At 42.8% G+C, this 143,274-nt stretch overlaps 5 protein-coding genes and 2 long non-coding RNA genes across 10 annotated transcripts in view; 2 read left to right on the top strand and 5 right to left on the bottom strand.

The window, feature by feature from the left end:
- LOC310840474 (cytochrome P450 2K1-like) overlaps positions 1-19,279 on the bottom strand; it is a 20,070-nt gene extending 791 nt beyond the window's left edge. Inside the window, exons 1-8 of the mRNA XM_083730505.1 lie at positions 19,000-19,279; positions 15,454-15,616; positions 8,239-8,388; positions 7,690-7,850; positions 7,050-7,223; positions 6,250-6,397; positions 919-1,103; positions 407-548 (exon numbers count right to left, since the gene is read on the bottom strand). Of these exons, the coding sequence (XP_083586631.1) occupies positions 407-548; positions 919-1,103; positions 6,250-6,397; positions 7,050-7,223; positions 7,690-7,850; positions 8,239-8,388; positions 15,454-15,616; positions 19,000-19,182 (1,306 nt within the window). The 5' untranslated portion in view covers positions 19,183-19,279. The remainder of the gene's footprint in view (positions 1-406; positions 549-918; positions 1,104-6,249; positions 6,398-7,049; positions 7,224-7,689; positions 7,851-8,238; positions 8,389-15,453; positions 15,617-18,999) is intronic.
- Positions 19,280-19,873: 594 nt separating this feature from the next.
- Positions 19,874-20,359, top strand: LOC310840799. Its single transcript, XR_014562149.1, has 2 exons — positions 19,874-20,194; positions 20,254-20,359. It is a non-coding gene; the product is annotated as an uncharacterized lncRNA (long non-coding RNA).
- Positions 20,360-24,859: 4,500 nt separating this feature from the next.
- Positions 24,860-47,870, bottom strand: LOC310840473 (cytochrome P450 2K1-like). The gene is made up of 9 exons (XM_083730504.1): positions 47,600-47,870; positions 45,175-45,337; positions 44,229-44,378; positions 43,522-43,682; positions 42,375-42,548; positions 38,762-38,909; positions 26,328-26,512; positions 25,816-25,957; positions 24,860-25,436 (listed from the first exon to the last, which is right to left on the bottom strand). The coding sequence occupies exons 1-9, from the start codon at positions 47,780-47,782 to the stop codon at positions 25,249-25,251; spliced, it is 1,494 nt and encodes a 497-aa protein (XP_083586630.1). The 5' UTR covers positions 47,783-47,870; the 3' UTR covers positions 24,860-25,248.
- Positions 47,871-53,912: 6,042 nt separating this feature from the next.
- LOC310840469 (cytochrome P450 2K1-like) lies at positions 53,913-68,613 on the bottom strand. 2 transcript variants are annotated; one of them, XM_083730495.1, is made up of 9 exons: positions 68,328-68,613; positions 65,344-65,506; positions 64,383-64,532; positions 63,838-63,998; positions 62,816-62,989; positions 58,163-58,316; positions 55,229-55,413; positions 54,717-54,858; positions 53,913-54,355 (listed from the first exon to the last, which is right to left on the bottom strand). In XM_083730495.1, the coding sequence occupies exons 1-9, from the start codon at positions 68,508-68,510 to the stop codon at positions 54,168-54,170; spliced, it is 1,500 nt and encodes a 499-aa protein (XP_083586621.1). In that variant the 5' UTR covers positions 68,511-68,613; the 3' UTR covers positions 53,913-54,167. The 2 variants fall into 2 exon arrangements, with proteins under 2 accessions (XP_083586621.1, XP_083586622.1); XM_083730496.1 differs by having other exon boundaries at positions 58,163-58,310; positions 68,328-68,587.
- A 1,080-nt stretch (positions 68,614-69,693) lies between these two features.
- On the bottom strand, positions 69,694-119,487 carry LOC310840470 (cytochrome P450 2K4-like; the record flags this gene model as incomplete). 3 transcript variants are annotated; one of them, XM_083730498.1, is made up of 9 exons in its annotated part: positions 119,127-119,362; positions 78,944-79,106; positions 78,102-78,251; positions 77,599-77,759; positions 76,971-77,144; positions 75,640-75,787; positions 71,027-71,211; positions 70,515-70,656; positions 69,694-70,132 (listed from the first exon to the last, which is right to left on the bottom strand). In XM_083730498.1, the coding sequence occupies exons 1-9, from the start codon at positions 119,307-119,309 to the stop codon at positions 69,945-69,947; spliced, it is 1,494 nt and encodes a 497-aa protein (XP_083586624.1). In that variant the 5' UTR covers positions 119,310-119,362. The 3 variants fall into 3 exon arrangements, with proteins under 3 accessions (XP_083586624.1, XP_083586623.1, XP_083586625.1); XM_083730497.1 differs by lacking the exon at positions 119,127-119,362 and adding an exon at positions 80,949-81,214; XM_083730499.1 differs by lacking the exons at positions 69,694-70,132; positions 70,515-70,656; positions 71,027-71,211; ... (3 more) ...; positions 78,102-78,251; positions 78,944-79,106 and adding exons at positions 92,975-93,162; positions 93,543-93,684; positions 94,054-94,238; ... (3 more) ...; positions 116,962-117,111; positions 118,042-118,204 and having other exon boundaries at positions 119,127-119,487.
- A 2,911-nt stretch (positions 119,488-122,398) lies between these two features.
- On the bottom strand, positions 122,399-141,984 carry RHAG (Rh associated glycoprotein). Its single transcript, XM_083730831.1, has 10 exons — positions 141,810-141,984; positions 139,294-139,477; positions 136,438-136,588; positions 134,801-134,948; positions 133,829-133,995; positions 129,905-130,042; positions 128,252-128,373; positions 125,331-125,404; positions 124,578-124,651; positions 122,399-122,610 (listed from the first exon to the last, which is right to left on the bottom strand). The coding sequence occupies exons 1-10, from the start codon at positions 141,916-141,918 to the stop codon at positions 122,539-122,541; spliced, it is 1,239 nt and encodes a 412-aa protein (XP_083586957.1). The 5' UTR covers positions 141,919-141,984; the 3' UTR covers positions 122,399-122,538.
- Positions 122,617-136,226, top strand: LOC310840781. The gene is made up of 3 exons (XR_014562127.1): positions 122,617-122,989; positions 128,714-128,880; positions 135,722-136,226. It is a non-coding gene; the product is annotated as an uncharacterized lncRNA (long non-coding RNA).
- Positions 141,985-143,274: the final 1,290 nt, after the last annotated feature.

Raw genomic sequence — 143,274 nt, 5'->3', positions numbered from 1 at the left:
TCGGCAAGTCCTAGGCGCTGAGGTTTTACCCACAGCGCCACCCGTGTCCCTGAAACTGGGTTTAGCTGTTGCTTAATAACATCCCAAATCCTTTAAAGCAGACTAAAATGCAGAGATAAAATAACAGGTCACAATTCCATCTTAAAAGAATTATTAACTCCCAATACCAGCCAACCTGCAATGCTGAAAACCGGGGGGGGGGGGAATTTTCAGCCTGAGGGCCACATTCCCTGGAGAGCAACATTCCAGGGGCCGCACACCAATGGTGGCCAGATCTAGTGGCAGAAGTGGCCACAGCAAGTGATGTCATTCTTACCTTTTCACAATAGTTTACATTCCTGGCATGTAAAAATCCGATTGACTAAGCACACACCATGCAGATATACACAAAAGTAAAAAAAGTTACCTGCGGAGAATGGCATGAAAGCATCTCTCTTTACGAATTTTCCTTCAGAGTTAAGAAAATGCTCAGGATAGAATTTATGTGGTTTCTCCCATTGAGATTCATCGTGTAGCACAGAGGACAGCAATGGTATGATGAATGTGCCCTGCAAAGACAAAGCATGAGTCAGTTTAAAATAAAGCATATGCCTCTGGTACAATAAATATTTAGTGTAGGAGAAATGAGATGTGAGTTCATCTGAGAAATGTCTTTTGTTTAACAAATTTTAATGTATAAACCATGATCTCCCACTAGAAATGGTTTGTTTTCCTACCTTGTGCTCCTTTCCACTGAGATCTGTTTAACGGGTTGAAGGTGATGCCTGACAGCTTCTGATGGGTAGATTGCATGCTTACAATGCAATCCTATACAAGTCTGCTCAGATGTCAGCCACACTGAAGTCCAAGGGGCTTACTCCCGGGAAAGCCTTAAAATATATTGTAACTAGTGGGCAACAGTTCAATGATAAGGATCACCTTTGGAATGAAGTAGCCATTGAGGGTAACATCTGTAGCCGTGGCATGTGGCAGGTTGGTTGGGATGATATTGGCAAATCTCTGGATCTCATGGACCACGGTATCTGTATAAGGCATTTTTGTTCTGTGTTCAATCCTTGGCTGAGAAGATCCAACAACCTTTGCAATTTCTTCTTGGACCTTTACTGGGGGAAACAAAAAAAATATGTTTATTTTTCTGCTTAGATTATGCCTTTGACTTAGGTCTCTTAAAAATTTATCTCTGAAGCATAAAACTGCCACAAACTCGTTCTACGATTCCGTAAGCTCACAAATTTAATCTCTAGAATTTAACAAATTTTACAGGCAAAATTAGGGAAGGCACCCGGACCTGATGGAGTTTCAGCAATATATTATTAAAAAATTACAAGATTACCGAATGCAACCTTTAAAAGATATTATGACTATAACTTTGAATATAGGACAGTTACCCAAATCCCGGAAGAGTGTATACATAACTTTGATTCATAAACAAAATAGAGATCCAAAGCTGGTTAAGAGCTATCGACCTATTTCAATATTGGATAAGGATTATAAACTGTTTGTAGACATATTAGCTAATAGGTTGAAAACTGTATTAAAAGAGAAAGCATTTAGACTCTGAGAAAGCATTTGACAATGTCTCCTGGGACTTTATGTGTTTAAGGCTTTGGAATATATGGTTTGTGGTGACAGTTTTATAAAAGGAGTTAAGGCAATATATACTGAGCCATCAGTAAGTAATGTATTGACTGAGAATTTTAAAATAACTAAAGGAACTAGACAGGGTTGCCCACTGTCACCTTTATTGTTTATAACAGTTTTAGAAGTTTTGGCACAAAGAATAAGATGTAATAAAAAAAATAAGCGGGAATAAAAGCGGGAAAGAGACAATATGAATAATTTAATAATAATATAATATAATATAATATAATATAATATAATATAATATAATATAATATAGATTTTGCTGATGATGTGGTGATGTTTGTTGAGGATCCAATAGAGTCAACCCCAAAGCCATTGAAATATATATATATTAGAATTAGCATGTCTTAAATTTAATAAAGATAGAACCAAACTCCTGGTAAAAAATATGAATGATGAGAGTAAAAATAAATTACAAAGTTTATCCATCTTAAAGAGTGAAAAGAAGATTAAATATTTCCCTTGTGTGGTTAAGAGCAAGGATATAAATTTGTATAAGGATAATTATTTAAAAACTAGGGAGGATATTAATTCTTTTCGCAAATATGGATGAGAATGAAACTTGGTCGGTCAGAACGAATATAAAATTAAAGCTTTCGCTGACGATCTGGTTGTAACAATGGAAGACCCAATAGACTCAACAAAAGAGGTACTTGAAGAATTTGATCAATTCGGAAAAGTATCGGGCTTCAAACTTAATAAAAGGAAAACAAAAATGATAGTTAAGAATATGCACAAGGACAAAGTTGAAGAACTACAAAGAGAAACGGAATTAGAGGTGACTAAGAGGGTGAAATATCTAGGAGTATGGGTAACGCCAAAAAATATAGATTTATTTAAAAATAATTATGAAATAGTATGGAAAGGAATTAAGAAAGATATAGAAACGTGGGTCAGGCTCAGATTGTCATTTTGGGGTAGAATAGCCACAATTAAAATGTCCGTACTTCCAAGAATATTATTTCTCTTCCAAAATATCCCAGTGATCAAAGGTACAAGGATATTTAAAGTCTGGCATAGGGAGATCTCAAAATTCATCTGGCAGGGGAAGAAGCCCAGAATAAAATTTAAATTGTTGACGGATGTGAAGGAAAGGGGAGGCTTCGCCCTGCCAGATCTGAAATTATATTACGAGGCATCATGCCTATGCTGGGTAAAGACATGGATCAATCTGGAGGACAGAGAAGTGTTGGACTTAGAGGGCCACGACAATCGATTTGGGTGGCACGCCTACTTGTGGCATGGGCGGAGGAGAACGCATAAGGAATTTGGAAATCACATATTTAGGGGCCCACTGATTGAGGTATGGGAAAGGTATAAAGACGTGCTAGAACCTAAAACACCCCACTGGCTGTCACCATTAGAGGTTATGTCCATTAAAAAGACCAATATGAGGGCCAATTGGGCCACATATGAACAACTGGTCATGAAAGAGGAAGGAAAGTGGAAAATGAGGCCGTACGAGCAGGTCAAGAACCAAGTTTATGATTGGCTACATTACTTCCAGATAAATGACATGTTTAGGAAAGATATCAAAGATAAAGGATATGCTGATAAAAACTCTAGATTCCAAATTGAGATCCTGGAAAATAATATAAAAACTTTGTCTAAAATGTACAATCAGTTACTGGACTGGAATCTAATTGATGAGGAAGTCAAGTCGGTAATGACACACTGGGCCAAAGACTTTGGCCGTAACATCTACTTCGAAGAATGGGAAAAACTATGGAAACAACATCTTAAGTTTACGGCTTGTGTGACACTTAAGGAGAGTCTAATGAAAATGTTCTACCGTTGGTATATGACTCCCGTTAAATTAGCCAGAATGTACGGATCCTGTAATAAATGCTGGAAGTGCAAGGAAAGAGAGGGGACCTTCTACCATATGTGGTGGGAATGCCAAAAGGTTAAAGGGTTCTGGGAGAGTGTGTATAATGAAATGAAGAAAATTTTAAGCTATACTTTTGTTAAAAAACCCGAGGCATTCCTGCTGGGATTGGTAGGAAGGGAGATAAAAAGGAAAGACTACAAGCTGTTTCAGTACGCAACAACGGCAGCAAGGGTCCTGTTAGCTAAAAATTGGAAATTAGAGGGTTTGCCGACAATTGAGGATTGGAGATCCAAATTACTAGATTATGTGGAGATGGATAAGATGACAGGGAAAATCAGATATATAAAAGACCAGAGGTTTGTAAAAGATTGGGAAAGTCTTACGAAATATCTGGAAAACTTAAGCGATGGACAGATAACACTAGTGGGTTTTAAGGGAGCTCTGTAAGAAGCAAAGGGTAATGTCTAAAGAAAAACAGATGAACTAGAATGATTAACGGCATTACAAAATAAGAAATGCGGAATTATTTGCCTTTATTAATACGGATGATTTGTGGAAAGGTTGAAGGAAGTCACTTTTAAAATATGTGTGATATTAAGTGGAATATTATAGTCTGCCTTGTATTTTGATTTATGTAAACTAATAAAAATTACGCATGAAAAAAAAAAGAAACTTTCATTACTTCAACAATTAAAATGAATGTATTACTGACAATATTACTGACAGCTCCGAGGGCCTTCTGGCGGTTCCCTCACTGCGAGAGGCCAAGTTGCAGGGAACCAGGCAGAGGGCCTTCTCGGTGGTGGCGCCCGCCCTGTGGAATGCCCTCCCATCCAATGTCAAGGCGATGGACAACTACCTGACATTCAGAAGACATCTGAAGGCAGCCCTGTTCAGGGAAGTTTTTAATATGTGACATTTTAGTGTATTTTTCATCTCTGTTGGAAGCCGCCCAGAGTGGCTGGGGAAACCCAGCCAGATGGGTGGGGTACAAATAAATAATAATAATAATAATAATAATAATAATAATAATAATAATAATAATTAGTATTAGTATTATTATTTTTGATTTATTATTATATTTATTATTTATTTATTTATTTATTATTTAGTGAATGTATACACCACCCTATATCCAGAGGTTCACAGAATAAAATCAAAATATAAAACCACAAAATACATCATCAAAATAAAAACAACTACCCAATAACCCCCCTACAAAAAACCACATTTTAAAAGGTTATAGAATGCTTCAATCAATACCAGTGATCAGCACGACAAATTATTTCAACAAATGGCAAAAATATATTTCTAAATATATCGGGCAAGGAAAAATAAGAATAAAACATAAAAAATTGACAGATGAAAGAGAAAGGAGTTTTTTCCCCTGCTGTATATGAGATTCTATTACGAAGCACCTTGTCTATGCTGTTTGAGGGAATGGTTGTTATTGAATAATTCACATATTTCAGATTGGGAAGGTCATGATAATATTTTTGGTTAGCATGCTTACTTGAGGTATGAAAATGTGAAAGTACATAAAGGTTTTACAAACCATATAATCAGGAGAAAAATGTATAGAGTATGGGATAAGTATAAAAACCTTTTGGAGACCAAAACACCAATATGGCTTTCACTTTTGGAGAATTTACCGGTAAATTAATTTTTAAAAAAGATTTATCAGAGATGTTACCAACATTGTTACAATATCATCATTTGAATGAAGTATTTAAAAGGAATTTGAAGCAGGGGGTTGGGGAACAAACATCACAGCTGGAAAGAGACCTGTTAAACTGTAATGTTAAAGTGATATCTAAATTGTATAAGATCTTATTGGAATGGGAGACGAAGGACGAACAAGTGAAATCTTCAATGATACACTGGGCAATAGATATTAGTAATAATATAGAAATGGAGGCATGGGAAGGTTTATCAAATGTGGATATAAAATTTACAGAATGTTATAGTTTAAGAGACAACTATATGAAAATGTTACATAGATGGTACCTGACACCTAGTAAGTGCTGGAAACGTAAAAAGAAAGAAGGTACTATTTTTCATATGTGGTGGTCTTGTAATAAGGTTAAAGTTTACTGGGAAATGATATATGATGAGCTGAAAAAGATGTTTAAAAAACCATAAGCTTTTTTTTTTTGTGGAAATTATAAAATCAGAACTACCCAGAGATTTATTTAGTATAGAATATTTAGAAATTTATTTATGTATGCAATATATATATATAATTAATACAAATTTATTTATTTACGTAACCATAGCTGCAAGATTGTTATTTGCTCAAAAATGAAACGATGAAGAGGTCCCGACAAAAGAAGAATGGATACAGAAATTAATGGACTACGCAGAAATGGCAAAATTTACTTGGAGAACAAGATTATTATTATTTTTAGAAAGCAATGGAAATGGTTTATTGCGTATTTACAAACAAACTATAAGCATACTAAGACAATGGCAGGATTAATGAAAAAACCCGCAGTTTCAATATATCTATTGGATATATACAGGAATATTGATCTAAAGAATATGTTGAGATAATTTGAAGTATGCAGGAATATGAAATGAAATGTAAAGAACCACAGAAAGAGGGAGTCCAGGTTGAAATGTAAAACTTATGACTGAACAATTGTGTGTGTGTGTGTGTGTGTGTGTGTGTGTGTGTATGCAAATTATAAATATTTTCTCTCTCTAATAGTTACATATAACTGGAATTAAGATTTCTCAGAATAATGGGAGCCAACCCAATTAAAAGCACTCACTCTGAATTTCAGGATATTTCATCATTAGTAACAGTCCCCAGTGCAGTGTGGTAGAAGTGGTCTCCATGCCAGCACCAAATAAGTTGGCCACAACAGCTTTTAAGTTTTCGTTGTGGAAATATGCATTCGTCTTCTTCTTCTTCTCCTCCTGGGTTGCACAGAGTATGAACTGATTAGAACGCATGCAGTGAGAAAATTTCATGTGCAAAGATAAAAATGAATACCTTACTGGACCCGATGATCCAAAGTATCATTGCACAACACCCCAGCCACTAAGTAGTGAGAGATTCCAGGTTTTCCAGACTATGCCATCATGATGATATAGGGTTCCTGCAGGAGGAGTGCTCGCCTCCAGGCCAGGAGAGGCGAGTCACCAGAGGATCGGGGCCGCCCTAGGCCTCGGGGCAGATAAAAGCCAGCCAGTGTGAAGAATGCCTTCTTCTGAGCACATGAGGCATTATCCCATCGTCCTTTGTATCAAAAGGGAGTCTGACAACAAATATTTATGACTTGATTACCTCTCATCACTGCATAATTATCTATAATTACATGTTTTCTAGATCAGGGATTTTCCCCCCAGAAATGCTGTTGAGCATGCAACCTTTGACCTTGCAGAGGCAACTTCCTGTAACACATTAACCACGACTGACTATTGGGAAAGGGGAGGAAGTATGCCAGGTTGGTCCCTTCTGAATGAGACTTCCTGACTACAACTTATGCATTCACTTGTGAATATGCCCTTAAAACATGAATTGAAAATGGCAACGCTTATTCTGGGCCAACTTAAAAGACTCCATTACCTCTTGTTGTTGGATAAGAAATGAGTCAATAAAGCTCCTCTGGTCATTTTCATCCAGATCTCTGAGGTGTTTGATGAAGGTGGCATTTATGAAGGCAAACAGTTCATTTCTGTTTTGAATGACAGTCTTATAAGCCCCCAAAAGAAAACCAAGAGCAGGAAACATGTTATACAGCTGAAAGGATAAAAATGTGAAAAAGGAAAAAGAGACATTAGAAAAACTCAGTATTGTACCGTCAGCTGGGTCTCTCAGAGCATAATTTATGTGCAACCCCAGAATAATAGGCTATGGCAGTTCTCCTCTGAAGTTTCGCCTTCAGCGAGGGAGATCTGCCCTTGGAGGCCCCTTCTGAGCCATCATGGAATCAACTATCACTTGTTCTTCCTTGTCCTTGGAGTCCCGATGGCAGTGAGGCCAGAAAGGGTGTGTGCAAAAGAGACTTTATTATAGTTATGGGATGACTGTGCCGTGTGAGTTTTCTAAATACTTCGAATCACCACCAGGTTTCTCAAGATATCAATATTCTGTGTTTTGTAGTGAATCCTGATCAATATACAATAAACAGGTTGCCCTGCCCACTTTGCATACACCGTTATTATAATCAACTGTTTGTTTGTTTTAAATGGAAAAATTAGATTACCGTGACTGAAGAGCTTCCGAAAAGCCAGACATCTTCATTGACCAACTTCAGAAGTCTTATGTATGTGGGATCTTCATAATCAAATCGCTTGTCTAGTAGTATGGCCACTATTATATTAGCAACAGCTGCATTCATAATTGTGGTGGTCTCAAATGGTTTTCCTATACATAAATATGACAGTTAAGCAAAAATATTCTGTTTAAAATGTGGGATGTAAAACACATAAGAGACTAGTACAACATTCCTAGAATGGACATGCTAAGTCTGTTCTTTGTTGCCTTAAATCCCTAGTGGGAGCTTCCCTATGTGTAGACCTCATTTAACAAATAAACTGATCCTAAGTGCTGCTGGATGTGGCCATAGCTGGGTTAAGAAATGCTTGGAAGTCACAGGAGTTGGTGCAGTGCAATCTGCACATTACGGGAACAGACCAATTGCAGGGAACCCTGGGATCTGTGCTTCTGGAATTTAGGAATATGTAACACAATAGTCTTGGCACCTTTAAACTATGGTAGTGTAGCTATGCACCAGAGGAAAACACCAACTCACCTTCGTAAGATTCAAATTTATTTATCAGGACACTGCATTCCTCAACAATTCTGTCCTCTATGGTCCTCTTTCCCATTCCGTAGTCCCGTAATGTGCTTAAAGCAAACCGCCGCATCACTTTCCAGTTTTCACCATTAGACAGAATTACACCTGAAGAGACGGGAGGAAAGGTATCATGTTTGTATGGCCATTGAACAAAGAATCAATAAATTGTGTTCTGCATTTCTTCCATGGAACTGAGAATGGATCCCAGCTATTCTCCCATTCAGACTCTGACTTCTGGAGGCGGCGCGAACGGTAAAGGCTGCCCTCTTCTAACTATGAGAGGGAAGCTCCACTGAAACGGGTCGTCCGCTACGGCGAAGCGGAGACCCACATCGGAAAACTGCAGGCGGCAGAAGCCTGCGGTCTTGGGACCCGGCAGGCACCAGGAGCTGCCCCCAAAACGTTGAAGGAACCCCGTAAGGGGCTCTGGATCGCGGAGGGGGTAGCGGCGCTGAGGGTCGCTCCGCAATCAACGGAGCGAAGCCGCGAAGCTGTTGCCGGTGAGCGCTGACCTTTCTTCCTGGAATTTATGTTTCGGAAAACAACAACCCGTGAGTAACAAGGACTTTAAAATTTTTTAAAGATTTAAAAAGCTTCGGAATTTGGCTGAAAGCGGATTGACGAAAAAAAGGAAGTCCGTCTTCCGCTGCTACTGAACTTCAAAGCAAAGAGCAGGAGTGGAGGCAGAGAGTGAACTTTTAACCTAATGGATCTGAGTACCTATTGAACCTCCTTTGAAGCAGAATAGGACTGTAAGCATTGGATTTTGCGTTTCTAATTTGGACTGTGCTATCTTCTTCTATTGGAATTACAATTTAAGTTAAAAACCCAGGTGCTGGAACTGCCTGAGTAACTGTAGCAGTCAGCCTGCAGATCTGGATACTTTGAATATAAACTTGGAAACAATCTGAGGGGGTCTGGAATTGCTACTTTGAGGCACCATTTGGAATACCAGCAAGCACTATTTGAGACCTTGTGTTCATTTAATACCAACTCTGCTAAAATTTATTATTTGAAGGCTCCTGGACATTAATTTTGATTTTATGGACTTTATTGGAATTGATCTCTTCCCGAAAGACTTTTTAAGCTCCCCCTAGAGGTCTTGGAATTTACAGCAGTGGCATTGTTTTACTTTCTCTTTCCCGGCCTCCTGTTTGACTGTTACCATCTGGGCCATCTCTTTCCCATGGGAAATAACTCAGCTTGACCTTGACTTTTAGATAACTTTGGAATGAGTGGTGCAAGAAAAAAGGAGCCTAAAGAAAAGGAATCTAGAGTAAGAACTAGACAAACAACCTTAGCCACAGCCTTACAGCCACGTAGATCGTCTGTGCCTATCTTGCTTTCTGAGGAAGAAGCTGCATCCCTGCCAAGGGCAGAGGAAGGAGAAACTGAGGAATTACAATTGGAAGATATGGCCTCAGGAACAACTGCTTCCATTTTAGAGAAAATCTATGAAAAATTGGAATCTTTGGATAAGAGAGTTGAATCCTTGGATAAAAAAGCTGATGAGCAAACATTTAAAATCGACCAAAACACAGAATGTCTAAAGAGACTAACTGGACAAGTGGCACAGAATGCACAAGCAATTGGAGAATTGAAGGAGGCTACAGGTGAAAATCGGAAATTGGCTGAGGATACCAGCCAAAGACTTGGAAAGTTAGAAAAAGAGGTGAGACCACTCAGTAAACAAGTAGGAGAACACCAGACCTACCTTTCTATGATTGAATTACGGAACAGGGAGACTAATTTAAGGATAAGGTCGGTCCCAGAAGTGGAAGAAGACAACTTAGCTGAGTTTCTGACCAAAATATTTTCCAAGTTCTGGAACTTAGAGGAAAAAGACTTTAAAATTGTATCAGCTTTCAGGCTTGGAAGACTTATAAAGAAAGACAAACCCAGAGACTGTTTGATAACATTGAGATCAAAGGAGGGAAGGGACAAGATTCTGGGCCTGCACTACGGAAAGTCACTGGACATTTTGGACAAAAGAATTGAAATTTACAAGGACATTCCTAAACAACTTTTGGATCTTAGATCCAAAAGACTGTTGAGGAGTAACTCAATCATCTTTAGGTGGGACTTTCCTCAAGGATTATCTTTTACTTTCAGAGGGAAGAAGATTAAAATTAGAACATTGGAAGATAGAGATAAATTTCTAAACGTGTACGGAGAGGACCTTCAAAAAGGACTCGAATTACCCTCAGGGCCTGGAGCACCAGAGGCACCGGCACCCTTGGATTCTGAAGACCCAGTGAACAAGGTACCACCCCCAGAAAAATAACCAGATTTATTCAGGATGTCTCTGCAACTGTTGAGTTGGAACATAAATGGCTGCAATATTCCGGAAAAAAGGAGGAAATTTTTTCATATATTAAAAAAGGAACAATTGGACATTATTTGCCTACAAGAAACACATGTGACTAGGCTCCATAGAAAAGTGTTAATAAACAAAAGACTCGGTCAGGAATTTATATCCTCAGACACAGTAGAGAGGTGTGGTGATTTATGCAAAAGAGAGCCTGTCACCTAAATTTCTATTTAAAGATGAACATGGAAGAATTTTGGCAATCGAAATACAACACCAAGGAGAGAAGATTCTGCTCTTAGGAATTTATGCACCAAATGAAGGAAAATCGGAATTTTATAAGAAGTTGCATGAGACTATGCTGGAGTATCTGGACTATGACAACATCATTATGATGGGAGACATGAATGGAGTCGTATCAACTTACATGGATAAGTCACAAAGCCAAAATGTTACGAAAGATGGCAGACTACCAAAGACCTTTTTTGAAATGACAGACAATATGGACTGGATTGACATTTGGAGAACGAAGAACCCCTTGGGAAAAGAAGGAACATTCTTCTCTGAAGCCCAGCTGACTTGGACAAGAATCGACCAAATATGGATAACTAGAGGTCTGGCACCCAAGGTCAGGAAAGTGGAAATCTGCCCAAAGACCTGCTCCGACCATAATGCACTGAAAATGGACATGACACTATTACCAACCGGTTCCTTTAGATGGAAGATGAATGACAATTTGTTTAGAGATCAGGAGATTATTAAGAAGGCCCAAAAAGTTTTGAAGGACTACTTTGAGATAAACATGAGCACTACGGTGGAAAAAAGAATCATTTGGGATGCAAGCAAAGCTGTGATGAGGGGGTTCTTGATACAACAGAATGCTGTAAAAAAAAGAACACAAAATGAGAGGAAAGACAAGATCTTGGAGAAAATTAAAGAGTTAGAGAAGAAGTTAAGATCGAATCCGAAGTCACAGCCGATTCTGAGAGAAATTAAACTCCATCAGGCACAATATTCTAAACTGATGAACCAGGAAATAGAATGGAAGATCAAACTAATGAAACAAAAAACTTTTGAATCAGCAAATAAATGTGGGAAACTGCTGGCTTGGCAGTTGAAGAAGAGACAAAAGTTAAATGTAGTCACAAATTTGGAAATTGAAGGAAGAAACATTCAGAACCCCGTGGAGATTAGAAAGTGTTTTCAGAAATACTTCAAAAAATTATATACTCAAGGGCCGCATAATGAGGCTGAGATTAAACAATTTTTGGAAAAAAATGGACTTAAAAAACTTTCACAAGAAAATAGATCACTCCTGAACAGCAAAATAACACGACAAGAGATTGAACAAGCCATTCAGAACATGAAATTGGGCAAATCTCCAGGGCCAGACGGCCTGACCTCCAAGTATTATAAGACATTAAAAGATTATTTGATACAACCATTGATGGAGGTCAGTAATGAAATTATGGAGGGAAAGAAGGCGCCGGAATCGTGGAAGGAAGCTTTCATCACATTGATACCAAAATCGGAAATTGAGAAGACACAACTCAAGAACTATCGTCCCATCTCCCTTTTAAATGTGGATTACAAAATATTCGCAGATATTTTGGCAAGCAGACTTAAAAGAGTTTTAAATGAAGTAATTCATAAAGATCAGGCAGGCTTTCTCCCAGGTAGACATATGTTTGCCAACACAAGGAACATCATTGACATTTTGGAACTTTTGCAAACAAACATAAATACAAAAGCAGTGTTAATTTTTATAGATGCGGAGAAGGCCTTTGATAATATCTCTTGGAAATTTATGAAGGGAAATTTAAAAGAAATGGGAGTGGGACGGGGTTTTGAGAATGGGATTGATGCAATATACTCAGAACAGAAGGCAAAACTGATAGTTAACAATGTGGTTACAGAAGAGTTTAAAATTGAAAAAGGTACACGACAAGGCTGCCCGATTTCCCCTCTGTCATTTATCTCGGTTCTGGAGGTGCTCTTGAATAGGATTAGAGGGGACCGGTTGGTGCAAGGGATTCAGGTCGGAGCGAAAAAATATAAACTTAAAGCTTTTGCAGATGACCTAGTCTTGACTTTGCAGGAGCCAGAATCTAGTACAAAAAGAGTATTACAACTGATTCAAGACTTTGGTCGGGTGGCGGGATTCAAACTAAATAAACAGAAAACTAAGGTGTTGGGGAAAAACTTGACAGATACAGAGTCAGAACGGTTTCAGAGAGAAACAGAACTAACTGTGGTTAAAAAAGTAAAGTACCTAGGGGTAAACATAACAGCAAAAAATCTGAGTCTATTTAAGGATAATTATGAAAAATGTTGGTCTGAAATTAAGAGAGACTTGGACAGTTGGACAAAATTGAAGCTTTCTTTGTTAGGCCGAATTGCTGCTATTAAGATGAATGTATTGCCAAAGATGTTGTTTTTGTTTCAAACATTGCAAATTGTGGACAAGACGGAGTGTTTCCGGAAGTGGCAGAGAGATATCGCCAAATTTGTCTGGCAGGGCAAAAAGCCCAGAATTAAGTTTAAGATATTAACTGACGCGAAAGAAAGAGGGGGCTTCGCCCTGCCAGACTTAAAACTGTACTATGAAGCCGCAGCTTTCTGCTGGCTAAAAGACTGGCTACTTCTTGAAGACACTGATGTGTTGGATTTGGAAGGTTTTAACAATGCTTTTGGTTGGCATGCATATTTATGGTATGACAAAGTTAAGATCAATAAGGCCTTTAAGAACCATATTGTCAGGAAAGCAGTATTCAATGTCTGGACAAAATACAAAGACTTATTGGAAAACAAAACTCCGAGGTGGCTGTCCCCTCTGGAAGCCAAGGCCCGAAAAAGACCCAATATGGAGGCCAAATGGCCAAAATATTGGGAAATATTAGAAAAAGACGGTGACAATTGGAAATTGCAGAGTTTGGAGAAAATGGAGGGTAAAGTGCGAGACTGGTTACATTACGCCCAGATTAAAGAAGTTTTTAAAAATGACAAAAAACTAGGGTTCCAGGTGGAGAAATCGAAGTTGGAGACGGAATTGTTAGAACCAAAGACTAAGGTACTATCAAGAATGTATAACTTGCTGTTAAAATGGAACACACAAGACGAAATGGTTAAATCTGCTATGATAAAGTGGGCACAGGATATTGGGCATAACATTATGTTTGAGGACTGGGAAAGGTTGTGGGCCACTGGGCTGAACTTCACTGCATGTAATGCGTTGAAGGAAAATGTAATGAAAATGATATACAGATGGTACATGACCCCAGTTAAACTTGCCAAAATATACCATTCGTCTGATAATAAATGTTGGAAATGTAAAGAAAATGAAGGAACATTCTTTCACCTCTGGTGAACTTGCCCTAAAGTGAAGGCCTTCTGGGAAATGATATATAATGAGTTGAAAAAGGTATTTAAGTATACCTTCACTAAGAAACCAGAGGCCTTCCTCCTGGGTATTGTCGGCCAGAAGGTGTTAAAGAAGGACCGAACATTTTTTATGTACGCAACAACAGCAGCAAGGATACTCATTGCCAAGAATTGGAAGACTCAAGATCTACCCACACTGGAAGAATGGCAGATGCAGCTGATAGACTATATGCAACTGGCAGAGATGACCGGCAGAATCCGAGACCTGGGAGAAGAAAGGATTGAAGAAGATTGGAAGAAATTTAAAATTTATTTACAAAAATATTGTAACTTGATTGAATGTTAAGAAGGATGCTTGATCATAAATAATTGGCCACCACTAAACTAGATTGGAATTTGATGATAAGTGAGATTAAGGAAAAGACAAACCCTTTGGGAGAACTATTAGATTATGTTTAAACGAGTGGATATAAGATTGTAAACAAGATGATAATTTGCTTGAAAAAACTTTTTAACAATGTAAGTGGGAGCAGGAGATGTGAGGAAGTCTAAACAAGTTATGAAATTTTGTTATGATATAAGCAATGTTGTTTGTTACTTATGCTTTTCTTTTATAAAAATCTTAATAAATATTTATTAAAAAAAAGACAGAATTACACCTGAAGAGACGGGAGGAAAGGTATCATGTTTGTATGGCCATTGAACAAAGAATCAATAAATTGTGTTCTGCATTTCTTCCATGGAACTGAGAATGGATCCCAGCTATTCTCCCATTCAGACTCTGACTTCTGAGCTTTAACAAAGTAGCTGGCAGCTGTGCCATCAGAGCAAGACCTGAGAACACATTGAACAATATTTTCCCCTACTAAGTGTAGGATAGAGTAGAGGGTAGTTTGTACATGTCAGGCCAAGGAGAACTCAGCTTGTTATTTGTATTCCATTATGCCTTCTTAATTTATCCTCTCTGTGTAGGCTAGGCCAGAAAATGGTCAGTCAGTTTCCCCTTGGTGTGTGGCATTACTTTGCTGTGCAACTATTATTCACAATCCTCCTGTCTCATTCTCCCCCACCTCTACAATATGACTCCCACCTCTACAATATGGAAGAAGGTGGGAATGGGAAAGGTTTGCTTTAAGTGGTCTCCATTTTAGTTTCTTCAACCGAACACCACTTATCCACTGAAAGTCAAGACCTGGTCCACTCTTTTTAACATTTTAGCTTGATCTTCAGAAATCCACAGGTGACACTTTTTGTGACACATTCTCAGCCTAATGCCTGCAGATACTCTGTCAATGTCAAAGGCACTGAGGTGGGTTGAAAAAGTCACAAGGATTTCCCCCACAGGAAACAATGGATTTCGATGACTTGCTTTGCAAACACTCATCTTACAAACCATTTCTTGGGAACAGGTTGTGTTCACCTGGTGGGAGCAGTGTGTGTTTGCAGGCATTACCAGTTCCAGTAGAAAGGAAGTGCCTCACCAAAGCCTTGTGCAAGCTCTTGAAACATTGGAACGATGGGCCTGTCTGCAAATGCGTCCGCCTGATTAACCAGAGCCTCCTTTACTGTTTCATATCCTGTCAACACCACAGCTTTCTGGGGTCCCATTTGGATGCTGAAGACAGGGCCATATTGCTTTGACAACTGGAATTCAACAGGAGAAAAAGTGAGAAAGAGAGTTCTGGCATACCCAAAGAATATATTAATGCAAATCCTCTCTGACAGAACCAAGACTGCATTAACTAGCACCCAGTCTCAAATCTTCCATTCTGGGGCAAGGTGATTGAGCGGGTGGTTGCTGAACAACTCCAGGAACGTCTAGAGGATGCAGGCCATTTGGATCCCTTCCATTTGGGATTCAAGCCTCATCATGAGACTGAAACTGCCTTGGTTGTGCTGCTCGGTTATCTCCGGCCGGCTAAGGACAAAGGTGAAAGCTGTTTCCTAGTTCTGCTGAATCTCTCAGTGGCCTTTGATACCATTGACCATGACATCCTTCTGGACCATCTAGAGGGGCTGGGATATGGGGGCACTGTTATACAGTGGTTTTGCTCCTTCTTCCTGGACCGTGTCCAGAAAGTGGTGTTGGGGGATGAGTGTTCAGGCCCCTGGACACTCACTTGTGGGGTATGCGGATAATAACCAGCTCTACCACTCTTTTAAATAAAAACCATTGAAGGCGGTGAAGGTCCTGTGTGAGTGTCGGGGGGCGGTTGGAGGATGGATGGTGGCTGACAGATGGAGGTTGAATCCTGACAAGACAGAAATACTGTTTTTGGGGGACAGGAGGCAGGCGGGTGTGGAGGACTCCTGGTCCTGAATGGGGTAGCTGTGCTTCTGAAGGACCAGATGTGTAGCCTGGGATTCATTTTGGACTCACAGCTGTTCATGGAGGTGCAGGTCAATTCTGTGTCCAGGGCAGCTGTCTACCAGCTCCATCTGGTACAAAGGCTGAGACCCTACCTGCCAGCAAACTGTCTTGCAAGAATGGTGCATGCTCTAGTTATCTCCTGCTTGTACTACTGCAATGTGCTCTATGTGGGGCTACTTTTGAAAGCGACCTGGAAACTGCAACAAATCCAGAATGCAGTAGCTACACTGGTGAGTGGGAGTGGCTGCTGAGACAATATACCACTGGTTCTGAAAGACCTACGTTGGCTCCCAGTACATTTCCAAGCACTATTCAAATTGTTGATGCTGACCTTTAAAGGTCACCTGTATACCTGAAGGAGTGTCTCCACCCCCACCATTCAGCCCGGACACTCAGGTCCAGGGCTCAGGGCCTTATGGTGGTTCCCTCACTGCGAGATGTGAGGTTAGAGGGGACCAGACAGAGTGCCTTCTCGGTAGTGGCACCTGCCCTGTGGAACGCCATCCCATCAAATGTCAAGGCAATAAACAACTACCTGATTTTTAGAAGACACCTGAAGGCAGTCCTTTTAAGGGAAGTTTTTAATGTTTGATGTTTTATCATGTTCTTAGTCTGTTGGGTGGCCGGGGAAACCCAGCCAGATGGGCAGGGTATAAATAATAAATTATTATTATTATTATTCAGTTGTGGCAGCACAAATATTTGCTAGGAATGCTCAGGAAACCAGAACAAAATAGGCAGTTGTAAGGATAAAAGTGATTATACCTTTAATGGCACCTCTCAAACCTAGTTTAGAAAGATAGGCTGAAGGAGGAGGCTGGGCTGGGCAAGGTTTGCACCAGCACTTTTACATCCTTGAAAATGGAGGCAGAGTCATTTCAGAGTGAGACAGGGCTAACTGTGGTTAAGAAAGTGAAATATTTGGGGATAAATATGACATCTAAAAATCTGAATTTATTCAAAGATAATTATGAGAAAACTTGGACGGAAGTAAAAAAAGACTTAGAAATTTGGTCAAATATGAAGCTTTCCTTGTTGGGTCGAATTTCAGTTATAAAAATGAATGTATTGCCTAGAATGTTGTTTTTGTTCCAAACATTGCAAATAGTGGATAAGATGGATTGTTTTAAGAAATGGCAGAAAGATATTTCTAAGTTTGTCTGGCAGGGCAAGAAGCCTAGAATAAAATTTAAGATATTAACTGATTCGAAAGAAAGGGGCGGATTTGCCCTGCCAGACCTTAAATTGTACTATGAATCAGCAGCTTTTTGCTGGTTGAAAGAATGGCTACTTCTAGAAAATTCTGATGTTTTGGACTTAGAAGGTTATGACAATCTTTTTGGATGGCATGCATACCTGTGGTACGACAAGGCAAAAGTTCATAAAGGTTTCAAAAATCATATTGTCAGGAAAGCATTATATAATGTCTGGATCAGATATAAAGATTTGTTGGAAAGTAAGACTCCAAGGTGGTTGTCGCCAATGGAGGCAAAAGCTATTAAAAAACTAAACATGGAGGTTAACTGGCCGAGATATTGGGAAATTTTGGAACAAGAAGGAGACAGACTGAAATTGCAAAGTTTTGAGAAGTTAAAAGGGAAAGTGAGAGATTGGCTGCATTATTATCAGATAATGGAAGCTTTTAAACTAGATAGGAAAGTCGGCTTCCAGGTGGAAAAATCAAAACTAGAAACTGAATTGTTAGAACCTAGTACTAAGAACTTGTCAAAAATGTATAACTTGCTGTTGAAATGGAATACACAAGATGAAATGGTTAAATCTGCAATGATTAAATGGGCGCAGGATATTGGTCATGACATAATGTTTGCTGACTGGGAAAAGTTATGGACCACCGGGATGAAATTTACGGCATGTAGTGCCTTGAGAGAAAATATTATGAAAATGATTTATAGGTGGTACATAACCCCAGTCAAGCTTGCGAAAATTTATCATTCGCCCGAGAACAAATGTTGGAAGTGTAAAGAAAGGGAGGGAACATTCTTTCACCTTTGGTGGACGTGCCCAAGGATTAAGGCTTTCTGGGAACTGATCTATAATGAACTGAAAAAAGTACTTAGGTACACTTTCCCTAAGAAACCAGAGGCCTTTCTCCTGGGCATAGTCGGCCAATTGGTTGTAAAGAAGGATAGAACCTTTTTTTATGTATGCTACAACAGCAGCAAGAATTCTTATAGCAAAGTACTGGAAGACACAAGATTTACCCACCATGGAAGAGTGGCAGATGAAAGTGATGGACTACATGGGCTTGGCAGAGATGACGAGCAGAATTCGAGACCAGGGAAGAGCAACGGCGGAAGAAGATTGGAAAAAATTTAAAGACTATTTAAAGAAATATTCAAAAATCAGTGAATGCTAGATTGATGTTGAATGAGAAAAATAGGGGTTAATAGCGATAATGGTTAAGTGGAAGAATCTGAACAATTTGTATAATCAATTTGAAAATATGACTATTTATTGGGAAAGATAAGAGGAGGTTCTATAGCACACGAAGGGGAGATAATATTTATAGGTTCTAAAAGAACAAAATGTAATGTATTATTGTTAATAATAATAATAATAATATTCTACCCGGCTCATCTGACTGGGTTGCCCCAGTACCCTTCAGCCTTGCCACGGGAAGAACTGGAATCTTTACCTTTAACATGGTTCTGTGAGGCCTCTTGAGATCCATGATGTGGAGATTCCCAATGAGAGGTAAAGGCCTCGGTCCTGGTGGAAGATTTTGGGAGCTCTTGTTCCAGAAAGTGCCCAGTTTCAAAACAAAGGAAACCATAAGGATAAAGAGGAACAATGCTGGAATCGGCTCCATCCAATCCATTTTGTTTCAGGAAGCACTTTTTTTTGCAGTGGTTATAATGAAAGCTACAGTGCAGTTTGGTCGAGGACAATGTCTTGCAACTGCAGGGAGCAGCATATATATTATGCTAGGTACTGTCTCAAGCTAATCATTAAACCATTATTAAACTCTCTTGAACCTGGATGCAGACCTGTCACCCAGATTATGTGTAAAATTAATCTGTTATAAGGGGAGTAAAGTGCAGCATTGTGAAATTCTTTGGAGTGATCATTGAACTGCATTCAGGGATGGATTTGTGAAAGTGCACCAGTATGGACTTCTGGAGAGGCAAGATGGCAAGCACCACAGCAGCATGGAGTTCCTGAGGTCCGCCAGCACCAATGGCACTGCCTTGCTGGTCACAGCACTGCCACCACGGCTGCCGCCACAACCATGATTGGGGGGTAACCAAGGTTTCTCAACACGACAACCAAGGAGGCTGCACAGAGCCCCAGCTGCCCCCAGTGGCCTCGACCCCGCTGTGGCTGGGAGCATCCCACTGATGTCTCAGCAGAGCCAGAGGAGTAGCAAGCCCTGCTGGTACCTGGTGTGGAATTTTTTTTGTCACCCCCCCCATGACTCCCAAGCCTACAGCAAGCCAGGGAAAAGGGGGGGGAGCTTCACCACTTTGCTGGGGCCGCTCGCTGTCAGCTTGGGATTCATGGGTGGGGGTGTCATAAGAGAATCAGGGTCAGAGAGGGGAATAAAGGAAAAATGACCCTAATGATATCATCCTACCCCAAAGTCCCACAACAATAAGAAACTGTGCCTTAAAGAATGCATTGTTGGGAATATGCCATCTTACTGTGTCTTTTCACGTATCATTGATTGTAATATAATGTGTGCCTTTTAATACATCATCTTAATGTAACGTGCCTGTTGCCATTCCTGTGTACCTCTTTCTCCATGAAGCAATCCTTTTTAAATTGTATTCGTGGATGTATCTTTAATGAAATGCCTTACTATGCTGTACTTTTCTGAATGTATCCAAAATGTAGTAACAATCTAAATATTTCAAAATGTATATACTTGACTCAATATTGTATCCAAAAGGCTGCCAAAACTCAATCCACCACACTGCCTCCTACTGGGGCTGCAAACCATACCATGAATACACACAGATATGAGCTCAAAATAAAGCAGTCCTATTTTCCAAAAAGTATGCAAACATCAGGCTATCACACCCGAATTGATAGCAATGCAGAATAGGATTTCACATTAACATTTAAGTCATTTCCTGAACATCTTCTCAAACATCCAGCCTCACATCTGCATGCTGATTATCAGCAGTTGTGGAGGTTTTCCTGTAGATAAAGGAAAAGCCATTTTAAGCAGATCCAAAATTAAATAACACGAAGATCGACACATACCACCTGAGCCCTTCAGCAAATTGACACCTCTAGAAAGTCTTTCAACATCCTGCTTACCTTATGTTAATCCACTCTTCACACCCCTCATATGTTTCCCCCCACCTCCTTGCTATTGATCTGAATGAAAATCAAAAGGTATAAGAATCAAGGCAGTCCTTTTTTTCAGGGTCTCTGACTCCGTGTCATTGCGTGAGCGGGGACCCTGTTGCAACAGTTTTATGTGTTGTTGTTGTTTTCTGTTCTTTCCATAAAGATCAGGCCTAGGCCTTGCTTTTTCCAAATCCTGGTGTGGTCCCAACCAGTACAGAGCCTTCATTTGCGCTCCTTCCAAGGTCCTGGTCCTCCTTCTGAGGCAGGGGCCCCTTGGGGAGGCAATTAAATTTTTATTTCAGGGGAGGGTGACAAAAAAAATTCCGCAACCCCCTTGCTCTGCTCCTGGCCCAATGCCCTGCATTGCAAGAGGTTCAAAATCCTTTTTTAAATGTGCTTTTTAAAAATGTGATCCTCAGTGGAACAGTCTCCCTCGGTAGGCTGCGTACTCTCCTTCCTTGGAGGTTTTTAAGGAGAGGTTGGATGGCCATCTATCCTGGATGCTTTAGCGGAGATTCCTACATTGCAGGGGGTTGGGCTCACTCAAGCTAGAGGAAACGTTTCAGCCTTGCATGCTCACTTGGGGTCTTTTTAATTCCCTCAGCCAGAGGCTGGGCTAAGGCAGGGAGCGGCTGGTGGGAGGGTCGTTCATCTGGAATTCCCCTGCAGAAACACCATTGAGCAGCTGAGGAATGGCTTTTAATGAGTGCCTCTCGCCTGCTGATTATTGTGCAATTATGCAGCGTACTGTTTACATGGGTTGGATCGGCAGTAGCTCCCTACCCACTGTACAGGTAGACTGCACATGGCCAGGGGGCTCATTCAGCTCTGACACTGCACCTAGCCTTGCCTGCCGGCCCCAATCCCAAATGGGGTGCAGCGCTCGGCCTGAATCGCGTGCATGTTGGGGGGCAAGGGCACAGCCATGGCTCCTCGCCCCCTCTCTCGGCTCGAGACTTGCAGGGCGCCAACTTCATGTAACTAGCAGCAAAGAGTTCTCTGACAATTATTTTCAAAATAAATGCACATGTGTTACTCATATTTAGATATCTGTTTTGTTGGAGGGGTTTTTTTCTTAGGGGTAGAGAATTTTCTGGGGTTTTGTATCGAAATCGTGGAACACCCAGGCTTAAAAAGTGATCTTTGCATCTGCACTCTTAATCAAAAGCTCCAATTCAGATTGATACGGCATTATTTTATTAAAACTGTGAATTATTGTAATGAGAGAGAGAACAATCACAACCCTCTGATAGTTATCCAATTTCCATCTATGTCTGCACAGGATCCCTTCACTGTTCACCAACTATAATAGATATTCACAAAAGGTTCAGTACAAAGCCGGTCCTCTGGCTGCTGCCTTATTCTAAGAAAAGAAGAGAAAAACCGAGGCAGGATCTCCATGAATAAAGTCCCCTACTCTGCAGGAGCAGCAGTGGAAGAGTCATAATGTGGAACAGAACAAAACTGAGGCCCGCAGATATCAAATCTACCTGGCAATGGGAGAACTACAAAAGAGCAAAGACCTTAGTTGCATTTGCAAAATTGCAGCCAAGCAGCGAATTGCCCTTTAGTTTTATTTCAGAAAGCCACTACTATACGTCAACGCAAACGTACCATGGCTGGGAGGGGGGCATTTCATTAAAGGCGAGGCCACGCATCAGAACAAAGCATTGCAAAGGCGTTTTTCTACCCTGCTGGTGCAATCCCCAATGGTTGTAGCCAAAACTATTCGTTGTATCCATAAAAGAGACGAGCTCAAAACAGTGACTTTTCTTTTTGGTTTCTCTGGAATGTTAGAGAGAGCCTGTTTTACAGGCGCGAGGGGGTGGTTCTTGCTCCGTGTGTGCAGAAGAGGCAGGAAGGGGCGAGGGAAGGAGGGAGGCCAGCCACCAGCTGGTGGGTGGATGGGAGGGGGCGCTTCTCGTGGCCTGTCGACGCCCCTCCCTAGCCTGCCCCTTGCCTCCACCAGCAGCCTGAGCAGGAAGGAAGCGAAGCACCAAGCGGGCAAGCAGGCGATCTGTGGAACAAGGCCTGTCCTGGATGACAGGGCAACCTGCCCATGACTCCCAAGCCTACAGTGAGCCGGGGGAAGGGGGGAGCTTGGCCACTTTGCCAGCGGCCCTGACAGGTGTAGGCTTGGGAGTCGCGGGCAGGGATACGCATGCAGAGTGTCACCCTCCCTCAGGATGTCACCCAGTGTGGCCCACCCCCAATGCACCCCCTTGCTCCACCCCTGAGCAGAGCCTCAAGCCCTGGAGGCCTCCAGAGCCAAACAGAAAAAAAGCAAAAAACGCCATATAAAAACCTGGCAACCCAAAGGCTGTCTAAAAGACTTCTTCAAAAACAACAAAGCTACAGTGCAGTTTTGTCAACAACAGTGTCTACCAACTGCAATGAGCAGCCCATATATTATGTTACATAACGTTTCTAGCAAATCATTAAACCATCCCTCTGATTTTTCTTCTCCACAACTATTCAAAGCTGTACAATGGATTATTTGCCTTTCAGTTTAATGTTTACTCAAGTTCTTACTTCCACAAACTATTGTCTTCCAGAACAGATTCAAATTCTCTTGAACCTGGCTGCAGACATGTCACCCAGATTATGTATAAATTAATCTGTTATACTGGGAGTAAAGGGCAGCATTCTGAAATTCTTTGGAGTAATCCTTGAACTGCATTCAGGGATGGATATTTCAATGTGCACCAGTATGGACTTCCGGCGAGCGCCAAGGCAGCATGGAGCTTCAGAGGACCACAAGCACAATGGCGCTGCCTGGCTGGTGCCTGCACGGCCAACCCGGCCACAATCACCACCATGATTGGGGGGTAACCAGGGGTGCCCAACGCGACAACCAAGGAGGCCATGAAGAGCCCCAAGCTGCCTCCCAGTGGCCTCGACCCCGCTGGGACTGGGAGCATCCCACCGATAGCTGAGTAGAGCTTCAAGGCTTGGAGGCCTCTGGAGCCAAACAGAAAAAAAGCAGAAACCTCCAGATAAAAACCTGGCAACCCAAAGGCCGAGACGGTTTAAAAGACTTCTACAAAAACAACAAAGCTACAGAGCAGTTTGGTCAACAACAGTGTCTACCAACTGCAATGCGCCACCCATATATTATATTATGTAATGTCTCTAGTGAATCATTAAGCCATTCCTCCAAATTTTTTTCTTCTCCACAACTATTCAAAGCTGTACATTGGATGATATGCCTTTCAGTTTAATGTTTACTCAAGTGAGTGGTGCTTACTTCCACAAACTAATGCTTTCCAGAACAGATTACAATGCTCTTAAACACGGTGAACTCATAACTCAGGATTATCAGTAGAGAGCAGCATTGTGAAATCATTTGCAGATGAAATTATTCAACTTCAATTAGGGACGACAGCATTTAGTTTGAAAGGGTTAAGTATTTCCTGAACTTTCTCCCACTGAAACACTCACACATATTTTTCTTTTTAGAATAGTGTTTATTCATTTCCATCTTGAAACTGTTCAACATGGTGGCATTAGAGCATATGACATGCAACAATATGAGCAAGGAAGGATAATAACTAAGCAATGCATCTTCTTGTGGTGCCTAAATTCATTCCTACAAAGGTTATGGTACCCAGTTAAGACAAAATTCAAAGTATTTTAGTGGATGTGACTGGATTTTCTTAAGAGAGAAGAGAGATTCAAACCAGACATTTTTTTCTATTTCCTGGTGAGACCATGGAGACTTCCACTGACTCCAGTGTGAAAGAGATTAACTCCCTCTTCCCTCTCAGAGCAGTAGCTAGGCAGAGAAGATTTGGAGTTTTTCCTCTTGTGGAGGTGGAAGTTTTGATTTTGAATTTGACACATTTCCACCATTTTCATTTTTCATATGACCAGTCAGAATTCCATTGATGAGGGAAGCCTTAAGCTACCCAGACTCTCAGAGAAAGTTCATTCAGATACAGAGAGAAGATGAAAGATGGTTGCTTTATTCCAGGGATAACCAACAGGTTGATCGGGATCGACTGATCGATACCCAGGAGGTTCTGGTCGATTCCTGGCTCCTATTCCTTTGTTTTTGCCTTAGAACACCTGGCCCTTCCCCTCTCCCCGCTCACCATTTTCAGCTGATCGCTGGAACAGAAGACGGAATTGCCTGCCAACAAGCCATTGCCTGACAACAACAAATACAGTTCAGAATCAAAATACATTGCAGTCCAACTTCCTCAACCATTCCTCATAAGGCATGGTTTCCAGTCCTTTTTTCGTCTTCATCACAATTCCCTGCACATCCACCTGGGAATATGATGCTTCAAGATCTTTGAAAGTATATGTTAACATGGGAATACATGCAACCAGATTTGTTGATTGATCTCTATGCCTCAAGCGTCATAAGAACACAGGGCCAGGTTTCATTTAAGAGATGCTCCAATGCTCATTTCACGTGATTTGGCAATATGGCAGGTAAAGGGAACACAAGATTTGTGACAAAGCACGCACCAATTCCACCACTAGGCAACTCAACCCAAACACCCTTGCAGAACAGGGGTGTTTTAAGAAAGGCTCACATTGCACACACAGGTAGGCTAAGCAATCCAGGAGCTTGTGAGTCTTAGAAACGTGGCAGAGCACAGAGTTGGTGGGGCATGGGTGGTGTTGTAAGCCCAACAGCAGGAGTAAGGTCCAGGTCTTCTTGAGATGTTCCAGGGGGTGGCTGGAAGGTGAATTTCTGCAGGAGACTTGTGAAGAAGAGGAAGAGCTCCATTTTGGCAAGAGTCTCACCTATACATGCTCTCCGACCTGTAAGGACACACAGGCAGCAGAGAAACTGGGTTTAGCAGTTGCTTAATAACATCCCAAATACTTTAAAGCAGACTAAAATGCAGAGATCAAATAACAGCTCACAGTGCCCATCTTAAAAGAATTATGAACTCCCAATACGAGCCATTCTGCAATGCTAAAAGCAGGGGTGGGAAATCGTTCTCACCCTGATGGCCACATTCCCTGGTGAGCAGCATTCCAGGGGCTGCACACCAATGGTGGCCAGATCTAGTGGCACAAATGGCCACAGCAAGTGATGTCATTCTTACCTTTGCACAATAGGCTACATTCCAGGCATGTAAAAAGCCCATTGACTAAGCACACACTATGCAGGTATACACAAAAGTAAAAAAATTACCTGCAGAGAAAGGCATGAAAGCATCTCTCTTTACGAATTTTCCTTCAGAGTTGAGAAAATGCTCAGGATAGAATTTATGTGGTTTCTCCCATTGAGATTCATCTTGCAGCACAGAGGCCAGCAATGGTATGATGTGAGTCCCCTGCAAAGGCAAAGCAAGAGTCATTTTAAAATAAAGTGTATGCCTCTGGTACAATAAATATTTAGTGTAGGAGAAATGAGATTTGAGTTCATCTGAGAAATGTCTTTAGTGTGACAAACTTTAATGTATAAACCATGATTTCCCACAAGAAATGGTTTGTTTTCCACTCTTGTGCTCCTTCCCACTGAGATCTGTTTAATGGGTTGAAGCTGATGCCTGACAGCTTCTGATGGGTAGATTGCATGCTTACAGTGCAATGCTATACAAGTCTGCTCAGATGTCACCCACACTGAAGTCCAAGGGGCTTACTCCCAGGAAAGCCTTAAAATATATTGCAAATAGTAGGCAGCAGTTCAATAAAACTGATCACCTTTGGAATGAAGTAGCCATTAAGGGTAACATCTGTAGCCGCGGCATGTGGCATGTTGGTTGGGACGATATTGGAAAACCTCAAGATCTCATGGATCACGGCATCTGTATAAGGCATTTTTGTTCGGTGTTCAATCCTTGGCTGAGAAGATCCAACAACCTTTGCAATTTCTTCTTGGACTTTTCCTGGGGGGGGGGGGAAGAAAGAAAGAAAGGAAGGAAGGAAGGAAGGAAGGAAGGAAGGAAGGGAAGGGAAGGGAAGGGAAGGGAAGGGAAGGGAAGGGAAGGAAAGGAAAGGAAAGGAAAGGAAAGGAAAGGAAAGGAAAGGAAAGGAAAGGAAAGGAAAGGAAAGGAAAGGAAAGGAAAGGAAGGAAAGAAAAGAAAAGAAAAGAAAAGAAAAGAAAAGAAAAGAAAAGAAAAGAAAAGAAAAGAAAAAGCATTCATTTTTCTGCTCAGATTATGTCTTTGACTTAGGTCTCTTAAAATTAATATCTGAACCATAAATCTGCCACACACTCGTTCTACAGTTCCATAGGCTCACAAATTTAATCTCTAGAATTTAACAAATGTATTTTTAAGAAGGACAAACAAACAATTTAGACAATAACCTGATATACTGAGGGAGAGATTGTGCTGGACCCGGGGGTAAGGTACCGTGGGCGTAAGCAGAGTCCACACGAAGAGGGGCGAGGTCTGAGGCGGAGAGCCAGGCGGGGAACAGGAACGCTGGAACAGGAGGCCGAGCAGGGAACAGGAACACCGGATGGTCAGGAACAGGAGGCCGAGCAGGGAACAGGAGCACCGGATGGTCAGGAACAGGAGGCCGAGCAGGGATCAGGAACACAGGAAGGTCCGAGGCCAACAACGACGTTGCTCCCGCAACCTGGGGCCGGGCTGACTGGGCTTTTATCCTCTTCTAAGGCCAGGGGCGGTCCCGGCCCCCAGGAGCCCCACCTCCTCTGACCTTAAGACGAGCACTCCTCCTGGGAGCAACCAGTTCCCTTTGCCTCTCTGCCCTAAGCCTCTGCAGATCAGGAGAGGCCGAAGGGTTACTGGGCCCTGGAGGAGGCTCACCTGTAGCCACTGAGTCCTCAAGCCCCTCTGGGGCCAGAAGGGTTTCACCTGGGGCCAGCTCCTGGTGCTCTGCCACAGGTGCAGGCTCTTCAGCATCTAGGCCTTGCCCCAGTTCAGCCGGCCCTGGAGGCGGGGACTCCTGTGCCGGCTGGGATTCCTCTGGTTCGTCCTCTGAATCGGAATCCCAGGCCATCACACCATCCCCCCTCCCAGGCCCCCCCCTCAACCGAGGGTCTGGACCCGGCTTGCCGGGGTACGTCGCATGGAACTCTCGGAGGCAGGCAGGTACGTGTACGTTGGCCGCTGGTTCCCAGGAGCGGTCCTCCGGTCCGTACCCCTTCCAGTCAATGAGATACTGCAGCTTTCCCCTGCGGTAACGGGAGTCCAGGATGCGTTCCACCTCGTACTCAGGCTCTCCCTGAACCAACACTGGCTGCGGTCGGGGATGGTTCGGGTGGAACTCGTCGGGTGGGGCCACTGGACTCAGAAGGGACCTGTGGAAGACCGGGTGAACCTTCAGGGTTGCGGGCAACCGGAGACGGAATGCCACAGGAGAGACTTGGTCCACGATAGGAAACGGGCCGGTGAAGCGGGCGTCCAACTTCCGCGAAGGTCGAGAGGGGTGGAGGTGGCGAGTGGAGAGCCAAACCAGGTCACCAACGCGAAGTTCCGGCCCCACCTGGCAGTGGTGGTCGGCCTGGGCTTTGTATGCTTCCTTGGCCTGGTGCAGTTGCTCCACCAAAAGCTGTTGCTGGGACTGGAGCTCTTGAAGCCACTCCGTCACCGCCGGGACCGCGGATGCCGGCAGCACCTCTGGAAACAGCCGTGGATGATAACCGTAACTGGCCTGGAACGGGGTCTGCTGGGTGGACGCATTCACCGCGTTGTTGTAGGCGAACTCTGCCAATGCCAGGTGGTCGACCCAGTCATCCTGCTGGTAGCTGCAGTAACATCGGAGGTACTGCTCCAGCACCGCGTTCGCCCGTTCCGTCTGGCCATCGGTCTGTGGGTGGTAGGCTGACGAGAGGCAGACCTCGGTCCCGAGGGTCTGGTGTAATGCTCGCCAGAACCGGGATGTGAACTGAACGCGCCAGTCGGACACCACACGCTCAGGTAGGCCATGCAGGCGGAAAACATGCTGAAGGTACAGCTGAGCGGTTTCCTTGGCTGTGGGTACAGATGGGCAGGGGGCACAGTGCACCATCTTGGTGAAATGGTCGGAGAAAACTAGAAGGCAGGTACAGCCACGAGACGGGGGTAAGTCCACTACAAAGTCCAACGAAACCGTGTGCCAAGGGCGTGGTGGAACTGGCAATGGCTGAAGTAGGCCGGGGGGTCGCCCGGTAGGGCCCTTGGCGCGCCGGCAGACATCACAACCAGCAACGTAGCAAGCCACGTCAGCCTTCAGGCGGGGCCACCAAAACTCGCGACTGACCAGATGGGTGGTCCGATACCGTCCAAAGTGCCCCGCTGCTGGGGCATCATGGGCCATCTGGAGAACCTCTAGCCGCAGTGGCCCTGGCGGGATGTACAGACGACCGTGGTGCAGCAGAAGGCCCTGATGCAGGACCAGCCCCGGATACTGTGGGCTGGACCCTTCAGCCAGCTCCCGGAGTCGTTCCTGGGCCCAAGCGTCGACCCGCTGCTGTTCCCGCACCCGAGCCTGCAGTGGCTCCGTCTCCTGGGTGGCCAGGAATGCAGCTGGAGGTAGGATCGTGGTGGGTTCTGCTTGCTGTACCGTGTCTGCGTTGTCTTCAGGTTTCCGGGACAGGGCATCCGCCTTCTGGTTCTGAGAGCTAGGGATGTAGCGGATCCGGAACTGGAACCGGGAAAAGAACAATGCCCACCGGATCTGTCTTTGGTTCAGCTTGCGGGTGGTCTGGAGGTACTCCAGGTTCCGGTGGTCGGTTCTCACCTCCACCGGATGTCGTGCCCCCTCAAGATGGTGGCGCCAGACCTCAAATGCCACCTTGATGGCCAGTAGTTCCCGCTCCCACACAGTATAGTTACGCTCTGCTGGTAGGAGCTGGCGGGAATAGAAGGCACAGGGTAAGAGTGGCGCTGCTGGTCCACTCTGTTGAGACAAGACGGCACCGAGAGCCGTACTGGAAGCGTCGGTCTCCACCACAAAGGGTCGAGAGGGGTCAGGATGTTGTAAGATTGGCGCCCTCTGGAAGCAGGCCTTCAACCCCTGAAACGCCTCCTCTGCCTCCTTGTCCCAGGAAAACGGCGTCTTTGGGCGCAGTAGCCGGGTCAACGGGGTGGTGCGATGAGCATAATCTGCGATGAAGGTCCGGTAGTAGTTGGCGAACCCCAGGAACCGCTGTAGGTCCTTGCGGTTCCGGGGTGCCGCCCATTCTCGAACCGCTGCCACCTTCCCAGGGTCCATCTGCACCCCATCTGGAGAGAGCCGGTGTCCAAGGAAGTCCACAGTCCGCTGATGGAACTCGCACTTGCTGAGCTTTGCGTACAAACGGTGCTCACGCAAGTGCTGCAGCACGGTCCGGACATGTCCCTCATGGCGAGCCGGGTCACGGGGGTAAACCAGTATGTCATCCAAGTACATCACCACGTACTTGTCTAACAAGTCCTGGAACACGTGGTTGATGTAGCGTTGGAACACAGCAGGCGCGTTGCACAAACCGAAAGGCATAACCAAGTATTCAAACTGCCCGTACCGGGTCCCAAACGCTGTCTTCCACTCATCCCCGGCTCGGATCCGAATCAAGTTGTAGGCCCCCCGGAGGTCCAGCTTGGTGAACACCTGTGCCCCTTGCACCCGCTCCAGCAACTCCGAGATAAGGGGCAAGGGGTACCGGTCTGGGATGGTAATTTTGTTCAGGGCTCGGTAATCATGGCAAGGGCGGAGTTCCCCACATTTCTTCTTAACAAAGAGCACTGGTGCCACGGTAGGCGAGGTGGAAGGCCTAATGAACCCACGCTCCAGGTTCTTGCGCAATAAGTCCTGCAAAGCCTCGCGCTCTGGCTCAGTTAGAGAATATAAGCGACTCACTGGTAAGGGCGCTCCGGGCTGGAGGTCTATGCCGCAGTCAAAAGGCCGATGCGGCGGCAGCTGGTCTGCCCCCCGTTCCTCGAACACGTCCTGGTAGTCCTGGTACACGGTTGGGAGCGTGGGTGCTGCCTCCTCCGTGGGCGCGGCCGCCAGCGTCTCGGATTGAGCATGGGAACATGGGTCTGGGAAGTGCACAGTCCGTTTGACCCATTGTGAGCTTCCAGCCAGTCCATCCCGAGCACTAGGGGGAACCGGGGCATAGAGGCAATGTCCAAAGTTCGCAACTCCCGGTGCTGCTGGAGACACAGGACCAGGGGCTGGGTCTCCTGAGTAACGGCACCTGAACGCAGAAGCCGTCCGTCAATTGCTTCCACCTGGACCGGTTCTGGCTTGTTCCGAAGTGGCACCTGATGATGGGCAGCAAAAGCAGCGTCCATATAGGAGCGGGTTGCTCCTGAATCTACCAAAGCATGAGTAAGAATCCAGGGCCCACCTGGAGGGTAGAGACGCACCGGTACCATGAGATGTCGCAATTCCACTGGTGAGGGCCCTTCTTGCATGGTTTGGGACCCCATGTTGCTAGGGCCTTCGGCTACCGAGGTTGGCGGTCTCCCTGCGACTGGTATCTTCTTGGGACAGGAACGGGCATAATGTCCACTCCCACCGCAGTAAAGACACAGGTTCCCCTCCCGACGCCGCGACTTCTCCGAGGGGGAGAGGCGAGGTCGCGCAGCCCCGAGCTGCGTTGGCTCGACTGGCAACTCGGCTGTGGGCGTGGACCTGCTGGGAAGCACTGGCGCCAGGAGCCGGGAGTGCTGGCGATCCCGGGCCTGGCGACGGTCCTCAAACCGATCGTCTATCTGCAGGCTCCGCTGAATGAGGGCGTCCAGCATGGTGGCATGATCCATCATGGCCAACTGGTCCAGTATCTCGTCCGACAGTCCCTCAAGATACTGGTCCCGTAGTGCAGAGTCATTCCAAGACAAGTCTTGTGCCAACAGCCGAAATTCTGTGGCGTAGGCGGCGGCTGTGGACTTGTCCTGTCTCAACCGACGAATCGCCCGATTGGCTTGGCTCTCCTTCAGAGGGTTACCAAACACAGTCTCTAAGTGGTTACAAAACCCAACATAGTCCGTTAGCAAAGGAGAGTCTTGCCGGAGCAGTGGCAAAGCCCACTTGGCCGCCTGGTCCTTTAACAAACTGATTAAAAAATGCACCTTGGTGCGGTCGTCAGGGAAGTTCCGGGCTCGCCCCTGAATGTACAACTTGGCCTGGGCAAGGAACATGGGAAAGCTGGCCGGGGCCCCATCAAATTTCTCAGGCAAAGCCACTGGGTACTTGCCAGGAGCCGGGGCGTCGGCCCCAGGAGCCGGTAGGGCTTCCAAGCGCTGCTGAAGCGTCGTAACCGCGTCGCTGAGCTGCTGCACGGTGTGAGTCAAGGCCTGGTTCTCCTGGGCCAAAGCCACCAGCGCAGCTGCCTGGTCAGCCATGGCCTCTGGCTCTTCCCGAACGCACCCCAACGAAGGGGGAGTGCGGGTGAGGCGGGAGCAAACTGTGCTGGACCCGGGGGTAAGGTACCGTGGGCGTAAGCCGAGTCCACACGAAGAGGGGCGAGGTCTGAGGCGGAGAGCCGGGCGGGGAACAGGAACGCTGGAACAGGAGGCCGAGCAGGGAACAGGAACACCGGATGGTCAGGAACAGGAGGCCGAGCAGGGAACAGGAGCACCGGATGGTCAGGAACAGGAGGCCGAGCAGGGATCAGGAACACAGGAAGGTCCGAGGCCAACAACGACGTTGCTCCCGCAACCTGGGGCCGGGCTGACTGGGCTTTTATCCTCTTCTAAGGCCAGGGGCGGTCCCGGCCCCCAGGAGCCCCGCCTCCTCTGACCTTAAGGCGAGCACTCCTCCTGGGAGCAACCAGTTCCCTTCGCCTCTCTGCCCTAAGCCTCTGCAGATCAGGAGAGGCCGAAGGGTTACTGGGCCCTGGAGGAGACTCACCTGTAGCCACTGAGTCCTCAAGCCCCTCTGGGGCCAGAAGGGTTTCACCTGGGGCCAGCTCCTGGTGCTCTGCCACAGGTGCAGGCTCTTCAGCATCTAGGCCTTGCCCCAGTTCAGCCAGCCCTGGAGGCGGGGACTCCTGTGCCGGCTGGGATTCCTCTGGTTCGTCCTCTGAATCGGAATCCCAGGCCATCACAGAGATATGCATCCAGAATGATTATTAAAATATCACTGCTGGGAATATTCTGAAGTGGTATCTTTTACATATAAAGGTCAAAAACAAAGATCTTGGATCCTCCGGACCCTGACAAATTCTGGACAAAATATGGGAAAGAGTTAGCTGGGGAAAGAGCATTTGAACTGGACGCTGGACAGGAAGAGGAAGATTCAACAGAGGTGGAGGTGAAAGAGAAATAAATATCGAACAAGATGGCTTTGAGAATTCTAACTGGGAATGTAAATAAGCAAAATAATAAGACTAATGGAATAAAATTGATCAAGTTGTAAAGAAGTTAAACTTGGAAGTTATATGCCTCCAAGAAACAGGGAAACTATTAGCTTGGCAAATAAAGAAGAAAGAATAAAAAACTGCATTGATAGAATAAATGTAGGAGGTAGAGTGTGGTAAATCTGAAAAAAATAATAGATCAATTTGTGAGTTTTTATACCGCACCATATTAAGGCAAATGAGTTAAGGTAGAAGAAATGGGTAAATATTTAGAAGACAACAGACTGCTTAAGATACCAAAAGTTAAAATGTCATTTCTGAATAGAGCTGTCACAATGATGGTTTTACAGCAAGTAATTTTACAGGCAAAATTAGGGAAGGCACCCGGACCTGATGGAGTTTCAGCAATACATTATTAAAAAATTACAAGAATACCGAATGCAACCTTTAAAAGATATTATGACTATAACTTTGAATACAGGAGAGTTACCCAAATCCCAGAAGAGTGTACACATAACTTTGAGTCATAAACAAAATAGAGATCTAAAGCTGGTTAAGAGCTATCGACCTATTTTGATGTTGGATAAGGATTATAAACTGTTTGCAGACATATTAGCTAATGGGTTGAAAACTGTATTAAAAGAGAAAGCATTTAGACTCCGAGAAAGCATTTGACAATGTCTCCTGGGATTTATATGTTTAAGGCTTTGGAATATATGGTTTGTGGAGACAGTTTTATAAAAGGAGTTAAGGCAATATATACTGATGCATCAGTAAGTAATGTAGTGCCTGAGAATTGTAAAATAACTAAAGGAAGTAGACATGGTTGCCCACTGTCACCTTCATTGTTTATAATAGTTTTAGAAGTTTTGGCACAAAGAATAAGACGTAATAATAATAAAAAGCGGGAATAAAAGCGGAAATATAATATAATATAATATAATATAATATAATATAATATAATATAATATAATATTAGCTTTTGCAGATAATGTGGTTATATTTGTTGAGGAACCAATAGAGTCAATCCCAAAGGCATTGGAAAAGATTTTTTATTTTATTTTTAGAAATAGCAGATCTTTAAATTAATAAAGATAAAACTAAACTCCTGGTAAAAAATATGAATGATGAGGGTAAAAATAAATTACAAAGTTTATCTATCTTAAAGAGTGAAAAGAAGATTAAATATTTTGGGTGTGTGGTTAAGAGCAAGAATATAAATTTGTATAAGGATAATTATTTAAAAACTTGGGAGGATATTAAAATAAATATGCAAATATGGAGTAGAATGAAACTTTCATTACTTCAACCATTAAAATGGATGTATTACTGATAATATTCTTTTTGTTTAATCTTATTATTCACAGAAATAGAAAACCATAAATACATAATCAAAATAAAAACAACCACCCAATAGCTCCCCTACAAAAAACCAATACCAGTGATCAATCAATACCAGTGATCGGCACGACAAATTGTTTCAACAAATGGCAAAAATATATTTCTAAATATATCTGGCAAGGAAAAATAAGAGTAAAACAAATAAAACATAAAAAATTGACAGATGAAAGAGAAAGGAGGTTTTTTCCTGCCGCATATAAGATTCTGTTATGAAGCACCTTGTCTATGCTGTTTGAGGGAATGATTGTTATTGAATAATCCACATATTTCAGATTGGGAAGGTCATGATAATATTTTTGGTTGGCACGCTTATGTGAGGTAAGAAAATGTGAAAGTACATAAAGGTTTTACAAACCATATAATTAGGAAAAAAATGTATAGAGTATGGGATAAGTATAAAAACCTGTTGGAGACCAAAACACCACTATGGCTTTCACTTTTGGAGAATTTACCGGTAAATTAACTTTTTAAAAAGATTTATCAGAGATGTTAACAACATGGTTACAATATCATCATTTGAATGAAGTATTTAAAAGGGATATGAAGCGGGGGGTTGGGGAACAAGCATCACAACTGGAAAGAGACCGGTTAAACTGTAATGTTAAAGTGATATCTAAAATGTATAAGATCTTATTGGAATGGGAGACAAAGGACGAACAAGTGAAATCTTCAATGATACACTGGGCAATAGATATTAGTAATAATATAGAAATGGAGGCATGGGAAAGTTTATCAAATGTGGATATAAAATTTACAGAATGTTATAGTTTAAGAGACAACTATATGAAAATGTTACATAGATGGTACCTGACACCTAGTAAATTGGCTAAAATGTATAAATCCGAACTGACTATGTGCTGGAAACGTAAAGAGAAAGAAGGTACTATTTTTCATATGTGGTGGGCTTGTAATAGGGTTAAAGTTTACTGGGAAATGATATATGATGAACTGAAAATGACCGCTCCCCACATAAAATGGGGGGCGCCCTTTGCGTGGACGCGCGCAGCCCCTGGATCTGGAGTGGCTCCATCAGCACAGGCTTGGCTTCGCCTTCCCCCAGGTGGGATACCTGGAAGTGTCCACCTACCTCAGTCAGTTGTCCAATCCCGCCTGGGGGAAGTGTTGCCAAGGAGACCAGGCCAGGTAGGGGAGGGACTACCTGCCCACATTATTTAAAAAAAGAGAGAGAAAGAGAGCCACATTCTTCACATTCCAGGGGAGCTGATAAAACTGCCGTTCCATGCCAAAGAATTCGTGAGTACTTTTTGAGCTAATTTATGAGCTAGTTAGCTTCAAAGGTAAAGAGAAAAGCAAGCTGGAGTGAAAGCAAGGCTCAGAGGCTGAAAATAGCTGTTGGAATGTCAGCGTTTGCTTGCTATCTCACAGACTGTTGGAAGGGACTTTCCAAGCTGAGCTAGCTGCCAGGTGCTAGCAGCTTGTAAACAGCCCAATAGACTTTTGGATTTTTCAGCTCGCTGCTGATAGAATCATAGAATCATAGAGTTGGAAGAGACCACAAGGGCCATCGAGTCCAACCCCCTGCCAAGCAGGAAACACCATCAGAGCACTCCTGACATATGGTTGTCAAGCCTCTGCTTAAAGACCTCCAAAGAAGGAGACTCCACCACACTCCTTGGCAGCAAATTCTACTGAAACTTGGATTCAAGATGGATGCCAAGAAAGGGGCAGGTTTACCTTATCCACCTCCCCTAGCTGCACTGGCTGTTGCTGACAGGGGGAGTGAGGCTCTGAGTTCTAGCACCCCCACTGCTATTGCTAGAGAAGAGCAAGCTGTAGCTCTGAACGTTGTCCATTGTTACAATTGTGGCCAGCCTGGGCATATTCAGAGGCACTGTAAAAGGCCACATCAGCAGAAAGGAGCTAAAGGGAGCTCTGCAAAGCCTGGGGCTTCAAGCAAAGGTCGTGCCAAGTCCCAGGTGAAACCAGCTAAGGCTTTGCTGTCGCTAAAAGCCACATCATCGGTGGAAAACGCGTTTGTTTTGGACACGGGAGCGACGCAGCACATGGCATCACGCCAGGAATTGTTTTCTATGTTTGAGAAGCAACACTTCACTGTGAAACAGGCCAATGGTCAGGAGATCGAAGTGACCGGGTTTGGAACTGTTTACCTGGAAAGCCTGAACTTGACTATAAACAATGTGTATTATGTTCCTGATTTGAAGTTCAATCTGTTGAGTGTTTCTCAGATGACAAAGAAAGGGCTAGTGTTGTCCTATGATAAGGAGAGTTGCAAAATCTTTAAAGATGGAGAGCTGTATCTTTCTGCCAGAGAGAAAGACGGACTGTATCTGTTGACTTTTGATGAAAATGATTACAATAGTTGCACTGCGTGTGAGTCTAAAATGCTTTCTCTTGCAGGTGTGTCAAAAGACGTCAAGGATCAGAAGGCAAAGAAGGTTAACAGTGTTTTTCAGCGAGTGTATGCTGATGTAATTGGTCCTCTAGCACCATCTAGAGGCAATGCTAAATACTATCTTGTATGTGTTGATCATCTTTCTCAATATATATGGATTTATATATTAGGATCACCTAGAGAAACCTTAGCAAGGTTTAAGGAGTTTTGTGATAAGGTTAAGAGTATTCATGATGCTAATATTGATTATCTTTTCACAGATGAAAAGCCAGTTTTTCTTTTACAGGATTTTCAGGATTTCCTGGAGAAGCCAGGGATAGAGCATAAGGTTGCTGTTTCTGAAGCTGCATGGAACAACAATGTTTGTGTAAAGGTGAACAAAGAGTTGCAGAATGGCATGAAGGCACAATTGCTGAGTTCACATTTGCCACATGAGTTTTGGGCTGAATCTTTATCTTCTTATTGTTACACTTGGGTGAGAAAGGTTTCAAAAGGTATGGAAAGTTCTCCTTTTGAGAAGCTATTCCGAAGGAAACCTCCTGTAACACATTTTAAGGTTTTTGGATCTCACGTAAATACAGAAACTCCAGATGGAATTAAGAATGCAAAAGGCATTTTTGTGGGTTATGAAAAGGGTCTCTACAGAGTAATTTTGTCTGAATCTGGTAAGGTGATTCTCACAAAGTTCCTGGACAGGAGAGAGAGGTTTTTCACACATTTCCCACTGATGACAATTCAGATGATGATTCTGATTTTTCTGATTTTTCTGGTGACACAGAAAGCTCATAGAGTTCTGTTGACACAGTCATTGAGAGAGGTTCTCACACAATGTCTAGACCTACACAGGTTAAGGCTGAACCAGTGCCTGAACCATTGTTTACTGTTGGGCGTGGTTCTCCCAAAGGTCCTGAGGATGAACCAGTCAGCAAAGAGGATCAGCACCTCATACGCAGGTCTGAGAAGGTTACAAAGGGCGTACCACCCAAGAGATATTCTTGAGAGTTTGCTAACTCAGCTGTTTCATGTGTTACTATTGTTGACAACTCTAGACAAGTTAAAGGTGTGTCTAAGTCAGAGACAAAGACACAACTGGGAGTTGCAAAGCGTAACACAACCTTCCCTAGCCAAGGTAATGCAGAAGCATTCATTCCTTGGAAAACAGACAACCAGAGAGTTACACTGGTGAAACCAATGGCGGGTAGTTCCAAAGGTGGAACTGAAACAACAGGGGATTGTTACGTGTATAACAACTGTTTGTTTTCTTCTCTGGATCAAGCTTTGTTCGCACCTAATGTTGATTCATATGGGGGAGGATGTTACAATAAGAGAACAACACAGCTGCAAACAGCCAGCTTGTTTACATCATGTGATGTGACTAGCTGTGGGAAAGAATCTTCCCGTAAGTTCACAGGCTACACAAGTCTTTGTTCAGTGTGTAATATGAGACCTTCCTGTTGCGTATGTAAAGGAAGTCTTTGTCTCTCGCTCAGAGAGAAGTCTGAGTGATCGGACATGTTTTCTGTTGTACTCTCAGAAATAAACAAGATGTAAAAAGACTTTCTGACTATTCTTCTTTCCCCTGCGAAGGGGGAGAAGGGGGTGTGCATTTTCCACGCTGGGAAATGTTGCCTATCAGGATCTCCCTGGTCTGTCTGGGATGCCAGCCAGAGGCAGATCACCAGTAAACAAGCTCCGGGAGCAGGGAGAGGGGCCACCCTCTCTCGATGGGGCTAGTTCTCCAACAAGAACAAGATTATTATTATTTTTAGAAAACAATGGAAATGGTTTATTGCGTATGTACAAACAAACTGTAAACATACTAAGACATTGGCAGGATTAATGTAAAAACCCGCAGTTTCAATATATCTATTGGATATATACGGGAATATACATCTAAAAGAATATGTTGAGATAATTTGGAGTATGCAGGAATATGAAATGAAATGTAAAGAACCACAGAAAGAGGGAGAAGGGAGTCCAGGTTGAAATGTTAAGCTTATGACTGAACAATTGTGTGTGTGTGTGTGTGCGTGCAAATTATAAATATTTTATCTCTCTAACAGTTACATATAACTGGAATTAAGATTTTTCAGAATAATGGAAGCCAACCCAATTAAAAGCACTCACTCTGAATTTCAGGATATTTCATCATTAGTAACAGTCCCCAGCACAGTATGGTAGAAGTGGATTCCATGCCAGCAGCCAATAAGTTGGCCACAACAGTTTTTAAGTTTTCGTTGTGGAAATATGCATTCGTCTTCTTCTTCTTCTCCTCCTGGGTTGCAAAGAGTATGAACTGATTAAAACGAATGTAGGGAGAAAATTTCATGTGCAAAGAAAAAAATGAATACCTGACTGGACCCGATGATCCAAAGTATCATTGCACAACACCCCAGTCGCTAAGTAGTGAGAGATTCCAGGTTTTCCAGACTATGCCATCATGATGATATAGGGTTCCTGCAGGAGGAGTGCTGGCCTCCAGGCCAGGAGAGGCGAGTCACCAGAGGATCGGGGCCGCCCTATGCCTCGGGGCAGATAAAAGCCAGCCAGCCCCAGTCCCAACTTGCGGGAGCAACATTGTTGGTTGCTAGTTCCTGCCTAGACCTTGTCCTGCTTTCCTGCCTGAGCTCGTGATCCGCCCTGTCTCCCTGCTTGCATGCCTGTTCCTGACTTCACCCGACTCCCTGCCCTGCACGCAGCTTCAGCTACTATGGACTGCCTCCATGTTGCGCCTTTGACCACGGACTTGGACCTTGCCTCTTGGGTAACCCATGGGACCAGCACACCAGGCCTGTAGATCTGCTTTAACTTTTCAGAATCATCAGTAATTGGTTTAAGATTTTAGAAATAATTTCCAGCCTGTTATTGAGAACTCTGTCATCACCCAACCACCTGTTTCCTTTTCTGGGTGCTAATTAATTGATAAGCAGAAACTCCAATTCATATTCATTTCCAGTCTTAGTAATGGTTAAAAGAACTGAAGCCCTAATTTAAGGCTGATTGGTCAGTGCATGGGCCAATGTTTTTTCCTTGCTCTGAGATGCCTCCCCACCCACAAAGCTTCCTATCTCCTCCAGTGTGAATAATACCTTCTTATCAGCATTGTGTATCTGAAGAAGTGTGCATGCACACGTAATAATAATAATAATAATAATAATAATAATAATAATAATAATAATAATAATTATTTATCATTTATACCCCGCCCATCTGGCTGAGTTTTCCCCAGCCACTCTGGGCGGCTCCCAATCAGTGTTAAAAACCGTACAGCATTACATATTAAAAACTTCCCTGAACAGGGCTGCCTTAAGATGTCTTCTGAACGTCAGGTAATTCTTTATCTCTTTGACATCTGATGGGAGGGCGTTCCACAGGGCGGGCGCCGCTACCGAGAAGGCCCTCTGTCTGGTTCCCTGTAGCCTCACTTCTCGCAATGAGGGAACCGCCAGAAGGCCCTCGGCGCTGGATCTCAGAGTCCGGGCTGAACGATGGGGGTGGAGACGCTCCTTCAGGTATACAAGACTGAGGCCATTTAGGGCTTTAAAGGTCAGCACCAACACTTTGAATCGTGCTCGGAAACGTACTGGGAGCCAATGCAGATCTCTCAGAACCGGTGTTATGTGGTCCCGGCGGCCACTCCCAGTCACCAGTCTCGCTGCCGCATTCTGGATTAATTGCAGTTTCCAGGTCACCTTCAAAGGTAGCCCCACGTAGAGCGCGTTGCAGTAGTCCAAGCGTGAGATAACTAGAGCATGCACCACTCTGGCGAGACAGTCCGCGGGGAGGTAGGGTCTTAGCCTGCGTACCAGGTGGAGCTGGTAGACAGCTGCCCTGGACACAGAGTTAATCTGCGCCTCCATGGACAGTTGTGAGTCCAAAATGACTCCCAGGCTGCGCACCTGGTCCTTCAGGGGCACAGTTACCCCATTCAGGACCAGGGAATCCTCCACACCTGCCCGTCTCCTGTCCCCCAAAAACAGTACTTCTGTCTTGTCAAGATTCAACCTCAATCTGTTAGCCGCCATCCAACCTCCAACCGCCTCCAGGCACTCACACAGGACCTTCACCGCCTTCACTGGTTCTGATTTAAAGGAGAGGTAGAGCTGGGTGTCATCTGCATACTGATGAACACCCAGTCCAAACCCCCTGATGATCTCTCCCAGCGGCTTCATATAGATATTAAAAAGCATGGGGGAGAGGACAGAACCCTGAGGCACCCCACAAGTGAGAGCCCAGGGGTCTGAACACTCACCCCCCCCCCACCACTTTCTGGACACGGCCCAGGAGGAAGGAGCGGAACCACTGTATGACAGTGCCCCCAGCTCCCAGCCCCTCTAGACGGTCCAGAAGGATGTTATGGTCAATGGTGTCAAAGGCCGCTGAGAGATCCAGCAGAACTAGGAAACAGCTCTCACCTTTGTCCCTAGCCCGCCGGAGATCATCAACCAGCGCGACCAAGGCAGTTTCAGTCCCATGGTGAGGCTTGAATCCCGATTGGAAGGGATCCAAATGGTCCGTTTCCTCCAGGCGTGCTTGGAGTTGTTCAGCAACCACCCGCTCAATCACCTTGCCCAAGAATGGCAGATTTGAGACTGGGCGATAGTTGGCCAAATTGGCCGGGTCTAAAGATGTTTTTTTAAGAAGCGGTTTAATGACCGCCTCTTTCAGCGGGTCTGGGAAGGCTCCCTCACAGAGGGAAGCATTCACCACCCCGCAGAGCCCATCGCCCAGCCCTTCCCGGCTCGCTTTTATCAGCCAGGATGGGCAAGGATCAAGGAGACAGGTGGTCGGTTTCACTCGTCCAAGCAGCCTGTCCACATCCTCGGAGGTAACAGATTGGAATTGATCCCATGTAACAGGACCAGACAGAACTCTAGCACTCTCCCGCCCTGGCCCTGCTCCCACAGTGGAGTCTACCTCCTTCTGAATCTGAGCGATTTTATCTGCAAAAAACTTTGCAAAAGCATTGCAGGAGATCTTGGGGTCCCTACCAGGCCCCGGTGGTACAGGTGGTTCTGATAGATTGCGAACCACCTGAAAAAGTCTCCTGCTGCTGTTTTCTGCAGATGCAATGGAGGCGGCGAAGAAGGCCCTCTTCGCCGTCGCCATTGCCACTTGGTAGGCTCGACGTTGAGCTCTAACCCGTGTCCGGTCTGATTCAGAATGAGTTTTCCGCCACCGGCGCTCTAGCCGTCTCAACGATTGTTTCATCACCCTCAGCTCCGGGGAAAACCACGGGGCTGTCCGGGCTCCATGCAATCGGAGAGGGCGCTTCGGAGCCAGACACTCAATAGCCCTGGTTAACTCCGCATTCCAGCGGGCCACCAGGGAATCAGCTGAAAGGCCATCAACTTGGGATAAAGCATCCCCTACCACTCTCTGGAAGCCAATTGGATCCATTAAGTGGCGGGGGCGGACCATCCGAATCGGTCCCACCTCCCTGCGAAGGGGAAGGGTTGCGGAGAAGTCCAGTTGCACCAGGAAGTGATCATACGTAAGCTCATACCAAGAACTAAATTAGTTGGTGTCAGGGTCTTTAAGGTGCTACTGGAAGGAATTTTTTTATTTTGTTTTGACATTAATAATTGTTATTGGGAAATGGTAGGAAGTATGCCAGGTTGGTCCCTTCTGAAGTGAGACTTCCTGACTACAACTTATGCATTCATTTGCGAATATGCCCTTAAAACATGAATTGAAAATGGCAACGCTTATTCTGGGCCAACTTAAAAGACTCCATTACCTCTTGCTGTTGGATAAGAAATGAGTCAATAAAGCTCCTCTGGTCATTTTCATCCAAATCTCTGAGGTGTTTGATGAAGGTGGCATTTATGAAGGCAAACAGTTCATCTCTGTTTTGAATGATAGTCTTACGAGCCCCCAGAAGAAAACCAAGAGCAGGAAACATGTTATACAGCTGAAAGGATAAAAATGTGAAAAAAGAAAAAGAGTCATTAGAAAAAGCCACTCCCGAATTTAGGAGGGGGGGTGTTGTGGGCTCACGACCCCGCCCACACTCTCGCGGGGCTGACGCCAGCCCCGCAGGATCAGGGGATTCCAGTTACTATTCATCCCCTGCAGCGTCAGCCAATCGGCTGGCGGGAGGGGCGGGCCGGCATAGGGGCACTTAAGGTCGGGGCAGCCCCTGGCTCGCCCCTTTCCCTCCTCTACAGCAGCTGCGATTTCCCACCCACCCGCCCTTTAGGTTTGGCATTCGGACTTTGCTATGGGCTTCGGCTGATCGCCGCAAGGGGCCTGGTAGGAGTTTTTCCATTTGGCTAATTGGCTGGAATTTTGAAGCCACTTGGTTTTTTCGCCTACCTCGTAGCAACGTCACAACTCCTTGGTCTTGGCGGTTAGGCATTGGCCGGGGTATTGTCATGCAAATGAGATCGGGGGGGAGGAACGCCATCACCTCCCCCAAATCTTGAAGGGTAGTTCGTTAAAGGACTCTGAGGGGCGTCGCCTCGTCATTAGAAAAACTCTTAGCTGGGTCTCTCAGAGCATAATTTATGTGTAACCCCAGAATAGTAGGCTATGGCAGTTCTCCTCTGGAGGTTCGCCTTCAGAGAGGGTGATCTGCCCTTGGAGGCCCCTTCTGAGCCATCATGGAACCAACTATCACTTGTTCTTCCTTGTCCTTGGAGTCCCGATGGCAGTGAGGCCAGAAAGCCTGTCTGCAAAGGAGACTTTATTATATTTACGGGATGACTGTGCCGTGTGAGTTTTCTAAATATTTCGAATCACCACCAGGTTTCTCAAGATACCAATATTCTGTGTTTTGTAGTGAATCCTGAACAATATACAATAAACAGGTAGCCCTGCCCACTTTGCATACACTGTTATTATAATCAACTGTTTGTTTGTTTTAATTGTAAAAGATAGATTACCATGACTGAAAAGCTTCCGACGATCCGGACATTTTCATTGTTCAACTTGAGAAGTCTTATGTATGTGGGATCTTCATAATCAAACCGCTTGTCTAGTAGTATGGCCACTATAATATTAGCAACAGCTGCATTCATAATTGTGGTGGTCTCAAATGGGTTTCCTATACATAAATATGACAGTTAAACAAAAACATTCTTTTAAAAATGTGGGATGTAAAACACATAAGAGACGAGTACAACATTCCTAGAATGTGCATGCCATGGGATGCTTTCTACCAGCCAGGAGAAAACTTCCTTTTTCCTCTGCTAAGATATAGAACTTGCTAACGCAGGTTAGGGGGGATATCATTAAACAATATATCCTCTCCTGCCTCCCTGAACATCCCCACAGAAATTCAAAGTATGGAAAGGGCATTGTTTTTAAGTCTGTTCATGTTGTCTTAAATCCCTATTGGCAGCTTCCCTATGTGTAGACCTCATTTAACAAATAAACTAAACCTAAGTGTTGCTGGATGTGGCCATAGCTGGGCTAAGAAATGCTTGGAAGTCACAGGAGCTATTGCAGTGCAATCTGCACATTACAGGAACAGACCAATTGCAGTGAACCCTGGGAGCTGTGCTTCTAGAAGTTAATAAGTAACACAATAGTCTTGGCACCTTTAAACAACTGTAGTGTAGCTATGCATCAGAGGAAAACACCAACCCACCTTCGTAAGATTCAAATTTCTTTATCAGGACACTGCATTCCTCAACAATTCTGTCCTCTATGGTCCTCTTTCCCATTCCGTAGGCCCGAAATGTGCTTACAACAAACCGCCGCATCACTTTCCAGTTTTCACCATTAGACAGAATTACACCTGAATAGACGGGAGGAAAGGTTTCATGTCTGCATGGCCATTGTACAAATATATCAATAATTTGTGTTCTGCATTTCTTCCATGGAACTGAGAATGGATCCCAGCTATTCTACCATTCAGACTACAGAGCTGGCAGCTGTGCCATCAGAGCATGACCTGAGCACCCATTGATCAATATTTTCCATTAAAAAGTGTAGGCTAGAGTGAAGGTTGGTTTTTACATGTCAGGGACCCCATCAGAACTCTGCTTGTTACTTTGTATTCCATTATGCCTCCTTCATTTTTCTTCTATATATAGGCTGGGGCAGAAAATGGTCAGTCAGTTTCCCCTTGGTGTGTGGCATTACTTTGCTGTGTGACTATTATTCACAATCCTCCTTTCTCATTCTCCCCCACCTCTACAATATTACTGTTGGGAAGAAGGTGGGAATGGGAAAGGTTTGCTTTAAATGGTCTCCATTTTTGTTTCTTCAACAGAGCACCACTTATCCACTGAAATTCAAGACCTGGTCCACTCTTTTTAACATTTTAGCTTGATCTGCAGAAATCCACAGGTGACACTTTTTGTGACACATTCTCAGCCTAATGCCTGCAGATACTCTGTCAATGTCAAAGGCACTGAGGTGGGTTGAAAAATTCACAAGGATTTCCCCCACAGGAAACAATGGATTTCGATGACTTGCTTTGCAAACACTCATCTTACAAACCATTTCTTGGGAACAGATTGTGTTCACCTGGTGGGAGCAGTGTGTGTTTGCAGGCATTACCAGTTCCAGTAGAAAGGGAGGTGCCTCACCAAAGCCTTGTGCAAGCTCTTGAAATAATGGAACGATGGGCCTGTCTGCAAATGCGTCCGCCTGATTAACCAGAGCCTCCTTTACTGTCTCATATCCTGTCAACACCACAGCTTTCTGGGTTCCCATTTGGATGCTGAAGACAGGGCCATATTGCTTTGACAACTGGAATTCAACAGGAGAAAAAGTGAGAAACAGAGTTCTGGCATACCCAAAGAATATATTAATGCAAATCCTCTCTGACAGAACCAAGACTGCATTAGCTACCACCCAGTCTCAAATCTTCCATTCTGGGGCAAGGTGATTGAGCGGGTAGTTGCTGAACAACTCCAGGAACGTCTAGAGGATGCGGGCCATTCGGATCCCTTCCATTTGGGATTCAAGCCTCATCATGGGACTGAAACTTCCTTGGTTGTGCTGCTCGATTATCTCCGGCCGGCTAAGGACAAAGGTGAAAACTGTTTCCTAGTTCTGCTGTATCTCTCAGTGGCCTTTGATACCATCAACCATCCTTCTGGACGGTCTAGAGGGGCTGGGAGCTTGGGGCACTGTTATACAGTGGTTTTGCTCCTTCTTCCTTGGCCGTGTCCAGAAAGTGGTGTTGGGGGATGAGTGTTCGGGCCCCTGGGCTGTCACTTGTGGGGTATGCGGATAATAACCAGCTCTACCTCTCTTTTAAATAAAAACAATTGAAGGCGGTGAAGGTCCTGTGTGAGTGTCGGGGGGCAGTTGGAGGATGGATGGTGGCTGACAGATGGAGGTTGAATCCTGACAAGACAGAAGTACTGTTTTTGTGGGACAGAAGGCAGGCAGGTGTGGAGGACTCCTGGTCCTGAATGGGGTAACTGTGCCTCTGAAGGACGAGATGTGCAGCCTGGGCGTAATTTTGGACTCACAGCTGTTCATGGAGGCGCAGGTCAATTCTGTGCCCAGGGCAGCCGTCTACCAGTTCCATCTGGTACGCAGGCTAAGACCCTATCTGCCAGCAGACTGTCTTGCCAGAATGGTGCATGCTCTAGTTATCTCCTGCTTGTACTACTGCAATGTGCTCTATGTGGGGCTACTTTTGAAGGCAACCCGGAAACTGCAACAAATCCAGAATGTGGCAGCTACACTGGTGAGTGGAAGTGGCTGCCGAGACAATATACCACTGGTTCTGAAAGACCTCCGTTGGCTCCCAGTACGTTTCCAAGCACTATTCAAAGTTTTGAAGCTGACATTTAAAGCCCTATATTTCCAAAATCCTCTAGGGGGGGTATTTCAAAGTTTCAAAGAAGGAAAGAACTATTTTCCGCCATTGAAGTTCCTATATTCCCCATGTTTAGATTTTTGTAGTTCCAGAACACAAAAGGAAGGTTTCCAAAGCTTCCAGTTTCTTATAATCAAGCCACAAGGTGTCAAGAGAGGTCCCAGCAACAATGTTAAACGTTAGTATCTCAGTCTGTACAACAGTTTAAGTCTCTGCTACAATGTCGTCAATTTGACAGCAGTTTGACAGTTCTCTTTTATACGCTGGCAGCCCGACGACGGGGTTACCCCTTCTAACTCCGTTTAGCTCAAAAATAGGGGGAAAGTTCCAGAGGGCAAAAGTCCATAAATTTCACAATTCTTTCCCTTTTTATCCTCAAAATGCAAAGTCTATCAATGCACTCTTTCTTCCACTTTTACAATCCCTTTTAAGCACTTCAGCTCGCTTCAGAGCCCTTGCTTTGATCTGATTAGCAAGGGTCGGGAGGCGGACTTCCTGTTACTCGCCTCCCGTTTTCAGCCGAATTTCTCCAATTTAGTTAAAAATTTAAGCCCCTTACTCACGGGTATGTTGCTCCAATTCCGATATTTTCAAGAAGAAAGGTCAGCGCTCATCAGCAGCAGCAGCGCGGCTTTGCTTCCACGAAAAGAGCGATGAACTCACAGCGCCGCTCCCCCTTTCACGTTCCGGAGCCTCTTACGAGGTTCCTTCTCCGTTTCTGGGGGGGCTCAAGGCGCCCGCCAAGTCCCACGGCCGCAGGCTCGCTCTGCCTGCGGTTTTTCTTAATGGGTCTCCGCTTTGCCGCAGCGGACGACCCTTTTTCGCGGAGCCCCTCTTCACAAAGTAAAGAGGACCGCCATTGCTGTTTTGCGCCGCCTCCAGAAGTCTGCACCAGCACTTTTGAATCCTTGAAAATGGAGGCAGAGTCAAACGGGATTCGACACCAAACACCTTGTTCAAATTACCAGTTATAAATTGCAGCTAGGTCCTATGACTGGGAATGTTAAGAGGCAGTTCTGTAGCACACAAAGGGGAGATGAGATTTATAGGCTCTAAAAGAACAAAGTGTAATGTATTATTGATATTAAGAATAATAATAATAATTTTCTACCCCGCTCATCTGACTTGGCTGCCCCAGTACCCTTCAGCCTTGGCATGGGAAGAACTGGAATCTTTACCTTTAACATGGTTCTGTGAGGCCTCTTGAGATCCATGATGTGGAGATTCCCAATGAAAGGTAAAGGCCTTGGACCTGGTGGAAAGTTTTGGGAGCTCTTTTCCCCGAAAGTGCCGAGTTTCAAAACAAAGTAAACCATAAGGATAAAGAGGAACAACACTGGAATCGGCTCCATCCAATCCATTTTGTTTCAGCAAGCAATTTTTTTTGCAGTGGTTATAATGAAAGCCACAGTGCAGTTTGGTCGAGGACAATGTCTTGCAACTGCAGTGAGCAGCATATATATTATGCTAGGTACTGTGTCAAGCTAATCATTAAACAATTATTAACCATTATTAAACCAGAGATAGGAGGGATTTAAGTAGCAACTAATGAATACAAACTGAATGCGTACGCAGATGATTTGGTGTTATCCTTAGAAGATCCGCAAAAAAGTGTCAATACGGCCTTGGAAATATTAGAGGAGTACGGTAAACTGTCTGGTTTCAAGTAAAACTTTTGTGGTTGGGAAGAATGGCGGCAATAAAAATGAATATACTCCCCGAAAATGTTATTTTTATTCCAGAATATTCCATGATTAGAGGATCCTCAATATTTAAAGATTGGCAAAAAAACTCTCTCAAAATTTATTTGGCAGGGGAAAAGACTGAGAATTAAATTTAAATTACTTACAGATCGAAAAGAAAGAGGGGGATTTTCGGTGCCAAATTTGAAATTATATTTCGAAGCCTCCTGCCTTTGTTGGATTAAAGATTGGATCAATTTGAAAAACACGCATTTGTTAGATTTAGAAGGTTTCAACAGCAGATTTGGATGGCACGCTTATCTGTGGCTCAATAAAGAAAAGGTGCATAAAGGTTTCTCAAGTCACATTATCAGAGGATCATTATATGAGGCTTGGGAGAAAAACAAAAAACTTTTGGAATGGAAAACACCCTGGTGGCTATCTCCGATTGATAGCCTAACTACTAAAAAAACAAACATGGAAGGAGAAAGATTGACTTATGAAGATTTATTGATAAGAACAGAAAACGGATGGAAACTAAGAGCATATGAAGAGTTAAAAGATAGACTAACAGGCTGGTTGCAATTTCATCAAATAAGTGCAGTATGGAATGAAGATAAAAAGACAGGGATAAATGAAAAAAAAATCTAAATTTCAGATAGAAATAATAGAAGATAAAACTAAGTTATTATCGAAAATGTATAACCTACTGTTAGAGTGGGATACTAAAGAGGAAGAGATAAAAGAGGTTATGGTAAAATGGGCAATGGATTTGGGATACAACATAGAATATGATAATTGGGTGAAATTATGGACCAAAGGAATGAAATTCACGGCCTGTGTCACGCTTAGAGAAAATTTGGAAAAGATGATGTACAGGTGGTACATCACACCGGTGAAATTAGGAAAAATGTACAAAACAGGAAATAAAGCCTGCTGGAAGTGTAAAACCAAAGAAGGGAACTTCTACCATATGTGGTGAGCCTGTGAAGAAATGAAGAAGTTCTGGGAACTTATATATAATGAATTAAAAAAAAATCAGATATAGTTTTCCTAAAAAACCGGAAGCATTCCTATTAGGAATAATTGGGGATGAAATTAAAAAAGAGGACCAGACACTATTCCAATATGCGACAGTGGCTGCTAGAATACTAATAGCACAAAACTGGAAGAATCCAGACATTCCAACTGTTAAAGATTGGCAAATAAAACTATTCGAATATGTGGAACTAGCAAAAATGACTCAAAAAATTAGATACCAAAAGGTACAAAGTTTATTAGTGATTGGAATAAATTTATAACATACATTGAAGGGAATTATAGAAGTTTAAAAACCACAGCAGGTTTGATATAAATCTTATGATGTGTAAACTATTAATAATGAAACTGCAGGGGGGAAAAGGAGTTTTATTAAGAAGCCCAAAGTCGGGAGGGAAGGAGGTCAATAGGTACATAGAGGAGAGATATAAACAAGATGATGAAGAATTGTAATGGAAATTTATGTTACTTTTTGTTGTTTATTGATATTTTGGTATTATTGATTTGTTTACTTTTGGTTACTTAAATGAAAATTAATAAAAAGAATTGTGGGGAAAAAATTAAACCATTATTAAACTCTATTGAACCTGGATGCAGACCTGTCACCCAGATTATGTGTAAAATTAATCTGTTATAATGGGAGTAAAGGGCAGCATTGTGAAATTCTTTGGAGTGATCATTGAACTGCATTCAGGGATGGATTTCTGAAAGTGCACCAGTATGGACTTCTGGAGAGGCAAGATGGCAAGCGCCACAGCAGCAGGGAGCCTCTGATGACCACAAGCACCAATGGCGCTGCCTGGCTGGTGCCCGCACTGCCACCATGGCTGCCGTCACCACCACCATGATTGGGGGGTAACCAGGGTTTCCCAACATGACAACCAAGGACGCTGCACAGAGCCCCAGCCCCCCCCCCCAGTGGCCTTGACCCCGCTGGGAATGGGAGCATCCCACTGATAGCTCAGCAGAGCCAGAGGAGTAGCAGGCTCAGGTGGTACCTGGTGTGGAATTTTTTTGATCACCCCCCATGACTCCCAAGCCTACAACAAGCCAGGGGAAGGGGGGGGAGCTTCACCACTTTGCTGGGGCCGCTCGCTGTCAGCTTGGGATTCATGGGTGGGGAGGGTGACAAAAAAAAATTCCTCAACCACTTTGCTCTGCTCCTGGCCCAACGCCCTGCATTGCAAGAGGTTCAAAATCCTTTTTTAAATGTGCATGAAGTAAGAACTTTCTGGCGGTGAGATCTATTCCTCAGTGGAACAGTCTCCCTCGGTAGGGTGCGTACTCTCCTTCCTTGGAGGTTTTTAAGGAGAGGTTGGATGGCCATCTATCCTGGATGCTTTAGCGGAGATTCCTACATTGCAGGGGGTTGGTCTTGCTCAAGTTAGAGGAAAGGTTCCAGCCTTGCATGCTCCCTTGGCCAGAGGCTGGGCTAAGGCAGGGAGCGGCTGGTGGGAGGGTCGTTCATCTGGAATTCCCCTGCAGAAACACCATTGAGCAGCTGAGGAATGGCTTTTAATGAGTGCCTCTCGCCTGCTGATTATTGTGCAATTATGCAGCGTACTGTTTACATGGGTTGGATCGGCAGTAGCTCCCTACCCACTGTACAGGTAGACTGCACATGGCCAGGGGGCTCAGTCAGCTCCGACACTGCACCTAGCCTTGCCTGCCGGCCCCAACCCCAAATGGGGTGCAGCGCTCGGCCTGAATCGCGTGCATGTTGGGGGGCAAGGGCACAGCCACGGCTCCTCGCCCCCTCTCTCGGCTCGAGACTTGCAGGGCGCCAACTTCATGTAACTAGCAGCAAAGAGTTCTCTGACAATTATTGTCAAAATAAATGCACATGTGTTACTCATATTTAGATATCTGTTTTGTTGTAGGGGGGTTTTTTCTTGGGGGTAGAGAATTTTCTGGGGTTTTGTATCGAAATCGTGGAACACCCAGGCTTAAAAAGTGATCTTTGCATCTGCACTCTTAATCAAAAGCTCCAATTCAGATTGATACGGCATTATTTTATTAAAACTGTGAATTATTGTAATGAGAGAGAGAACAATCACAACCCTCTGATAGTTATCCAATTTCCATCTATGTCTGCACAGGATCCCTTCACTGTTCACCAACTATAATAGATATTCACAAAAGGTTCAGTACAAAGCCGGTCCTCTGGCTGCTGCCTTATTCTAAGAAAAGAAGAGAAAAACCGAGGCAGGATCTCCATGAATAAAGTCCCCTACTCTGCAGGAGCAGCAGTGGAAGAGTCATAATGTGGAACAGAACAAAAGTGAGGCCCGCAGATATCAAATCTACCTGGCAATGGGAGAACTACAAAAGAGCAAAGACCTTAGTTGCATTTGCAAAATTGCAGCCAAGCAGCGAATTGCCCTTTAGTTTTATTTCAGAAAGCCACTACTATACGTCAACGCAAACGTACCATGGCTGGGAGGGGGGCATTTCATTAAAGGCGAGGCCACGCATCAGAACAAAGCATTGCAAAGGCGTTTTTCTACCCTGCTGGTGCAATCCCCAATGGTTGTAGCCAAAACTAATTGTTGCATCCATAAAAGAGACGAGCTCAAAACAGTGACTTTTCTTTTTGGTTTCTCTGGAATGTTAGAGAGAGCCTGTTTTACAGGCGCGAGGGGCTGGTTCTTGCTCCATGTGTGCAGAAGAGGCAGGAAGGGGCGAGGGAAGGAGGGAGGCCGGCAACCAGCTGGCGGGGGGATGGGAGGGGGCGCTTCTCGTGGCCCACCGACGCCCCTCCCTGGCCTGCCCCTTGCCTGCACCAGCAGCCCGAGTAGGAAGGAAGCGAAGCACCAAGCGGGCAAGCGGGCGATCTGTGGAGCAAGGCCTGTCCTGGATGACAGGGCAACCTGCCCATGACTCCCAAGCCTACAGTGAGCCGGGGGAAGGGGGGAGCTTTGCCACTTTGCCAGCAGCCCTGACAGGTGTAGGCTTTGGAGTCGCGGGCAGGGATACGCATGCAGAGTGTCACCCTCCCTCAGGATGTCACCCAGTGTGGCCCACCCCCAATGCACCCCCTTGCTCCACCCCTGAGCAGAGCCTCAAGCCCTGGAGGCCTCCAGAGCCAAACAGAAAAAAAGCAAAAAACTCCATATAAAAACCTGGCAACCCAAAGGCTGTCTAAAAGACTTCTTCAAAAACAACAAAGCTACAGTGCAGTTTTGTCAACAACAGTGTCTACCAACTGCAATGAGCAGCCCATATATTATGTTACATAACGTTTCTAGCAAATCATTAAACCATCCCTCTGATTTTTCTTCTCCACAACTATTCAAAGCTGTACAATGGATTATTTGCCTTTCAGTTTAATGTTTATTCAAGTGAGTGGTGATTATTTGCAGAAACTAATGCTTTCCAGAACAGATTCAAATGCTCTAGAAGTCGGTGAACTCATCACCCAGGATTACCTGTAAACTTAGTTTGTTTGTTACCCTGGGAGTAGAGAGCAGCATTGTGAAATCATTTGCAGATGAAATTATTCAACTTCAATTAGGTACGACAGCATTTAGTTTGAAAGGGTCCAGTATTTCCTTTACTTTCCCCCATTGAAACACTCACACATATTTTTCTTTTTAGCATAGTTTTTATTATGAGCCCGGCCTTGGCTGGGGAGGGAGGGGTATAAATAAAATTTATTATTATTATTATTATTATTATTATTATTATTATTATTATTCATTTCCATCTTGAAACTGTTGAACATGGTGGCATTAGGGTATATCTTTGTATACATTAGAGCATATGACATGTGGGTGTGGCTGGATTTTCTTAAGAGAGAAGAGAGATTCAAACCCGACATTTTTTTTCTATTTCCTGGTGAGACCATGGAGACTTCCACTGACTCCAGTGTGAATCGGATTAGCTCCCTCTTCCCTCTCAGAGCAGAAGCTAGGCGGAGAAGGTTTTGAGTTTTTCCTCTTGTGGAGATTGAAGTTTTGATTTTGAATTTGACACATTTCCACCATTTTCATTTTATATATGACCAGTCAGAATTCCATTGATGAGGGAAGCCTTAAGCTAATCCAGACTCTCAGAGAAAGTTCATTCAGATACAGAGAGAAGATGGAAGATGGTTGTTTTATTCCAGGGATAACCAACAGTTTGATCGGATCGACTGACTCCTTTTCCTTTGTTTTTGCCTCAGAGCAGCTGGCCCTTTCCCTCTCCCCGCCCGCCATTTTCAGCTGATCGCTGGAACAAAAGACGGAGTTTTTGCTGTGAGGCAAAGATCTTTTGGTGAATGACTAATCCCCTCTCCCCTTTAATCTAGTCTGACATTTCCCCCTTAATAACGGAGATTTTCTCCATAAAAAAGGCTCAAGAACTTTTGCCTTAACCCCCAAAATGGAACTTTCCTCTCTAAAAGAAGCTGAACAATTTTGGCTTCCAGTAGATCTCAATCTCATGGGAGTTGGACGTCCCTCTTCTAAGCCAGAAGCAGAAAGTCACAGAATTAATTGACAGCATGGAGATGCCAGAAGCAAACCCAGTTGCCAGATCTATTATGACAGACTTTTTAAAGAACCCAGAAGAAACAAAGCCATTGCCTGACAACAACAAATACAGTTCAGAATCAGAATACATTGCAGCCACAGATGTTAACATACCCAACTTCCCCAACCATTCCTCATAAGGCATGGTTTCCAGAACTTTTTCCGTCTTCATCACAATTCCCTGCACATCCACCTGGGAATATGATGCTTCAAGATATTTGAAAGTATATGTTAACATGGGAATACATGCAACCAGATTTGTTGATTGATCTCTATGCCTCAAGTGTCATAAGAACTCAGGGCCAGGTTTTAAGTAAGAGATGCTCCAATGCTAGTTTCACGGGATTCGGCACTATGGCAGGTAAAGGGGAACACTTCAGGTTTGTGACAAAGCATGCACCAATTCCACCACTAGGCTACTCAACCCAAATACCCTTGCAGAACAGGGGTGTTTTAAGAAAGGCTCGCATTGCACACCCAGGTAGGCTAAGCAAGCCAGGAGCTTGTGAGTCTTAGAAACGTGGCAGAGCACAGAGTTGGTGGGGCATGGGTGATGTTGTAAGGCCAATAGCAGGAGTAAGGTCCAGGTCTTCTTGAGATGTTCCAGGGGGTGGCTGGAAGGTGAATTTCTGCAGTAGACTTGTGAAGAAGAGGAAGAGCTCCGTTTTGGCAAGAGTCTCACCTAAACATGCTCTCCGACCTGTAAGGACACACAGGCAGCAGAGAAACTGGGTTTAGCAGTTGCTCAATAACATCATCACAAATACTTTAAAGCAGATTAAAATGCAGAGATAAAATAACAGCTCACAGTGCCCATCTTAAAAGAATTATGAACTCCCAATACGAGCCATCATGCAATGGCAGGGGTGGGAAACCTTTCTCAGCCTGAGGGCCCCATTCCCAGGTGAGCAACATTCCACCAAGTGGTCAAATCTAGTGGCAGAAATGGCCACAGCAACTGATGTAATTCTTAACTTTGCACATTAGGTTACATTCCAGGCATGTAAAAATCCCATTGACTAAGTACACACTTCAGATATACACCAAAGTAAAAAAATTACCTGCAGAGAAAGGCATGAAAGCATCTCTCTTTATGAATTTTCCTTCAGGGTTAAGAAAATGCTCAGGATAGAATTTATGTGGTTTCTCCCATTGAGATTCATCGTGCAGCACAGAGGACAGCAATGGTATGATGAATGTCCCCTGCAAAGGCAAAGCAAGAGTCATTTTAATATAAAGCATATGCCTCTGGTACAATAAATATTTAGTGAAGGAGAAATGAGATTTGTGTTCATCTGAGAAATGTCTTTAGTTTGACAAACTTTAATGTATAAACCATGATCTCCCACTAGAAATGGTTTGTTTTCCACTCTTGTGCTCCTTCCCACTGAGATCTGTTTAATGGGTTGAAGCTGATGCCTGACAGCTTCTGATGGGTAGATTGCATGCTTACAGTGCAATGCTATACAAGTCTGCACAGATGTCACCCACCCTGAAGTCCAAGGGGCTTACTCCCAGGAAAGCCTTAAAATATATTGTAACTAGTAGGCAGCAGTTCAATGAAATGGATCACCTTTGGAATGAAGTAGCCATTGAGGGTAACATCTGTAGCCGTGGCATGTGGCAGGTTGGTTGGGACGATATTGGCAAATCTCTGGATCTCATGGACCACGGCATCCGTATAAGGCATTTTTGTTCGGTGTTCAATTCTTGGCTGAGAAGATCCAACAACCTTTGCAATTTCTTCTTGGACCTTTACTGGGGGAAGCAAAAAGAAAAACGTTTATTTTTCTGCCAAGATTATCTCTTTGACTTTGGCTTTTGTCTCTCAAAATATTAATGTCTCCAGCATAGAACGGGAATAAACACGTTCTACAATTCCATAGACTAACAAATTTAATCTCTAGAATTTAACAAATGTATTTTTAAGAAGGACAAACAATTTAGACAATAAACTGATATACTGAGGGAGAGAAATTCATCAAGGAGGATTATTAAAATATCACTGCTGGGAATATTCTGAAGTGGTAACTTTTACATATAAAGGTCAAAAACAAAGATTTTGGGATCCTCCGGACCCTGACAAATTTTGGAGATAATATGGGAAAGAGTTAGCTGGAGAAAGAGCATTTGGAAGGGAAGCTGGAGGAAAGAAGAGGAAGAGTCAACAGAGGTAGAGGCAAAAGACAAATAAATAGGGAATATACTCACATACCTAGTCTCCAGAATGTGACACTGCTATTTTTTAAACAGGAAAAACATTTTAGCCAATAAACTGATATACTGATGTAGGGAATTTCATCCAGGATGATTATTAAAATATCACTGCTGGGAATATCCTGAAGTGGTATCTTTTACATATAAAGGTTAAAAACAAAGATTTTGTGATCCCACCAAGCCATACAAATTTTGGAGAAAATATGGTGGAAAGTTAGCTGGAGAAAGAGCATTTGGACAGGAAGAGGTGGAAGCAAAAGAGAAATAACTAAGAGCTATCGACTTATTTCGATGTTGGATAACGATTATAAACTGTTTGTAGACATATTAGCTAATAGGTTGAAAACTGTATTAAAAGAGAAAGCATTTAGACTCCGAGAAAGCATTTGACAATGTCTCCTGGGACGTTATATGTTTAAGGCTTTGGAATATATGGTTTGTGGAGACAGTTTTATAAAAGGAGTTAAGACAATATACACCGATCCATCAGTAAGTAATGTATTGACTGAGAATTGTAAAATAACTAAGGGAACTAGACATGGTTGCCCACTATCACCTTCATTGTTTATAACAGCATTAGAAGTTTTGGCACAAAGAATAAGATGTAATAAAAAAATGGTAAATAAAAGTGGGAAAGAGACAATAGGAAAAAAATTATTATAATATAATTAATATAATATAATATAATATAATATAATATAATATAATATAATATAATATAATATAATATATAGCTGTTGGAGATAATGTGGTGATATTTGTTGAGGAACCAATAGAGTCAATCCCAAAGGCATTGGAAAAGATTTTTTATTTTATTTTTAGAAATAGCAGGTCTTAAAATTAATAAAGATAAAAATAAACTCCTGGTAAAAAACATGAATGATGAGAGTAAAAATAAATTGCAAATATGGAGGAGAATGAAACTTTCGTTACTTCAGCCATTAAATTGAATGTATTACTGACAATATTCTTTTCGTTGTTTATTATTATTATTATTATTATTATTATTATTATTATTATTTAGTGAATATATATTATTTAGTGAAATTTTCAATGATACACTGGGCAATAGATATTAGTAATAATAAAGAAATGGAGACATGGGAAAGTTTATCAAATGTGAATCTAAAATTTACAGAATGTTATAGTTTAAGAGACAACTATATGAAAATGTTACATAGATGGTACCTGACACCTAGTAAAATTGGCTAAAATGTATAAATCCAAACTGAATATGTGCTGGAAACGTAAAAAGATAGAAGGCAATATTTTTCATATGTGGTGGTCTTGTAATAAGGTTAAAGTTTACTGGGAAATGATATATGATGAATTGAAAAAGATGTTTAAGATGTTTAAAAAGTCATAAGCTTTTCTTATGAGATCAGAACTACCTAGAAATTTATTTAGTATAGAATATTTAGAAATTTATTTATGTGTGCAATTTATATAAATTCATACACATTTATTTATTTATGCAATCATGGCTGCAAGATTAATATTTGCTCAAATATGGAACGATGAAGAGGTCCCGACAAGAGAAGAATGTATACAGAAATTAATGGACTACGCAGAAATGGCAAAACTTACTGGGAGAACAAGATTATTATTATTTTTGGAAAGCAATGGAAATGGTTTATTTCAAATTTATAAACAAACTGTAAACATACTAAGACATTGGCAGGATTAATGAAAAGACCCACAGTTTCAATATATCTATGGGATATATACAGGAATATATATCTAAAAGAATATGTTGAGATAATTTGGAGTATGGAGGAATATGAAATGAAATGTAAAAAACCACAGAAAGAGGGAGAAGGGAGTCCAGGTTGAAATGTTAAGCTTATGACTGAACAATTGTTGTGATATTTATATATATATATATATATATATATATGGGTTTTGGTGTCCTCGGGTGTCTTCCCGTGTAAAAGTTGGGGTGTCTAGGCGACGTTTCGACGAGGTCTCACTCGTCATCTTCAGGCTGGTGCTTTCGGCTTCTTGTTACTGGAACAGAAGCCGAAAGCACCAGCCTGAAGATGACGAGTGAGACCTCGTCGAAACGTCGCCTAGACACCCCAACTTTTACACGGGAAGACACCCGAGGACACCAAAACCTGCATTCCTGTACCCGTGAAAATCTACGAAAGCATATATATATATATATATATATATATATATATATATATATATATGCAACTTATAAATATTTTCTCTCTCTAATAGTTACATATAACTGGAATTAAGATATCTCAGAATAATGGGAGCCAACCCAATGAAAAGCACTCACTCTGAATTTCAGGATATATCATCATTAGTAACAGTCCCCAGCGCAGTGTGGTGGAAGTGGTCTCCATGCCAGCACCAAATAAGTTGGCCACAACAGCTTTTAAGTTTTCGTTGTGGAAATATGCATTCGTCTTCTTCTTCTTCTTCTTCTCCTCCTGGGTTGCAAAGAGTATGAACTGATTAAAACAAATGTAGTGAGAAATTTCATGTGCAAAGATAAAAATGAATACCTGACTGAACCCGATGATCCAAAGTACACTCCAGTCGCTAATTAACAAGAAAGCAGAAAACAAATAAATATATTATCTCTGAAACCCAGTCTGGAAAGCCTGGCATCTCTCAATAAAAATGAATACCTGACTGAACCCGATGATCCAAAGTACACTCCAGTCGCTAAGTAGTGAGAGATGCCAGGCTTTCCAGACTGGGTTTCAGAGATAATATATTTATTTGTTTTCTGCTTTCTTGTTAATTTCCAGTTTCCAAATTCTGATTTACCGTCCTTGTCTTCTCAATCAATCATTCGCTGGTATGTGACTCCCAATTTTGTTTTAACAGGAGCTTTTATTTCAATATTTCCCTCTCTTAGATTATTTTAAAAGACAGTTCTCTCTTGTTCATCTCCTTCTGCTGAAAGTCCTGGGCTTCCACCCAAAGTTAAGAATAACGGCCCTGTTTTCTCTTTGTTCCCTTTTGATGAACTGATGTTTTGAATGTGTCCAGTAAATGCAATTAGGTGAGGGTGTGCTTCATAAACAGTAAGTTATATAGAAATTGTTCCAGCTCTTCTATGCACTCCATGTCCCCCCACCAGTTTTCCCGGGTCCTAGGAAAACCAGCAGGCACCCAAAATTTGCTGTCACTCTCTCTTCAAACCATGTGTAAAAATATATCCATGCAAGCAAATGCATTTTTATGTAAAATACACCCCTTTTTATAATCGAGAAAATACAATACAATTTCCTTTATTCGACCGATAGTCAGAAATAAAACACAGAAATAAAACACAATACAGAATTATGAACTAAAACATCATAGGGGTACATGAATAAGGTAGGGCCACAGCACTAAACCTCTCACAGATAACCCACATCAAGGCATTCAATTGTACGTTTCCGACGCTTGAGTGCCAGGAAAAGGAATTTAGCCACTGACAAAGTTGTTTTCCTAGAAGACTTATTTAGCAGATATGCTGTCTGCTTTCCTCTTTGTCGGGGACTAAGCTGGGGTAAGTATGGGGTTATAAGATACTGTCTTAAATCGTTGTAGAAGGGACAGCTCATTAAAATGTGCTCTGTGGATTCTACCTCACCCAACGCACAATGGCATAATCTCTGGTCATATGGGACTCCTCCATATCTTCCCTTCAAAACCGCCGAGTCAAGAACATTCAGCCTAGCCGCGGTAAATAGTCTGCGGTATTCCACGTAGTGGATATCCGCCAGGTAGCGAGCTGGAGCAGCCCGATACATCTGCTCCCCCAGAAACAGCCCAGGTTTCACACGGGCTATGTCCTCCTGTCTCGCAATATCCCTTAATCTTTGGGCGATCACCGCCTTTGCGTGGCTATACGTCATGGACTCTATATAAAGGGAGGACAACCCGCACTTCTGCACTTCCTCCACTATCTCCCCTTCCCATGGAGATTTAAAGTTATCCCTCAGAATCAAGGGGGCCAAACCCACCGGTCTGAAGCAAAGCTTAAGCCAAAGCCAAAGCGTTTTATAATCGAGAAAATATTTCCAGCCTCTCTGGGGAAGGAGGATTCTTCTTTTTGTAAGTGTGCAGCAACCGCCGCCATCTTATCTCCTCTTCAGCCCAAGCGACTGTATAATTTAGCAGATTTTTCTTTCATTTCCTCCATCCAGGAAACGCCCGTTTTTGGTCTGAATCTTAGTAATTTTTAAAAACAGGTGTCCCTGCTCGAGAGATTGAATCCAGAGAGTTCTTCAGTGCCAGGGTCCAGCACCCAGCGTCCTCTGCCCCCACATCTTGTTGTGGGCAACAGATATCAGACGATCTGTGGGTGAGACAACCCCCTCATCCCCTGGAGGGTTCAGCAGGACAAATTACCCTCATATTAGTGTTGAATTTCTGGCACAACTGGGTGTCCTATCTCATGGGAAGCAGCCATATCCCTTGGCAAGAAACAGGAAGTCCGATATAGGGTTTATTTACACATATATACAACCTGAGCATAAGATAGAGGTGCTCAGCATCAAGACCCCAAAATGTCTTGCTTCTCCATAGTCACAGCTGTTGTTCACCATCTACCAGCTAAGAGAGGAGGTCGGGGAAGCTTGGCAATCCTGCTCCTTCTTATTTGATACTCATAGTGGTGCTTAACTCCTCAGCCAAATGCCTTTGTTTAGACAAAGGAACTAGCGGCAGTATTTAGATGACAAGTATATGGCCCTCATCTCACAAAGAAACTTGTCTGACTGATTCAACAATAGATTCCTCCATTAGAATTAACCCTTACTGGGTACAAGATCCCCACAAGCTGGAACATGCTCAGGCATCATGCAGACTAACCCCACAAACCTACAACAGTATTATGATTGCATACATGGAAAGCAGAATTTCTGGTGAACTCTTGTGGAGATCTGAAATCAGGGTTACCATAAAGTGTTGTTTTCTGCTGACATATAGGGTTCTCAGTTGAACTTCTTTAATGCATTTACTCATAGTCTTTAATGTATTTACTCATAGTCTAAACTGGAAAAAGGACACAGAAATACCACATATTCATCTGGAACTGTTTCATTAAACTGATATAGACAATATGGTGCCCTCCATATTTTTGAGATTGCAACTCCCTTCAGCCACACTTTCTAACAGGAAGAGTAACACCTGAGGGTATCTTCATTTATCCAAAATATCTAACTTCAAAAAACAAAACATACATACAAATAGAACGTACAGAGAACTAACAATGATTAAAAGTCACAGAAAAAGCAAGCTAAAAAATAAAATAAAGCAAAGGAAGAAAAGTAGTATTCCGCATCTCTGTATGTGAATTATGTATATAACTATTATTCAAAATATTCAGATTTTCACAACAGCTTCTTTTATTTGTTTCATCCCTTTATACAGCTGTAAAGCTGTTGTTTCCCCATTTAGGCAGGGAAAAGTCCAAGTCTTTTACCACAGGTTCTATAGATTATTTCATCTGCAATTGTATCTCTGATCAAATCTCTCCAAACCTTCTGCACATCTCATCTCTTAACTGTGCTAACTGTTCACTGTGGCAAGAAGCAATGAAGGAGTCAGTTATTTTTGCCTGATTTATGAGACACCCCGCCCCACTTGAGCATCTCCGTTATGCTGCCCTTGTGATGCAGATAGAATTCACTTTTATTTCCCAGTCGGGATAGCATGGGAAAGACAGGAAGAAAACAGTTTTACAGGCAATGTAGATTGAAAGTTAAAAGCAAATTCAAGTGTGATGGCCTGGGATTTGGACTTGGATGCTGAACCTGAGGGATCCCAGCCTGCACAGGATTCCCCGCCTCCAGAACCAGCTGAGCCAGAGCTGGGGTATGAGCCTGAAGGGTCCTCACCTGTGCTGGATCCTCAGGTGCAGGCATCAGCTGAGTCTGCTCTGGCTCCTGACGGGATGGAGGACCCATTGCCTGCAGGTGCTCCACTCTCAGCCCCGTCAGAGGAAGCTGAGGTTGCCTCTGGGTCCGGTAACCCTCCAGCCTCTCCTGAGCTGCAGAGGCTCAGGGCAGAGAGGAGGAAGGAACTAAGTTCCTGCAGGAGGAGTGCTCGCCTCCAGGCCAGGAGAGGTGAGTCACCAGAGGATCGGGGCCGCCCTATGCCTCGGGGCAGATAAAAGCCGGCCAGCCCCAGTCCCAACTTGCAGGAGCAACATTGTTGGTTGCTAGTTCCTGCCTGGCCCCTGTCTTGTTTTCCTGCCTGAGCTCATGACCCGCCCTGTTTCCCTGCTTGCATGCCTGTTCCTGACTTCACCTGACTTCCTGCCCTACACCCAGCTTCAGCTACTACGGAGTGCCTCCACGTAATTAGTTTAAGATTTTAGAAATAATTTCCAGCCTGTTATTTAGAACTTTGTTGCCACCCAACCACCTGTTTCCTTTTCTGGGTGCTAATTAATTGATAAGCAGAAACTCCAATTCATATTCATTTCCAATCTTAGTAATGGTTAAAAGAACTGAAGCCATAATTTAAGGGTGATTGGTCAGTGCATGGGCCAATGTTTTCTCCTTGCTCTGAGATGCCTCCCCACCCACAAAGCTTCCTATCTCCTCCAGTGTGAAGAATGCCTTCTTCTGAGCACATGAGGCATTATCCCATCGTCCCTTGTATCAAAAGGGAGTCTGACAACAAATATTTATGATTTGATTACCTCTCATCACTGCATAATTATCTATAATTACATGTTTTCTAGATCAGGGATTTTTTCCCCAGAAATGCTGTTGAGCATGCAACCATTGACCCTGCAGAGGCAACTTCTGTAACACATTAACAACGGCTGACTATTGGGAAAGGGGAGGAAGTATGCCAGGTTGGTCCCTTCTGAAGTGAGACTTCCTGACTACTCCTTATGCATTCACTTGTGAATATGCCCTTAAAACATGAATTGAAAATGGCAACGCTTATTCTGGGCCAACTTAAAAGACTCCATTACCTCTTGCTGTTGGATAAGAAATGTGTCAATAAAGCTCCTCTGGTCATTTTCATCCAGATCTCTGAGGTGTTTTATGAAGGTGGCATTTATGAAGGCAAACAGCTCATCTCTGTTTTGCTTGATAGTCTTACGAGCCCCCAAAAGAAAACCAAGAGCTGGAAACATGTTATACAGCTGAAAGGATAAAAATGTGAAAAAGGAAAAAAGAGACATTAGAAAAACTCAGTATTGTACTCTCAGCTGGGTCTCTCAGAGCATGACTGCCCAAATACAATACAAAACTCTTGAGTGGCATTTGGAATGGGGGATGGGCTACCCCAGCATAGCATAATTTATTTGCAACCCCAGAATAGTAGGCTATGGCAGTTCTCCTCTGGAGGTTCGCCTTCAGAGAGGGTGATCTGCCCTTGGAGGCCCCTTCTGAGCCATCATGGAACCAACTATCACTTGTTCTTCCTTGTCCTTGGAGTCCCGATGGCAGTGAAGCCAGAAAACATGTGTCCAAGTGGGAGATAACCAGAGCATGCACCACTCTGGTGAGACAGTCTGCGGGCTGCAGTCGTGTTGGCTGGGGCCCCACTCCCAGGCAGCCCTGATCCCGCCCCTTAAAAACAAAACACAAACTATACAGAACCAATAAAACAACAACAACCAAAGGAACAGAACAATCATACTTAAATTAATCCCCAACCAAATATCCGTCCCACCCACCCACCCACCCCCAACAAAGGAAAAAAGGAAAAAAAGAAATAAAAAGTTGCCATCGACTGCTTGAGGACATTTTAAAGCACATTAACCACCTGGAACAGGGAAGCAATGGCAGAACACTTCCCACACTTCCCCAAAAGTTTGTTCCAAAAGTTTGTTACTGGGCCACTCCCCCTGGGCCAGTTGGAAAAGGCCCTGGAAGGGAGCAGGCCCTGCAGTCCTCACCCAGCTGAGTGACTAGGTTTTTTTGTTATAATCAACTGGGTTTGTTATAATCAACTATTTGTTTGTTTTAATTGTAAAAAATAGATTACCGTGACTGAAAAGCTTCCGGCGAGCCGGACATTTTCATTGACCAACTTCAGAAGTCTTATGTATGTGGGATCTTCATAATCAAATCGCTTGTCTAGTAGTATGGCCACTATTATATTAGCAACAGCTGCATTCATAATTGTGGTGGTCTCAAATGGTTTTCCTATACATAAATATGACAGTTAAGCAAAAATATTCTGTTTAAAATGTGGGATGTAAAACACATAAGAGACGAGTACAACATTCCTAGAATGTGCATGCTAAGTCTTTGTTGCCTTAAATCCCTAGTGGCAGCTTCCCTATGTGTAGACGTCATTTAACAAATAAACAACCTAAGTGCATTTGCTGGATGTGGCCATAGCTGGGTTAAGAAATGCTTGGAAGTCACAGGAGTTATTGCAGTACAATCTGCAAGTTACAGGAACAGACCAATTGCAGGGAACCCTGGGAGCTATGCTTCTAGAAGTTAGGAATATGTAACACAATAGTCTTGGCACCTTTAAACTATGCTAGTAAAGCTATGCACCAGAGGAAAACACCAACTCACCTTCATAAGATTCAAATTTCTTTATCAGGACACTGCATTCCTCGACAATTCTATCCTCTATGGTCCTCTTTCCCATTCCGTAGTCCCGTAATGTGCTTAAAGCAAACCGCCGCATCACTTTCCAGTTCTCACCATTAGAAAAAATTACACCTGATGAGATGGGAGGAAAGGTTTAATGTCTGCATGACCATTGTACAAAAATATCAATAAATTGTGTTCTGCATTTCTTCCATGGAACTGAGAATGGATCCCAGCTATTCTCCCATTCAGACTTCTGAGCTTTGACAAAGTAGCTGGCAGCTGTGCCATCAGAGCATGACCTGAGAACCCATTGACCAATATTTTTCATTACAAAGTGTAGGCTAGAGTGGAGGGTGGTTTTAACTTGTCAGGCATCCCAGCAGAACTCAGCTTGTTATTTTGTATTCCCCATTATGCCTCCTTCATTTTTCTTCTCTATATAGGCTGGGGCATAAATTGGTCAGTCAGTTTCCCCTTGGTGTGTGGCATTACTTTGCTGTGTGACTATTATTCACAATCCTCCTGTCTCATTTTCCCCCATCTCTACAATATGACTGTTGGGATGAAGGTGGGAATGGGAAAGGTCTGCTTTAACTGGTCTCCATTTTTGTTTCTTCAACAGAGCACCACTGAGCCACTGAAAGTCAAGACCAAAAAATGGCTGACCTGGTCCACTCTTTTTAACATTTTAGCTTGATCTTCAGAAATCCACATTTGACCTTTTTTGTGACACATTCTCAGCCTAATGCCTGCAGATACTCTGTCAATGTCAAGGGCACTGAGGTGAGTTGAAAAGTTCACAAGGATTTCCCCCACAGGAAACAATGGATTTCAATGACTTGCTTACAAACCATTTCTTGGGAACAGATTGTGTTCACCTGGTGGGAGCAGTGTGTGTTTGCAGGCATTACCAGTTCCAGTAGAAAGGGAGGTGCCTCACCAAAGCCTTGTGCAAGCTCTTGAAACATTGGAACGATGGGCCTGTCTGCAAATGCGTCCGCCTGATTAACCAGAGCCTCCTTTACTGTCTCATATCCTGTCAACACCACAGTTTTCTGGGGTCCCATTTGGATTCTGAAGACAGGGCCATACTGCTTTGACAGCTGGAATTCAACAGGAGAAAAAGTGAGAAACAGAGTTCTGGCATACCCAAAGAATATATTAATGCAAATCCTCTCTGACAGAACCAAGACTGCATTAACTACCACCCAGTCTCAAATCTTCCATTCTTGGGCAAGGTGATTGAGCGGGTGGTTGCTGAACAACTCCAGGAACATCTAGAGGATGTGGGCCATTTGGATCCCTTCCATTTGGGATTCAAGCCTCATCATGGGACTGAAACTGCCTTGCTTATGCTGCTCGATTATCTCTGGCCGGCTAAGGACAAAGGTGAAAGCTGTTTCCTAGTTCTGCTGGATCTCTTTGACCTTTGATATCATTGACCATGACATCCTTCTGACCGTCTAGAGGGGCTGGGATATGTGAGTACTGTTATACAGTGGTTTCGCTCCTTCTTCCTGGACCGTGTCCAGAAAGTGGTGTTGGGGGATGAGTGTTCAGGCCCCTGGGCTCTCACTTGTGAGGTATGCGGATAATAAACAGCTCTACCTCTCTTTTAAATAAAAAACATTGAAGGTGGTGAAGGTCCTGTGTGAGTGTCGGGGGGCGGTTGGAGGATGAATGGTGGCTGACAGATGGAGGTTGAATCCTGACAAGACAGAAGTACTGTTTTGAGGGGAAGGAGGCAGGCAGGTGTGGAGGACTCCTGGTCCTGAATGGGGTAACTGTGCCCCTGAAGGACCAGGTGTGCAGCCTGGGAGTCATTTTGGACTCACAGCTGTCCATGGAGGCGCAGGTCAATTCTGTGTCCAGGGCAGCTGTCTGGTACGCAGGCTGAGACCCTATCTGCCAGCAGACTGCCTTGCCAGAGTGGTGCATGCTCTAGTTATCTCCTGCTTGTACTACTGCAATGTGCTGTATGTGGGAGTACTTTTGAAGGTGACCCGGAAACTGCAACAAATCCAGAATGCGGCAGCTACACTGGTGACTGGGAGTGGCTGCCAAGACAATATACCACTGGTTCTGAAAGACCTACCGGTACGTTGGCTCCCAGTACATTTCCGAGCACTATTCAAATTGTTGATGCTGACCTTTAAAGGTCACCTATATACCTGAAGGAGCGTCTCCACCCCCACCGTTCAGCCTGGACACTCAGGTCCAGGGCTCAGGGCCTTATGGTGGTTCCCTCACTGTGAGAAGTGAGGTTACAGGGGACCAGACAGAGTGCCTTCTCGGTAGTGGCATCTGCCCTGTGGAACACCATCCGATCAGATGCCAAGGCAATAAACAACTACCTGATTTTTAGAAGACACCTGAAAGCACTCCTTTTAAGGGAGGTTTTTTATGTTTGATGTTTTATCATATTCTTCGTCTGTTGGGTGGCCAGGGAAACCCAGGCAGATGGGCAGGGTATTAATAATAATAATAATAATAATACAGTGGTGCCCCGCATGACGAATGCCTCGCAAGACGGAAAACCCGCAAGACGAAAGGGTTTTCCGTTTGCGAGTTGCTTCACAAGACGAATTTCCCTATGGGCTTGCTTCGCAAGAAGAAAGCCCATAGGGAAATCTCCGGGGACCTCTTTTAAATGCTGGCGGTGGGGAGCAAAGCCTTCCCCCCTCTGGCCTTCAGAAGAGGTCCAGGAAGGCCCGCGGGGGCCGAAAGGCTTTGCTCCCCACCGCCAGCATTTTAAAAGCAGTCCGGGATAGCAGGGAAGCGCTTCCCGCTATCCCGGATGGCTTTTTTAGGCAGACGGGGGGAGCAAAGACTTTTGCCCCCCGCCGGCCTTCCCAGGAGAGCGGAGAAACGCAGCACTTTTAAATCGTCCTCCGCTGTCCCGGGGTTTTTTAAAATGCTGGGGGTGGGAAGAAAAGCCCTTGCCCCCCCAGCCTTCAGAAGAGGTCGGGGGACAGACTGTCCCCGGACCTGGTCTGAAGGCGGTTTCCATAGGAACGCATTGATTGATTTTCAATGCATTCCTATGGGAAACCGTGCTTCGCAAGACGGAAAACTCGCAAGAAGAAAAAACTTGCGGAACGAATTAATTTCGTTAATAATAATAATAATAATAATAATAATAAATTTTATTTATATCCCGCCCTCCCCAGCTGAAGCCGGGCTCAGGGCGGCTAACAACAATCAAATAATCAAATAATCAAATAATCCAACATTCTAAAAGCATTTCATTATAAAAATTAATTAAAATCAAATTAATGGCAACCGATTAAGCAAAATTCTGTGCAGGTTGCCAGAGGAGGGAGTCAGGCTGCGTCCTGGCCAAAGGCCTGGTGGAACAACTCTGTCTTGCAGGCCCTGCGGAAGGATGTCAGGTCCTGCAGGGCCCTAGTCTCTTGTGACAGAGCGTTCCACCAGATTGGAGCCGCAGCCGAGAAAGCCCTGGCTCTAGTTATTATTATTATTCAGTTGTGGCAGAACAAATATTTGCTAGGCATAATCAGAAAACCAGAACAAAATAGGCAGTTGTAAGGATAAAAGTGATTATACCTTTAATGGTACCTCTCAAACCTAGTTTAGAAAGATAGGCTGAAGGAGGAGGCTGGGCTGGGCAAGGTTTGCATTGGCACTTTTACATCCTTGAAAATGGAGGCAGAGTCAAACGGGATTCGACACCAAACACCTTATTTTAATTACCAGTTATAAATTGCAACTGGGTCCTATGATTGGGAAAGTTAAGAGGCGGTTCTGTAGCACACAAAGGGGAGATGAGATTTATAGGCTCTAAAAGAACAAAATGTAATGTATTATTGTTAATAATAATAATAATAATATTCTACCCTGCTCATCTGCCTGGGCTGCCCCAGTACCCTTCAGCCTTGCCATGGGAAGAACTGGAATCTTTACCTTTAACATGGTTCTGTGAGGCCTCTTGAGATCCATGATGTGGAGATTCCCAATGAGAGGTAAAGGCCTCGGTCCTGGTGGAGGATTTTGGGAGCTCTTGTTCCAGAAAGTGCCCAGTTTCAAAACAAAGGAAACCATAAGGATAAAGAGGAACAACACTGGAATCGGCTCCGTCCAATCCATTTTGTTTCAGGAAGCAATTTTTTTTTTGCAGTGGTTATAATGAAAGCCACAGTGCAGTTTGGTCGAGGACAATGTCTTGCAACTGCAGTGAGCAGCATATATATTATGCTAGGTACTGTCTCGAGCTAATCATTAAACCATTATTAAACTCTCTTGAACCTGGATGCAGACCTGTCACCCAGATTATGTGTAAAATTAATCTGTTATAAGGGGAGTAAAGGGCAGCATTGTGAAATTCTTTGGAGTGATCATTGAACTGCATTCAGGGATGGATTTCTGAAAGTGCACCAGTATGGGCTTCTGGAGAGGCAAGATGGCAAGCGCCACAGCAGCAGGGAGCGCCTGAGGACCACAAGCACCAATGGCGCTGCCTGGCTGGTCCCAGCAGTGCCACCATGGCTGGGAGGGGAGCGCATTATTTCATTAACGGCGAGGCCACACATCAGAACAAAGCATTGCAAATGCACTTTTCTACCCTGCTGGTGCAATCCCCAATGGTTGTATCCCAAACTAATCGTTGCATCCATAAAAGAGACGAGCTCAAAACAGTGACTTTTCTTTTTGGTTTCTCTGGAATGTTAGAGAGAGCCTGTTTTACAGGTGCGAGGGGGAAGTTTCGCTGTGAGGCAAATTTTTTTCATAGCGATCTTTTGGTTAATGACTAATCCAATCTCCCCTTTACTCTAGTAAACATTTTCCCCTTAATAACGGAGATTTTCTCCATAAAAAAGGCTCAACAATCTTGGCCTTAACCCCCAAAATGGAACTTTCCTCTCTAAAAGAAGCTGAACAATTTTGGCTTCCAGTCCCCCCCCCCCCCAAGTAGATCTCAGTCTCGTGGGAATTGGACATCCCTGTTCTAAGCCAGAAGCAGAAAGTCACAGAATTAATTGGCAGCATGGAGATGCCAGAAGCAAACCCAGTTGCCAAATTTATTATTACAGAATTTTTAAAGAACCCGGAGAAAACAAAGCCATTGCCTGACAATAACAAATACAGTTCAGAAGCAGAATACATTGCAGCCACAGATGTTAACATACCCAACTTCCCCAACCATTCCTCATAAGGCATGGTTTCCAGAGCTTTTTCCGTCTTCATCACAATTCCCTGCACATCCACCTGGGAATATGATGCTTCAAGATCTTTGAAAGTATATGTTAACATGGGAATACATGCAACCAGATTTGTTGATTGATCTCTATGCCCCAAGTGTCATAAGAACTCAGGGCCAGTTTTAAGTAAGAGATGCTCCAATGCTAGTTTCACGGGATTTGGCAGTAAGGCAGGTAAAGGGGAACGCAAGATTTGTGACAAAGCACGCACCAATTCCACCACTAGGCTACTCAACCCAAATACCCCTGTAGAACAGGGGTGTTTTAAGAAAGCCTCGCATTGCACACACAGGTAAGCTAAGCAAGCCAGGAGCTTTGAGTCTTAGAAATGTGGCAGAGCGCAGAGCTGGTGGGGCATGGGAGATGTTGTAAGCCCAATAGCAGGAGTAAGGTCCAGGTCTTCCTGAGATGTTCCAGGGGGTAGCTGGAAGGTGAATTTCTGAAGGAGACTTGTGAAGAAGAGGAAGAGCTCCGTTTTGGCAAGAGTCTCACCTAAACATGCTCTCCGACCTGTAAGGACACAAAGGCAGCAGAGAAACTGGGTTTAGCAGTTGCTTAATAACATCCCAAATCCCAGACTAAAATGCAGAGATAAAATAACAGCTCACGGTGCCCACCTTAAAAGAATTAAGAACTCCCAATACCAGCCATCCTTCAATGCTGAAAACCAGGGGTGGGAAACCTTTCTCAGCCTGAGGGCCACATTCCCTGGTGAGCAACATTCCAGGGGCCGCACACCAATGCTGGCCAGATCTAGTGTCAGAAATGGCCACAGCAACTGATGTGATTCTTACCTTTGCACAATAGGCTAATTTCCATGCATGTAAAAATCCCATTGACTAAGCACACACTATGCAGATATACACAAAAGTTTAAAAAAAAAAAAAGTTACCTGCAGAGAAAGGCATGAAAGCATCTCTCTTTATGAATTTCCCTTCAGAGTTAAGAAAATGCTCAGGATAGAATTTATGTGGTTTCTCCCATTGAGATTCATCTTGCAGCACAGAGGCCAGCAATGGTATGATGTGAGTCCCCTGCAAAGGCAAAGCAAGAGTCATTTTAAAATAAAGTGTATGCCTCTGGTACAATAAATATTTAGTGTAGGAGAAATGAGATTTGTGTTCATCTGAGAAATGTCTTTAGTGTGACAAACTTTAATGTATAAACCATGATCTCCCACTAGAAATGGTTTCTTTTCCACTCTTGTGCTCCTTTCCACTGAGATCTGTTTAATGGGTTGAAGCTGATGCCTGACATCCTCCGAAGGGTAGATTGCATGCTTACAGTGCAATCCTATACAAGTCTGCTCAGATGTCAGCCACACTGAAGTCCAAGGGGCTTACTCCCGGGAAAGCCTTAAAATATATTGTAACTAGTAGGCAGCAGTTCAATGAAATGGATCACCTTTGGAATGAAGTAGCCATTGAGGGTAACATCTGTAGTCGTGGCATGTGGCAGGTTGGTTGGGATGATATTGGCAAATCTCTGGATCTCATGGACCACAGCATCCGTATAAGGCATTTTCCTTCGGTGTTCAATCCTTGGCTGAGAAGATCCAACAACCTTTGCAATTTCTTCTTGGACCTTTACTGGTGGCAACAAAAAGAAATATGTTTATTTTTCTGCTCAGATTATGCCTTTGACTTAGATCTCTTAAAAATTAATCTCTGAAGCATAAAACTGCCACAAATTCGTTCTACAGTTCCATAGGCTCACAAATTTAATCTCTAGAATTTAACAAATGTATTTTTAAGAAGGACAAACAAACAATTAAGACAATAGCCTGATATACTGAGGGAGAGATATGCATCCAGGATGATTATTAAAATATCACTGCTTGGAATATTCTGTTTTTTGTTTTTTTTATTAAATTTTTAACAATTTTTTCTTTTACAAATTATTCAGACATTTACATATTTGCCATATTACAAATTTTTGACTTCCACCAGCTCCTCCCACAATCCTCATATTTGTATATTTATTACACATTTCCTTTATAATATATCACCAGTTAATAATATCCTCTCTTCTCATTTTCTTTTACAATACCCTTTCTCATCACAAAGCCTCTTTAAAACCGACTAGCGTTGTCTGTTCATCACAGATATTTTCCAGATAAATCGTAAACTTTCTCCAGTCCTCCGTGAACTTGTGGTCTTTCTGGTATCTAATATTCCCAGTCATTTTATCTAACTCTGCAAAGTCCATAAGTTTCATTCTCCACTCTTCCACTGTCGGTAATTCCTCTTGTTTCCACTTTTGGGCCATTAAAATTCTTGCCGCAGTCACTGCATATTGGAAAAGTTTGTAGTCACTTCTATTAATTTCTCTTCCTGTAATTCCTAACAGAAAAGCTTCTGGTTTCTTTACAAATGTATATTTAAACATCTTTTTCAACTCGTTATATATCATTTCCCAGAAGCCCTTCACCTTCTTACATTCCCACCACATATGAAAGAAAGACCCTTCCTTTTCTTTGCATTTCCAACACTTATTACATGCTTTAAACATTTTTGCAAGCTTAACCGGGGTGATACTGCTGGGAATATTCTGAAGTGGTAACTTTTACATATAAAGGTCAAAAACAAAGATTTTGGGATCCTCCAGACCCTGACAAATTCTGGAGAAAATATGGGAAAGAGTTAACTGAAGAAAGAGTATTTGGAAGGGAAGCTGGAGGAAGGAAGAGGAAGATTCAACAGAGGTAGAGGCAAAAGACAAATAAATAGGGAATATACTCACATACTTAGTCTCTAGAATGTGACACAGGTATTTTTTAAACAGGAAAAACATTTTAGCCAATAAACTGATATACTGATGTAGGGAATTTCATTCAGGATGATTATTAAAATATCACTGCTGGGAATATCCTAAAGTGGTATCTTTTACATATAATGGTAAAAACCAAGTATTTCGTGATCCTACCAAGCCATACAAATTTTGGAGAAAATATGGTGGAAAGTTAGCTGGAGAAAGAGCATTTGGACAGGAAGAGGAAGATTCAACCAAGGTGGAGGCGAAAGAGAAATAACTACGGAACAAGATGGCTTTGAAAATTCTAAGTGGGAATGTAAATAAGCAAAATAATAAGACTAAATGAATAAAATTGATCATGTTGTAAAGAAGTTAAACTTGGAAGTTATATGCCTCCAAGAAACAGGAAAACTAGAGGCTTGGCAAATAAAGAAGAAAGAAGAAAAAACTGCATTGAGAGAATAAATATAGGAGGTAGAGTTGTGGAAAATCTGAAAAAATAATAGATCAATTAGTGAGCTTTTATACAGCAAATGAGGTAACGTAGAAGAAATGGGTAAATATTTAGAAGACAACAGACTGCTTAAGATACCAAAAGTTGAAATGTCATTTCTGAATAGACCTGTCACAATGATGATTTTACAGCAAGTAATTTTACAGGCAAAATTAGGGAAGGCACCCGGACCTGATGGAGTTTCAGCAATATATTATTAAAAAATTACAAGATTACCGAATGCAACCTCTAAAAGATATTATGACTATAACTTTGAATAGAGGAGAGTTACCCAAATCCCAGAAGAGTGTATACATAACTTTGATTCATAAACAAAATAGAGATGCAAAGCTGGTTAAGAGCTATGGACCTATTTTGATGTTGGATAAGGATTATAAATTGTTTGCAGACATATTAGCTAATAGGTTGAAAACTGTATTAAAAGAGAAAGCATTTAGACTCCGAGAAAGCATTTGACAATGTCTCCTGGGACTTTATATGTTTAAGGCTTTGGAATATATGGTTTGTGGACACAGTTTTATAAAAGGCAATATATACTGATCCATCAGCAAGTAATGTATTGACTGAGAATTGTAAAATAACTAAAGGAAGTAGACATGGTTGCCCACTGTCACCTTCATTGTTTATAACAGTTTTAGAAGTTTTGGCACAAAGAATAAGATGTAATATTAATAAAAAGCGGGATTAAAGTGGGAAATAATATAATATAATATAATATAATATAATATAATATAATATAATATAATAATAGCTTTTGCAGATAATGTGGTGATATTTGTCGAGGAACCAATAGAGTCAATCCCAAAGGCATTGGAAAAGATTTTTTATTTTATTTTTAGAAATAGCAGGTCTTAAAATTAATAAAGATAAAACCAAACTCCTGGTAAAAAATATGAATGATGAGGGTAAAAATAAATTACAAAGTTTATCCATCTGAAAGAGTGAAAAGAAGATTAAATATTTGGGTGTGTGATTAAGAGCAAGAATATAAATTTGTATAAGGATAATTATTTAAAAACTTGGGAGGATATTAAAATAAATATGCAAATATGGAGTAGAATGAAACTTTCATTACTTCAACCATTAAAATGAATGTATTACTGATAATATTCTTTTTGTTTAATCTTATTATTCACAGAAATAGAAAACCATAAATACATAATCAAAATAAAAACAACCACCCAATAACCCCCCTACAAAAAAACACACATTTTAAAAGGTCATGGAATGCTTCAATCAATACCAGTGATCAGGACGACAAATTGTTTCAACAAATGGCAAAAATATATTTCTAAATATATCTGACAAGGAAAAATAAGAATAAAACATTTAAAAATTGACAGATGAAAGAGAAAGGAGGTTTTTTCCTGCCGTATATAAGATTCTATTATGAAGCACCTTGTCTATGCTGTTTGAGGGAATGATTGTAATTGAATAATCCACATATTTCAGATTGGGAAGCTCATGATAATATTTTTGGTTGGCACGCTTACTTGAGGTATGAAAATGTGAAAGTACATAAAGGTTTTACAAACCATATAATCAGGGGAAAAAATGTATAGAGTATGGGATAAGTATAAAATCCTTTTGGAGACCAAAACACCACTATGGCTTTCACCTTTTGAGAATTTACCGGTAAATTAAATTTTTTAAAAGATTTATCAGAGATGTTAACAACATGGTTACAATATCATCATTTGAATGAAGTCTTTAAAAGGGATATGAAGCGGGGAGTTGGGGAACGAAAATCACAACTAGAAAGAGACCGGTTAAACTGTAATGTTAAAGTGATATCTAAAATGTATAAGATCTTATTGGAATGGGAGACAAAGGACGAACAAGTGAAATCTTCAATGATACACTGGGCAATAGATATTAGTAATAATATAGAAATGGAGGCATGGGAAAGTTTATCAAATGTGGATATAAAATTTACAGAATGTTATTGTTTAAGAGACAACTATATGAAAATGCTACATAGATGGTACCTGACACCTAGTAAATTGGCTAAAATGTATTAATCCAAACTGAATATGTGCTGGAAACGTAAAGAGAAAAAAGTACTATTTTTCATATGTTTACTGGGAAATGATATATGATGAACTGAAAAAGATGTTTATGATGTTTAAAAAACCATAAGCTTTTCTTTTGGAAATTATGAGATCAGAACTACCTAGAAATCTTTTTAGTATAGAATATATAGAAATTTATTTATGTATGCAATTTATATAAATTTATACAAATTTATTTATTTATGCAACCATTGCTGCAAGATTAATATTTGCTCAAAAATGGAACGATGAAGAGGTTCCGACAAGAGAAGAATGGATACAGAAATTAATGGACTACGCAGAAATGGCAAAACTTACTGGGAGAACAAGATTATTCTTATTTTTAGAAAGCAATGGAAATGGTTTATTACGAATTTACAAACAAACTGTAAACATACTAAGACATTGGCAGGATTAATGAAAAAACCCGCAGTTTCAATATATCTATGGGATATATCCTGGAATATATATCTAAAATAATATGTTGAGATAATCTGGAGTCTGAAGGAATATGAAACGAAATGTAAAGAACCACAGAAAGAGGGAGTCCAGGTTGAAATGTAAAACTTATGACTGAACAATTGTGTGTGTGTGTGTGTATATGCAAATTATAAATATTTTCTCTCTCTAATAGTTATATATAACTGGAATTAAGATATCTCAGAAAAATGGGAGCCAACCCAATGAAAAGCACTCACTCTGAATTTCAGGATATTTCATCATTAGTAACAGTCCCCAGTGCAGTGTGGTAGAAGTGGTCTCCATGCCAGCACCAAATAAGTTGGCCACAACAGCTTTTAAGTTTTCGTTGTGGAAATATGCATTCGTCTTCTTCTTCTTCTCCTCCTGGGTTGCACAGAGTATGAACTGATTAGAACGCATGCAGTGAGAAAATTTCATGTGCAAAGATAAAAATGAATACCTGACTGGACCCGATGATCCAAAGTATCATTGCACAACACCCCAGTCGCTAAGTAGTGAGAGATTCCAGGTTTTCCAGACTATGCCATCATGATGATATAGGGTTCCTGCAGGAGGAGTGCTCGCCTCCAGGCCAGGAGAGGTGAGTCACCAGAGGATCGGGGCAGCCCTAGGCCTCGGGGCAGATAAAAGCCGGCCAGCCCCAGTCCCAACTTGCAGGAGCAACATTGTTGGTTGCTAGTTCCTGCCTAGACCCTGTCCTACTTTCCTGCCTGAGCTCATGACCTGCCCTGTCTCCCTGCTTGCATGCCTGTTCCTGACTTCGCCCGACTCCCAGCCCTGCAACCAGCTTCAGCTACTATGGAGTGCCTCCACGTTGCGCCTTTGACCACGGACCGGACTTGGACCTCATCTCTCGGGTAACCCATGGGACCAGCACACCAGGCCTGGAGATCTGCTTTAACTTTTCAAACTTATCAGTAATTAGTAATTATTTTAGAAATAATTTCCAGCCTGTTATTGAGAACTTTGTTGCCACCCAACCACCTGTTTCCTTTTCTGGGTGCTAATTAATTGATAAGCGGAAACTCCAATTCATATTTATTTCCAGTCTTAGTAATAGTTAAAAGAACTGAAGCCCTAATTTAAGGCTGATTGGTCAGTGCATGGGCCAATGTTTTTTCCTTGCTCTGAGATGCCTCCCCACCCACAAAGCTTCCTATCTCCTCCAGCGTGAAGAATGCCTTCTTCTGAGCACATGAGGCATTATCCCATTGTCCCTTGTATCAAAAGGGAGTCTGGCAACCAATATTTATGACTTGATTACCTCTCATCACTGCATAATTATATATAATTACATGTTTTCCTGAGCAGGGATTTTTTCCCCAGAAATGCTGTTGAGCATGCAACCATTGACCCTGCAGAGGCAACTTCTGTAACACATTAACAATGGCTGACTATTGGGAAAGGGGAGGAAGTATGCCAGGCTGGTCCCTTCTGAAGTGAGACTTCCTGACTACAACTTATGCATTCACTTGTGAATATGCCCTTAAAACATGAATTGAAAATGGCAACGCTTATTCTGGGCCAACTTAAAAGACTCCATTACCTCTTGCTGCTGGATAAGAAATGAGTCAATAAAGCTCCTCTGGTCATTTTCATCCAGATCTCTGAGGTGTTTGATGAAGGTGGCATTTATGAAGGCAAACAGCTCATCTCTGTTTTGCTTCATAGTCTTACAAGCCCCCAGAAGAAAACCAAGAGCAGGAAACATGTTATACAGCTGAAAGGATAAAAATGTGAAAATGGAAAAAGAGACATTAGAAAAACTCAGTATTGTACTCTCAGCTGGGTCTCTCAGAACATAATTTATTTGCAACCCCAGAATAGTAGGCTACGGCAGTTCTCCTCTGGAGGTTCGCCTTCAGAGAGGGAGATCTGCCCTTGGAGGCCCCTTCTGAGCCATCATGGAACCAACTATCATTGTTCTTCCTTGTCCTTGGAGTCCCGATGGCAGTGAGGCCAGAAAGCGTGTGTGAGACTTTATTATATTTACGGGATGACTGTACCGTGTGAGTTTTCTAAATATTTTGAATTAGCACCAGGTTTCTCAAGATATCAATATTCTGTGTTTTGTAGTGAACCCTGCACAATATACAATAAACAGGTAGCCCTGCCCACTTTGCATACACTGTTATTATAATCAACTGTTTGTTTTAAATGGAAAAATAGATTACCGTGACTGAAAAGCTTACAGCGAGCCGGATATTTTCATTGACCAACTTCAGAAGTCTTATGTATGTGGGATCTTCATAATCAAATCGCTTGTCTAGTAGTATGGCCACTATAATATTAGCAACAGCTGCATTCATAATTGTGGTGGTCTCAAATGGGTTTCCTATACAAAATATGACAGTTAAACAAAAATACTCTTTTAAAAATGTGAGATGTAAAACACATAGTACAACATTCCTAGAATGGACATGCTAGTGGATGCTTTCTACCAGCCTGGAGAAAACGTCCTGTTTCCTGTTTCCCCTGGATGTGGCCATAGCTGGGTTAAGAAATGCTTGGAAGTCACAGGAGTTATTGCAGTGCAATCTGCACATTACAGTAACAGACCAATTGCAGGGAACCCTGGGATCTGTACTTCTGGAAGTTAGGAATATGTAACACAATAGTCTTGGCACCTTTAAACTATGCTAGTATAGCTATACACCAGAGGAAAACACCAACTCACCTTCATAAGATTCAAATTTCTTTATCAGGACACTGCATTCCTCAACAATTCTATCCTCTATGGTCCTCTTTCCCATTCCGTAGTCCCGTAATGTGCTTAAAGCAAACCGCCGCATCACTTTCCAGTTTTCACCATTAGACTGAATTACACCTGAAGAGACGGGAGGAAAGGTTTAATGTCTGCATGGCCATTGTACAAAAATATCAATAAATTGTGTTCTGCATTTCTTCCATGGAACTGAGAATGGATCCCAGCTATTCTCCCATTCAGACTTCTGAGCTTTGACAAAGCAGCTGGCAGCTGTGCCATCAGAGCATGACCTGAGAACCCATTGACCAATATTTTTCATTACAAAGTGTAGGCTAGAGTGGAGGGTGGTTTTTACATGTCAGGCGTCCCAGCAGAACTCAGCTTGTTACTTTGTATTCCATTATGCCTCCTTCATTTTTCTTCTCTATATAGTCTGGGGCAGAAAATGGTCAGTCAGTTTCCCCTTGGTGTATGGCATTACTTTGCTGTGTGACTATTAAGTCAAGACCAAAAAAAGTTGGCCTGGTCTACTCTTTTTAAAATTTTAGCTTGATCTTCAGAAATCCACAGGTGACACTTTTTGTGACACATTCACAGCCTAACGCCTGCAGATACTCTGTCAATGTCAAAGGCACTGAGGTGGGTTGAAAAAGTCACAAGGATTTCCCCCACAGGAAACAATGGATTTCGATGACTTGCTTTGCAAACACTCATCTTACAAACCATTTCTTGGGAACAGGTTGTGTTCACCTGGTGGGAGCAGTGTGTGTCTGCAGGCATTACCAGTTCCAGTAGAAAGGGAGGTGCCTCACCAAAGCCTTGTGCAAGCTCTTGAAACATTGGAACGATGGGCCTGTCTGCAAATGCGTCCGCCTGATTAACCAGAGCCTCCTTTACTGTCTCATATCCTGTCAACACCACAGTTTTCCGGGGTCCCATTTGGATGCTGAAGACAGGGCCATATTGCTTTGACAACTGGAATTCAACAGGAGAAAAAGTGAGAAACAGAGTTCTGGCATACCCAAAGAATATATTAATGCAAATCCTCTCTGACAGAACCAATACTGCATTAACTACCACCCAGTCTCAAATCTTCCATTCTTGGGCAAGGTGATTGAGCGGGTGGTGGCTGAACAACTCCAGGAACGTCTAGAGGATGCAGGCCATTTGGATCCCTTCCATTTGGGATTCAAGCCTCATCATGGGACTGAAACTGCGGGTCAGTGATTTCCGTTCGGCTAAGGACAAAGGTGAAAGCTGTTTCCTAGTTCTGCTGGATTTCTCAGTGGTCTTTGATACCATCGACAATGACATCCTTCTGGACCGTCTAGAGGGGCTGGGATCTGGGGGCACTGTTATACGGTGGTTCCGCTCCTTTCTCCTGGGCCGTGTCCAGAAAGTGGTGTTGGGGGATGAGTGTTCAGGCCCCGGTTCTCTCACTTCTGGGGTTTGCAGATAATAACCAGCTCTACCTCTCTTTTAAATAAAAACCATTGAAGGCAGTGAAGGTCCTGTGTGAGTGTCGGGGGGCGGTTGGAAGATGGATGGTGGCTAACAGATGGAGGTTGAATCCTGACAAGACAGAAGTACTGCTTTGGGGGGACAAGAGGCAGGCAGGTGTGGAGGACTTCCTGGTCCTGAATGGGGTAACTGTGCCCCTGAAGGACCAGGTGTGCAGCCTGGGAGTCATTTTGGACTCACAGCTGTCCATGGAGGCGCAGGTCAATTCTGTGTCCAGGGCAGCTGTCTGGTACGCAGGCTGAGACCCTATCTGCCAGCAGACTGTCTTGCCAGAGTGGTGCATGCTCTAGTTATCTCCTGCTTGTACTACTGCAATTTGCTCTATGTGGGACTACTTTTGAAGGTGACCCGGAAACTGCAACAAATCCAGAATGTGGCAGCTACACTGGTGACTGGGAGTGGCTGCCGAGGCAATATACCACTGGTCCTGAAAGACCTACGTTGGCTCCCAGTACGTTTCCAAGCACTATTCAAAGTGTTGGTGCTGACCTTTAAAGCCCTAAATGGCCTCGGTCCAATATACCTGAAGGAGTGTCTCCATCCCCACCGTTCAGCCCGGACACTCAGGTCCAGGGCTCAGGGCCTTATGGTGGTTCCCTCACTGTGAGAAGTGAGGTTAGAGGGGACTGGACAGAGTACCTTCTTGGTAGTGGCACCTGCCCTGTGGAACGCCATCCCATCAGATGTCAAGGCAATAAACAACTATCTGATTTTTAGAAGACACCTGAAAGTAGTTCTTTTAAGGGAAGTTTTTAATGTTTGATGTTTTATCATATTCTTAGTCTGTTGGGTGGCCGGGGAAACCCAGCCAGATGGGCAGGATATAAATAATAAATTATTATTATTATTCAGTTGTGGCAGAACAAATATTTGCTAGGAATAATCAGAAAACCAGAACAAAATAGGCAATTGTAAGGATAAAAGTGTTTATACCTTTAATGGCACCTCTCAAATCTAGTTTAGAAAGATAAGCTGAAGGAGGAGGCTAGCCTGGGCAAGGTTTGCATTGGCACTTTTTCATCCTTGAAAATGGAGGCAGAGTCAAACGGGATTCGACACCAAACACCTGGTTCAAATTACCAGTTATAAATTGCAACTAGGTCCTATGATTGGGAAATTAAGAGGCGGTTTTGTAGCATACAAAGGGGAGATGAGATTTATAGGCTCTAAAAAAAACAAAATGTATTCTATTATTGATATTATTAATAATAATAATACTAATTTTCTACTCCGCTCATCTGATTGGGCTGCCCAAGTACCCTTCAGCCTTGCCATGGGAAGAACTGGAATCTTTACCTTTAACATGGTTCTGTGAGGCCTCTTGTGATCCATGATGTGGAGATTCCCAATGAGAGGTAAAGGCCTCGGTCCTGGTGGAAGATTTTGGGAGCTCTTGTTCCCGAAAGTGCCCAGTTTCAAAACAAAGTAAACCATAAGGATAAAGAGGAACAACACTGCAATTGGCTCCATCCAATCCATTTTGTTTCAGCAAGCAATTTTTTTTTGCAGTGGTTATAATGAAAGCCACAGTGCAGTTTGGTCGAGGACAATGTCTTGCAACTGCATTGAGCAGCATATATATTATGCTAGGTACTGTCTCAAACTAATCATTAAACCATTATTAAACTTTCTTGAACCTGGATGCAGACCTGTCACCCAGATTTTGTGTAAAATTAATCTGTTATAAGGGGAGTAAAGGGTAGCAATGTGAAATTCTTTGGAGTAATCATTGAACTGCATTCAGGGATGGATTTCTGAAAGTGCACCAGTATGGACTTCTGGAGAGGCAAGATGGCAAGCACCACAGCAGCATGGAGCGCCTGAGGACCACAAGCACCAACGACGCTGCCTGGCTGGTCCCAGCACCGCCACCATGGCTGGGAGGGGAGCGCATTATTTCATTAACGGCGAGGCCATGCATCAGAACAAAGCATTGAAAATGCATTTTTCTACCCTGCTGGTGCAATCCCCAATGGTTGTAGCCAAAACTAATTGTTGCATCCATAAAAGAGACGAGCTCAAAACAGTGACTTTTCTTTTTGGTTTCTCTGGAATGTTAGAGAGAGCCTGTTTTACAGGCGCGAGGGGGTGGTTCTTGCTCCGTGTGTGCAGAAGAGGCAGGAAGGGGCGAGGGAAGGAGGGAGGCCGGCAACCAGCTGGCGGGTGGATGGGAGGGGGCGCTTCTCGTGGCCCACTGACGCCCCTCCCTGGCCTGCCCCTTGCCTCCACCAGCAGCCCGAGTAGGAAGGAAGTGAAGCACCAAGCGGGCAAGCGGGCGATCTGTGGAGCAAGGCCTGTCCTGGATGACAGGGCAACCTGCCCATGACTCCCAAGCCTACAGTGAGCCGGGGGAAGGGGGGAGCTTGGCCACTTTGCCAGCGGCCCTGACAGGTGTAGGCTTGGGAGTCGCGGGCAGGGATACGCATGCAGAGTGTCACCCGGTGTGGCTCACCCCCACTGCACCCCCTTGCTCCGCCCCTGAGCAGAGCTCCAAGGCCTGGGGGCCTCCAGAGCCAAACAGAAAAATACCAAAGACCTCCATATAAAAACCTGGCAACCAAAAGGCTAACATTGTCTAAAAGACTTCCTCAAAAACAACAAAACTACAGTGCAGTTTGGTCAACAACAGTGTCTACCAACTGCAATGAGCAGCCATACATAATGTTTCTAGCGAATCATTAACCATCCCTCTGATTTTTTTTTCTTCACAACTATTCAATGCTGTACATTGGATGATTTGCATTTCAGTTTAATGTATACTCAAGTGGGTGGTGCTTACTTGCAGAAACTAATGCTTTCCAGAACATAGCTGTCAACCGTCCCTTATTTGGTGGGAAAGTCCCTTATTCCAGCGCCATGTCCTGCTGCTATCCCTTATTGATGATGTCCCTTAAATTTCCCGGGTTTCAAAGGAAGTAGCTCCTCTCCCTCCCTCCCTGCCGGCCAGGGAGGAGGGAGGCTCCAACTGTGTTGCTTGGCTGCGTTGCTCACCCAATAAGGAGTCTAAGAATGACTGGGGGGTGGAGCTTGCATGCTTTGTGCTGATCAAATCGGCCGCATTGCCTGGGGACTCGCCTTTGCTCAGCACTTCCCAGCGGAGAGGTGACGGTGGTTTTCCTTGCTGCATCCCCTTGGCTGGGTTGCTGCGCTGTGGGAACCACCGCTTGAGGCTTTGTTTGGCTGCTAGTTGACTAAAATCCCTTATTTTGGCTGCTGATCCCTTATTTTTGAGGCTGCTGGTCCCTTATTTTCAAATCTGTAAGTTGACAGCTATGTTCCAGAACAGATTCAAATGCTCTTGAAGTCGGCGAAGTCATCACTCAGGATTACCTGTAAACTTAGTTTGATTGTTACACTGGGAGTAGAGAGCAGCATTGTGAAATTATTTGCAGATGAAATTATTCCACTTTACTTAGGTATGATTGCATTGTGTCTAGTATTTCCTGAACTTTCTCCAATTGAAACACTCACAATTTTTTTTCTTTTTAGCATAGTTTTTATTCATTTTCATCTTGAAACTGTTGAACATGGTGGAATTAGGGTATATCTTTGTATACATTAGAGCATATGACATGCAACAATGTGAACAAGGAAGGACAATAACTAAACTGTACATCCTCTCATAGTGCCTAAATCCATTCCTACAAAGGTTATGGGGCCCAGTGAAGACAAAATTCAAAGTATTATAGTGGGTGTGGCTGGATTTTCTTAAGAGAGATTCAAACCAGACATTTTTTTTTCTATTTCCTGGTGAGACCATGGTGACTTCCACTGACCCCAGTGAGAATGGGATTAGCTCCCTCTTCCCTCTCAGAGCAGAAGCTAGGCAGGGAAGGTTTTGAGTTTTTCCTCTTATGGAGATTGAAGTTTTGATTTTGAATTTGACACATTTCCCCCATTTTTGATATGGCAGTCAGAATTCCATTGATGGGGGAAGCCTTAAGCAAGCTACCCAGACTCTCAGAGAACATCATCCAATGGACAAACCACCTTTATGCCATATTTTATTTTAGAGGAATCTTGGATTGCATGGAAAATGAAAAGCCTTCTGGCACCAGTGAAGTAGCCAAAACACTAGTCAAGGCATGGGAAAAGCAGAATAAACTAGTAGCTATATTTCTCTGTAGTATTTTGGATGCTAGTTTGTATTTTGGATTGTACTTTGTAAAAAAGGTAGAAAGGGTAAAGGACCCTGGATGGTTAAGTCTAGTCAAAGGTAACTATGGGGTGTGGTGCTCATCTCCCTTCAGGCTGAGGGAGCTGGTGTTTTTCCACAGACAGCTTTCTGGGTCATATGGCCAGCATGACTAAACCACTTCTGATGCAACAGGACACCGTGATGAGTGCCAGAGAGCACAGGAACACTATTTACCTTCCCACTGCAGCGGTACCTATTTATCTACTTGCACTGACGGGCTTTCATTTTTTATTTTTTATTTATAAATATTTATTAAAAATTTTCTTAATACAATAAAAAAGAGAAACAAAGAATGTAACATTTGGTTTTACAATCATCATACTTTCTTCACTTCTTTGGACTTCCTCGCATCTCTCGTTCCTGCGTTCCAAATTTTCTATCTTTACCCAGCAATTTATCACCTTGATTCAATTCTTGTATTATAATTTTCAAATATTATCCCTAATTTTAGATAATATAACCCCCAGCTTAGAAGCTTAATTTTAACATAATATTTATCCAAAATTTATCTTTTCTTATAATTTCATTTATCTTCATACTCCTTTTAACTAGCTTTTTGGTGCCATATTGTTAATAATCTTATATCTTTCTTAACATTCATACAATTTACAATATTTTTGTAAGTAATCTTTGAATTTCTTCCAGTCCTCCTCCACAGCCTCTTCTCCCAGGTCTCGGATTCTGCCAGTCATTTCTGCTAGCTCCATATAGTCTATCAGTTGCATCTGCCATTCTTCCAGTGTGGGCAAATCTTGGGTTTTCCAGTGCTTGGCGACAAGTATCCTTGCTGCTGTTGTTGCATACATAAAAAAAGTCCTTCTTTAACACCCTCTGGCCGGCGATGCCCAAAAGAAAGGCCTCTGGTTTCTTAGGGAAGGTATACTTAAATACCTTTTTCAACTCGTTATATATCATTTCCCAGAAAGCCTTAACTCTAGGGCAGGTCCACCAGAGGTGAAAGAACGTTCCTTCAGTTTCTTTACAGTTCCAACATTTATTATCAGACAAATGGTATATTTTTGCAAGCTTGACTGGGGTCATGTACCACCTATATATCATTTTCATAATATTTCAAACTGGGCTTTCAAACTGCTAGGTTGGCAGGAGTTGGGACAGAGCAATGGGAGCTCACCCCGTCATGCAGATTTAGACCGCTGACCTTCCAATCAGCAAGCCCAAGAGGTTCAGATAGTTTGTATCAAAGGCAGCCTGGAGCAGTCACATAACATAACAAAGCCGCCTAAGCCTAAGCAAATAGGCACGAGACACAGAGACATAAAAGCTGCATTTTTACATGGCAAAATCTCAGAGGAGATTTACATGAAGCAAGTGTTTAATCAATTCAAACAATGCATTTGATATGCAGACTTCAAAGGGGGCTTTAAGGACTAAAAGAAGCTGCTAGGGCATGGAACAAAATATCACACACCATGCTAACACAGCTAGGGCCATGGAGACAAGTGTTTGTACAACAAATGTAAGATTGAAGAATTGTCTTACGTTCTGGCATTCATGAATGCCCTGATAATTGCAATCATAAATGACAGAGTTCATTACTATCTAGGAGTCCAGATACAGAGAGAAGATGGTTGTTTTATTCTAAGCCAGAAACAGAAAGTCACTGAACTAACCGACAGCATGGAGATGCCAGAAGCAAACCCAGTTGTTGCATCTATTACTACAGACTTTCTAAAGAACGAGGAGGAAACAAAGCCATTGCCTGACAACAACAAATACAGGTCAGCGATACTTTTGTACCTGACCATGACATGCAGGTTGGTTATAACAAATGCAGTGATTATTCTGAGCAGAAAAGTGAAAGTTCTAAAGGGTATCATGAACTGTAAATTAAAGTTGCTAGATTACAGTGATCCTGAACTGGTAGGTTACATGGATGCAGAGTGGGCTGGGGGTACAAAAAACTATAAATCTATAGGTGAGTATGTCTTCATGTCTGCCAATGGTCCAATCTCCTGGGGCAGTTATATACAGAATTATATAGCCTTGTCTTCTACAGGATCCAAATACATTGGAGCCATCCTGTCTGAACTAGTTAAAGCCATGCCAGACTGGTGGGCTCCGATACTAGCGGAACTATTCACTGTGGTGGACAAAACTGGAATTCTGCCTAATTCATGGCAGAATTACATAATTATCCCAATCTTTAAAAGGGGGGACAAAAAGTTACCTTCCAACTATCGACCAATAAGCCTATTGTCAAATATTGGGGAATTGTATGCAAAACATCTATTATCCAAATTAACTACGTGGCTTGAGCTAAACAACATCATAGGTCCAGAGCAGGCAGGGTTTAGGCCAGGGAAATCCACTTTACGTATCTGTATAGTGTTATCCCATTTAGCTGCCAAGTACATGCGACACCATAAAGGAGGACTATTTGTGGCCTTTTTAGATCTTAATGCTGCTTTTGACTCAGTCGACAGGGGACTGTTATGGTCCAAACTGGAGACACGGGGCTTAAACCTCAGGTTACTTTACCTGATTAAAAAGCTTTACTCAAATAATACCTGTCATATAATAATAACTCCAGGGGACGAGGTGTCAGACCCTGTTGCTATAAATTGAGGTGTGAAACAGGGCTGTGTTCTTGCTCCCTCTCTTTTTAATCTCTTCTTAAATGACCTTGCCCCATTACTAAAACTGGTGGATGCTCACAGCCCAAAACTCAATGCATCAAAAATTCCCATTCTCCTATATGCACATGATATGATTCTGCTCTCACGGACTGTTGTTGTTGTTGTTTAGTCGTTTAATCATGTCCGACTCTTCGTGACCCCATGGACCAGAGAACGCCAGGCACTCCTGTCTTCCACCGCCTCCCGCAGTTTGGTCAAACTCATGTTTGTAGCTTCGAGAACACTGTCCAACCATCTTGTCCTCTGTCGTCCCCTTCTCCTTGTGCCCTCCATCTTTCCCAACATCAGGGTCTTTTCTAGGGAGTCTTCTCTTCTCGTGAGGTGGCCAAAGTATTGGAGCCTCAACTTCACGATCTGTCCTTCCAGTGAGCACTCAGGGCTGATTTCCTTAAGAATGGATACGTTTGATCTTGTTGTAGTCCATGGGACTCTCAAGAGTCTCCTCCAGCACCATAATTCAAAAGCATCAATTCTTCGGCGATCAGCCTTCTTGATGGTCCAGCTCGCACTTCCATACATCACTACTGGGAAAACCATGGCTTTAACTATACGGACCTTTGTTGGCAAGGTGATGTCTCTGCTTTTTAAGATGCTGTCTAGGTTTGCCATCGCTTTTCTCCCAAGGAGCAGGCGTCTTTTAATTTCGTGACTGCTGTCACCATCTGCAGTGATCATGGAGCCCAAAAAAGTAAAATCTCTAACTGCCTCCATTTCTTCCCCTTCTATTTGCCAGGAGGTGATGGGCCCAGTGGCCATGATCTCTCACAGACTAGAATTGGCTTAAAGCATTTGTTAAGTGCCTGTATTGACTATCTGTCTAGTATGAAAATGAGTAGGAATTTTGACAAAAGCAAAATAGTTTTCAGGAATTCTCATAAGAGATATATTTGGGGTTTTTGGTGGGAAACACATCCAGCAGGTATTTGAATTCAACTACTTGGGGATCACTTTCCATCACAGGCTCCAGTGGTCTTCACACTGTGCAGGGGCAGTAAACGCCAGCAAGCTGTCCATGAGGGCCATATTGCGCTTCTTTGCAACAAGAGGTAACCAACACATCCCTTCAGCCCTCAAGAATTTTAATGCTAAAGCCAGAGTTCAACTGCTCCATGGAATTCCAATCTGGATGTCAGGGTTTTCCCAGTCAGCGGAAAGAGTGCAGGCAGCCTTTCTATTTAAGATCTTCGCTGTCCCATGATGCGTACCTTACGCAGCCATGTGTTTAGAGTGAGGCCGACATAAGCTAGAGACAGTTGCCTGGACGAGTTTTCTTTTATGCTGGCTAAGCATCTGTTTTTCAGACAAAGATACATTACTCAGTGAAGTTCCGTCTGACTCCTTCCCTTCCGCAGGGCTACAACTGTTTTGCACAAAGATACGGCAACTCGGGCTTTCAGAGGATCTCCTGGACGCTGTGGCTTTCCCAGTTGCCAAAACCATGTTAAAAACTAGGCTGTGGGACATAGATTGCCAGGAACTAATCTCAGTTGGGGAAAAAACATGCTCCCCTCTTTATTTTCAACTCTCTTGGGTGCAGGAATTTAATCTTAATTATTTACAATTTTCGTTTAATGCGCAAGAAAGAAGGGCTTTTTTGCTGGCTAGGTTCAATTCTAATCCTTCTAACCTTCCTTGGGGTAGGTTTGCAGGTTTGGCAGAAGGAGATAGGTTCTTTTTTTATATATATATAAATATTTTTATTAATTTTACAGAATAGAAGAAAAACAGATAGAAGAAAAAAGAATATAAAGATTTCATAGATCTTTTGTCAAGACTACTGGACTTCCCCACATCCTCCAGACCTTGCATTATTTAAAATACAAACTTCAGCAATTTGTCATCTTGTTTCATAACTTATTGTAACTTTCAGTTTATCATGTTATCAAATTCAAAATGTTGTACACCAATTCTTATATATTTTAATCAAAACACAATAAAATTATTTCCTGATTCCACCTCAAACTTCTTATACCTTGGTTTTCATTTCACCTAATTGCTATTGCTGGGGTTAGAATTTCCTATAAAGCGCATTTTCTTAACATTCATACAACTTATAATGTTTTTGTAGATAGTCCTTAAATTTTTTCCAGTCCTCTTCCATTGCATCTTCTCCCAAGTCTCGGATTCTGCCAGTCATTTCAGCCAGTTCCATGTAGTCCATCAACTGCGTCTGCCATTCCTCCAGAGTGGGTAAATCTTGTGTCTTCCAATACTTTGCAATGAGGATTCTTGCTGCTGTAGTAGCATACATAAAAAAGGTTCTATCCTTCTTTAACACGTTCTGGTCTACCATGCCCAGAAGAAAGGCCTCCGGTTTCTTAGGTAAGGTATACCTAAATACCTTTTTTAGCTCATTGTAAATCAACTCCCAGAAGGCCTTCACTTTCGGACATGTCCACCAGAGGTGAAAGAATGTCCCTTCCACCTCCTTACACTTCCAACATTTATTATCAGACAGATGATATATCTTAGCAAGCTTGACTGGGGTCATGTACCACCAGTATATCATTTTCATAATATTTTCCTTCAAGGCACTGCATGCCGTGAATTTCATTCCGGTGTTCCATAACTTTTCCCAGTCTTCAAACATAATGTTGTGCCCAATGTCCTGTGCCCACTTTATCATGGCGGATTTGACTGTCTCATCCTGTGTGTTCCATTTAAGCAGCAAGTTATACATTCTCGAAAGCAATTTATTTTTTGGTTCTAACAATTCTATCTCTAATTTCGATTTTTCCACCTGGAATCCCACCTTTTTGTCCACTTTAAAAACTTCCTGAATTTGGGCATAATGCAACCAATCTCGCACCTTGTTTTTTAATTTTTCCAAGCTCTGCAACCTCCAATTGTCTCCAATTTTTTCAATTATCTCCCAATATTTTGGCCAATAGGCCTCCATGTTAAGTCTCTTACGTGCCTTGGCCTCCACCGGTGAAAGCCACCTCGGGGTCTTACTCTCCAATAAGTCTTTGTATTTCATCCAGACCATAAAAATTGCTCTTCTGACAATATGGTTTTTAAACCGTTTGTGAACTTTAACCTTGTCATACCACAAATATGCATGCCACCCAAACGCGTTATCAAACCCTTCCAGATCTAGGACATCAGTGTTCTCCAGCAAAAACCAATCTTTCATCCAGCAGAAGGCTGCAGATTCATAATATAACCTCAAGTCTGGCAGGGCAAATCCCCCTCTTTCTTTCGCATCAGTTAATATTTTAAACTTTATTCGGGGCTTTTTGCCCTGCCAAACAAACTTAGAAATATCCTTCTGCCACTTTCCAAAACATTCCACCTTGTCCACGATCTGTAGGGCCTGAAACAAAAATAACATTTTCGGCAATACATTCATCTTTATAACTGCTATTCGGCCTAACAAGGAAAGTTTCAATCTTGACCAAGTTTCCATATCTCTTTTAATTTCGGACCAACATTTCTCGTAATTATCTTTAAATAAATTCAAATTTTTGGAGGTCAGATATACCCCTAGGTATTTCACTTTTTAAACCACATTTAATTCTGTCTCTTTCTGGAACTCATCTATTTCTGTGGATGCCAAATTTTTTGCTAAAACCTTAGTCTTTTGCTTGTTCAGCTTAAATCCCGCCACTCGACCAAAGTCAGAAATTATTTCTAAAACTCTTTTAGAACTAGAGACTGGCTCCTGTAATGTTAATACCAAGTCATCTGCAAATGCTTTCAATTTATATTGTTTCACTCCGACCTCGATTCCTTGTACCAACCGGTCCTTTCTAATCATGTTCAATAGCACCTCCAGGACTGAGATAAACAATAGAGGTGATAGGGGGCACCCCTGTCGTGTCCCTTTTTCTATTTTAAATTCCTCTGTCACCACATTGTTTACTATCAATTTAGCTTTTTGTTCTGAATAAATTGCTTCTATTCCATTTTCAAACCCCCGTCCCACTCCCATCCCTTCCAAATTTTTCTTCATGAACATCCAAGAAATGTTGTCAAAGGCTTAAGTTAATGAAATGAAAATTAAGACACAAGAATTTAGAGGTAAAATAATGAAATAACTTTATTGTGTTTAATACAAAGCATACAAGAATTGGGTTATAGTAAAATTGAAATCAGGGAACATGATAAAATGGAAGATACAATAAGTTTTGAAATAAGTTAACAAATTGCTGATGTTTTATATGACAGAGAACGCAGGGTTTGGAGGATGTGGGGAAGTTCTTTAGATTGGATGGAAAAAGAACATGGAAATTTGTTATTCTTCTATTCTATTTTCTTATAACTATCTTTTATTCTTTTTTCTGTATTTCTTAAAATTCAATAAAAAAAAATATTTTTAAAAAAAACAAAGGCTTTCTCCGCATCAATAAAGATTAACACCGCTCTAGTGTTGAGATTTGTTTGTAAAAGTTCCAAAATGTCAATGATGTTTCTTGTGTTGTCAAACAAATGCCCACCAGGGAGAAAGCCTGCCTGGTCCTTATGGATCACTTCATTAAGGACTTTTTAAAATCTACTTGCCAAAATGTCCGCAAAAAATTTGTAATCCACATTTAGGAGTGAGATGGGACGATAGTTCTTAAGCTGGGTCTTTTCAGTTTCTAGTTTAGGTATCAATGTGATGAAAGCTTCTTTCCACGTTTCCGGTGCCTTCCTCCCCTCCATAATCTGGTTGCAGACCTCCAACAGAGGTTGTATCAAATAGTCTTTCAAAACCTTATAATATTTGGAGGTAAGTCCATCGGGGCCTGGAGATTTGCCTAATTGAAGGTTCTGAATGGCACTTTCAATTTCTTGCTGTGTGATATTACTGTTCAGGATTGTTCTCATTTCCTGGGGTATTTTTTGTAATCCATTGGTTTTAACGAATTGATCCACCTCAAACTCTTTCTGTGGCCCTTGTGCATAAAGTTCTTTGAAGTATCTCTGGAAACACTTTCTAATTTCCTCGGGTTTCTGAACAATTCTCCCTTCAATCTCTAGATTTGTGACTGTATTTAATTTTTGTCTTTTTTTCAACTGCCATGCTAGCAGTTTCCCACACTTATTAGCTGATTCAAAAGATCTTTGTTTCATTTGTTTAATTTTCCATTCCACTTCTTGATTTATCAGTTTCGAATATTGTGCTTGGAAAAATTTCACTTCTCTCAGCACCTCCTTCGACTTAGGCCTAGATCTTAATTTTTTCTCTCCTTCTCTTATTTTCTCCAATATCTTCTCCTTCCTTTCATTCCAGAGTCTTTTCTTTATCGTATTTTGTTGTATTAGGAACCCTCTCATAACTGCTTTACTTGCGTCCCAGATTGTTCTTTTTTCTACCGTAGTGTTTAAATTTATCTCAAAATAGTCCTTTAAAGTTTTTTGGGCCTTCTTAACAATCTCCTGATCTCTTAATAAAGTGTCATTCATTTTCCATCTGAAGGATCCGGTTGTGTTTAATCTCAATTCCACTTTCAAGGCATTATGGTCGGAGCAGGTTTTTGGGCAGATTTCCACTTTTCTAGAGAAGGAGATAGGATCTGCCCATGCGATGCCCACCTGGTGGAAACTCTAGCTCACATGGCCCTTAAATGTAAAATGTATGATGATCTCCGCCAACAGTTTCTAGACCATCTATGTATTCCAACATGGAAACCAGAGACGGAGGTTATGTGCTTCTTATTACAGGGGAGAGACCAGGAGCTCACCAAGACAGTAGCTAACTTCCTCTATTTGGTTTTTTGTCACTGAAGTATGCTACAGGATCCTGCCCTTGCTGGAAACCCACAGAGATGAGGCAGATTGCTCACATCTTCTGCCCTTTGGCGGGTGACTGTGCCATTGGGGTGGCGACGAGATCGCACTGGCCTATATATTCTGAATGTATTCTGAATGTTCTTATGTAATGCCAATAAAGGTTACTTGACTTGACTACATTGGAGCTACAGAAGCTAACACAGTGGTACCTCCGGTTACATACGCTTCAGGTTACAGACTCTGCTAACCCAGAAATAGTGCTTCAGGTTGAGAACAGAAATTGTGTTTCAGCGGCGCAGCGGCAGCTGGAGGCCCCATTAGCTAAAGTGGTGCTTCAGGTTAAGAATAGTTTCAGGGTAAGTACAGACCTCTGGAACAAATTAATTACTTAACTTGATATACCACTGTATACCCAACTTCCTCAATTTCAGCATAAGGCATGGTTTCCAGACCCTTTATCGTCTTGGTCACAATTCTCTGCATTCTACCTGGGAATATGATGCTTCAAGATATTTGAAGGTATACCTTAACATGGGAATACATGAAACTAGCTTTGTTGGTTGATCTCTATGCCTCAAGTGTCATAAGAACTCAGGGCCAGGTTTTAAGTAAGAGATGCTCCAATGCTAGTTTCATGGGATTTGACAGTATGGCAGGTAAAGGGGAACACTTAAGATTTGTGACAAAGCGCAGACCAATTCCACCCATAGGCTACTCAACCCAAATACCCAAGCCAGGAATTTTGAACCTTAGAAACGTGGTAGAGCACAGAGCTGGTGGGGCATAGGAGGTGTTATAACCCCAACAGCAGGAGTAAGATCCAGGTCTTCTTGAGATGTTCCAGGGGGTGGCTGGAAGGTGAATCTCTGCAGCAAACTTGTGAAGAAGAGGAAAAGCTCCATTTTGGCAAGAGTCTCACCTATACATGCTCTCCGACCTGCAAGGACACACAGGCAGCAGATAAACTGGGTTTAGTTGTTGCTTAATAACATCCCAAATACTTTAAAGCAGACTAAAATGCAGAGATAAAATAACAGCTCACGGTGCCCATCTTAAAAGAATTATGAGCTCCCAATACGAGCCATCCTGCAATGCTGAAAACCAGAGGTGGAAAACCTTTCTCAGCCTGAGGGCCACATTCCCTGGTGAGCAACATTCTAGGGGCCGCACACCAGTGGTGGCCAGATCTAGTGTCAGAAATGGCCACAGCAACTAATGTGATTCTTACCTTTGCACAATAGGCTACTTTCCATGCATGTAAAAATCACATTGACTAAGCACACACTATGAAGGTATACACAAAAGTAAAAAAATTACCTGCAGAAAAAGACATGAAAGCATCTCTCTTTATGAATTTTCCTTCAGAGTTAAGAAAATGCTCAGGATAGAATTTATGTGGTTTCTCCCATTGAGATTCATCTTGCAGCACAGAGGCCAGCAATGGTATGATGTGAGTCCCCTGCAAAGGCAAAGCAAGAGTTATTTAAAAATAAACATATGTCTCTGGTACAATAAATATTCAGTGCAGGAGAAATGAGATTTGAGTTCATCTGAGAAATGTCTTTAGTTCCAAAAACTTTAACATATAAGTCAGGATCTCCCACCAGAAAAGGTTTGTTTCCCAACCTTGTGCTCCTTTCCACTGAGATCTGTTTAATGGGTTGAAGCTGATGCCTGACAGTTTCCAACGGGTAGATTGCATGCTTACAGTGCAATCCTATACAAGTCTGCTCAGATGTCCGCCACACTGAAGTCCAAGGGGCTTACTCCCAGGATAGCCTTTAAATATATTGTAACTAGTGGGCAGCAGTTCAATGAAAAGGATCACCTTTGGAATGAAGTAGCCATTGAGGGTAACATCTGTAGCCGTGGCATGAGGCAGGTTGGTTGGGTTAATATTGGCAAACCTCTGGATCTCATGGACCACGGCATCTGTATAAGGCATTTTTGTTCGGTGTTCAATCCTTGGCTGAGAAGATCCAACAACCTTTGCAATTTCTTCTTGGACCCTTACTGGGGGAAGCAAAAAAGAAAAGCATTAATTTTTCTGCTAAGATTATCTCTTTGATTTGGCTTTTGTCTCTCAAAATACTAATCTCTCCAGCATAGAACTGGAATAAACTGGTTCTCCAATTCACTGGGCTCGCAAACTTAATCTCTAGAATGTGACATGGGTATTTTTTAAACAGGACAAACATTTTAGCCAATAACTTGATATACTGATGGAGAGAAATTCATCCAGGATGATTATTAAAATATCACCACTGGGAATATCCTGAAGTGGTTTCTTTTACATATAATGGTAAAAACCAAATATTTCGTGATCCTACCGAGCCATACAGATTTTGGAGAAAATATGGTGGAAAGTTAGCTAGAGAAAGAGCATTTGGACAGGAAGAAGAAGATTCAACTGAGGTGGAGGCGAAAGAGAAATAAATATGGAACAATATGGCTTTGAAAATTCTAACTTGGTGTCAGGGAACTGCCATCGGAAAGGCAGGTGGTGGAGGGGCTCTCAGAAGCTAGGAGAGACTCAGCAGCGGAGGAAGGTACCAGCAGGGCGAGTGTGGGAGATCAGAGAGAGAGTGAGGCGCAGGAATGGCTCAGGGAATCTTCCAGCGAAAACAGTGGAGAAGTCTCAGGACCTCCTATAGGTACACCCACTCCTCGCCGGAAACTGTCGCGCTGAGAATCCAGACGACGCGTTTCCGTTAAGGAGCTTCTATGCTGGAGTCGTTTCCGTAAACGCCCACTGTCGGATTCTGCCAGCAATTAAGGGAGTCATGCTTAAGGGGCTCCGCTGTACACAGAGTCTTGAGAAACATGCCCAAGATCTGAGGGACTGAACTTTTACGCACAAGTAGCTCATAATCCCATCACAGCAATCCGACGGTCTCTGTAAGCGCTTGTGCAAAAGGCATCATGAGCAACCCAACCGGAGCCGGAGACGCAGGAGGAGCTGGAGCGGGTCCAAGCCTGGAAGAAAGGTACAGGGTGTTGGAACTCCAGCTAGCGCTGCAAACGGCGAGGCTCGAAGAGAGGCGGGCTCAGGATGCAGACAAGGGCAAAACCACCCCACTTGCCAGGAAGGTGCCAGGGTTGGTGCAAAAGTTTGGGGGTGATCCCAGAAATTATCAAGGCCTTTAGGACTGAGATGCAATACGCCCTCAATCTGCAGTTTGATGACTTCCCAGATGAGGAATCGAGAGTGGCGTTTGTCATTGGGCATCTGGAAGGGGGGGCAAAGGACTGGGTGAGGCCCCTGATGGCAGGGAACAGTGACGCTCTAAAGGACACGAGGAAATTTTTTCGCGCCATGGACCTGATGTTTTCCAGTGAGATTGAGCAGGGGGTGGTGCGCAGACAATTGATGGCGTGTAAACAGGGGAACCGCTCCGTCCGAGAGTACTGGACTGAGTTTACCATGTTGATCCATAAACTGGGGTGGGACCTGTCTGCAGACCCAATTCAAATGCTTTTCGAAGAAGGGTTATCCTCGGCGGTGAAGGATGAACTTTCCCGCGCGCCCAGGGCGGAGTCTATGGACCAATTGACTAAATCAGCGCTTGCCATCGGAGCGCGCCAAGAGGCAAGAGCCTTGGAAAAGCGGGAAGGGAAAGGGGAACGTTGGAGTGAGTTCCACATTCCAGAGATACCAGGGCAGCAGTCACCGCCAGTAGAACCGATGGAGATTGGAACAGCGCGTGCGCGCGGAGTTTCAAACGCCAACAAAGGGCGGAAGAAAGAGGGAAAGAGCGCCAAGAAGTGTTTCCTCTGCCAACAGCCAGGTCACTTTGCCAGAGTCTGCCCTCAGAGGAAGGGATGGCAAGGAATGGCGGGAGCTGTTGGGGGGGAAGAGGAGGGGGTTAAGGAGCAGGTAAAAGCCAATGCCTGGTTGCCAGCATCGGGGCACAGCAACCAGGCCAAAGAGCAGTGAATGTGCCCAAGCCTGAACCCCCAAGACCAGCGCTTGTCGTGGAGGTGGTGCTAGAGCTACCAAACGGACATCCGCTAAAGATAAAGGCACTATTGGACTCAGGCAGCTCCTGCAATTTTATGAGTAAGGAGTTTGCAGCGGAACACCAGATACAGACTGTTCCTTTAAGTAACCCTCTGCAGGTGACAACGATTGATGGGAGGGAGCTGTTGGGTGGAGAAGTTAACCTCCAGACTGTTCCCATGATAATGAGGGTGGCAAGACACACGGAGGTCATAGCGTTTAATGTGGCTACCCTGGGAGGAGCGCCCATGATATTGGGAATGAGCTGGCTAGCGCTGCATGACCCGCTAGTGGGATGGCACCAGAGAGTAGTCTCATTTGGGTCAGCGTATTGCCTGGCACACTGCAAGGGAGGGGAAGCACAGGTAGAAGCCCAGGCCACGCTAGCAGGGATGGAAGTAACAGATAAAGGGGAGGTACCACGACAATATGCCGACTTGGTTAACGTCTTCAGCGAAAGAGAAGCAGATAAACTGCCCCCGCACAGACCCTTTGACTGTCATATTAACTTACTCCCAGGAGCACAACTGCCAGTGGGCAAGCTGTATGCACTGTCAGACAGGGAGATGCAGGAGTTAAGGGAGTTCATTGACAAGAACCTCAAGCGAGGTTTCATCAGAGAGTCATGAGCGGTGGGGGGCAGCCCAGTGTTCTTTGTGGACAAAAAAAACACGGATAAACCCAGATTGGTCATGGACTTCCGGGCCCTAAATGCAGTGTCAGAACCCGTGACTTTCCCCATGCCCAGAATCGATGACATTTTGACCCGGGTGAGGAAAGGGAAAATTTTTACCAAGCTGGACCTAAGGGGGGTGTATAACCTGATACATATGAGAAAGGGAGACGAGTGGAAAACCACTATGTTCACCCCCTTGGGGGCCTTTGAGTACCTCGTTATGCCCTTCGGTCTACAGGCGGGCTCAGCCTGTTTTCAATCGTTCATGAATCACGTCCTGGGACCATTGCTTTACAAGAACTGTGTAGCGTTCTTAGATGACGTCTTGGTGCACTCAGAGAATGAGGAGCAGCATGTGCGGGACGTAAGAGAGGTACTGAGCAGACTGCAAGCAAACCAGCTGTGGGTGAAACTGGAGAAGTGTCAGTTTCATACCAGAGAGGTGGAATTCCTGGGGTACCGGTTGTCAGACAAGGGATTGGCCATGGATCCCAGCAAGGTTCAAGCGGTACTGGAATGGAAGACACCGAAAACTAAGAAGGACGTGCAAAGGTTCCTGGGCTTCGGAAACTTCTATCGGAAGTTCATCAAGAACTTTGCCCACTTAACGGCGCCCATCACTGATTGTCTCAGCAGCAAGAAGAAATTTGTCTGGACGGAAGAGGCACAGCGAGCGTTCGAAAGTTTAAAGAAGGCGTTTGCGTCAGAAGAACAACTTTTGCACGTGGATCTACGGCAACCAATGAGAGTGGAGACTTGTGCATCAGACCGAGCGGTGGGGGCGGTGCTTCTACAGCCAGGAAAAGATACGTCGGAATGGAGACCGTGTGCCTTCTTCTCGCGGAAGTTGAACAAATCCGAGAGGAACTACACCGTGTACGACCGAGAACTACTCGCCATTCATGAAGCGTTCCGGAGATGGCGACATTTGCTGATCGGAGCGCAGCACAAGGTCTAAGTGCGCACCGACCACAAAAATCTAGAATACTGGAGAACTGCCCGAGTACTGAACCAGAGACAAGTGAGATGGGCCCAGGAGTTTTCCAAATTCCATTTTGAAATTTGCTACGTGCTGGGGAAGGAGAATGTCAGAGCAGACGCTCTCTCTCGAAAACCAGAGTATTTGGAGGGAGAGGGCGCGCCAGAGGAGAGACATATTCCCGAGGACCACTGGGTGTGTGGGGCGGCATTGGTGGGGCAAAGAGAACTGGTAGAGGGAACCGAGAACGATGATTACGCCCAAGATAAACTCAGAGGACTTCGGGGAGGTGGAGAGAACACAGGGGATTTTGAGGAAAGGAATGGAACATTGTATTACAAGGGGGCACTGTACATACCGGAAGGGGAATTGAGGGGCAGGGTACTCAAACAATTGCACGACAGCCCCACAGCAGGGCACTTCGGGCAACACAAAACCATGTGGTTGGTTACCCGGGAGTTTTGGTGGCCCAAGGTGAGGGAAGACGTACGGGAATATGTAAGGGGGTGCGACCGATGCCAATGAGCAAAAGGGGAGAGGCTGGAACCAGCGGGGCTATTGGAACCCTTACCCACACCAGAAAGGCCATGGGAGGCAGTATCCATAGATTTTATGACGGATCTGCCAAAATCCAAAGGGAAGACAGCTGTCATGGTGGTGGTAGACCTATTAACTAAGATGTGCCATTTTATAGCCTGTTCACACGCGGTCACAGCGGAAGAAACCGCCAAGTTGTTTGTAAAGCATATTTTTAGGTTGCATGGCGCCCCCTTGAGGGTGGTCTTAGACCGGGGGAAACAATTTACTTCCAGGTTCTGGAGGAAGCTCATGAGCTTACTGCACGTAGAAGTCAATTTTTCGACTGCCCGACACCCAGAAACAAATGGGCAGGCGGAAAGGGCAAACGGTATTTTACAACAATACATGAGGTGTTATGTAAATGACAGAAAAAATGATTGGGTAGATAAGTTGGCCCTGGCAGAATTTGCCTACAACAACGCGGAGAATGTGTCCACAGGGATGAGTCCCTTCCTGGCTAATTATGGGTGTCATCCCAGGGCATTCCCAGGAGAAGGAGGGGAAAGATGGAGCGTCCCAGCAGCAGAACACTTTGTGGAAGAGATGGAAGCGATCCACAGGCAACTCCAACTCAACTTAGAGAGGGCCAAGGAAGAATACAAGAAGCAAGCAGACAGAAGCAGAAGGGAAGGTGAAACCATAAGGGTGGGGGACCGGGTGTGGCTGTCCACCCAAGGACTGCCGTTCAAGGGAGGGTGTAAGAAATTGAGACCCAAATGGCTAGGACCCTTTGAGGTCATACAACAGGTCAACCCGGTAGCATTCAAACTCAGGTTGCCCAACCACATGAAACTGCACCCAGTATTTCATAGGTCCTTACTCTCGCCGTACCGAGAAGGGCGGGAGTGGGGGGAACGTGAGAGGGAGGTCACTCAAACACCAGTCATAGAAGAAAGGGAACGCAACATGCAGGTGGCAGAAATAATTGATTCCAGGTGGAAAGGGAATCAGGTGGAGTATTTGGTTGTATGGGAAGGGGAACCGGAATCAGAAAACACATGAGTACCGGCAGAGGAGGTCAATGACGAGGTTTTAATAGAAGCGTTTCATCAACGGTTCCCAAGGAAACCTCAGCCCGTAGCACGGTTCAGGAGGGAACACTTCGGCACCACCGATGAAGAAGAAGAGTTCGAAGGGTTCCCAGAATCAGGGCTGGAGGAGGGAATAGACTCCGACGAGGAGGGGGACTCAGGGAGAAGAGACGGGAGTCAGTGGAGAGAAGTGTTTGAATCCTCTGACGATGAGGAGTGTTCTTTCCGGGGTTTTCCATCCTCACCGCCAGTAAAGGAGGGGGCGGGAGGGGGTGAAGGGGGCCCTGGGGGGGAGGTGGATGTCAGGGAACTGCCATTGGAAAGGCAGGTGGTGGAGGGGCTCTCAGAAGCTAGGAGAGACTCAGCAGCGGGGGAAGGTACCAGCAGGGGGAGTGTGGGAAATCAGAGAGAGAGTGAGGCGCAGGAATGGCTCAGGGAATCTTCCAGCAAAAACAGTGGAGAAGTCTCAGGACCTCCTATAGGTACACCCACTCCTCACCGGAAACTGTCGCACCGAGAATCCAGACGACGCGTTTCCGTTAAGGAGCTTCTATGCTGGAGTCGTTTCCGTAAACGCCCACTGTCGGATTCTGCCAGCGATTAAGGGAGTCATGCTTAAGGGGCTCCGCTGTACACAGAGTCTTGAGAAACATGCCCAAGATCTGAGGGACTGAACTTTTACGCACAAGTAGCTCATAATCCCATCACACTTGGAATGTAAATAGGCTAAATAATAAGACTAAAGGGAACAAAAATTGAACATGTAAAGAAGTTAAACTTGGATAAATAAAACTTAAATAAAAGGTTGGGAAAGGACTTTCTAACTTCTGATGTAACAAAAAGGAGAGGAGTTGTAATGTGTATAAAACCAGGGTTGAACCCAAAACAATTATTCAAAGACCAACAAGGAAGAATATTGATAACCCAGATACCTTCACATGGAGAAAAAGTATTATTAATTGGTGTGTATGCACCTAATGAGGAAAAAAACAGATTTTTAAAAGAGGCTAGAAGAAATATTATTTGAAAATTTGAATGAAAAGATTATTTTGATGAGCGATATGAATGGTGTAGCCTCCCTAGATGGGGACAGGAGGCTTCTAAAGATTTGTATACTAAGGTAAAGAGGGCAGAAATTCTATCAAGAACATTATGAGACTACAACTCTATAATAGTGGAATTAAGAACAGGGACAAGTTTCCCGATGAGATGGACACTAAATGAAAATTTATTAAATGATCAAGTAATATTAGAAAAAGGGGGCAAAAAAATTAAAGGATTATTTTGAAATTAATTTGAACCAAGAGACAGATTCAAAGGTGGTATGGGGACTTCCGGGTTAGCGCCAACGTCTAATGGCGGATTCCCTCTGAGCTCCGGAGGAAATCGGCTCAGTAGGGATCGGGTTCTACCATGCCGGCGACGCGGGGACCCTTAAAAACCACAGGTGCGAATGCCTGTGGACGTGGTGACTCGGCGGGCACCATTAACGCTCCCCCCGACCCGCAAAGGAGCCTTTTTAAAGGCTGCAGAACGGGGGACGGGGGGTGGCGCGGTGCTGAGAGTCTTCTGCTTCCCCTGCTGAGCGAAGCTGCATGCCATGGACGGAGAGCACTGACTATTTCCTTTAAACATTCGGACTAAAAGCAACAACCCGTGAGTAATACGGAGATCTGACTTTAAAAGAAAAAAAAATTAAATTCGGTACGAACGGGGGAGGGGTAAAAAGGAAGTCTGCCCCCCCACACACTTTGTAGATATCTTAAAGCAAAGATTGGATAACTAAAGTCGAGAGAACCATCTTTTCCTTTTTGGAAGAAAAATTAATATTTTCACAATTGGACTGTACAATTGATTTTGCTGGAGGATAAGAACTGACTTAAATTAAAGTACAACCCCCCCCCCCGGGAACCGGGAGTGATCTGCGAGAGAGCCTGTTGAAAAGATACGGACTTTGACAGCTGTCAAACTAGCTGTCAAAGTTGGGAAATAAAAGGAAACGTTGTTTCTGGTGACTCTGCTGGCTAGATCTTTTTTAAAATTTGGTTACAATTTGTCAGGAGTAAAGGAAAATAAGCTACATTTGGACTTTTGGAGTAATTGGAAAGATACTAAGTAAACAGAGTCCCCCTAGAGGGGACTTTTGAGATACTGTAAGAAATGGCACTCAGTGGAAAAATACTGGAAGAACTGAATAGGACTTTTTATCTCCTGGGAAAGCTTCATGACCAAAGTGGTATCTTAGCAACAACGACAACAGCATTGAATAATACTGTCAACAATCTTATGGGAACAGGAAGTGAATTGATACAAGTTTTTGTTTCCGAACCAAAAGCCTTGGAAGGTGAAATAGAGGCTGCTACAGCTGAGGAAATGAACTTTGACAAATCCCAAGAGACACATGAGGACTTGTTGGAAACTGAAGGAGAAGCCACAAGGTTGCAGAAGATTAAGTTTGACCAGAGGCCTGGCAGCATAAATTTATCCAAGATGGAAATTGGAGCTTCAGGGCCATATAGATTCAAAAGACTTAAGAAACAGAATATGAGCTCCACTTCTAAATACAGAGGCCTGCTGGCAAGAAAAAAGAATACTAAGGTGATAAGGCTTCCTCGAGAGTCGGTGTTGTAAATAAAGGACTGTCAAGAAGACCGGCAGAGAGAAACTAAGAGAGGGCCAAATGCCTCAGGCGTTTGGGACACAGGCTAGAATAGCTGTACTGATGGACATTGGGTTTAGAGACCACAACCGGGAAAGGGAGGGGGGGGCCTCGGGAATCCTAAGGGTGTTCAAATATAATTTGTTCAGATCTTGTTCATATGTTTATTTTTTGTAACCTTTATGGAAGGTGGGAAAATCACGGAAGGGGGATTTGGGTCGACTTTAGGAATAAGGTTTAAAATTAACTCAAAAGTGGTTTTTCTTTTTAGATTAAATAGATGTAAGATTTTAAATAAGTATTTGTTGAGCGGATAAAAATGAAGTTATAATACAGAAGGGGGAGGTGTGAGGAGGTCGGAGAAATAAGGTTCAAGAAAGAAAGGATTGGAATTATACTTGTTTGTTTGTTTGTGTATGTTTGTATGTTGGTTTGTGTTTATGTGTTTATAATTGGAAACCTCAATAAATATTATATATAAAAAAAATCAAAGGTGGTATGGGATGCCAGTAAAGTAGTAATGTGGGGGGGGGGGGTTACATAGCAACGCGCATAGCAAAGAAATATTAGAGAGCAGAAAAAACAAGAAATTTTACAAGAAATAAAAGGGAAAGGGAAAGAATTAATACATTCCCCTTGAAAAGAGATAGTGAAACAGGATATCAATATGTTGCAAATGCAATATTCAATTATAATAAACCAAGAAATAGAGGGGGAAATTAAATATTTAAACAGAAACAATTTAAACAGGCTAACAAGCCATGGAAACTATTAACTTGGCAAATAAAGAAGAAACAAGAAAAAACCTGCATTAATAGAATAAATGTAGGAGGTAGAGTTGTGCAAAATCTGAAAGAAATAAGAAATCAATTTTTGAGGTTTTTATACAGAACTATATTGAGCTAATACGAGGTAATTTAGAAGACGTGGGTAGATATTTAGAAGACAGCAGACTACCTAAGATACCAAAAGGTAAAATGTCATTTGTTAATGGACCTGTCATAATGATGGAATTACAGCAAGCAATTTTAAACGGTAACTTAGGAAACGTACCCTGACCTTATTGACTTTCATCAATATAATATAAAAAATTAACCGTTTACTTAATACAACGTTTAAAAGATATTATGAATACATCTTTGAATACAGGAAAGTTACCCAAATCCTGGAAGAGTGCATGCATAACTTTGATTCATAAGCAAAATAGAGATCTAAAGCTGGTTAAGAACTATCAGCCTATTTCGTTGTTGAATCAAGATTCTAAACTGTTTGCAGACAAATTAGCTAATGGGTTGAAAACTGTATTAAAAGAGGTAATATTATGAAGCACCTTGTCTGTGCTGGTTGAAGGAATGGTTGTTATTAAAGAATCCACATATTTTAGATTTGGAATGTCATGATATTATTTTTGGTTGGCACATTTATTTGTGGTATGAAAAGGTGAAAGTACATAAAGGTTTTATAAACCATACAATCATAATATTAAATATTATAAAACAGAAATTCAATTAAAATTAATTTTAAAAATGCAAACCATATAATTGGGGGGGGGGGTTGGGTTATAGAGTATGGGATCAGTATAAAAACCTGTTGGAGACCAAAACACCACTATGGCTTTCAGCTTTGGAAGCCATAGCGGTGAAAAAGAAAAACATGATGGAAAATTGGGCAACATAGAAATTTAAGTGGAGAAGGTGGAGAATTGAAATTAAAATAATGATTTATCAGAGATGTTAACAACATGATTACAATATCATCATTTGAATGAAGTATTTTAAAAGGATATATAGCAGGGGGTTGGGGATGAAACATGAAAGAGACCTGTTAAACTGTAATGTTAAAGTGATGTCTAAAATGTATAAAATATTATTGGAATGGGAGACAAAGGAAGAACAAGTGAAATCTTCAATGATACTCTGAACAATAAAGGTAAAGGTAAAGGCACCCCTGCCCGTACGGGCCAGTCTTGACAGACTCTAGGGTTGTGCGCTCATCTCACTCTAGAGGCCGGGAGCCAGCGCTGTCCGCAGACACTTCCGGGTTATGTGGCCAGCGTGACGAAGCTGCTCCGCCAAACCGGCACCAGAGCAGCACACGGAACGCCGTTTACCTTCCCGCTAGAAGCGGTACCTATTTATCTACTTGCACTTAATTGTGCTTTCGAACTGCTAGGTGGGCAGGAGCTGGGACCGAACAACAGGAGCTCACCCCACTGCGGGGATTCGAACCGCCGACCAGGCGATCAGCAAGTCCTAGGCGCTGAGGTTTTACCCACAGCGCCACCTGCGTCCCTGCTCTGATCCATAGTTATTGGTAATAATACAGAAATGGCCGGATGGGAAAGTTTATCGAACATGGATAGAAAATTTACATAATGTTATAGTTTAAGAGAAAATTATATGAAAGCGTTATATAGATGGTATTTAACACCTAGTAGATTGGCTAAAATGTATAAATCCAACTTGAACATGTGCTGGAAATGTAAAGAGAAAGGAGGTACCGTTTTTCATATGTGGTGGTCTTGTAATAAGGTTAAAGCTTACTGGGAAATGATATACAATAAAATAAAAAAGATGTTTAAGATGTTTAAAAAACCAGAAGATAACATTTTTTATTTTATTTTTTTAAAAGAAAGGAATGGAAATGGTTTATTGAATATTTACAAACAAACTGTAAACATACTAAGACATTGGCAGGATTAATGAAAAAACCCGCAGTTTCAATATATCTATGGGATATATACTGAAATATATATCTAAAATAATATGTTGAGATAATCTGGAGTATGCAGGAATATGAAATGAAATGTAAAGTGCCACAGAAAGAGGGAGAAGGGAGTCCAGGTTGAAATGTTAAACTTATGACTGAACAATTGTTGTTATACATACACACACACACATATGCAAATTATAAACATTTTTTCTCTCTAATAGTTACATATAACTGGAATTAAGATATCTCAGAATAATGGGAGCCAACCCAATTAAGAGCACTCACTCTGAATTTCAGGATATTTCATCATTAGTAACAGTCCCCAGCGCAGTGTGGTAGAAGTGGTCTCCGTGCCAGCACCAAATAAGTTGGCCACAACAGTTGTTAAGTTTTCGTTGTGGAAATATGCATTCGTCTTGTTCTTCTTCTCCTCCTGGGTTGCAAAGAGTATGAATGGGTTAAAACGAATGGAGTGAGAAAATTTCATATGCAGAGATAAAAATGAATACCTGACAGGACCTGATGATCAAAGTATTGCTGCTTGCTGAGCAGTGAGATTCCAGGTTTCCAGACTATGCGATGATGATGGTATAGGGTTTATTTACACATATATACAACCCGAGCCTAAGATGGAGCGGCTCAGCATCAAGATCCCAAAATGTCTTGCTTCTCCATAGTCACAGCTGTTGCTCTCCATCTACCAGCTAAGAGAGGAGGTTGGGGAAACTTGGCAATCCAGCTCCTTCTTCTTTGATTCTCATAGTGGTGCTTAACTCCTCAGCCAAATGCCTTTGTTTAGACCAGTGGTAGTCAACCTTTTTATAACTACTGCCCACTAATGCATCTTTCCTGATGGTAAAATTTTCTTACCGCCCACCAGTGTTCAGTGAAAGGAGGATTCACCTTGTGCTGTAGAACCCCTACCGTCCACCTAGAATGCTGAAACGCCCACTAGTGGGTGGTAGGGACCAGGTTGATAACCCCTGGTTTAGACCAGGCATAGGCAAAGTCCAGCCCTCCAGATGTTTGGGATTACAATTCCCATCATCCCTGACCACTGGTCCTGTTAGCTAGGGATGATGGAAATTGTAGTCCCAAACATCTGGAGGGCCGGACTTTGCCTATGCCTGGTTTAGACAAAGGAACTAGTGGTAGTATTTACGTGACACGTATATGGCCCTCATCTCACAAAGAAACTTGTCTGACTGATTCAAGAATAGATTCAATTCCATTAGAATTAACCCTTACTGGGTACAAGATCCTCACAATTTGGAACGTACTCAGGCATCATGCAGACTGACCCCATAAACCTGCAACAATATTATGATTACATACATGAAAGGCAGCATTTCTGGTGAACACTTGTGGAGATCTGAAATCAGGGTTACCATAAAGTGTTGTTTTTTGCTGACATATATCGTTCTCAGCTGAACATCTCATAACATCTTTAATGTATTTACTCATAGTTTAAACTGGAAAAATGACTCAGAAATACCACATATTCATCTGGAACTGTTTCATTAAACTGAGATAGACAATGTGGTGCCCTCCATATTTTGGAGATAGCAACTACCTTCAGCCACACTTTTCAACACCTGTAACACAAATAGAGTTGCTGGTTGTAATGTCTGCCTGTCCTGCTGGGAGTCAGGGGGGAGTGAAGAGAGGAAGGAGTTCTTCCAATTGTTCATTCAATAGTTGCCATACGGCACCAACCAACAGTGGTGTGTTTTTCAGGATATTCACCATACTGAGCACTTTTTCTAAGATCTACACAGTCCTTGCTTATCAGGGATACATTCCTAGCATTTTTCTCTCACAAAGGCACAGCCATGCAGGCACAAAGGCACACATTACAACCAGCAGATTCACAAGTGAGGCAGAGGATCAAAAGAAGAGTGAAATAACATTAAAACTTCTTAGCTGTTTAGAACCTTTATTTGATACATATGTTAAAAGATGCTTTTCAACAACTTAAATTTTTAAATCTCTGCTAGAGTTCTGCCAACCTAGCAGTTCGAAAGCACCTCCGGGTGCAAGTAGATAAATAGGGACCGCTTACCAGCGGGAAGGTAAACGGCGTTTCCGTGTGCAGCTCTGGCTCGCCAGATGCAGCTTTGTCACGCTGGCCACGTGACCCGGAAGTGTCTCCGGACAGCGCTGGCCCCTGGCCTCTTGATTGAGATGGGCGCACAACCCCAGAGTCTGTCAAGACTGGCCCGTACGGGCAGGGGTACTGTAGTAAAGTTAGAATTATTTAGAAAATTATTCTTTGGTCAAGCAAAAGGGAGTGAGGCCTTGTGGGAGTTTCACCAGCCACAAGGGCCCTGGGAAAGAAGTTGTGTATCTTTAAAACCCTAGACTAGCTGACTCCTCAGCTGAAAGGTTTATTAGGACCAAGGAAGTCTTGATTTAATGAAAAGAACTAACACCTGAGTTCGATGGTGTAAACATCCCCCCCCCCCCAATGATGCTATCTGTCCTTGAATTGCTTGGGAATGTGTTTCTGGCTAATTTCCACAGGAGGGAGGAAGCCCTTTGATTTAAAGTTTAAATTCCAAATTGGCCCAGCTGTCAAGAGGTAAATTGATTGACTAGCAAGCTGGTCATTGGCGCATTTGAAAATAATTTGAGTCTTATGATTGGCTTGAAAGTTACGACGCAGGTTGCGAATTGGGAATAAAAGATCAGAGGATTATCTGCTCTTTGCTCTTTGCCCTTACTCTGCAAATCGCAAAGATGCCAGGCTCTATTGTTCCAGCTTAATAGGCCATTATTCATCTTTTGAGATGGAGATCCTCAATCGCCTTCGACTAGCAGAGTCCTAAAGAACATCAACTGTCCTATCTTTGTGTTAGAGTTGTGAGTATGTAGACTTAGTCATACTATACCAATTTGTTATTTTCTTATCTGTAACGCTCAAAAGAAGTGCCTGCTATTTTAGCATGTTTCTTATGTTATTTTAAAATAAACCTTTTAAGAATGAAACTGTTTTAGTTTGCGTGCCTTTCCGGAGGGAATAGCTAAGTCCTAGCCTTACGCTTGGTTACGCTCTACCGTAGAACTTCTGCCTGCAAGTCTGTGGATGCAGCTTGTGGAGTGGGGGACGGCCAGGATAACGGGTCACAGCCTTCTCCCTGGGTTGTGATTCTGGGTCCCCTGGACAAGAGGGAGTGGTGGCAGCCCTACCGGGTCGTGTTTTGTTCTGTTTTGCAAAAAGTAATACGTCTGCCAACCTTGCCCTGGGCGTCCTAGCCTGGCCGGGGAGCAGAGGCAGGAGAAGGGAGGGGCAAGAGGTTGGGGACGACATTACTACAGGTACCTTTACCTTTACCTTTTTAGAGTTCTCTCATGAAACAGTATTTGCCCCAAAATTGGGTCTTAGCACCCAATAATTCTACTTTCTACCATTTTCCCCCATTGTACAAACACCTACTCTCCCAAATGGCCACCCTGCCTATCTAAGAGAGGCTCAGTCTCAGGCTGCCGTGAATTTGCAGCAGGACGAGCTAGAAACCAAAAAAGAGGAAAATTTTTTAAAAGAGAAAAGAAAAACAAGGGGGGAGGATTATAATTCTAAACTCTTTATCACTTATGCTTTAACCCTACAGACAGTGTAGATTGAAAATTAAAAGCTAATTCAGACCTATATATCTTATAACTTTTCCAACCCTTTAAAAATAATTCCCGAACTTCCGGAGGCGGCGCGAAACAGCAATGGCGGTCCTCTTCGCGCTGTGAAGAGGGGCTCCGCGAAAAAGGGTCGTCCGCTACGGCAAAGCGGAGACCCATCAAGAAAAACCGCAGGCAGAGCGAGCCTGCGGCCGTGGGACTCGGCGGGCGCCTTGAGCCCCCCCAGAAGCGGAGAAGGAGCCTCCTAAGAGGCTCCGGAACGTGAAAGGGGGAGCGGCGCTGTGAGTTCATCGCTCTTTTCGTGGATGCAAAGCCGCGCTGCTGCTGCTGATGAGCGCCGACCTTTCTTCTTGAAACCATCGAAATTGGAGCAACATACCCGTGAGTAAGGGGTTTAAATTTTTAACCAAATTGGAGAAATTCGGCTGAAAACGGGAGGCGAGTAACAGGAAGTCCGCCTCCCGACTCTGCTAATTAGACCAAAGCAAGGGCTCTGAAGCGAGCTGAAGTGTTTAAAAGGGACTGTAAAGTGGAAGAAAGAGTGCATTGATAGACTGTGTATCTTTGAGGAGAAAAGGGAAAGAATTGTGAAATTTATGGACTTTTGCCTTCTGGAACTGTCCCCCTATTTTTGAGCTAAACGGAATTAAAAGGGGTAACCCCGTCATCGGGCTGCCAGTGTATAGAAGAGAACTGTCAAACTGCTGTCAAACTGACGACATTGTAGCAGAGACTTAAACTGTTGCATGGACTGAGATATTAATGTTTAACATTGTTGCTGGGACCTCCTTTGACACCTTGTGGCTGGAGTTTAAGAAACTGGAAGCTTTGGAAACCTTCCTTTTGTGCATTGGAATTACAAAAATTTAACATGGGGAATATAGGAACTTCAATGGCAGAAAATAGTTCCTTCCTTCTTTGAAACTTTGAAATACTCCCCCTAGAGGATTGTGGAAGTATAGTGGCCTGGGAATTGAACTTTATTGAAATTCTTTGTGGTTTAATTGTTTATACTTTGGACTCGTCTTTCTCATGGGACAAAAGATCATTTGACCTTGAACAGAGGCAGGTGTGGAATGAGCGGCTCAGGGAGAACAAGAGCAGCTAAAGCCAAAGATAAAGAAAAAGAGAAAAAACCTGGGCAATTTATGCAAACAACTTTAACTCATCATCGCAGATCATCCGTCCCAACTGTGCTGACAGCACAGGAGGTGGAATTTGTACAGCCTGCTACAGAAGATATGGCAACTGGAGGATCTGAAACAGTTTTGAAACAAATTTTGGAACAACTGGCAGTTTTAAATCAAAAAGTGGATAATCAAACATCAAAAATTGACCAAGCTACATCTTCTATTGGCAGATTAACTGAACAGGTTTCGCAGCACACCCAGGCGATTGAAAAACTGCAAGGAGCTACGGCTGAAAACTACAAATTAGCTGTGGAAGCCAACCAAAAAGCAGAACAGGCGAATATAAAGGTTGATGAAATTAAAGGGGAAGTAAGGCCTCTGAAAAGACAGGTAGGGGAACAACAAGCCTACCTGTCATTGGTAGAATTGAAAAGTAAAGAAAGTAATCTCAGGATAAGGGCTATGCCGGAACTGGAGAAAGACAACCTAGAGGGATTTCTGACACTTTTGTTCTCCAAATTCTGGGGAATTGAGGAAGAAAAGGACTTTAAAATTGTGACAGCCTTTAGACTGGGAAAATCTGTAAAGAAAGACAAGTCCAGAGACTGCTTAGTTATTCTGAGATCAAGAGAAGAGAGGGATAAGATATTAGGCCTACATTTCAAGAAATCTTTGGAGATAGAAGGCAAAAAGGCTGAAATTTACAGAGGTATACCCAAATATCTCTTGGAACTTAGGACTACCTATACAGACTTGACTAAATTGTTGAGACACAACGGAATTCCTTATAGGTGGGAGTTTCCACAAGGACTTTCATTTACTTACAAAGGAAGGAAAATAAAAATTAAATCACCTGAAGACCAGCAGAAGTTCCTATACGACCACGAGGAGGACCTGCAAAAAGGAGCTGCAGCTTCTTGGCCTCCACCACCACCGGGACCACCTTCAAAAGACACACCACCTGGATCTGGACCAGTACTACCACCTCCGGGATCAGAGGGAAACTTAGACACCCCATTGTAGGATTCATCAATTGAATCAGGATGTCTCTGCAGCTTCTTAGTTGGAACATAAATGGCGGAAATTCCCCGGAAAAAAGAAGAAAAGTTTTTCACATTTTGAAAAAGGAACAATTGGACGTTATTTGCCTACAAGAAACACATGTGACAAGGCTCCATAGAAAAGTGCTAATTAATAAAAGACTAGGCCAAGAATTTATTTCTTCGGATAAAGTTAAGAAAAGAGGAGTGGTGATATATGCAAAGGAGAGCCTGTCACCGAAATTTTTATTTAAAGATGAACATGGCCGAATTTTGGCGATTGAAATACAGACACAAGGAGAAAAATTTTTGATATTAGGAATATACGCTCCAAATGAGGGAAAATCGGAATTTTTCAGGAAGCTGCATGAGACTATGCTGGATTACTTGGACTACAATAATATCATTATGTTGGGTGATATGAATGGGGTTGTGTCTGTAAACATGGATAAGTCACAAAGTGCCAACATATCGAAAGATGGCAGACTACCTAAAACCTTTTTTGAAATGACTGACAATATGGACTTAATTGACATATGGAGGGTTAAGAACCCTCTAGGGAAAGAAGGAACTTTCTTTTCTGAAGCTCATCTGACATGGACACGAATCGACCAAATATGGACAACTAGAGGACTGGCACCTAAGACTAGAAAAGTGGAAATCTGCCCAAAAACTTGCTCCGACCATAATGCTTTGAAAGTGGAACTGAGACTAAATACAACCGGATCCTTTAGATGGAAAATGAATGACACTATATTAAGAGATCAGGAGATTGTTAAGAAGGCCCAAAAAACTTTAAAGGACTATTTTGAGATAAATTTGAATACCACCGTGGAAAAAAGAATAATCTGGGACGCAAGCAAGGCAGTCATGAGAGGGTTTCTAATACAACAAAACACGATTAAGAAAAGGCTCTGGAATGAAAAGAAGGAGAAGATATTGGAGAAAATAAGAGAAGGAGAGAAAAAATTAAGATCTAGGCCTAAGTCGAAGGATGTGCTAAGAGAAGTGAAATTTTTCCAGGCGCAATATTCGAAATTGATAAATCAAGAGGTGGAATGGAAAATTAAACAAATGAAACAAAGATCCTTTGAATCAGCGAATAAGTGTGGGAAACTGCTAGCCTGGCAGTTGAAAAAGAGACAAAAGCTTAATACAGTTACAAATCTAGAGATTGAAGGGAGAATGGTTCAGAAACCTGAGGAAATTAGAAAGTGTTTCCAGAGATATTTCAAAGAACTCTACTCACAAGGGCCGCAAAAAGCTTCCGAGGTGGATCAATTTATTAAAACTAATGGATTACAAAAAATACCCCAGGAAATGAGAACAACCCTGAATTGCAACATCACACAGCAAGAAATTGAAAGTGCCATTCAGAATCTTCAATTAGGCAAGTCTCCAGGCCCTGATGGTCTAACCTCCAAATATTACAAAGTTTTAAAGGATTATTTGATACAATCCTTGATGGAGGTTTGTAACCAGATCATGGAGGGAAGGAAGGCACCGGAAACGTGGAAAGAAGCTTTCATCACATTGATACCTAAACTAGAAACTGAAAAGACTCAGCTTAAGAACTACCGCCCCATCTCACTCCTAAATGTGGATTACAAAATTTTTGCAGATATCCTGGCAAGTAGATTTTAAAAAGTATTAAATGAAGTGATCCATAAGGACCAGGCTGGCTTTCTCCCTGGTAGGCATTTGTTTGACAATACAAGAAACATTATTGATATTTTGGAGCTTCTACAAACAAATCTTAACACTAGAGCGGTCTTAATCTTTATTGATGCAGAGAAGGCCTTTGATAATATTTCTTGGATGTTCATGAAGAAAAATTTGGAAGGGATGGGAGTGGGGCGGGGGTTTGAAAATGGTATAGAAGCAATCTATTCAGAACAAAAAGCTAAATTGATAGTAATCAATGTGGTGACAGAGGAGTTTAAAATTGAAAAAGGGACACGTCAGGGGTGCCCCCTATCCCCCCTATTGTTCATCTCAGTTCTGGAGGTGTTGCTAAACATGATTAGAAAGGACCGGTTGGTCCAAGGAATTGAGGTCGGAGTGAAACAATATAAATTGAAAGCGTTTGCAGATGACCTGGTATTAACATTACAGGAACCAGTCTCTAGTACTAAAAGAGTGTTAGAATTAATTTCTGACTTTGGTCGGGTGGCGGGGTTTAAGTTAAATAAGCAAAAAACTAAAGTTTTAGCAAAAAATTTGACAGTCACAGAAACAGATGAGTTCTCTAAAGAAACGGAACTAAATGTGGTTAAAAAAGTAAAATACCTAGGGGTGTATCTGACCTCCAAAAATCTGAATTTGTTTAAAGATAACTATGAGAAATGTTGGTCAGAAATCAAAAGAGATTTGGAAACATGGTCAAGATTGAAACTTTCCTTGTTAGGCCGAATAGCTGCTGTAAAGATGAATGTATTGCCGAAAATGTTATTTTTGTTTCAGGCCCTACAGATCGTGGACAAGGTGGAATGTTTTGGAAAGTGGCAGAAGGATATATCTAAGTTTGTTTGGCAGGGCAAAAAGCCCCGAATAAAGTTTAAAATATTAACTGATGTGAAAGAAAGAGGGGGATTTGCCCTGCCAGACTTGAGGTTATATTATGAAGCTGCAGCCTTCTGCTGGTTGAAAGATTGGATTATATTGGAGAACACTGATGTCCTAGATCTGGAAGGGTTTGATAATGCGTTTGGGTGGCATGCATATTTGTGGTATGACAAGGTTAAAGTGCACAAATTGTTTAAAAACCATATTGTCAGAAGAGCAATTTTGATGGTCTGGACAAAATATAAAGACTTATTGGAGAGTAAGACTCCGAGGTGGCTCTCACCGGTGGAGGCCAAGGCACGTAAGAGACTTAACATGGAGGCCCATTGGCCTAAATATTGGGAAATAATCGAAAAAATTGGAGACAATTGGAGGTTGCTGAGCTTGGAAAAACTGAAAACCAAGGTGCGAGATTGGTTGCACTATGCGCAAATTCAGGAGGTCTTTAAAATAGATAAAAAGGTTGGATTCCAAGTGGAAAAATCGAAACTAGAGACTGAATTGTTAGAGCCAAAAAATAAACTACTTTCGAGAATGTATAACTTGCTGCTTAAGTGGAATACACAGGATGAGACAGTCAAATCCGCCATGATAAAATGGGCGCAGGATGTGGGGCACAACATTATGTTTGTAGACTGGGAAAGGTTATGGAACACCGGTTTGAAATTTACGGCATGCACTGTCTTGAAGGAAAATATTATGAAAATGGTATACCGGTGGTACATGACCCCAGTCAAGCTAGCTAAGATATACCATCTGTCCGACAATAAATGTTGGAAATGCAGAGAGGCGGAAGGGACATTCTTTCATCTCTGGTGGACTTGCCCGAAAGTGAAGGCCTTTTGGGAGATGATTCATAATGAACTAAAAAAGGTACTTAGATTTACCTTACCTAAGAAACCAGAGGCCTTCCTGCTGGGCATGGTGGACCAGAGAGTGCTTAAGAAGGATAGAACCTTTTTCATGTATGCTACCACAGCAGCAAGGATCCTGATTGCAAAATATTGGAAGACACAAGATTTACCCACGCTGGAGGAATGGCAATCGCAGTTGATGGACTATATGGAATTGGCCGAAATGACTGGCAGAATCCGAGACTTGGGAGAAGAAACAATCGAGGAGGACTGGAAAAAGTTTAAGGACTATTTGAAAAAACACTATAAGCTGTATGAATGTTAAAAAAAAAATGCACCTTTTAGGAAACTCTAGCTTCAGCAAATGTAAGTTAATGAAATGAAAATTAAGACACAAGAATTTAGAGGTAAAATAATGAAACAACTTTATTGTGTTTAATACAAAACGTACAAGAATTGGGTTACAGTATATTTGAAATCAGGGAACATGATAAAATGGAAGATACAATAAGCTTTGAAATAAGTTAACAAATTGCTGATGTTTTATATGACAGAGAACGCAGGGTTTGGAGGATGCGGGGAAGTCCTTTAGATTTGATGAAAAAAGAACATGGAAATTTGTTATTCTTCTATTCTATTTTCTTACATCTATCCTTTATTCTTTTTTCTGTATTTCTTAAACTCAATAAAAAATATTACAAAAAAAAAAAATTCCCAACCTGTTATTTAGAACTCTGTCGTCACCCAACCACCTGTTTCCTTTTCTGGGTGCTAATTAATTGGTAAACAGAAACTCCAATTCATATTCATTTCCAATCTTAGTAATGGTTAAAAGAACTGAAGCCCTAATTTAAGGGTGATTGGTCAGTGCATGGGCCAATGTTTTTTCCTTGCTCCAAGATGCCTCCCCACCCTCAAAGTTTCCTACTTCCTCCAGTGTGAAAAACGCCTTCTTCTCAGCACACAAGGCATTTTCCCATCCCCCTTGTATCAAAAGGGAGTCTGGCAACGATTACCTCTTATCACTGCATAATTATCTCTCTTGGCAGAAGCTGCAGCAGCTGATGGTCAGTCTGACATAATTCCACCCCTGGAAATTCATATACGCCCAGGGAATTTTTTTCAGAAATGCTGTTGAGCATGCAACCTTTGACCTTGCAGAGGCAACTTCTGTAACACATTAACAATGGCTGACTATTGGGAAATGGTAGGAAGTATGCCAGGTTGGTCCCTTCTGAAGTGAGACTTCCTGACTACTCCTTATGCATTCACTTGCAAACACAAATTGAAAATGGCAACGCTTATTCTGGGCCAACTTAAAAGACTCCATTACCTCTTGTTGTTGGATAAGAAATGAGTCAATAAAGCTCCTCTGGTCATTTTCATCCAGATCTCTGAGGTGTTTGATGAAGGTGGCATTTATGAAGGCAAACAGCTCATCTCTGTTTTGATTGAAAGTCTTAGGAGCCTCCAATAGAAAACCAAGAGCAGGAAACATGTTATACAGCTGAAAGGATAAACATGTGAAAAAAGGAAAAGAGACATTAGGAAAGCTCAATGCAGTTCTCTCAACTGCGTCTCAAAGCATGGCTGCCCAAATACAACACAAAGCTCTTGAATGGCATTTGGAATGGGGGATGGGGTAACTCAGCATAGCATAATTTACGTGCAACCCCAGAATAATAGGCTATGAAGGGTCTCCTCTGGAGGTTCGCCTTCAGAGAGGGAGATCTGCCCTGGGAGGCCCCTTCTGAGCCATCATGGAACCAACTATCACTTGTTTTCCCTTGTCCTTGGAGTCCCAATGGCAGTGAGACAAGAAAGGGTGTGCGCAAAAGAGACTTTATTATAGTTATGGGATGACTGTGCTATGTGAGTTTTCTAAATATTTTGAATCATCACCAGGTTTCTCAAGAGACCAATATTCTGTGTTTTGTGGTGAAACCTGAACAATATACTATAAACATGTTTCCCTGCCCACTTTGCATATACTGTTATTACAATCAACTGTTTGTTTGTTTTAATTGGAAAAAAATAGATTACCATGACTGAAGAGCTTCCAAAAAGTTGGGCATTTTCATTAGTCAACTTCAGAAGTCTTATGTATGTGGGATCTTCATAATCAAATCGCTTGCCTAGTAGTATGGACACTATTATATTGGCAACAGCTGCATTCATAATTGTGGTGGTCTCAGTCGGGTTTCCTATACATAAATATGACAGTTAAACAAAAATATTCTGTTGAAATTCCAAGTATGGAAAGGGCATTGTTTTTAAGTCTGCTCTTTGTTGCCTTAAATCCCTACTGGCAGCTTACCTATGTGTAGACCTCATTTATCAAAGAAACTGATCTTAAGTGCTGCTGGATGTGGCCATAGCTGGGCTAAGAAATGCTTAAAGGGGCTTGGAAGTCACAGCAGCTATTGGAGTATAATCTACACACTACAGAAGAAACAGACCGATTACGTCTCCATAGGAAACCCTGGGAACTGTAGTTCTGGAGTTAGCGATAAGTATGGGCTCATCCACACTTCCACTTCACACACGCTTTCTAGGCATGGTTGAAGCAGTTTTTCCCTTCCCCCACTCCTTTCCAAGGGGGAAAACCACTCTTTAGCAGTAGATCAGAACCAATGGCAACTGGAGAAAGCCCAAATTGCTCAACAGCGTGGTTTTTCCCAAGGGAAAGCAACAGGAGAAGAGGATATGTGGATGAGCCCTGTGGAACTCAACACTCTAAGCACCTTTAAAGTGCTATGCTTATGCAGTGGTTTGACTTCACCCCTGGAGGCACACTGGGATCTGTGCTTCTGGAAGTTAGGAATATGTAACACGATACTATGGTAGTGTAGCTATGCATCAGAGGAAAACAACCCACCTTCGTAAGATTCAAATTTCTTTATCAGGACACTGCATTCCTCAACAATTCTATCCTCGATGGACCTCTTTCCCATTCCATAGTCCCGCAATGTGCTTACAGCAAACCGCCGCATCACTTTCCAGTTCTCACCATTAGACAGAACTATACCTGAAGAGATGGGAAGAAAGGTTTCATGTCTGCATGGTCATTGTACAAAAATATCAATAAATTATGTTCTGCATTTCTTCCACGGAACTGAGAATGTGTTCCAGCTATTCTCCCATTCAGACTCAGACTTCTGAGCTTTGACAAAGTAGCTGGTAGATGTGCCATCAGAGCATGACCTGAGAACACATAGATAGAGAGGATAGAGTAGAGGATTGTTTGTACATGTCAGGGGTCCCAGCAGCACTCAGCTTGATACTTTGTAATCCATGGGCAGACATTATGCCTCCTTCATGTTTCCTCTCTGTATAGGCTGGACCAGAAAATGGTTAGTCAGTTTCCACCCGGTGTGTGGCATTACTTTTCCATGGGACGATTATTGTCATGTACCATGCTGAGGAGAACTACAATGAGGAGGAATGGTGGGAGCTGCCTCTTCCCCCTCACCCTGAATCTCCCCAGGAGCAGGAGGACAGTATAGATTTAGATCGGTGGTTTGCAGAGGGGCATAGCTGAGAAGACAAAAGCTGGGAAATACTGGATGGAGCTAGGAGAAGAAACACTGGAAAAGAGAGGGTTTACACATTCACAGTCATTTGATAACATCCTCCCCCCCCTCGATCTAGGAGGGCTCAGAAAATCTCCGAACAGAAAGCACAGCAACTACATGCTCAGGTTATGAGATGAAGGAGTGACGTGGATGGATAGGGATGGCAGGGGGAGGGGGGGAGCCTTAATTAGGAGCACCACCATTCTAGCGGGAGGCATTTGTTGTCCCTTGCTATGATTATTGAAGAATTCTAACTGGTAAGAAGACTCTGTTTCCTTTGTTCTGCTTATCTACTGCCATGGGGGGAGGAAGCCAATTACCTGTAGCCTGACAATTATTCACAATTCACATTACCAGTTTCAATAAAAAGGGAGGTGCCTCACCAAAGTCTTGTGCAAGCCCTTGAAATAATGGAACGATGGGTCTGTCTGCAAATGCGTCCGCCTGATTAACCAGAGCCTCCTTTACTGTCTCATATCCTGCCAACACCACAGTTTTTTGGGGTCCCATTTGGATGCTGAAGATGGGACCATATTGCTTTGACAACTGGAATTCAATGGAAGAAAAAATGGGAAACAGAGTATACCCAAAGAATATATTAATGTAAATAATCTCTGACAGAACTGACTGCATTAGCTTGCACATTTACCTAAGAGAAAAGACTGTTCTATACATTCCACAGAATCTAGTAGCAAAGTTTTACTATTTTTTTCAGCTTTTTTTCAATAACTACTATTGAACTCAGTAGAAATTACTTCCATATTATTGTGCCTTGGACCGAGCTGAAAACATATGACTTAAGAATAGTAATTTTGTGGAATGAATTCCCTTTTTGTATCTTTGCAAAACAGAATCCAAATAACATAATGATAAAGTAAAAGAGCATTGTCTATGCCTCAATGCTCTTCAAAACATTTGCTACTAATAGCTGTAGCAGCAACATTTGCTGGACTCATGATAGAGCAGCTCAGCCCTTTCACCGAGTTCAGTTGTGGTGCGGCAGCACAAATATTTGCTAGGAATGCTCAGGAAACCAGAACAAAATAGGCAGTTGTAAGGATAAAAGTGATTATACCTTTAATGGCACCTCTCAAACCTAGTTTAGAAAGATAGGCTCAAGAAGGAGGTTGGGCTGGGCAAGGTTTGCACCGACACTTTTACATCCTTGAAAATGGAGGCAGAGTCAAATGGGATTCGACACCAGACACCCCCAGTCATCTTGTTCAAATTACCAGTTATAAATTGCAACTAGCTCCTATGACTATTTATTGGGAAAGATAAGAGGAGGTTCTATAGCACACAAAGGGGAGATAAGATTTATAGGCTCTAAAAGAACAAAATGTAATGTAATATGTAGTAGTAGTAGTAGTAGTAGTAGTAGTAGTAGTAGTAATTTTCTACCCTGCTCATCTGACTGGGCTGCCCCAGTATCTTTTAGCCTTGCCATGATTAGAACTGGAAGCTTTACCTTTAACATAGTTCTGTGAGGCCTCTTCAGATCCATGATGTGGAGATTCCCAATGAGAGGTAAAGGCCTTGGACCTGGTGGAAGATTTTGGGAGCTCTTGTTCCAGAAAGGGCCCAGTTTCAAAACAAAGGAAACCATAAGGATAAAGAGGAACAATGCTGGAATCGGCTCTGCCCAATCCATTTTGTTTCAGCAAGCACTTTTTTGCAGTGGTTATAATGAAAGCTACAGTGCAGTTTGGTCGAGGACAATGTCTTGCAGTGAGCAGCATATATATTATGCTAGGTACTGTCTCTAGTGAGTCATTAAACCACCCAGTAAAACTGAAAATGTCCTGCTTTGTCCCTCCAATTTTTCCTTCTCCTCCACAACTATTCAAAGCTGTATCTCGGATGATTTGCCTTTCAGTTTAATATTTACTCAAGGGGGTACTGCCCACTTCCACAAACTAATGCTTTCCAGAACAGATTCAAACTCTCTTGAACCTGGATGCAGACCTGTCACCCAGATTTTGTGTAAAATTAATCTGTTATAATGGGAGTAAAGGGCAGCATTGTGAAATTCTTTGGAGTAATAATTGAACTGCATTTAGGGATGGATGTTTGAAAGTGCACCAGTGTGGACTTCCACCGAGGCAAGATGGGAAGCCCCACAGCAGCACAGAGCCTCTGAGGACCACAAGCACCAATGGCACTGCCTGGCTGGTGCCCGCACTGCCAATCCGGCCACTGCCACAACCAGTAGGTTAGCACGGGGTCCAACACGACAACCAGGGAGGTTGCACCTTCCAATCTCCTCAGTGGCCTTGACCCCACTGGGACCTGACAGATCCCATCGAAAGGCCAGCAGAGTTCCAAGATCTGGAGGCCTCCAGAGCCAAACAGAAAAGAAGAAAAAACCTCCAGATAAAAACCTGGCAAGCCAAGAGACTTCTACGAAAACAACAAACCCATACCAACACATGAAATCCAAGACAAACTAGGGGACACCTAAATACCTTGGCTAACACACCATCAACTACATGCCTTCTTAAACAACCCAGCAGTAAAATCAGCAGCCACTAGGCCCTTGACCACCTTCAAAAACTTTCTTTTGACAGCAGAGGGACACAGCAAAGGGATGGTATCCACAATATAAAAAATATTGCTCCAAAATCCCACAGCTCCCCTTGACACAATCAAAGAACAATGGGAGCACAACATAGGCTATGAAATTAACACTACCCAATGCACTAGAATATGGTCTAAACCTCCCTTTAAGACCATATCAGCCAAAAGAATGGAACTCTGGAACTCACCTACAATACAGGTGGTACTTCACACCATGGAAACTGGCACTGATACACCCAGGAACCTCACCAAGATGTTGGAGAGGCTGCACCTCCACAAGCACATACCTCCACATGTGGTGGGAATGCCCTCCAATCCAACCCTTCCAGACAGCAGTCCTACAAGAGATATGCAAAATAACTAAACAGAACTGGCCCTACTGAACATCTTCCAAGATCATAATGACCACTCACATTATACAGAGCTTATAACCCACCTACTCTCAGCAGCCAGAAGCCTCATAGCCAAACACTGGAGAGACCTGTCAGGAGTAAACATGAACCAATAGTATCAAATTGTTTGGGAAATTGCCTTACTAAAAAGTCTCTGCCATGTCTTGATTCCCTACAGAAACACGACCCTGGCTAAACTCCTGAAACCCAACTGAATTGCTAATGATCAGCAGAGATTGGCGGTGGTGTGCAACCTATGTAACAAACAGTGCTTTTTTCTGGCAGAACTCTGTGGTACACAGCACTGGCACCTTTATATATATATGTAGGAAAAAAGCTGAAGGCTGATCGCTGGAGAATTGATGCTTTTGAATTGTGGTGCTGGGAGAGACTCTTGAGAGCCCCATGGACTGCAAGATCAAACCTCTCCATTCTGAAGAAAATCAGCCCTGAGTGCTTACTGGAAGGACAGATCCTGAAGCTGAGGCTCCAATACTTTGGCCACTTCATGAGAAGAGAAGACTCCCTGGAAAAGATGCTAGGAAAGATGGAGGGCACAAGGAGAAGGGGACGGCAGAGGACGAGATGGTTGGACAGTGTTCTCGAAGCTACCAGCACGAGTTTGACCAAACTGCAGGAGGCAGTGGAAGACAGGAGTGCCTGGCGTGCTCTGGTTCATGGGGTCACAGAGAATCGGACACGACTAAACAACAACAAGGAAAAAAGCACTAGTCACAAGTAATGCTTTCCATGGTTTGAAGTGTCTTAAATAAATTGTACTGCTTGTATTTCAAAACAAAAAAAATTCCTTCCAGTAGCACCTTAAAGACCAACTAAGTCAGTTCTTGGTATGAGCTTTCGTGTGCATGCACACTTCTTCAGATTCTGAAGAAGTGTGCATGCACACGAAAGCTCATACCAAGAACTGACTTAGTTGGTCTTTAAGGTGCTACTGGAAGGAATTTTTTTTGTTTTGACTATGGCAGACCAACACGGCTACCTATCTGTAACTGCTTGTATTTCAGTTTCTTTGACTACAGTGGTATTATTTCCTTTTACTCAGTACCATCATAATCAATAGCTACTGTATTTTATGCAACTGATGCCCAGATTAGGATTTTAAAATTTAACTACCAATATTATGGTGGAAGGGATGCGGGTGGCGCTGTGGATTAAACCACAGAGCATAGGGCTTGCTGATCAGAAGGTCGGTGGTTCGAATCCCCACGACAGGGTGAGCTCCCGTTGCTCAGTCCCTGCTCCTGCCAACCTAGCAGTTCGAAAGCACGTCAAAGTGCAAGTAGATAAATAGGTACCGCTCCGGCGGGAAGGTAAATGGCGTTTCCATGCTCTGGTTTGCCAGAAGTGGCTTAGTCATGCTGGCCACATGACCCAGAAGCTGTACGCCGGCTCCCTTGGCTAATAAAGCAAGTTAAGCGCTGTAACCCCAGTGTCGTCCGCAACTGGACCTAATGGTCAGGGATCCCTTTACCTTTACCTTTGTTATGGTGGAAAGAGTTGAGTTAAATGCAGTATCTATGAAAAGAGGCACTAAATTATAGCATCTGGTTTCATTTTAGGGTCTGTCTGATCAACTCCAGGAGATTGCAGCTTGGGTGTGAAGTCACTTGTCACTTTGCGTATTTATTTTATCAGTAAGCATTCTCTCAAATTATTTTGCTGCCAGGTTCTGAATACATCAGAAACACAAGCGTTGAGTGGGTAGTGCTGTAATGCGTGAATGTGCATAATATTAATACTAGTCCAGAAAAACATTTTGCTCTGGTTTTATTTTTGCAGAAAATTAAAGCAGATATAAACTGAAAAAAACAATGCATGGTCCAGTTATTTCACCAGAAACAGAAAACACCTTTGGGAAAATAGCTAAATATGTATAGTTCCTTCTGTGCTTCAATGCTGAGCTTGCTGTGGCTCTCTGGGTAAATGAAAACTGCTCTCATATGATGGCTCTTCAGGGGGAACCTAGAAGGAAACCAGACAAGATGTTTGAGTAGACATAATTTAGTTGGTAGCCAAAGGAAGTTACACCACACATACCAAAATCTAAAGTGAGTTCAATATCTTTTTTGTAATCCCTTAAACCATTGTGATAAACAAGATCAGACTCTTATGTTTTTATGCAGGTTAGCTAGTGCTGAAGACTGTAAACTGGATAGTTGCAGCAATGATAGATGGTTGATCTATTCAGAAAGTTCCAGAGCTGGGATTTTAAGCCATTGCCTCCAGACTTCTACTAGTTTCCAACAATGAGTTCACTTCAAAAGACAAACCCAAAGACAATTCAAAGTCAGCAAACAACTTGCAGAGGGATTTAGCTGCATTCTTCAAACTCCTTGTACAGGTGTCATCCCATTTTTTAAAAACGTGATTTGCCATTTCTGTCAGTCTCCTGCTGTACAAGATAACATGCAGAAGAGCTCTTCCTTTAAAAGTGGGCCAAAGGCAGTCTTCTGCCTAACTTTTTAAGCCTCCCTTCTTAATTTCTCCCTTGAGAAATTCCAGAGATGTGGTCCTTTTCCACCTGTCTATGGACACATGTCTTTTTACTGAATCTTCAGCAAGAGATACCAGGTAACTTGCTCATTTGTGGAAAGAACATCAGTTGCCTGTCCAATACCATTAAAAACGGGAGTGAAACCAATTTAAAAATATTGCTTAAAAAAATCACAGCTTCACAGTGATGAACATTCTGCTGTTCTGAATCTCCCATTTGCTGCTGGAGGGAGATGTTATAAAACAAAACAAAACAAAAAACCCCATATGTTAAATGTGACCGTGCATTTACTACTGATGTGCATTTTGGCTCTGAGAGGGAAAGGCTGAAGAGGAAAAGGAAAATGATTGAGAATTAGTTGCAGAATGAACTGTGAGGTCAGAAGGATGAAGAGGTTTAAGGTGATGGCTGGGGTGCAGAGAGAGTGCTATGCTCTCTAGGGTGCCAAGGGAGGAAAGGGAATCCAGAGAGACCTGTGGGGTGGGGAAACAAGGGGAAAGCAGGGGGTGGGTGAGCTATGGGGTTCAGATGGTGTTATGTACTGAGTGAATAGGATCCAAAATGCAGCAGTCTGATTGGTCCTAGAACAATAGGATTCAGAATGCAGCAGTCTGATTGGTCCTAGAACAATGCAGCAGTATGATTGGTCTGCAGGAGCCACCCAATCCGGCTCCAGATGAAAGTGAATCCACAACCTGATTGGCCTACAGGAGAATTCTGGAATTAGCGAATCACGTGCAGCCCATTGTGTAAATAATGTATATAAAGCAGTTACTTTGAGGGGACATTCATTCCCTCCTCACCACTATGAGCTGAATAAAGAGCGTGAAATCACTTTGCAACTGAGTATATTTCAGATGGGCTGGTGCCTACACTATGGAGTCCCCAGAAAGGATACAAAGGAGCTCTATGGGAGGTTAATAGAGAACAGGGTAATGGAAAATACTGTTATAATTGTAACACAAAAAGTTTATCCATGGTTAACTTAGGAATGCAGGCTTCACACTAAAGTTCAGCTAGCCTAGAAATGGAAAGTGGAGACAATAGTGGAGGCCTTCCCCTTTATCTGTTGTTTTTTTTTTTAAAAAAAAAACTTTAATAAAAACTAATTGAAAAGAAAAAGAAAGCAAATCAAACAATCCCCACACAATAAAGCCTAACAATAAAGGGGGAGGGGGAACTATCCTGTGAGATTTCTAAAACTCTGGGTTGAAGAAATTACAGCACAGCTCACAGCACATCCTTCTATGCCCTGGGAATCCCAAGTAGGCAAATGTGATCTGGAAAAGAGCGCTGCAAAGTGGAGCCATTTATTAAGAAATTGGAAGCAAACTTGATTGCTCTGGATGGATCAGAAAGAGACATTGGCACTGGCTATCTCATTGTGCTGATACCATGAAAGAAAAATGCACTCGGTTGTATTATTCTGTCCTACCTCCCAATACACAGAGTCATCATAGCAGTTCTGATCAGATGGTTGCTCCCAGAAAGGCAAATGTAGAATCAACCCTGCATTGAGGAAGGGTGAGGGGGAAAACACAGCCGTAGTTAAAAGCATCCCATAACAGATTTTATATAACAATAGTAAGACAGAATATTGGAGAAATGCCACAGAAACCTCATTAGTCTATTATCTCATCGATTTGTGCCCCCAAAGTAAAATTTAGGCTTAACATTAGCTTTGTGTATTTTAATTCAACTTGAAGCAATAGAAAGTTGAGGGGCCTTCCATTTTCTTCCTAGTGCAATTATATTTCACACTAGGTTCTACACAGTAAAACAGACACACTTGTAAGGAGGTTTCCAGATTGTGGTTTAATATTGTAAATATGTTTGTTGTTGTTTTTCCAAAAAAAAACACCCTTGGGTTGTCCACACACTCTTTCAGCACCTGTTTCAAACATCTTTCAAGCCTATCCAGACACATAGAAGCGGACACATTTTAGCGTTTTTTACTTTTATTCTTCTTTCTCCTTAAATATTTTTAGTAGTCTTAAACTGTTTTTATTAATCGTTTTAACACTTCTTGCAAACTGCTTAGAGGTTTTATTACAACTGATCAACTGCTGTTAAATGATTAACTGATTAACTGCTGTTAAATAGATAAATGGGGTGCACCCGTCCCGCAACAAACACCCGTCTGAAAGCAGCCTCAGACGGCACCGATAAGGGTCTGTATTTTACTGACCTGTAAAAGCTCCTCCTACCAAAGCAATTGCAATGGAGCATCCCAGAGCAGCAGCCTGCATACCAGTCGATAAACTGTAGTATGGGGAGATAAAATACATATTGCATCACCTTCACCCATGATGAGTGGAATTTGTTAGGTGTATTCAAACTTCTTTGGGACATAAAACACATGTAGCTTTTTAAAAAAATAATGTGGCGGTCCAATATTCAGTGGTCCCCTAGCTGCCAGTGTCATCCTCTTGACTTCTCCAAGCCCCTGCCTTCAGGACAGGAAGGAGGAGGCTCAATGTTCACTCCTTTTGTCTCCCCTTTCAGCAGGCAAGGCCCCAAAGGGTGTTCCTGCCAGCCAGGGAAGAAGGGGAGAGTGAAGATCTACAATGGAAACAAGTGGGGGGTGGAGAGGAATCAACCTTACCAGATAGCTGAAATGGGACTCAAAGGCCATTGGGGTGGGGGAGAAGAGGCCTGTTTTGAATCATGCTGGGTGGGTGCTGAGCCCAGGAGACCCCAGAGGGCAACCCCAAAGCTTTGCTCCCTAGGAGTTGGAGAGGACCAGCATGCCTCTGATTCGCCAAGAGGGCGCTTTAGAGGTGGCATGGGGGGGCTGCCAAGGAGGCGGCAGCGCAATGCACTCCTTGGAGGCCAGATCTGCTGCCCCTATGTATCCTGCCACCCAAGGCGGTCTCCTCATGGGTGGGCTGATCCTTCCTATAAGGAGGGAAGAGGGAGAAGCCGCCCAACCTGTAGAAAGCCCAAGTAGTCTATGTGATCTGTGAAAGCGAGAATGGAGCATACTAGCGGAGTATAATTTACTTTACAAGATGTTGACGTTTTCTTGAAGGATCCGTTTCCCCTCACTCAGCTAATAAATGAAAGGAAGCAAACATGTGACTCTTCCTCTATGGACAGGCACCCTCTTGAGGCTGATGGGCAGGCAGCTTCTATGCTGTCTAAGGCAACAGGGACAGAATGTCAACATTTCTCCCACCCACAGGATGACCCTGCTGACTGGATAGGCCCCATCTAGTGTGTCCTAGGAAACTTTGCATCTTCCTATCCCAAACACAAGTGTTTCTAACAGATTGAGGTTGAATCCTGGCAAGACAGAAGTTCTGCTTTGGGGGGACAGGAGGCAGGCAGGTATGGAGGACTCCTGATCCTGAATGGGGTAACTGTGCCCTGAAGGACGAGGTGCGCAGCCTGGGAGACATTTTGGACCTGCAGCTGTCCATGGAGGCGCAGGTCAATTCTGTGTCCAGGGCAGCTGTTTTCCAGCTCCATCTGGTACGCAGGCTGAGACCCTGCCTGCCCACGGACTGTCTCGCCAGAGTGGTGCATGCTCTAGTTATCTCTCACTTGGATTACAGTGGTACCTCAGGTTACAGACGGTTCAGGTTACAGACTCTGCTAACCCAGAAATAGTACCTCGGGTTAAGAACTCTGTTTCAGGATGAGAACAGAAATCGTGCAGCAGTGGCGTGGCGGCAGCAGCGGGAGGCCCCATTAGCTAAAGTGGTGCTTCAGGTTAAGAACGGACCTCCAGAACGAATTAAGTTCTTAACCCGAGGTACCACTGTACTGCAATGCGCTTTGTGTGGGGCTACCTTTGAAGGTGACCCGGAAACTACAGCTAATCCAGAATGTGGCAGCTAGACTGGTGACTGGGAGAGGCCACCGAAACCACATAACACTGGTCTTGAAAGACCTACACTGGCTCCCAGTACGTTTCCAAGCACAATTGAAAGTGTTGGTGCTGACCTTTAAAGCCCTAAACGGCCTCGGTCCAGTATACCTGAAGGAGCGTCTCTACCTCTATCGTTCTGCCCGGACACTGAGGTCCAGCTCTGAGGGCCTTCTGGCAGTTCCCTCGCTGCGGCAAGCGAGGGAACCAGGCAGAGGGCCTTCTCGGTAGTGGCACCTGCCCTGTGGAATGCCCTCCCACCAGATGTCAAAGAGAAAAGCAACTACCAGAACACATCTGAAAGCAGCCCTGTTTAGGGAAGCTTTTAATGTTTGATGGACTATTGTATTTTAATATTCTGTTGGAAGCCACCCAGAGTGGCTGGGGAAACCCAGCCAGATGGGCGGGGTATAAATAATAAATTATTAGTAGTAGTAGTTTTCTTGTTGCTGTTATTAAATTTTAATCCTGCCTTTCAATCCACCAGTAACAAAACAATACAAATAACTTTTTTTAAAAAAATAAAATATTTTCAAACAATAAAAGCATCTAAAAATATGTGGTGCTAGTTCAGGGAGGGAATGAAGTCAGCATGGGGCAGAAGTTCGGTTCAGTTTGCAGTTTAGAGCAGACTTAACTACTTTTGCACTTCCTGAAATAATGCACAAACTGAAATGCAGTTATTCTTTTAAATTTACATTTCAAAGTTCTCCAGCCAAATAATATATTAGGAGAAAGTGCACATAAGAATTCATACACTGGTGAAAATGAAATGCAGTATGTAAGAGAAAATTGCTTGCAAGAATATATAAAGTGAGAGACACGCATTATAAAGTTCTGGGCAATTTTCATAAGGACTTTAAAATGAGTAAATCATAAAGTGATGTGGGATGTAGGGAGCAGGTCTTAAAATTGGGGGGAAATGAGAAAATGAGAGAAAGTGGAACTGAAACTATGTTGGCTCTGTTGAGATTCCTGCATTGCGGGGGGTTAGACTAGATGACCCTGGGGTTCCCTTCCGACTCTACAATTCTATTATACGAATCTGTGCTCTAGATTAGATCTGTGCTCTAACACTGCTCCTACTGCAAAGCGGCTGCATCTCAAGAAGGCAATCTAAAAGCAACATTTCATACATTCTTAGTTTGGCCATTTTTGTCACCTGTCAAAACTTAGTTTGCAACCAATTAAAACATGTTATTTTACTAGCAGATACGACCTGATTCTAGGCAACTCACTTGTTCTCGACTTGTAAAGCAGCTGCAACGATACTTGCAAGGCCTCCCAAAAGGCCAGGTAAGCCATGCAGGTTATGGACTCCACAGGTGTCTTGAATCTTCAGCTTTGAGGCAAAGAAAGGCTGCAAGGAAACAAAAGGTTATTTCCAAGTCACTGTAAAACAGGGTATCTAGAAAGGATGTTGTTCTTCCTTGTTTTCACAGGTTGCCTTACATGATCGAAGAGCAAATTTGCACAACATAAAATGACACCACTGTATCCTGCAATATAATCTACATTTTGGAAAGGTCTCCTTCGGGAGGCTGTAGACTTTCCTTCCTTGGAGGTTTTTAAGCAGAGGTTGGATGGCCATCTGTCATGGATGCTTTAGCGGAGATTCCTGCATTGCAGGGGGTCAGACTATATGACTCTTGAGGTCCCCATTCTGTGATTTATTAATCATCTCAAAAATATTTCCCTAGATAGGATACAACATAGTAACATCTTTGGACAACTGAATTTGAGGCTGTGGCCATGCAAGGGAGGAGTAATGGTGGAATGGGAAGCTGTTTCTGGCTTTAGTAAGACTACTGACTCAGAATCCAACACACTTTTCCTTGCCACCTGATGGGACAAGTCTCCCCATATGGTAAGAAAAAACAGTTGCACACCTCTATGTTGGCAATAGGGCAAATTCCCAGTATGACCGGTGTTGTGTACTGAAGTTCTCTCCCTGGGCCAGCAGGGGGATACTGTAGATAGTTCAGGTGGACATGTGCAAATAAGGGATCGAAAGTGACGTTCAGTGATAGGATAGTTACAGAAAATGGTTACTGTTGTGTTATAATGGAGCTTTATATAAGCAGCCTGGCTGAACCCTTCAGTTCAGTTCTGTTCTGGCCTGTGAATAAACAAGAGCTGTTTGAAGAATCGCTGTGTCGTCTGATATGTTGACCCACAACTTAACACTGGCGATGAAGGTGGGATGGATGGACAACAGAGCACAGCCAGATGCAGCCACCCTCTGAGCGGAGCTGAATCACTGAGCTGAAACACCGAGCGAAATCACTGAATGTCATTTTCGATCCCTTATTTGCATATGTCCCCCTGAACTATCTACAGTATCCCCCTGCTGGCCCAGGGAGAGAACTTCAGTACATAACACCCCTCCCCACCGAGATAAGGTGTTAGTTACAATCGTAACAACTGGGGGAACTTTTTTCTTTCCCGCTCCAAATATGGAAATCAGTCTCCAGCCATTCAAAAGAATGTGAGAGAGCTCAAATTGTGTAAGGGCACCAGACAGAGGCATGAACTCCCATTGCGGCCAGATGCTGAATGGTGTGATGCTCACTAGAGAAGCCAGTCTGCTCGAGGGCAATGGAATGGGACATTCACTCAATAGCAACCATAATCTTTAATTGCAGCAGGCCCTGATGTACCAAAGCAAATTTATCTAGATACCAGAATAAGTCAGGATTATATTGAAATTTCCCATTACTCCCTTTGATTGGCTTTGAAAATGCACTCAGAAAGGAGCAGAATCCTGGCAACATGAGCCACAGCAATAACTGTTAAGTAAACTAACAAGCACAGCTTGGATTTTGGCCTACTCAGTGCAGTGTGCAAATTCTCTTATCAAAGGTAAGAACAAAGAACAAAGTAGCACTCACAGTCAAATATTTGAATCCAGCAACTGAGATGAATCCAGCTGTGCTGCCAATTAACATTGCACCGAAAGGTAAGATGTTCAGGTCGGCACAGGAACCCACAGCAACTCCTCCTGCCAAGGTAGCATTTTGAATGTGCACCTGTGTGGGGCACAACATATTGACACGTTATATCACACCAGTAAAACCAAGAGACCATTTGCCTTTCCTGTAATTGACTAGTACTGCAAGATAGTTGCAAAGGAATTTGCAAAGATGATGTTCGAAAAGCAGTTGCAGAAACAATTGAACTAAAGCTGGACTTGGCATCCTCACGTGACCAGGGGCGCATTTCACTTAAGCACGCAGGGGCCCAGAATGCAACCTTTGTGTAAGTGGGGAGTCGCCTGTAACGCAGAAATTAGATATGACCAGCAGGCTGACCAGAATTTCATTCTGGCTGTAAGTAGTTCACAAAGTTATCCTCTTTCTCTCACCCGTACCACTAGCCCCACAAATTGGTCTTTTCACTGTAGCTGGTGACTTACAACTAGAGGTGGAGGAGAAATTAGATCCAGTTTGCATTTAAAGGTGAACCAATTCATTTAAAGGTGAACCAATATGTGACTAGAAACAGTCATCCTTTGGAAAGTTTGCACTTCTCTGAATTTTGAACTGCAGTTCTTTATTCAAGTGATGTGTACAGAAATACACAAAAATGTGCATACAAATGAATACATTATTGAGAATGGCATAGGAAATGCATCACATTAGAGTAAATTGTTTTGCAAGACGAACAATAAGACAAAATTGCAAACAAAAATGTGTATATTGGGAGAAAATTGCATTAAAATGCTGGTGAATTTTCATGAGGACTAAAATATATATATTACAAAGTGATGTGGAAATGCAGAGAACTGAATTTAAGAGTGTAGAAATGAGAAATGGAGAGAAAGCAAAATGGATATATTTTGCAATCCCTACATACAATTAATTACCTTTTCAACAAAGGGTCTTCCTGATGGATATTTATTGTAGGATGAGTGCTCCTTGTGGACACAGTTTTTCAAAGTGTCCACATGATGGCATTGATAGCAAAATCCCAGTCTGTATCGTCTCCCTGCCCCCCTTTAATCTGGATTTGTCCTATCTTGTAAAAATCTGGTATGTTTTTAAAAAGGCGATTGCCAACATGTTCTGCAAAGTGTGTCAGATAGGAACAGCCCCAGAAGACACAAACCTTTATGAAGTCTATAAAAATTCATTCTAGCCAAAGCAAAACAATCACTGATTTGGGTGCCTCTGAGGCAACAACTGTATACTGACATTCTGAGAAACCCAACTGAATCCATACTAGGGATAAGGAAGAAATTTGGTTCTCCAAATTTTGTGATGCAGTCCTCCAACCAAAAAAATATGAGCAAAATGCATATATTGGGGGAAAGTGCTAAAAACTTTTGCAAACAGATATAAACACAAAAGCAGTGTTAATTATTATAGATGCGGAGAAGGCCTTCGACAATATCTCCTGGAAATTTATGAAGGGAAATTTAAAAGAAATGGGAGTGGGATGGGGTTTTGAGAATGGGATTGATGCAATATATTCAGAACAAAAGGCTAAATTGATAGTCAACAATGTGGTTACAGAAGAGTTTAAAATTGAAAAAGGAACACGACAAGGCTGCCCTATTTCCCCTTTGTTGTTTATTTCGGTTCTGGAGGTGCTCCTGAACATGATTAGAGGGGACCGGTTGGTGGAAGGAATTCAGGTCGGAGCGAAACAATATAAACTTAAAGCTTTTGCAGATGACCTAGTTTTGACCCTACAGGAGCCAGAATCTAGTACGAAAAGAGTATTACAATTGATTCAAGATTTTGGTCGGGTGGCGGGATTTAAATTAAACAAACAGAAAACTAAGGTATTGGGGGAAAAAATTGACAAATACAGAGTCAGAACGGTTTCAGAGAGAGACAGAATTAAATGTGGTTAAAAAAGTAAAGTACCTAGGGGTAAATATAACAGCAAAAAACCTGAGTCTATTTAAGGATAATTATGAAAAATGTTGGTCAGAAATTAAGAGAGACTTAGATAGTTGGACAAAATTGAAACTTTCTCTGCTAGGCCGAATTGCTGCTATCAAGATGAATGTATTGCCAAAAATGTTGTTTTTGTTCCAAACACTACAGATTGTGGACAAGACAGAGTGCTTCCGGAAGTGGCAGAGAGACATCTCTAAGTTTGTCTGGCAGGGCAAAAAGCCCAGAATTAAGTTTAAGATATTAACCAATGCGAAAGAAAGAGGGGGCTTTGCCCTGCCAGACCTAAAGCTGTACTATGAGGCTGCAGCTTTCTGCTGGCTAAAAGACTGGCTACTTCTTGAGGACACTGACGTTCTGGATCTGGAAGGTTTTAACAATGCTTTTGGTTGGCATGCATACTTGTGGTATGACAAGGTTAAGATCAATAAGGCCTTTAATAACCATATTGTCAGAAAAGCAGTGTTTAATGTCTGGACAAAATATAAAGACTTATTGGAAAATAAAACTCCAAGGTGGCTTTCACCGCTGGAAGCTAAGGCCCGAAAAAGACCCAATATGGAGGCCAAATGGCCAAAATATTGGGAAATATTAGAAAAAGATGGAGACAATTGGAAATTGCAGAGTTTGGAGAAAATGAAGGACAAAGTGCGAGACTGGTTACATTACGCTCAGATTAAAGAAGTTTTTAAAAATGACAAAACGTTAGGGTTCCAGGTGGAGAAATCGAAATTGGAAACAGAACTGTTAGAACCTAAGACTAAGGTACTTTCAAGAATGTATAACTTGCTGTTAAAATGGAATACACAAGATGAAATGGTTAAATCGGCTATGATAAAGTGGGCACAGGACATTGGACATAATATCATGTTTGAGGACTGGGAAAGGTTGTGGACCAACGGGCTGAACTTCACTGCATGTAATGCTTTGAAGGAAAATGTGATGAAAATGATATATAGATGGTACATGACCCCAGTTAAACTTGCCAAAATATACCATTTGTCTGATAACAAATGTTGGAAATGTAAAGAAAATGATGGAACATTCTTTCACCTCTGGTGGACCTGCCCCAGGTATTTAGGTATACCTTTACTAAGAAACCAGAGGCCTTCCTTTTGGGTATTGTCGGCCAGAAGGTGTTAAAGAAGGACCGAACATTTTTTATGTATGCAACAACAGCAGCAAGGATACTCATCGCTAAGCATTGGAAAACTCAAGATCTACCCACACTGGAAGAGTGGCAGATGCAACTGATAGACTATATGGAATTAGCTGAGATGACCGGCAGAATCCGAGACCTGGGAGAAGAGAAGGTTGAAGAAGATTGGAAGAAATTTAAGATTTATTTTAAAAAGTATTGTAATTTGGTTGAATGTTAAGATGGAGGCTAGATCATAAATAATTGACCACCACTAAATTAGATGCATCTAGGATGCTAAGTGAGATTGAGGAAAAATCATAAACATTTGGGAGAAATATTAGATTATATTTTAAATGAATGGGACATAAGTATGTAAACAAGATGGTAAATTGCGGGCAAGAACTGACAACGATGCAAGTGGGAGCGGGAGACGTGAGGAAGTCAAAAGAAGTGAAGAAAATATGTCATGATATGTGTTATATTGTTCATCATATTTGCATTTATGTTTAAAAATCTTAATAAAAATATTTTTAAAAAACCCATCATATTAGCTTGTAAAGAATTGTGCACAATAAGCAAAATTGCATACAAAAATCTGTGTATTAAGAGAATCCAAATGCTGATGAATTTTTGTGATGACTTTCTTGAATTGCAAACAGATGTGGGAATGTGGTGAACTGAATTTAGAGAGTAGAGAAATGAGAAACCCCGACATAAATGTGTGGTTGTTAACTGTGGTGGATATGCATCGTGCTCAAGACAAAGCTTACCATGTCAAGTTTGCCTCTGCCTTCCACCAGGATGGAGGTGGCAAATGCTGTGAGCGTGCCAGCTGCCAAAGCAAAGTATGTGTTGATGATCGCTCTTTGCTGGGCATCTGCTGTTGCTGCAACTGCTGAGTTAAAACTGGGCCAAAACAGCCAGAGGAAAAGGGTACCTATATAAATAATATAACAAAAAAATGCAGGATGTCATTAATTAATCTCCTCGGGTCTTCTTTGAAGGACATTAGAAGCTGGTCAGACCATTCCCTGTACTCTCAACTCTGATGACTCCCAGTATGGCTCCCCTTTATCACATACACAGCCCAACAAGACAATGACAAAAATCCACCAACAGCATACAAATCAATTTGGCTAAAAAATACATTAAAAAAGAAAGAAAAGAAAACTCTGATGACTCCCAAAGATCCCAGGGAGAGATCTTCCCCATCCTCTGTTGTCTGATCCTCTTAACCAGTGATTCTGGGAATGGAACCTTCCTATACTTTTCTTCCCTCCAATTATCATACACTTGGTCCAATTTGACCTCCTGAACTATCATTGCACTGGTACACCAATACTGGTGTTCCATCATGCCTGGCAAATTGTGTCAGGGCAGCACTTAGGACTTCATCCAGAACACTTAGTGGCTTAGTACAGCTGTATACTTTAGAAACATTCCACAAGTCCACATCCCTTGGAGAAGTGAGACAACTGTTTCTATGAATCCAAAAGCTGGAATTAAAAGTGCCTAATGTCTGTGGCATCAGGCCCTCATGGTTCTTTCATACAGACCTAATTACCTGAGTCTCCTGGCATAAGTGGTTCAGAACCCTTGACCATGCAGTAATGCCAGGCAAGGCATCATATGATAAATAGCTTTTGAAAAGAGCTTTTGTTGGCCACCCTCATGGTATGATATGTTTCTTCTCCACAGTATCATGAAAATTGACTCATAAGAGAAAGAAGCCTCCTACTCACCAATCATAGCAAACATGTCGGAATTGTAAACAGAACCTTCATTTTTATGTCCATTTCTCAAAGCAGGGCGGTATATGACCCGAGCTACTGCCAGCCCAAAATAGGCTCCAAAAGCATGAATAGTCATGGATGCACCAGTATCAGTGGCCTGCAAAACAGCATAATTAGTTGCAACAATTAATTGTTAATCCCAACCATGTAGTATGCTGAACTGCTGTCTTAAAGCCAAGCGACAACTGCCATCATAAGAGGGCGAAAACTTCAGGTAACTATGACTGTGAATATGTGGGAGTCTTCCAAACGAATCCTTTTCATTTCAAGTTTCTGGTGCCAGTGCACAAGTATGCAAGGCTCCCTCCCTCCTTGTCCGTAGGCAATGTCTGGTGGCTACATACAAGAGTTGGGGAGGTTGGCTGGCTTGTTGAGATGCATCGCTATACTCCTCTCTCCTAAAGCTGGAGGAGAAACAGCTGTTAGGTTTATTACTATTACTACTACTATATCAGGCTTTTGGAGTTAGAAACTGATGGGCAGATAGAGATGGGTGAGGAAAAGGCACCATTTTCTTTCTAAGGAGGAAGTGTGTTTTGCCAGTCCCAGCAAGGTAGGTCAACATTGGCACATGCAAGGTGTGCTTTTGCCTGCATGGTGTGATTTCAGCCATGTGAAAGTGGACAGGATCAAAATGTAAAAGTGAGCGTGGCAAGAATGTCATCTCTCAGGACTGCCTTTCAGAGGGGTTTTCCATGCAACACTATTTCAAATCATTTTTAACATTCATTATTCATTATATCCCCCCCCCCTCTCTCTCTTTAAAGGACAGACTGCAGGGGATATTTTGGCATGACAGCATCAATGCAAGGTTCCTGAAGGAGCGATCATTAAACGACAGTCAAATGTTGCTGTTCTTCTTGAATTCAGGGGCAGCTGATGTGTTGGGGTGGAGCTGCCTTCCTGACCCTGGAGTCACCCCACCCCACTAGACACCACTGCATGAATTAAGCTTCAACGCAGAAGAAACAGAACAAGTGTAAGCACAAAGCCTTGAGGCACATCAAACTAAACAGAGATAGGATATGTTTCCACTATAAAGTATGGGCAGAATATACCATATTTTTCGCTCCATAAGACGCACCCAACCATAAGACGCACCTAGTTTTTAGAGGGGGAAAGCAAGAAAAAAAATATTCTGCTCAGAGCATGTAAGTGGCTCTCACTTTTCTTGCTTTAAACCCTTCCGTCCCTCCTCCTGCTTCGCTGAGAAGCCAGGAGAGCAAGAGTGATAGCTGTGCCGCGCCTCTTCTGCTGGCTTCCCAGCAAAGCGGGATGAGGGACGAAAGGAAGCCCTTACAAGGGAGCGCTGAGCAGAGCCTGGCAGCGGCTCTTGCTGGCTTTTCTGGGAGGTATGGGAAGGGACAGAGGGCAGCCCGTCAGTCCCTTCTCCCTCCTTGGGGAAAAGCCAGCAAGAGGCTCCGCATGGCTCTTTAAAGGGAGCGCTGAGCAGAGCTGCCCGCCTGCATTCGCTCCATAAGATGCACACACATTTCCCCTTACTTTTTAGGAGGGAAAAAGTGTATCTTATGGAGCGAAAAATATGGTAAGTGAACAACTTCATATATGTCACAGAAAATTCCTACCTGTAATACTGACACGACGAGGTGTTCGTTGCAGGCAAAGATGGTGATTTCAAAAATGGCCATGATCAGCATCTGGATTGGACTTGTTCTCCCCAGGACAGCTCCAAAGGAAATCAGGACAGCTGCTGTGCTGAAGTCTGCATTGATCATGCTTTCAATTGGAAGGGAATGCGGAGAATAAAAACCAAAGTCAGGATGATGTCATAGATGTATGAGGGTTCAGAGACCAGGATGAAGTGGCATGATGATGCTATCCTATGCCTAAGCAGATGTGGCTTTGAAAGCTGTATGGGGACTGTATGAAAGATCTCAGCTACCAGTTACACCCTTCGTGGTTAGTTAGTGCACTTAAGTTTAAGGCCATTTTTAGTTTGAAGAACAAGCAGTCATGTTCTTCTCTAGTGCATAATGTACGCCCAGTCTGCATCAGGAGCAGATTCCAGAGCAGGGCCCAACAGCTCCTAGTGCTTCAAAAAAATAAAAAATGGCCTCCAGGTAAACTCTAAAACAACAACAGTACTAGGAACAATATACGGTGTCAACACCCTGAGGGTCAGCCCAGATATTAAAAGTACCACATAAGACTGCCCCCACTCAGTGTTTCTTGTCCATCTTTTTCTTCTTTATAAAACATCACAACCAGGTATCATTGTTAGGGCATCTCCTTGCACTTGCAGTTCACAATGTTGGCTGCTAATGTCAGGGAGAACCATTGTCCCTTCCTATTCTGTGTAAGAAGGAGAGGAGAGGGAGAAAAGACAAGGGTCTGTGTAGGTCTTAGAATGTCTAGTTTGGGCCCGAACCATTTGAAGGAATAAATGCAATTAATTTGAAAAAATAGCCTGATGTTTATTGAATTGATTACTGAATTGAGACTTTGAGGCCTTACCCAGACAACCCTACAAAAATGTACTTTAACCTCACATTTCCCCTTTGGTTCAATCCTCTTACAAATTCCTTTCTGGGACCATGGCAGGAAAATGACCAGGAGAATGCCTGGCTGAGTTTGTCTTCTGTTTCTTTTGTCTCAGGTAAAAAGTGGGGAGCGGAAATGCATCCAGCTTTTTGCATTCATGGGGAATGCACATCACAACATTGCAGCAGGAAAATGCAGGAAATGGTGTGCGCATGAGAGATGAGGTTTTGCCACTTGCCAGTAGCAATGTCACAGGCAGACCTGTCTCTAATAGGTGCCTATGACATTTATAGCAGCGGAGCTGCTGGCGGCAAATTGTATTTTGTTAACGATAACCCTCTGCATTTTTGACACTGGGAAAATGCACAGAGCAAAGATGCAAAGAACTCATTTGCAAGAGCACCACCTTGAGGGAAGATACATTAATTCATTGCAGCAGCTGACTATGAGCTGTGTAGTTTTGCATGAAAATTGCAATAACCTGGAAAGGCTCTATGAATTGTGCTAAAATATATGCTCCAAGTGAAACTCATTTTAATTGTATTTGCTTCGTTTTACACTTTCATATAAGTGTAAAAGTCTTATTTATTGACTTCATGACTTTTACAATATACTTGACAATGCTATTGGGAGGGTGGTTGTGATAATAATAATAATAATAATAATAATAATAATAATAACAACAACAACAACAACAACAACAACACCCCGCCCATCTGGCTGGGTTTCTCCAGCCACTATGGGGAAATGATAGTAACTAAGCAGTTCTATTGAAATCAATTTTTGCTTGATTTTATTTCTGCATAAAATTCTGTTCTAGTACTAGATGGGTGAAGGTGGCTTTGGAAGCCCCATTGAAACTTCAAAAAGAGGATGCATGAGTGAGCCTGATTTTATTTTATTTTTTGTCCAAACTAAATGTTAAGAATCCAGAGGAAATGAAGGTAAAAGAAAAGAAGGGAATATAAACATTTTTCAACTCATCCACCCCAATATAACACCCAGCATGACTACTTTCTAGAAACCAACATTATATTCAGCCGTCAAATCCAAGGTAAGCCTGATTTTAGATCACCGATTCCTAGATGCACGTTTGGCTCATTGGCCAGATTGTGCATTCGGCCACCATTCTGGCAGTTTCCAGAAGCATGGAAAAGAGGCTGCATAGCTCAGAATCACCTCCCAGATGTGGTGGGCTGACCCGTTTCCCATCTTTTTCAGAGGGCCATGAAACGGGACAGAGGGGTTTTCCATCCTGTCAGGGAGGGGCACTGATAGGAAAGAATCTCAAGAGTCTTGTGGTGCCTTAAAGCCTAACAAATGTATTCCAACACAAAGTTTATTCATGTAAAACCCTCTTCATCAGATGCATAAACTGGTATTTTATTTTGGCACGTTTATTTATTTAGGGTATTGCTGTACTGCCTTTGATAATGCACATAAGTGAAATTTATTCAAAAGAAAATAACTACAAAACAGCAAAGACAACAGCAAGGCAACAAAAATAGTTAAAATACCAGAATGTCCTATACAATATCAGAGGAATTTTAAACAAACAGGAGAAGGAGAGAATGTTTTAGTTTTTGCATTTCTTATTCTTCAGTTTTGCTTCATGCCCAAAAGACAAGAGTAAGCAACAACAGTGTTTTTTGGGGAGGCTGACCTTCTCCTTTCCCCCCGCATGCCTTTTCTCTGATGGGACAGGGACAGGCTTCTAATGTTTAATGTTTGGGCAAGTTGATGTGGGAGACAGCATTGGTTTAAGCATTGACACCTGATCGGATGAAATGAGCTTTAGTTTTCAAGTTTGCAAAAGCTTACAGCACAATCCTATTTTCAGCCTTTAATGAGCCACGGGACCCTTTTATGAATTCCTGTGGGCTTTCCAGTGACAGTGGTGTCTGTTAAGTGACAGGGGCTTCACAGGATGCCCCCCTTACCTGCCAATGTTGATGTGGATTTCATTTGAGTGCATATGCCAGAATCCTTGCAGCAGAATGCCCCACTGGAGACCCAAGGCTGCAATGAGGAAGTTTATGCCAACACTGCTGAAGCCATATTTCTTCAGGAAAGTCATCAGGAAACCAAACCCAACAAATATCATCACATGAACATCCTGAAAGACTGGAAGGATAAGGAAGACAATGTGTTGGGCCCACGATGGGTTGCATAAATTGAAAGCTAATAATGGCAACTTATTCCCAGTTACCCACCATGAAGAACCCTCTCTTTTCCCACAGAGCATATTTTTAAAACAAGTGCAGTCAATCATTTCTGAGAAGGCGGGTTCTCCTTCCTGGAGAGCACGTGTTGTGGTGGGGGCAACCAAGACATCCCTCTGTTGCTAGGCGGGTTAGTATAGAGGGCTACGATTCTGATTGGGAACCCCTCAGTCGTTGGAGAGAATTTGTGTAGCAATTTTATGATTGTCTGATGAGGGGCTATTTATTCCCTGCACTCAGCGTTGAGCTTCCTCTTTTCGCTGCACGCATTGGATCACCCGCCCACCCTCCCTATATTTAGGGCTGTTCGCATTGACCTTGCTATGCCTGTCATGGGGTCGTCTGCTTTGGGGGCAGGGGCCTGGTAGGAATTTTACCATTTGGCTGATTGGCTGGGGCCATTTGGTTTTTGCCTACTGCGTAGCAAATCACCACAACTTGTAAGGTTGCGGTTAGGCATTGGTGGAGGGGGTATGGTTGGCTGTGCCTGCCCCTCCAATGCTGCTGCTGCAAGGGTATTCCATTAAAGGAATCCAGGGGCTCACCATGCTCTTGTCTGAACCCCTGTCAAGGGGCTTGGGCCACGCAAGAGCCCCTGGGAGCATTTGGGGAGAGGTGAGAGCCTGGCGCCCGGCTCTATTCTCTCCCCAAAATTGTTTACCCTTACTGACTTTCGCAGGCTTGCGGATGTCAGTTTTGTTCCTACCTCTAGGCTGGAACAGATAGTCGCAAACCAATGCCTAAGCAACCACTCACATGCTGTAATCAATAAAGTTGTGACCAAAAATTACGCCCAAAACCTTTAACAAAAATTCTGTGTGAATTGTGTCTTTATCTGAGGGGGGCTATGGGGTCCTCGACAAGCAACAGGCACATGGGTAGAATATTCTCAAATATGGAAAATAAATCCCCAAACTCATAATTGTATAAAGATGCATATTTCTGGGAATATATTGCAATATATTTTATAAAAAGAATTAACAGATATATTTTTAAAAATAACAGTTGCCTTGATATGTTTAAAATTCCACCTACTGTATTTTTTGCTCTATAAGACTCACTTTTTCCTTCCTAAAAAGTAAGGGGAAATGTGTGTGCATCTTATGAAGTGAATGCAGGCTGCGCAGCTATCCCAGAAGCCAGAACAACAGGAGGGATTGCTGCTTTCACTGCGCACTGATCCCTCTTGCTGTTCTGGCTTCTGAGATTCAGAATTTATTTTTCTTGTTTTCCTCCTCCAAAAACTAGGTGCGTCTTGTGGTCTGGTGCGTCTTATAGAGTGAAAAATACAGTATTTTCTTTTTCAAACAGAGCTGAGGAATTGATTAATTGTAATTAATTAATTAAACAAGTTAACATATTATAACTTGTGAAATGGCTGAGTGCTACATGAGTACTTGGTATCTTTGTAATAACACTTATTTTATGCCACCTTTAGCAAATTAATCCTGGTTTAATTGTTTATGGGACAGACCATTCTTAAAATTAACTCAATTGATTGCATATCAACTGAATCCTATTTAAAGGCTTCTGCAGAATAGATGATGAACTTCAGTAACATGACAAAAGCTATGCGTGGCTAAGGGACAGTAAGTTTCTTTCAGCATCAGTTAAAGCCCCCAAACCCAGTGACTCCGTAGTTTCAGGAGGAAAAGTGCTCAAGCCAAAGGATTAGAAGATAGTCATTCCTATATTGCCTGGCTGTTTTAATTGAGCATTCAGCCCTTGGGGTGTGAGAGTGGGCAGGAAAACGAGATAGGAGTTCAAAATGGTAAATGAGAATCCTCTGTGTCGTCTCCGAAGCCAGAAGATTTCAGATGCACAAGGCCTAAGACACTTTGAATCCCCAAATTCTGCAAAGCGGTTAGATGGAGTGAGACCTAAACAGAAACAAAACTTTAAATGACAACTTTGATGGGTGCAGCAGGAACAGGAGTCTCACATTATCACCACAAAAGTCTGCTTTCTAGAAGCAATGTGCGGCAGAAGTGAGATAGAGCCTTCAGCACCTTTACGGCCATTTGATATGCTACTAGTTTAAGGTGTGCAACATGCTCAGCAGGAGACAAACCAAGAAGCTCCCCAACGTTAGTCTGTACTTGTGCACCATGGTGCAGCAATGCAAATAGCACCTCGCTGTACCAGAAAGCAAGTTTATGAGCCAACAAAGCAGGCTTCTTCAAGAACTTGATGAGACAGGCAACATACAAAGGTAACAAATAGAAAACACTCACGTGGGTATACTTGTCTCCTGTCCACTGTGTCATATTTTACAAATACTCCAAATAAAATTATAATGACCACCTCCAAGAAAATGGCAAGTATGGGGAATTTGATCCTCATGGTTCTGAAGGAAGATGGATCTGTGTTGGCCAGCCTTGCAGCAGTCTGCAGACGAGTGATAATGAGAGAGAGAGGCTCAATGTTTATATTCCTTTGGGTTACAACAGAATGACATGGCAAAAACTTGCCCTTGCCCATGTCAACTTCACTGAAAGGAGGACTTTACAAAAGTCTCCTGTCTCAGACTTTGCAATTATTGTTATTTGTATATGCTGCTCTTCAAAAAAAAAAAAAAAAAAAATACCCCAGGGAGGCAATATTCTGTGGGGTATATAGGCTTGTAACCAAAGTAGCACAAAGTCATGGCAAGGATGGAAATGTCATGAAATTATGACTCACGTTTATATGGCTTTGGAACACTTTTTATTATTTTTTTAACTGCTCCCCCCCCCCCGCATATTGTTTATAAGGTATAAAAACAGCAACTGAGACTATAATCTGTCGGAAATGATTTGTAATACAAAGTTCAAATAACTCTGCATGGTATTTCCCAATTTGGTTGCCAGAATTGTTTCTGGGTGCAACTCAAGGTGGTTTAAAGCCTCAGGTGGCTTAGGCCCCAAATATCTGCAAGACTCCATCTATCCCTAGTGGCCTTCTCAGGTATTAAGGTAAACACCCTTCAGTGGGTAATGGCACTTCAGGAGAGGGCCTTCTCGGTGGCAGCCCCTAAATTGTGGAACTGTAATGGTTTTATACATGAGATAGATACAGATATATAGATATAGATAATAGGTGCCCAGAACCAGTGCTTTTTTTTCAGACAGTACTCAGCGGTACACAGTACCAGCGCTTTTTCATTTCTTTTCTCAAATATCCACATCCAGGAGACTATTATTACTACTGCTGCTGCTACACAGGAAGAACTGTGCGGGGAGAGATACTTTCTGTTCCTCATCATGCAGTGGTGTTTCCCAGACCATGAGTTTGAGAAAAGCAGCCACAGCAGCAGCAGCTGAGAAGAAAGAAGTTTTAATAGTTTTATAATTTGCCTGTCCTTGTTTCTCAATTTGATCCTTTTACATGGTTTTGTATGCTTTGTGGCATTTTATGCATTGTGATTTGCTGTTATTTTTATTGATTATAAATTGGTAATTCTTTATTGTGGTTGATAAGTGTAAACTGTTTAATTTTTATTTGCTGGTGTTTAATTTTACTGTTTACTATTAGATTCTGATGGATTGTTTAATGTTGCTTTGTTTGATATAAGTTGTTTATTTTGAAGTTATTGTGATCCTTTATATTGGATCAGATATAAACAGGCGAAGTCCCGGCAGACTGGAGGAGGGCAAATGTTGTCCCTATTTTCAAAAAGGGGGAAAGAGAGGACCCAAATAATTACTGCCCAGTCAGTCT

Source organism: Podarcis gaigeae, assembly GCF_964106915.1.
Source record: "Podarcis gaigeae genome assembly, chromosome: 3".
NCBI lineage: Eukaryota > Metazoa > Chordata > Lepidosauria > Squamata > Lacertidae > Podarcis > Podarcis gaigeae.
Note: the sequence above shows the minus strand (reverse complement) of the source record. Positions and strands in the feature narration are given on the sequence as shown.

What these genes read in the sequence shown, in the direction of transcription:
- LOC310840473 (XM_083730504.1), bottom strand. Translation starts at nt 47,782, where the DNA reads ATGGATTGGATGGAGCCGATTCCAGTGTTGTTCCTCTTTATCCTTATG. An exon ending in CTCACAGAACCATGTTAAAG is followed by an intron (nt 45,338 to 47,599) that starts GTAAAGATTCCA and finishes GTTGAATTCCAG; the next exon opens with TTGTCAAAGCAATATGGCCC. An exon ending in TTTCATGCCTTTCTCTGCAG is followed by an intron (nt 25,437 to 25,815) that starts GTAATTTTTTTA and finishes GTGTCCTTACAG; the next exon opens with GTCGGAGAGCATGTATAGGT.
- LOC310840469 (XM_083730495.1), bottom strand. Translation starts at nt 68,510, where the DNA reads ATGGATTGGACGGAGCCGATTCCAGTGTTGTTCCTCTTTATCCTTATG. An exon ending in CTCACAGAACCATGTTAAAG is followed by an intron (nt 65,507 to 68,327) that starts GTAAAGATTCCA and finishes GTTGAATTCCAG; the next exon opens with CTGTCAAAGCAGTATGGCCC. An exon ending in GATATATCCTGAAATTCAGA is followed by an intron (nt 55,414 to 58,162) that starts GTGAGTGCTTTT and finishes TGCTTCCCCCAG; the next exon opens with TAAAGGTCCAAGAAGAAATT.
- RHAG (XM_083730831.1), bottom strand. Translation starts at nt 141,918, where the DNA reads ATGAGGATCAAATTCCCCATACTTGCCATTTTCTTGGAGGTGGTCATT. An exon ending in GCAGAGGCAAACTTGACATG is followed by an intron (nt 130,043 to 133,828) that starts GTAAGCTTTGTC and finishes TGCCCCACACAG; the next exon opens with GTGCACATTCAAAATGCTAC. An exon ending in GCTTTACAAGTCGAGAACAA is followed by an intron (nt 125,405 to 128,251) that starts GTGAGTTGCCTA and finishes CCCATACTACAG; the next exon opens with TTTATCGACTGGTATGCAGG.